The sequence below is a fragment of the Hevea brasiliensis genome, chromosome 10, assembly GCF_030052815.1.
Source record: "Hevea brasiliensis isolate MT/VB/25A 57/8 chromosome 10, ASM3005281v1, whole genome shotgun sequence".
Classification (NCBI taxonomy): domain Eukaryota; kingdom Viridiplantae; phylum Streptophyta; class Magnoliopsida; order Malpighiales; family Euphorbiaceae; genus Hevea; species Hevea brasiliensis.
In genome coordinates this window covers 90,318,194-90,462,372 of record NC_079502.1, presented here as the reverse complement: position 1 = coordinate 90,462,372, position 144,179 = coordinate 90,318,194, and the positions used below count along the sequence as shown (strand labels likewise).

General features: G+C 34.5%; 5 protein-coding genes and 1 pseudogene across 5 annotated transcripts; 3 read left to right on the top strand and 3 right to left on the bottom strand.

The window, feature by feature from the left end:
- The window catches only part of LOC110634465 (ATP-dependent 6-phosphofructokinase 5, chloroplastic-like), a 45,103-nt pseudogene extending 4,583 nt beyond the window's left edge, over nucleotides 1-40,520 (bottom strand).
- A 12,460-nt stretch (nucleotides 40,521-52,980) lies between these two features.
- Nucleotides 52,981-54,093, top strand: LOC110634476 (uncharacterized). Its single transcript, XM_058128724.1, has 2 exons — nucleotides 52,981-53,109; nucleotides 53,223-54,093. The coding sequence occupies exon 2, from the start codon at nucleotides 53,366-53,368 to the stop codon at nucleotides 53,909-53,911; it is 546 nt and encodes a 181-aa protein (XP_057984707.1). The 5' UTR covers nucleotides 52,981-53,109; nucleotides 53,223-53,365; the 3' UTR covers nucleotides 53,912-54,093.
- A 28,730-nt stretch (nucleotides 54,094-82,823) lies between these two features.
- On the bottom strand, nucleotides 82,824-84,202 carry LOC110634464 (zinc-finger homeodomain protein 2). Its single transcript, XM_021783473.2, has one exon. It carries the CDS (start codon nucleotides 83,865-83,867, stop codon nucleotides 83,112-83,114), a length of 756 nt encoding a protein of 251 aa, XP_021639165.1. The 5' UTR covers nucleotides 83,868-84,202; the 3' UTR covers nucleotides 82,824-83,111.
- Nucleotides 84,203-93,165: 8,963 nt separating this feature from the next.
- On the bottom strand, nucleotides 93,166-114,867 carry LOC110634468 (GLABRA2 expression modulator). Its single transcript, XM_021783475.2, has 4 exons — nucleotides 114,253-114,867; nucleotides 114,015-114,116; nucleotides 107,690-107,961; nucleotides 93,166-93,687 (listed from the first exon to the last, which is right to left on the bottom strand). Exons 1-4 carry the CDS (start codon nucleotides 114,614-114,616, stop codon nucleotides 93,499-93,501), a joined length of 927 nt encoding a protein of 308 aa, XP_021639167.2. The 5' UTR covers nucleotides 114,617-114,867; the 3' UTR covers nucleotides 93,166-93,498.
- Nucleotides 114,868-117,042: 2,175 nt separating this feature from the next.
- On the top strand, nucleotides 117,043-131,859 carry LOC110634470 (bet1-like protein At1g29060). The gene is made up of 4 exons (XM_058128626.1): nucleotides 117,043-117,065; nucleotides 117,126-117,231; nucleotides 128,673-128,729; nucleotides 131,164-131,859. The coding sequence occupies exons 1-4, from the start codon at nucleotides 117,043-117,045 to the stop codon at nucleotides 131,323-131,325; spliced, it is 348 nt and encodes a 115-aa protein (XP_057984609.1). The 3' UTR covers nucleotides 131,326-131,859.
- A 4,846-nt stretch (nucleotides 131,860-136,705) lies between these two features.
- On the top strand, nucleotides 136,706-137,929 carry LOC110634477 (vegetative cell wall protein gp1). The gene has a single exon (XM_021783495.2). The coding sequence runs from the start codon at nucleotides 137,079-137,081 to the stop codon at nucleotides 137,562-137,564; it is 486 nt and encodes a 161-aa protein (XP_021639187.2). The 5' UTR covers nucleotides 136,706-137,078; the 3' UTR covers nucleotides 137,565-137,929.
- The last annotated feature ends 6,250 nt before the right edge of the window (nucleotides 137,930-144,179 follow it).

Genomic DNA, 144,179 nt, shown 5'->3' with positions numbered 1-144,179 from the left:
TTCAGGTCTCCCACTTGGCCTAATTACCTCAACTTCATCTGATGTCCACGAGATGTGAACGGAAGGCGAGCTAGCAGCTCTCTGACCCTCGACGCCGCTTATTTTCAGGGAAAACAAAAGAAATTAATCAAGAAGAGAATCAAAATCCTTACCGGAATGTGATCAGTGCTAAAAAACTTGAGAAAAATGAGAGAAAACGTTGGGATTGCTAAGAGAGGTTTTAAAGACGACATAAGGAAATGACTGACTCACTTCACCCCTATTTATACCCGTTTGAGCATTTAATGCTCACGAAATCTCAAGCGTCGCATCGGTTAGTGGAATCGGCTCACTTTCCTGACACGTCAAGGGAAGATTCCAGAAATGCAATAATAAAATCAAATTAAAGGGATAGGTTAGCTAGGGTTATCGGATTGAGCAAACTTTCAAAACCACGGACCGGCTAATGGCGATTCATTTAGGGATCAGATCGAATATGCATATCAGAGATCGAAAAGGTAACTAACACAATAATAAAACAAAAATCTTCAAATAAAATATCATTTCATTTCCAAAAGATCGGATTACATCATCTGGGCGATCTCAAGAGATCGGATTACATCATTAGGGAAATCATTAAATATTGGATTACATCATTTGGGTGATCTCTAAAGATCAGTACTACATCTTACCTAATAATGGCCTATGTTAAAGCCTAGTCTTGTGGCTGAATCAAAAGATGTGTTTGATCAGAAAGCCAGCCACAAGTATTGGATAGATGTGCAGCTCAGATAGGGTGACTATGACTCTCATGATGGTGAGCAAAGTCATCGTCGATGTCATTGACCAGAACCGAGCTGCAGTCGGGACGCCCGATATGGTGAGGGGCCAAATGAACTTCAAGAGGCGGTCATCGACATTAAAATTGAAATTAGCAGTCCTCTTGCCCGAGATCGATTCACCGATTATATCGGTAGACCGATTCGAGATCGGCACGATCGTCACTTTCGATCTTGATCGGTAAAATAGTCCGGTTCCCTCACTGTCATCGAATGTTGTCCTCATGGTTCTCCGATCGCCGAGATCGTAAATTTTCAGACGAAGGCAAAGAAAACAGTCGAAAAAAGATCAAAAGCAGTCACCATAGTCAGAATTGTTATCGGAGAAGCTAGAATAGGAGAAATGGAGAAACGGAAGGAGGAGAAGTGAAGTGTGAAGGAGCTTTCTCATTGGTGCATATATATAGGGCCTGAGCATTTATTGCATACAGAAACCGAAGTGGATGCATCGGTAACCGAAGAATTAATTGCTTTGACTAAGGCAGGTCGGATAAAGAGGAAAAATCTAGAATGGGAGAGATCGCGAAGCGATGAGGAACCCGATATGAGAAAGATCAGAAAAAGAAAGGGTCATAATAGAGAGATCGGAAAGAATAGAGATCAGAAAGCACGAAGAGGATAGAATGACTTCCAATCAACTCTTTTCATAATCAGTGCCAAGTTAGTTAAAGCGTTGTAGGTGGATCAAATCTTCACCGCACGCCTCATCTGCAGAAAAGCCCACCTAGTTGACAGACACCAAAACAGTTACGACAGTCCTGTACACCTTGATCTCCACCATTGATCATACTTGTAAGGACGGACCCGGAGCCCTTAGATCAAAAAGCAAACGACAGGTCCGGTGCTTTTTATTCCCAGTCCTCGGATCCATCTTGTAAGGCAAGACCCTGAGCCGTTGGATTAAGAGGAGAAAGGACGAATATTCTGAATAGGATCCCAGCCGTCCATTTTGATTCTCTTTAATTCTCAAATATCGGATCATGTCCCTTTGAATCTAAACCCTCTGTCTCTCCTGCGGAGATCCTGACCCTTCATTAAGAGCACCCGTTCCCTATAAATACCTGCATGTAATACTGTAGAAGGGACGGACGAAAAAGGTGGTGGTGATTATAGTGGAAAGGCTCTGAAATCTAATTCAGTCTTGCTACTTTGCCATTTTGAGCTTTCAAGAAACTGTAACACCCTAGGCAAATTCCACATCGACAAAACACGGGAGAGATGCTGGGTTTATAAGTTAGTGGTTCATAACCCCTAGTGACGCGTTTTAAAACCGTGAGGGCTTCAGCTCAGAGCGGACAATATCACTAGTGGGCTGGGCCATTACATTTGTGGTATCAGAGCCGCTTCGCGTGCAACCTTGAACGATGGTGGGGCAAACCTCAGCAAGGACACTGAGTCCCATAAGGGGGGTGGATTGTAACACCCTAGGCAAATCCCACATCGGCAAAACATGGGAGAGATGCTGGGTTTATAAGTTGGTGGTTCGTAACCCCTAGTGATGCGCTTTAAAACCATGAGGGCTTCGGCCTAGAGCGGACAATATCACTAGTGGGCCGGGCCGTTACAGAAACTTTAGAAACTAGTTTTCTTAAGTATCTTCATCGAATGAGTTCTGAACCCTAAAATCTCCATTTTTCAGTGCTTGTTCATCGCTCTGAAAGGCCATTTTCTTTACTCAGTTTCATTCCCACTTCCTCGATATTGGTACATTACTCTCCTCATTCAACTTCATTCCGACCTGGTTCCTGCTACTTCTAGTAAGTTTTAATCTTTTGGCCATCGGTTTCCACCTCTACAAGATTTGTGAACAACAGAGTTAGCTCAACAGCCTCAACCTCCCACAGGTGAGTGTCTAGACTGTCATTTCGCTGGATGCTTGTGTTTTATTTTATCTGTTTTTATTCTTCAAATTTCCATTATGTTCAGTCACACTAAAATCTCAACGTAGATTATTCAGGCCAATAGTTATTTCCTGATGTTTACTTCTTCTATTCATTCGTAAACTTTATTTATTTCTTCTTAGTTTTCATTTCCTTTAAAAATAGGTGTTCTGGTTGTGGGCAACTTGTAGGTAACTTAAAAGATATTGGTAGAAGTATCTTAACGTGAAGGTTTTTTTTTTTTTTCAAACAAATAAAAATAACAAAAGGTCGAATAGTAGGTCAGAGGAATAAGTTATAAGGTCAAGTTACGAAACGAGCCTAGGAGATAACATAATAGAGTGGGAATCGAGATGAGATCGGGTCCCGGACTAGTAACTAAAAGAGATCGGATATCGCCAGCCAAAAAGCTCTGATAAGGCGATCACATAGGAGATCAGCGAGAAGTTCAGTCTTGTATCCACCCTCTAATTATAAGGCTCAGTGGGTTAAGAAAAGCTTTGCACGTGTTTCTGGCGCTCTCTGGAGCCAGAATCTTTAGTTCAAAGTCCTTACGATATACGATCCTAACAAACACTTTAAGAGATCAGGGGAGAGTTCTTACTTGATTCTCATTTAAATAAAACACGGAGATCGAATGAGAGTTCTTATCCTAGATCCTTTACTTAAAATTTTAAATTAAACACTCTAAGAGATCCGGGGAGAGTTCTTACCTGATTCTCATTTAAACAAAAACATGGAGATGGGAGGAGAGTTCTTATCCGAGATCCTTCACTTAAAATTTTAAACCAAACACTTTAAGAGATCGGGGGAGAGTTTTTACCTGATTCTTAATTAAAAAAAACACGGAGATCGGAGGAGAGTTCTTATCCGAGATCCTTCACTTAAAATTTTAAATTAAACACTCTAAAAAATCGGGGGAGAGTTCTTACTTGATTCTCATTTAAATAAAACACGGAGATCAAAGGAGAGTTCTTATCTGAGATCCTTCACTTAAAGTTTTAAAATAAACACTTTCAAAGATCGGGGGAGAGTTCTTACCTGATTCTCATTTAAATAAAAACATGGAGATCGGAGAAGAGTTCTTATCCGAGGTCCTTCACTTAAAATTTTAAACTACTCTAAGAGATAGGGGGAGAGTTCTTACCTAATTCTCATTTAAATAAAAACACAGAGATCGGAGGAGAGTTCTTATCCGAGATCCTCCACTAAAAAAAAACTTTAAACTGAATACTTTAAGAGATCGGGGGAGAGTTCTTACCCGATTCTCAACCAAAACCTTAATAAAATATGTGGAGATCGGAGGAGAGTTATTATCTAAAATCTCCCGTTTAAAACTCTAAAAACATACCTGGAGATAGGTAGAAACTTCTTATCCGAGCTCTCTTAACAAAATCCAAATTAAAATAACACAACTCCAATACACAAGATAACTTTACTCGATACCTATTCACTAAAGGGCCATCTCGTGAACTTGTATTCTTGGGCAACCCAAAATAAGTGAAATATAAAATATTCCTTTATGTCGCACAAAGGATTAACATTATTACTATCCCGACCCTTTAATTATCTTTTTAACTTATGAAGAGCATAACATTAAATCTGTTTACCCTTGTTAAGGGACGAGGTGGGGTGCCTAACACCTTCCCCATCCGTATACGGACTCCGAACCTAGAATCTCTGTTTTCGAAGTGGTTGCTTTTTAATTTACCTTCACAAATGGTTTTCTTTAATTTCCCTCAAAATTAAAGTGGCTACTCCTCACTTTTCCCAGTTCGGTGAAGAGCTTCATTGAGGCGACCGCCAATTACCTTGCGAACAGCTTGGCGACTTCACTGGGGATTTCTTTTTCACCTTAACCCTGGTTTAGAGGTCCAAAAGCGGATTTAATTTTGTGCTCTTGTAAATTAAAATCGTAATTAGGGTGTTTAACTTACAAAATTCAAAAATCTTAATGTGTTAATTATTGTTATTCCTAACCGTTTTGCTTATCTTGATTGTCTTATTTCCCACAGCACTCTTCGTCTAAAAAAAACAAAATGGAAGAAGGAAAAATTCCCCTGTACAGGTAAGAGATAAATGTGTCCCTTTACACACTGAATACTCACAAAATGTTCTCACACACTTCAGCCCTACACCCTGGCTTTCTCACCCTTTTAGGAAATAGGAGGGAGTCATGTAGCAGTACCCGTGGGTTTTACCCCGTTAGTATCCGTGAAGGCTTCTGCTCAGATTGGAACTTGTACCATCTACTGTGATACCCGTGGAATTCTCCCGTTAGTATCATGGTGGTGGAATGGGGCTCTACTGTTTACAGTAGGGACGATTTGGGGACCTGTGGCTTTTAGAAAATTAGACCTTCAGCTAAACTATCACATTAGCTGAAAGCCGTAGCAAACTACCTCATAAGATAGAACTATCTAATTAGATAGTACTTACCCGGTACTAGGACTCTTCCTGTCTTAGGATAAAAAGGGACATACTTTTACCTTACTCTGTTTGTATTTTTAATTTTCTTTTTTTTTTTTACAAAAAGAAGGGGTAATTTTGAATCATACTGTCAAAATGATCTAAACACCTTCCTACTTTGATAGGAGTATAGATATTACCACATCAGCAGTATAATTTAAAATTACCTGAATTTATTCCGCTAACAATTTTCTCCACAGGAGTTGTGAATTGGAGTCTGAAAAGGGTAAAACAGAAACTTTAACATGGCATCCTCGAGTCAGTCGACGGAAGAAGTTCCTAGACAAGAACAGAACACTAGACCATGGTCCAAACCGCTTCGTAGTTCAGAGTCCCCACAGAGTGATGCCACCTGGGCACACACTGGCCTGTTACCTCTTGTCACGACCCAACCTATGGGCCGGACCGGCACTAGGACCTGGGCCAGCCTAAAGCCCCCGAGGCCCGTAGTAAGCCTAACTGTTCATTAACCCAACTCTAAGGCCCATTGGGCCCAAATTCAAGAAAACAAACGGACAGAGTCCGGCCATAAAATGGACTTTCCAACGGGGAGTTTTCGACTCACCCGACCTGTAAACACAATAAACAATCTATTGGGGAGCTCAGCTCACCCTCCACATACTCATCAACATAATAATAAATGGGAGCTCAGCTCCCTCATCCAATCCATCAAACAGACTTAAAAATATTAAGTTTACAGGTCCAACATGATAATAATATTACAGACCAAATTCAAATAATTACTGCTAACACATGCGGAAATTCTAGGAGTAAATAAAATTACACAAATATCGATAAACAACCTGCGAAGTATAAAAGCAGGTTAACCCAGAATAAAATATCCTCCTGTGGCCTGTAAAAATTTTTGAACAGGAGTGAGCGTTCGACTCAGAGAGTAAAATATCAATTTTAACTATAATCTCTATAACTATCTAAAACTAATGCACCCTGTAGAGTGAAATGCAACATCAACAACATTTTCACATCATAACATCAAAAAGGTAATTTGGAGCACTCACACACCCTGTAGTATCAATAATAACATATGGGAGCTGATCCCCTATCTGACTCTCTTTAATCCAACTGGTGCGGTAATTACTCAAGCTCGGACTTCCACTTAATAACCAAATCGAGGGTCCCAGCGAATTACTCAAGCCGTGACTACCCCTCGAAGGATCGGGTCCCAGCGAATTACTCAAGCCGTGACTACCCCGTCCTATCCATAGTCCACACCACATCACACGCACGCCAACGCACGCACACTGCTCCAAATTACCACAACAACATCATGGCACTTTAACATTTATCAATGCATCATAAATCGTGCCTAGAGTTTAACTACATAAATATATGCATATAAGTGATGCATGGGCATGCTGAACATATAATAATATCGAAATTACAATTAAAATTAATATTTTACTCACAGACTTGACGACAAATTACTGTGGCAGCTGGGCGGAGGAAGAAAGGCATCGGCTCACCTGACAATCATATTACATTTATTTAATACAATCTGACTCAATACAAATAAAGAAAAAGACCAATTACGTCCTAAGTCGTGCCGAAAATTCGGCAGAGTCTCCCCTATACCTAGGACCTATCCAACTTGCAAAAGGGCTAAAAACGCACTTCTATATCCACAATCCATATATCCACAACTCAATCACATCACACAGCCCCTCCTGGGCCCATCAAATCAATCATTCATCACAATATGTAAAATTTCAATTTAGTCCTTATAATTGATCATTTTTGCAAAAACTGCTCAAATAAGCTCTAAAAATTATAAAACTACTTGCATGGTCCTTAGAAATATTACTAAGCTATTGCAAAAAGAATCGTAATTTTCTAAGCTACCACGAATATTTTATGGATTTTTAATCCTATTTAAGTACTAGAAAATTACGAAAAAGCAAGGTTCGGGTTTACCTTTGCCGATTCCGACTTTGGGAACGCGCTCGGGATGCCTGACAATGGTGGGGTAGCCAAAACCTCGATCCAATTCGGAGACTTTTTCGGTAGCTGGTCTGTCTGGCCGGAAATTCACAGATCCGGACAACTGTCGAATTTCCGCGAATTGAGGATACCTACACGAAGCCCAATAATAATATATAAAAAAATCAGGGGTGTTACATTCTTCCCCCCTTACAGAAAATTCGTCCTCGAATTTTACACAAGGCAGAATAAATCACATGATTATACATTGAACAGATAAGGGTACTTGCTACGCATGTCCCGTTCTAACTCCCAGGTGCACTCTTCCACTGACTGACTCCTCCACAAAACCTTCACCATAGGGATCTGTTTTGATCTTAATTGTCTCACTTGGTAGTCCACTATGGCTACAGGTTGCTCCTCAAATGTCAAGTTCTCTTTTAACTCTATTACATCTGGTTATAGTACATGAGAAGGATCTGGAATGTATTTTCTTAGCATGGAGATGTGAAACACGGGATGAACATGAGAAAGGTTGGGTGGTAGCTCCAACCGGTAGGCAACTGCTCCAACTCTATCCGTAACCTCAAAAGGTCCAATATACTGAGGTGCCAACTTGCCCTTTTTCCAAATCTCATGACTCCCTTCATTGGAGAAACCTTCAGGAATACATAGTCGCCCACTGCAAACTCCACATCCCTCCGTCTGGGGTCTGCATAACTCTTCTGCCTACTGAAAGTTGTTTTCAGTCGTTCCCTGATTAAAGGAACTACCTCTGAAGTGTACTGCACTAGGTCTACATCATGCACCTTCGCTTCCCCCATTTCCGTCCAACACAGAGGAGACCTACACTTTCTTCCATATAGTGCCTCATAGGGTGGCATCCCTATGCTGGAGTGATAACTGTTGTAGGCAAACTCCACCAAAGCTAGCTGCTCATCCCATTGACCTCCAAAATCCAAAACACTCATGCGAAGCATGTCTTCCAGTGTTTGGATTGTCCTTCAATTTGTCCGTGCATGCGAGGGTGGAAAGCCGTACTGAAGTTCAACTGTGTGCCAAGTGCCTCCTGCAACTTTCTCCAAAACCGAGAAGTGAACTGGGGCCCTCTGTCAGATATTATGGAAGCCGGAACTCCATGCAATCTGACTATTTCTCGAATGTAGAGCCGGGCATACTGTGCCACAGAATATGTAGTCTTCACAGGCAAGAAGTGAGCTGATTGGTTAGGCGGTCTACAATTACCCATATCGAATCATATCCTCGCGTGGTGCAGCGGCCAGTCCACAAAATCCATAGAAATCATTTTCCACTTCCATTCTGGGATAGGGAGCTCTTGCAACTTTCCTGACGGTCTCTGGTGTTCAAACTTCACCTTCTGACAAGTCAAGCACTTGGACACAAAGTCTGCTATGTCTCTCTTCATGCCATTCCACCAATAGCTATCTTTCACATCATGGTACATCTTGGTGGAACCTGGGTGGACATTGTACAGTGTATAGTGTGCCTCTCGCATGATTTCATCTCTGAGATTGTCTACATCTGGCACACATATCCTAGAACCTTGCACTAGGGTACCATCATTGGCAAATCCAAACTCACCACCTTCACCTTGTTGTACTCTTTCTATGATCTTCATTAATTGTTGGTCTCTGCGTTCGGAAACTCTAACTCTATCTCGCAAGTCCGGCCTCACCAAAAACGAGCCAACAAGACCCCTCATCTGAAAGATCTAGGATTAAACCTTGATCCATCAACTCATGTACTTCTGAATCAACGGTCTCTTCTTTCTTTGAAATGTGCCAAACCGCGGAAGATTTTTACGCTTAAAGCATCTGCTACTACATTGGCCTTCCCAGGGTGGTACTGGATGGGGCAATCATAGTCTTCCAGAAGCTCCATCCATCTCCTCTGTCTCAAGTTTAAATCCCTCTGTTGGAAGATGTACTTCAAACTCTTATGGTCGGTGTATATCTCGCACACTTCACCATGCAGGTAGTGTCTCCAGATTTTTAGTGCGAAGACTACAGCCGCCATTTCCAAATCATGGGTGGTATATTTATGGTCATGCCTCTTCAGCTGCGTTGAAGCATAAGCCACTACTTTTCCATTCCGCATCAAAACACACCTAGGCCAACTCGAGGCGTCCACGATTACCAGTGTATCCTTCACCGCTCATAGGTAGTGTTAACACGAGGCGGTGGTTAGACACTCCTTATCCTAATCATTATAACTGACTCTATCTATATATCTTCATGTCCTTTGCATCTTATCCACTTCTCTTTTCCTATTTTTGGTATTGTTGGTATCATTTCAACCTGCTGTACTTATTCCTTAATTTTAGTCCTATCTCATCCTTACACCTTTTCCTTCAAAGATGTTTATCCCATCATCAACTTTAACTTTCTTTTTATTTCTTAGTCTTATCTTGAATACTAGTTTCATTACTTCAAGAATTCTAACCCTATGATTTACTCCTACCAGCACATTCTTCACCTTATGTAACACTTATAATTACCCATAGAAAAAAATTTTTTTTTTTCTTGTATCCCCTTTTTTTCCAACTTAACTATCAGAACATTATCATTCCCTATCAGCCTTAGTAGGAAATTGCTTATCCTGGATGAATATGAGCCCCATAAACTATAAGTTCCATCTGAACTAACACGGCTGTAGGAAATATGTGTCATGCCTTAATTCCAAACAAGATACTTCACGTGTTCATTCTCCTTACTATAATCATATATACTGCCCATAGCTTTCTAAACTTCAACCTCAAATTACCCATCAGCAACAATTTCATCTATTGAATCTCAACCATAAACAGTACTTCCTCCAGCTCATAGTTTAAAACAGTTGCAAGCCTTAGTAGCTAACTCAATTTAACTCCTATCATTACTCTGTTCGTCCTTTCATACTTAATACTAGGTATGCACTTACTGTCATTCTCATATCAGGAAATTATGTATGAATTTGTGCCTACTAAACTCTCAATAACTAGGTCTCCTTGACTCGGTTTACATTCTTATATAACCTTCTAGAACCAAAAGCACAAGCTAAACTTGAAAAGAAAGAAAATATCCTCTTATATTCAACTACACCCGATTGTCATATTATAACGTTTCACCTAAGTTTCTTGGTCTTTCTCTCCAAATTTCATCATCTCCTAGCACAATTATGCTCTACCTATAAGGTATCATCTGCATGAACCCTTTACCGTACCATTTTCCTTCTTGACATAATATTTTATAATTTATTAACTTTACTTATACTCGACCTATGATTCATATCTATCATCGTTTTTATTGTGCCCTTAACTTTTGTTGATTCCTGAAAGATTTCTCTCACTAATAAATTCTTCCAACACTAATTCCACCCTTATCTATGGTCATTAATTTGATCCTTGAACTTTCTAGTGATTTATAACCACCCAAACTTGTCTTTTTTTTTTTTTTTTTTTTTTCTACCCCTACTGTTGTCCTGTCGTTATTGCTTCACTACAAAGTGATTCTGTTGATCACATTAACAATGTTTGCCTGACATTCATAACGAACCTCTAACTACCTTTTCACTATCTCAAAAGTCTAAACTAAGCATATGTATCATTATCTATCATTCTTTTCCTCTCATCATACCTATTTGATCCCTTAGACTGACTTTTATTCAACTTACTGCTTACTAACTTCTCTTTCTCTACCTATTTAGGTAGTCCGCAATACCATCGCACACCTTCTAACATTTACTCATTATTATTGTATTCCATACCTCCATCACTTCTCTCACTAATGTGGTCCCATTTTGGGTTTTCCATCCTTGTCATTCTCCTTGCCAAGAATAACACTTAGCCTATCCTATATCTTAACTTTGTTCCTTTTATTATGCGCTCTTTAGGTTGTCCTTTCATTTATTTCCTTTGTCTTACCCAAAATAGAACTTGACTATTCTATCCCTGGTTCCATTCTTCTTCCTAACATAATAGCTGTACTTGCTAACTATATCTTTCAGAGTCTCTATCGCGTTATCATATGTCTGTGCTACTCAGATTTAGTCCTTTGACCACTCTAGCTAGTACTTCCACTAGCATTTAGATTATATTGCATCTGCAATCAATTGTCCAAACTTTCATTCTGCACTTTCTTTATCCATTGGCCTTCTGTGATTTATTTTCGCTAATTTATTACTCTTAACACCATTATAATTAGATTATACTATTGTTTTGAATAATTTGAAATTAGAAAGGAACTCAGCAAATTATAGTCATACTTTTATTGTATGATCTCTATTCTTATCCTTTAGCTTACATAATACCCTTACTACCTCGAGAACTGATTCTGCAGTAATTTTATTTATTATTATTTTTATTATTATTATTATTATTATTTTCCATGTTTACTCAATTCCAAAACTTAAGATTTCGGGCACCCAAACCCGTCATCCAATTCAAAGGATTTACATCCATCGTGATCTGATTATATATGATTCCTATAATGGAACTTGTATCCTCTTCAGGATACCCGAGCCAACTACTCTCTACCACACTCTACAGTCCCATCTGGGACACTATTCCATATGTCATCATTATCAGTAATAACCTTCGATCCATTCTGAAAAGATAGGACTATATCCTAACTTGCTGCAACAAAGGTACTACATCTACCACCTTGCCAGAACCATGTCAAGTTAATGACTCTTTTATCATATCATAGCTCTATAAATCATCAATTCATAGTTTCGACCTTCTCTAGGTAGTAGAGTTGTACTTTATTCCATACTGATACACACAAGGTATACTATTCTCACTCTATAAGTGTCACCTTTACTTTGCAACTAGTCCGAAACCTGCAGTCCGATGGCAACTCTTGATGTAACTTTAGCTCATCTTTGGGAGTAATCGAGTCACGACTCTAGTTATCACCCAACTGTGACCTTTCAATATTCTAACTCTAGACTCTTAGCCAGGAGTTCCCAACTCCTTTGCAGATATAGAACTCTGTTCTGGTATTACTGTACCAAAATAGAGACTGCCTGCAACATCCTCATTATGGAGCACCATGGGGATGCACGCAGCTCTACACAATAATCTCATGTCGATCGTAATCTGCGACTTCAGAGCAGACATCGAGAACAGTGTATAGGTACTATGATACGTCCTGACAGACTAGGTCGCCTAATTTCTTATCGCTCTTGAATCGTCTCTTATCCCCAACGTATTCTGACTGGGTCATCTCACGATGTTGCTAGTAGTGGTATCCTCATCCTTATCTAGGGCAACTGTACTTTTAAGACTCACTTTTATGTACTCGTGTCTTACACGAAATGGGCACACCATTTAAACCCATACTGATAAAAATATAACATTTCTTGGAGTACGTATCCTCATGATAGATCTCACATGTCTACTAACTCTATTTCACATTTCTGTGTACTCCACGAAAATCAAGACACTAACTGAGGTAATCTTATATTTCCCGAGGTATAACGTAGAATCTAGAAACAAAGAATTACAGGAAAAGACGAAACAGAATCCTATACTCCGCATGTGACTCCTAGTAGACTCTTCCCAACACTTAGATAATTTTTCCCTATGAATCTGGAGCCTAAGCTCTGATACCACATTTGTCACGACCCAACCTATGGGCCGGACCGGCACTAGGACCTGGGCCAGCCTAAAGCCCCCGAGGCCCGTAGTAAGCCTAACTGTTCATTAACCCAACTCTAAGGCCTATTGGGCCCAAATTCAAGAAAACAAATGGACAGAGTCCGGCCATAAAATGGACTTTCCAACGGGGAGTTTTCGACTCACCCGACCTGTAAACACAATAAACAATCTATTGGGGAGCTCAGCTCACCCTCCACATACTCATCAACATAATAATAAATGGGAGCTCAGCTCCCTCATCCAATCCATCAAACAGACTTAAAAATATTAAGTTTACAGGTCCAACATGATAATAATATTACAGACCAAATTCAAATAATTACTGCTAACACATGCGGAAATTCTAGGAGTAAATAAAATTACACAAATATCGATAAACAACCTGCGAAGTATAAAAGCAGGTTAACCCAGAATAAAATATCCTCCTGTGGCCTGTAAAAATTTTTGAACAGGAGTGAGCGTTCGACTCAGAGAGTAAAATATCAATTTTAATTATAATCTCTATAACTATCTAAAACTAATGCACCCTGTAGAGTGAAATGCAACATCAACAACATTTTCACATCATAACATCAAAAAGGTAATTTGGAGCACTCACACACCCTGTAGTATCAATAATAACATATGGGAGCTGATCCCCTATACAGCTCTCTTTAATCCAACCTGGTGCCAGCGAATTACTCAAGCTCGGACTTCCACTTAATAACCAAATCGAGGGTCCCAGCGAATTACTCAAGCCGTGACTACCCCTCGAAGGATCGGGTCCCAGCGAATTACTCAAGCCGTGACTACCCCGTCCTATCCATAGTCCACACCACATCACACGCACACCAACGCACGCACACTGCTCCAAATTACCACAACAACATCATGGCACTTTAACATTTATCAATGCATCATAAATCGTGCCTAGAGTTTAACTACATAAATATATGCATATAAGTGATGCATGGGCATGCTGAACATATAATAATATCGAAATTACAATTAAAATTAATATTTTACTCACAGACTTGACGACAAATTACTGTGGCAGCTGGGCGGAGGAAGAAGGTCTGTCGGCTCACGACAATCATATTACATTTATTTAATACAATCGACTCAATACAAATAAAGAAAAGACCAATTACGTCTAAGTCGTAGAAAATCCGTGAGTCTCCCTTATACCTAGGACCTACCCAACCCGCAAAAGGGCTAAAACGCACTTCTATATCCACAATCCATATATCCACAACTCAATCACATCACAGCCCCTCCAGGCCCATCAAATCAATCATTCATCACAATATGTAAAATTTCAATTTAGTCCTTATAATTGATCATTTTTGCAAAAGCGCTCAAATAAGCTCTAAAAATTATAAAACTACGCCTGCGGTCCTTAGAAATATTACTAAGCTATTGCAAAAAGAATCGTAATTTTCTAAGCTACCACGAATATTTTATGGATTTTTAATCCTATTTAAGCACTAGAAAATTACGAAAAAGCAAGGTTCGGGTTTACCTTTGCCGATTCCGACTTCGGGAACGCGCTCGGGATGCCTGACAATGGTGGGGTAGCCAAAACCTCGATCCAATTCGGAGACTTTTTCGGTAGCTGGTCTGTCTGACCGGAAATTCACAGATCCGGACAACTGTCGAATTTCCGCGAATTGAGGATACCTACACGAAGCCCAATAATAATATATAAAAAAATCAGGGGTGTTACACCTCTATTAGATCCGAGCAGGGTCGAAGTCAAAATGACCGGTCTTGCGGAGCTATCTAGCATTTGGAAATCACTTCCCGATCATGTCAAGGCAAAGTTTGAGAAAAAATATGGAAGGATTGCAACCTTGATACGGGTCAGAGTCCAAGTTCCGGCAATAAAAGCCATGCTGTCAATTTGGAATCCCAAGTATAGGGTGTTCTCCTTCAACGACATCGACACGACCCCCACTATGGAAGAATATCAGGCGCTGCTAGAGATTCCTTATGTGGCACAGAATCGAATTTACCTACACCTCGAGCATAGGCAGACTTGGAAATGGTTCGCGCATATGTTGGGGGTCCCCGCAGAGGAACCAAAGGCAAGAGAAACTGTCAAAGGGAACACGCATGGTTGGTATTGGACCTACCTCAAGAAGCAGTTGGATCTGTACATCCAGAACAAACAATGGGAGCAAGCTTCAACGGCGCTGGCTCTGGGGATCTACGGCCTGATCTTATTCCCCGGGCCTTTGGGAATTATAACCTGTAATGTCACGGAGATGTTCTAGGCAGTAGAAAAGCAAAAGGTCAACCCAATACCGACAATCTTTGTAGAGACCCTATTGACTCTTATTGTCGAAGACAAGGCAGGGATCTATTAAGTGCTGTTCTCAATTGCTACACCTTTGGATCCTCAGCCACATGTGTCCTCTGGAGACTAAGGGGTTAACGTGGTATCCTGATCAGCCGCTTATTGAGAAAATGGCTAAATTAGCAATCAGTCCAAAGGACGAGCTGCAGTAGCAAGAGCAGATTATAAGTTTCAACAGTTACAACTACTGCTGGAGGAAATTGTGGACGTTAAGTCAGTCTATTTTGTTCAGTACAGGGAGTAATCATTCGGTATCATTGATCGGAGTGACCGGATACACGAGTTATGCCTTGGCTTTGGTAATGAGGCAGTTCAGTTCAACCCAATCCTCGCTTGGTGTTGAAGAATGCCATCAAGTTCATTTCTATCATGAGCTCGGTAGCGAGGAAGAATTGAAAGTATTTCGCAAATCCTGGGAGAGCATCACTATAATTGAAAGATTGCCTAAAGGGCCGGGCGCTACGGAAGATTACCTTAGATGGAGGGCCAGCAGAGATCAAGGATACCCAACTGCAGAGCCAACAGAACCTGAAGGTAGCATCTCTCATCAGAACATCCTTTCAGAAAAAGTTAATGCTCGTTTGGTCAGCTCTCTACAAAGATCAGATACCGAGAACCAACAACTACTAGAACGGATAAGGCAGTTGGAGGACCGACAGCAAATCCTCAAAAGGGAAGTAAAAAGGCTCAGGGAATAAGCAATGACAGAAAAGGCAGAATTTGAGAAATAAGAAACGCGGTGGGAAAAGGAAAAGATCTCCCTCCAAGGCGCAATAAGGGAGGCAGGAGTTCAGAATGACGAGTTGCAAGAGAAAATGGAATACCAGGAGATACTCATGGAAGAGTATAAACAAGAGGGCAAAAAGAAAAAGCTTGAACTAAAGGAGCAAGCACAGCTTATCAATGATATTTTGAAGGAGTGTGCTAAGGAAAGAAAGGAAAAAGAAAGACAAGCTACTTTCCATCAAGAGCTGAGAGAAAATATTGGCCACCTAGAAAGAATGATTGCGCAAGGAAAACAAAAGCTCCTGCCAAAATCTGAATGCTTTAAAAACATTCAACCCCGCCCAACAAGAAGAAAGACTCTACGAATACCTCAAAAGATGCCATTGCATTCTAAAAAGTCTCCTTGAGCCTAGGCAAATGTGAAAAAACATATGTATGAACTATTCTATTAATAAAATCACTTTGGGCTATTATTTAGCAAAATTATGAATGAATAGTATGACTCCCGTAGGAACTATCCTAGCCAGGGTTATGCAAAAAGACGAATGTGCCATATGGACAAGTATCATAGACACGCATTCGATCCAGTCATTCACCGTTAAACTATCGAGCGATGCCATGATAAAATTGATGCAATTATCCTTCTACAGATTCCATTCTTAGCTTTCATACGCCACCGTATCCTTTGTCCAAGTTGGGACCTTTAATTTTTAACAAAATTTGAGATTCATTTAATGATTTTTCTCACAGGAAATCAACATTGCTCCAAGCAAAGCAAGCCTGACCAAGCAAGCAGTTCAACCGAGATGAGTGTACTTAGCAAGATCATGAACGAAGAAGATAATGGAAGATCAGGAATAAGTCCAAAACCTACAGGGAAAAGTTTCCGAATTGAGAGATCAAGTCTCAGAGCTCATGAAACTAATGAAGGAGATGTCCCAAAATAAGCCTACATCAGAACCAAATTTGCCATTATCTCTCTCACTTCCTACAATGGTTGATTCTCACCAAGCTTCAACCTCTTTTACTTTTCAACCACCCATTACGAATCCGACAATCACTGTCAATCCGACACTCCTAAATAATGACTTACCTTTCCCCTACTACCCAGATGTCTCAAATGTCGAGCTATACCCTTCTATCCCGATCCCTCCAGTTCACCCTGCCCCTTATCTCCCAACAGGAGGAATAGCTCATGCAGTAGGAGAGAGCAGAGCAAGAGAGAATGAGAAGCTTTCTGCTCTTGAAGAAAGATTAAGGGCAATAGAGGGCCTGAATATATACGGTTCGGTAGATGTGTCATCGCTAAGATTTGTGCCAGATGTGGTGGTGCCACCTAAATTCAAAGTTCCGGACTTCGACAAATACACCGAGAATTCAGACCCTCGCATTCACCTAGCCACTTACATCGCCAAGATGTCTGCCCTTACGGAAGATGATAGACTCCTGGTCCACTTCTTCCACAAGAGTCTCTCCGAGGCAGCCTTACGATGGTGCATTCAATTAGATAGGAGCAAACTGCGCTCCTGGAAAGATTTGGTCGACGCCTTCCTGAAATAGTACAAATTCAACTGTGACGTCGCCCCCACAAGGAGAAACCTCCAAAATCTGGTGCTGAGAGAAAGGGAAAGCTTTAAGGAGTATGCCCAGAGATGGAGAGAGAAAGCAGCGAAGGTGTATCCTCCAGTTACTGATAATGAACTCTGCTCCTTGTTCATTGAAACATTAAAAGCTCCATATTTCAATCTGATGGTTGGAAACACCTCCAACAGCTTTTTAGATATCATCCAAGCCGATGAAAGAATTGAAGCTATCCTAAGGTTAGGACAATTACAGGAGTTGACTGAAAATCCTGCAAAGAAGACCGCCAGCTTTGGTAAGAAGAAAGAAGGTGATATGCACTCCATCACCCAACAAACCCAACCTCCATTCTCTCAGAATAATTTTCAGCCATATCCTCCCGTTCATGGCCCGACAATAACTAATGTTCCATCCCCTTTTCCAAATTATCCTCACCTTTGCCCACAATATCCACCTCAAGCAGCTTACCAACCCAGATCGCCTACTCAACCTGTTCCATTAAGACCACCTCCTCCCCAAAATAATTATAGACCACAGAGAAATCCTTGATCCTATTCAGCCACCATATCCCAGGTAGTATGACGCCAATGCCCGATATGAATATCATGGAGGGACACTCAGGCATTCAACTGACAACTGTGGAGCTCTTACGGGAAGAGTACAGACTGTGATCAGAAACGGTTGGTTGAAAATTGAAGGAAACGGTTCTCTCTCCAATGTTACTTCAAACCCCCTGCTCAATCATGGTACGGGTAGTGGTGTGAACATGATAGAACCTGAAGATGAAGGGCCAAACTTGGAGGTAGATCAATTGATTCCTCACTTTGAGGAAATTTTTATAATGGCAGTGAGGGAAGGTTACCTCTGCCCTCAAACACCGGGGTCTAAAGATGATGCAGGATGCCCCTATCACGGAGGAGCAGCTAACCGCAAGCTGCAAAACTGTGAGGAGTTCAAACAAGAAGTTCGAAGGATGCTGTCACTCAAAACTTTAAGATGTCAGCGGAGACTGAGGTTGGAGGGCGAAGTGAACACAACCAAGTTCGGTCGGAATGCCTCCACTCCCCATCACAGATTAACCTTTTCTGCTCCCAGCGCACCAACGCCACCACCACCAATAACAATCATCCGAACCCCGCCTCAACTCCCAGTCACCAACACCCATGCAATACCTTGGAATTACAATCTCCAAGTATTTTCTCTAGGTGCATCCAGCAGCACTCCAACTTCTACCCTCAACCATGCTCAAGTTCAACCAATCACTCCTCCCAAACCATGCTTTGCTCCTCATGAGCACTTTAAAATGACTTATGCCAGACCCTCCAATGACGCTACTCCCCAATCAAACCCAAAAACAACCAGTAACTTCTCCCTGCCCGAGCAAGAGGTAGAATTTATAACCTGAAGTGGGAGATGTTACGGGAATGAAGAGAAAGAAAAGAAGAAGGGGAAAGTAAAAATGGGAGAGCCACAAGAGAACACGGAGGAGGGGGTTGAGAAAGTTGAGAAAGGAGAACCTACTGAACCGAGGGGAGAAGAGGAACTATTGCTTCAAATAATGAAGCAGAGTGAATACAATGTTATTGAGCAACTTAGGAAGATTCCTGCCCGGATTTCATTGCTGTCACTAATTCTGAGCTCGGAAGTGTATTGCCAAGCTCTGCAAAAGATTCTGGATCAGGCCTTTGTGAACCTTGATATCACACCGTGGCAATTCGAGAAAATAGTTGAACAAATACAGGCATCCAGTTTCGTCACTTTCTCGGAAGAGGAAATAGACCTTGCTGGCTTGAAGCACACCAAAGCTTTGCACGTGACAGTTAAGTGTAAAGGGTGCATAGTCGCCAAAGTCTTGATTGACAACGGATCTGCTCTCAATGTCTTACCTAATGCCACCCTGGCAAGACTACCAGTTGATCGATCAAACATATGGCAAAGTGCCATGGTGGTAAGAGCCTTCGACGGCACAAGAAGGGAGGTACTTGGAGACATTGATCTGCCACTCCAAATCGGGGCATGCACTTTCAACGTCACGTTTCAAGTGATGGACATTGAACCTGCATACACCATGCTACTAGGGAGACCCTGAATCCATTCAACAAATGCCGTACCTTCCACTCTGCACCAGAGAATTAAATACGTCATGGGCGGCAGGATCATCACAGTAAGGGGGGAAGAAGCCATGCTGGTCACCAAGCTGCAATCAGTTCCTTTTATGGAAACAACTAAAAAGTCCTTGGAAAGTTCTTTCTAGGTACTAGAGTTACAAGAAACTACCCCGAGGGAAGAAGGGGCTATGGCTATGGTGGCAAAGGTGATGCTTAAGAGCGGATACGAAAAAGGCAACGGATTGGGCACCGCGTTGCAGGGAATTGTTGAACCCATACCGGCTATTCAGAAGATCGGCCACTTCGGCCTGAGATATGAGGAAGATGCTCTCATGGATGGACGATTCTGGATGAGGAACACGCTCCGAGATCAAAGGTTTGACCAGAGAATCGGGAAAATGAAAGTTGTCCCAAAAATCACAGATGTTTTCACCAAGTCGACCATTGAGAATCTGGAGGAAGGTGAAGGATTTCCCGAAGAGCCATCTATTGATATAATACAACTAGACTCCCTATATGAAGCCCTGATCTCACCAATTGCTAAGGGGCTAGAGCTAGATAATTGGATAGCAGAAGAAATTCCTGTGCTCAATCTCGAGTAAAGTACATTTTGTTATTTACACTTGATCATTCTGTCCATGGTGACAAGTGTGATGTTGTAAATGGACTCTTTTTTTTTATGATAAACGAATTAATGAATTAATAGAGCATTTTGCATCAAATTATTTTTTCCTTAAAAATCTATTCTTATAATATACTCCACTTTCGTTTCTTCAGGACCATTCACCAATTCACGCCTAATAATTCAATTGACTCAGAAATTCCTCATGTTAATTTCGAAATTCCCGTGACTACCAATACTTCAAGTGATTCTGAAAAAGAACCTGTAGAAGAACTGGATGAAAAAGACGAACCTTCCCTGGTACCTTGTGGAGACGAAATGCACATTATAAATCTAGGGACTGATGAAATAAAGAAGGAACTTAAAGTAGTAAATAATGGGGAATTTCAGAGTATGGTCAGCTTGCTCAAGGAATTTATCGATGTATTCTCATGGCGCTATGATGATATACCTGGATTGGATCCTCAAATAGTAACTCACAAGATCCCTCTGATCCCTGGGACGGTTCCAGTAAAACAAAAGTTAAGGAGAATGAACCCCAACACATTGCTCAAGGTTAGGGATGAAATCAAAAGGCAGTATGATGCTGGATTCCTGGAAGTGATCAAATATCCTCAATGGAAAGCCAATGTTGTCCCGATAATGAAGAAAGATGGAAGAGTCAGGGTGTGTGTTGATTATATAGAGATCTCAACAAAGCGAGCCTAAAGGATGATTTCCCTCTCCCTCATATAGATGTGCTAGTAGACAACGCTGCGGGATTGGTAGATGTTCGTGCATTGACGGAGCATTCGGGTACAACCAAATCCCCATGGATGAAGAAGACAAAGATAAGACTGCTTTTATCACTCAGTGGGGGGTATTCTGTTATCGGGTCATATCATTTGGGTTAAAGAATGTTGGGGCTACTTATCAATGCGCTATGGTCACATTATTCCATGACATGATGCACAAAGAAGTAAAGGTGTATATGGATGATATGATCATCAAATCCAGAGAGGGAGAAAGTCATGTGCAAGTGTTGAGAAAAGTATTCGAAAGGCTTAAGAAGTATCAGCTGAAATTGAACCCAGCCAAGTGTGTGTTTGGGGCTAGATCTGAAAAGCTATTGGGATTCATAGTGAGTGAGAAGGGAATAGAAGTGGACCTAGACAAAGTTCGAGCCATTCAAGAAATGCCATCCCCAAAGACAGAAAGGGAGGTGCACAGTTTCCCGGGAAAACTGAACTACATCTCGAGATTCATTTCCAACCTCACTGCTAAAGCTGAACCCATCTTTAAGCTACTCAAAAAGAACAACACCACTCAATGAGATCCAATTTGTCAAGAGGCTTTCGAGAAAATTAAGCAGTATCTATCAAATCCGCCAATATTGGTCCCTCCAGTGACAGTAAGGCCGTTGATTCTATACATGACAGTTCAACAGAGCTCGATGGGGTGTGTTCTGGGGCAACATGATGACACAGGTCGAAAGGAGAGGGCCATTTATTACTTGAGCAAGAAATTCAATGATTGCGAGTCAAGGTACTCATTCCTAGAGAAGACTTGTTGCGCGTTGGCCTGGATGGCTAATTAGCTTAAACACTACATGTTGAATCATAAGATATGGCTCATCTCCCGGATGGATTCCATCAAGTATGTATTTGAAAGCCCATTCATGCCAGGGAGGATAGCAAAATGGCAAGTCATACTTTCTCAATATGACATTGTCTATATGACTAAAAAAGCAGTAAAAGGGAGCATAATTACTGATCTCCTAGTAGAAAATCCTATCCAAGATTATGAAGCCTTGGATTTCGAATTCCCTGATGAGCATGTTAATGAGGTCAGCAGCGAGTATAAGGAACCGACTGATGTATGGGAAATGTATTTTTACGGAGCAGTCAATTTGTCTGGTAATAGGATCGGAGCTGTGTTAGTATCCCCGGACGGAAAATACTTCCCGATAGCTGTCAAGTTAAGATTTGACTGCACTAATAACGTCGCAGAATACAAAGCCTGTGTGATGGGTTTACAGGCCGCCATCGAAATGAAGGTCAGAAAGTTAGAGGTGTATAGAGATTCGGCCTTGATCATTTATCAAGTCAAGGAAGAATGGCAAACCAAGGACCCAAAGCTGATCCCATATCAGAAGTACCTACTGGAATTGATTAAGAAATTTGAAAAGATTTTTTTCACTCACCTCAACAGGGACAAGAATCAATTCGTAGATGTCTTAGCCACTCTGGCTGTCATGGCTCAAATGGAAGAGGGGCAGACGACTCAGGTATTGCAGATCCAAGCAAGGGGTGAGTCGGCTTGTTGTTTCCTGGTCGAGGAAGAAATCGATGGCAAACCCTGGTATCATGATATCCAGGTCTACATCAAAACTAGGAAATACCCTCCGGGAGCAAGCAGAAACGAAAGGAGAATGATCAGAACATTAGCTTTGGGATACTTCCCCAGCAATGAAATTTTATACAAAAGGAGTTTCAATGGCGAATTGTTAAGGTGTGTAGATGCAAAAGAAGCAAGGAGAATCCTTTTTGAGACTCATGAGGGGAATTGCGCAACTCACGCTAATGGGCATATGATGGCCAAGCAAATCATGAGACGGGGATACTTCTAGACTATTATGAGGAAAGACTGCATTGAGTACTTTCGAAAGTGTCATAAATGTCAAATCTACGCAGATCCGATAAATGTCCCACCTCATCAATTGTTTAATCTTGTTTCACCTTGGCCTTTCACAATGTGGGGCATCGACATGATTGGTCCCATTAATCCCAAGGCATCCAATGGGCATAGGTTCATCTTGGTGGCTATTGATTACTTTTCCAAAAGGATCGAGGCAACATCATATGCTCACATCACGCAGAATACATTCCTCAAATTTCTCAAGAATAATGTCCTCTGCCTACACGGCCTCCCCAGCAAAATTGATAGGGACAACGCTAAGAATTTGAATGGTCCAAAGATTCAGAGTTTATGTGACCAGTACAAAATTCGGCATCTCAATTCTTAGCCATATTGTCCCCAGATGAACGGAGCGGTGGAAGCAGCTAACAAAAACCTCAAGAGAATAATCCGGAAAATGACCGTCACCTATAGAGATTTGCATGATATGCTCCCCTTCGCCCTTCATGCGTATCGGACCTCCGTAAGGACATCGATTGGGGCAACTCCATACTCACTAGTTTATGAAATGGAAGCTGTTTTGCCTATTAAAGTAGAAATTCATTCCCTGAGAATTCTGAAAGAATCAGGAATCGATGAGTCAGAATGGATCCAGTCAAGGTTGGACCAACTGAACTTGTTGGACGAAAAAAGGCTAGCAGCAGCGTGTCATGGGCAATTATACTAAAGGAGAATGGCTAAAGCATTTAACAAAGGCGTTCGTCCGTGCGAATTCCAACCGGGAGATCTGGTCTTGAAAAAGAATCTTCCAAATCAAAATGATGCCGGGGCAAATGGTCGCCAACTTATTAGGGACCCTATGTAGTTAAAAAAGCATTTTTTGGTGGTGCACTAATCTTGACGCGCATGGACGGCGAAGAATTCCCAAGACCCATGAATACCGACGCTGTCAAAAGGTATTATGCCTAAAAAATAATAATAAAAAAATAAAAAAGGGTAGGAGTGAAAACCCGAAAGGGCGGTTCTAGCAAATGTGCGAAAGAGGGCAAAAACCCGCAAGGGCGCTTTCTGCAAAATGAGTGAAGGATGAAAACCCGAAAAGGCATCCTAAAAAGCAAGCAAAAAAAAAAAAGAAAAAGAAAAAATTCTAGGAGCGAAAACTCGAAAGAGCGCCCTTAGAACTAGAAAAATGGAGAAATAAGGAAAGGAATACGGGACCAGGAAAGGAAATAAGTCACCACGGCACGAACGTTCGTCAAAGGATTACTTGAAATAATGGCAGTTAAGGGAGTTCGAAATTAACTAAAGGGAGTTCGAAATTAACTACAAGGAATTTGTGAGATCCATTCTTGTACCCTTTTTTTTCTTTGAAACTGTACATTTTTTTTTCAAGCCATAATAAAGTCATTCTTTCACTCTAATTTATCTTTCTTAATTGAATTCTAATTTATCTTTCTTATATACTCACACTCTAATATTATCTTTCTTCTACACCTTTATTTATGCGCTATTAATCTGTTAAAACTTTGTCATAAGATTAGGATTTGAATATCGATAACCTCATGTACTTTGCTATGAGATTTGCAGGAAAAAAAAAAAGCTAGGGTTGAAAACCTGAAAGGGTGCTCCTAGTAAAATATGCAGATGAGAAAGTGGGAATTCGCAAGGGCGCTTTTCACAAAAAGAAAAGAGTCGAGAACAGAAAGGGCATCCTGGAAGTAAGTATGAGAAAGAAAGGAGTAGGTCAAGTCTTGGGACTCGTCCTCCATTAATCATTTATCTTCGGAATCTTGTTAAGTACACTTCGATGCGGAAGAACTTCTTGTCACAAGTTAGCCTTGCTTTGTCAGCATTATTTTTCAGCATTTTAATTTCCTGTCATCAACCTCTGATTTATTGATCTAAGTTGATTTTAATTTTCAGCATTTTAATTTATTGCTATCAACCTCTGGTTCCTTGATCCAAGTTGATTTTAATTTTAAGTATTTTAATTTCTTGCTATCAACCTCTAGTTCCTTGATCCAAGTTGATTTTAAGTTTCAGCATTTTAATTTCCTGTCATCAACCTCTGGTTCCTTGATCCAAGTTGATTTTAATTTTTAGCATTTTAATTTCCTGTCATCAACCTCTGGTTAGCATTTTAATTTCTTGCTATCAACCTCTGGTTCCTTGATCTAAATTGATTTTAATTTTCAGCATTTTAATTTTGTTGCTATCAACCTCTGGTTCCTTGATCTAAGTTAATTTTAATTGTCAACATTTTAATTTCTTGATATTAACCTCTAGTTCCTTGATCTAAGTTGATTTTAATTTTCAACATTTTAATTTCTTGACATCAACTTCTGGTTCCTTGATCCAAGTTGATTTTAATTTTCAGCATTATAATTTCTTGTTCCTTGATCTAAGTTGATTTTAATTTTCAGCATTTTAATTTCTTGTTATCAACCTCTGGTTCCTTGATCCAAGTTGATTTTTAATTTCCAGCTTTTAATTTCCTGCCTTCAACCTTTGGTTCCTAAATCCAAGATTGATTTTGATTCACGGCATTCTAATTTTTCATACTCCGACCGCCCAAAATATGGGTTTGAATCTTTACATAATTCCTATACGGGAAAATTTTATTCCCTTCAATACAAATTATGTAAAGAGGGGCAGCTATCGACACCATATTTTAGCGGATCACCGAATTCAAGGGACTTTAAAATCGACTCCCAGTCGACGTCCTTCGATCACAAATGACTTTTCCGAACACATCGATTGCTCGATCATGAAATAATTCGATCCCACACTTAGTTAATTATTTTCCGATCTCTTATCAGAGGGGTTCGAACCAATGTCAGGTCTTCGTACCATCCAGTCTTGCCCCCCCCGATTTCTCTTTACAAATATTGTGGGAAGTCATTTCTCTAATGCTAGAATCGGATTCCTCACTTGTATGTCCCAGTAAGGTTTCTGTCCGGTCTAATGATGATTCCGATCTTAAGAATTCAAATCAAGTCTTTCCAATTCTAATGTTTTAAAGTTTTACCCGGCGTTTGGTCATGACTTAGTCCGATTTCATGCTTACAATGTTTTTCCGACCTCTTATACTTAGGTTAATAGTTGCTTTTAAGTTTGATGTTCTAATACGTTCAAACAATCAAGTCCTCATACAATTGGGACGCTTTCTGATCTCATCAAGAAATTGAACAAAAAGAGAGGACTCACTTCATTTCAAAATAAAAATTTACAAGTCATTCGGCTGAAGAGTCTCCCTCAGCCTGCTCCCCTAATACATTATCAATTCTCTCATTCTCTCTCTCTCTCTCAGGCTCCTCCTCGCTCCCTTCTTCATCTTTAGGAGCAAGATTAACCATCCAGGAGAAGTCTTCCCTAGGATAACGCCTTTCAAGCTCGGCCAGAAGATCGCCATGTGCATTCACATAAGCACCAGCTTCCCTTGTCACGGCCTCCTCTTCTTTCGCTCTAATCTCCTCAGTGAGGCGAGCGACATCGACAGTTCGGCAGGCCCGAGCTTCTTCTAGTTCATGCTCCAGTTTGGCTATCTTGTCCTCATAAGATTTTGTTCGACCCTCAATCTCAATGATATAGTCTTGAGCGGACGAAAGTTGGGCTCAGGCGGAAGCAGCGTCCTGGACCCCCTTCAGAATTTCTTGCCTCAGGAGATGAGCTTTTTCCCTGATTATGTGTTGATTCACCAGGCTCTCTACGCTCAAGCTCATCGTCTGAGCCAAGAGATTATCAAGGCTATCCGGGGTTAGCCTGTTCCGATCATCCTAAAGGCATATGGTGGCACCCAGAATTTTGGCCAAGCCCGGATTCCCCCGAACTGAGCAGTTCTTCTCGAGAGAGTGAATGAGGACCTGGGCGCCACGAGAAAGGGTCCTTACAACAGATTGAGAAGATCCTCCCTCAGCACTTGAGGAAAAAGGCAGAGGTGACGGTTCTTCCTTTCGAGGAGGGGAAGGAGCGATCTCCACCTTTGGGATCGGTTGTTCCGAAGGGCGGGACGAAGAGTCCGGCACTTCTCCCGAATCTCGCCTTGGCGTCTAGGATGCCGCGGCGATCTTCATTTCTCGCACCTTCTGGGAGACCTCACTTTTCCTCTTGTGGCTCTCCTTTGTGCTTTCGCCTTCAGCCATTCCTGCATGGAAAAACAAGTTAATGAGATCACCTCAGTCAGGAGGCTAAAGGTTTAGGTTTTACCGATCCCGAGTCCGAGGTCAGAGAGCTGCAGCTCATAATCTTCATTGGCGATCACCCTCATAAGCCACCACTTCAGTTCGGCCATTACGGCATATGGGCAAGAATACTTTTGAGTGGCCGCCTGCTCCTTCAATTCCTTTACCATGGCGTCCTCGTCTCTATTCAAAGTGACCTTTTTTGGAGCCGAGGGGACCAAGTATTGCCAGCTGCGTGGGAAACTTTCGAAGCCATTCGGGATCTTGTTCCTCAATATAAATAACCAGTTCTTCCAGTTCTTCAGCGAAGAGGGGAGGTCGGTAAAATGCCCACATTGCGGCTTGGCTTGGAAGAACCAGTACTCGTCATCCTTCCAGCGAGAAAGCCTATGCAACTCAGCAAAAACCTTCGCTGTAGGCTTGAGTTTTTTTGCTCGACATAATCCTCTGAAAGCCACCAGGATCCTCTATGAATTAGGGTACACTTGGGCTATGCTTACATGATGAAGCTTCAGAACTACCTTAAAGAAATCGTCCAAGGGAAACTGAAGTTCGGCTTTCAATTGCTCCTCATACACCATGATCACGTCACTTTCTTTAAAGAAATGATCAGCTCGGAGATCGCCTTTGCATCGTATAAGCTCAAAAGAGTCGGTTCGGAGGTTATACTCTTGACTAATGGACTGCAGGTCAGTTTCTTTGAAGACCGACGGTAACTCATCCACAGGAAGATTTTCTTTCCCCAAAAGTAGAGGCCCGTTTGGATTGAGCCACCCGACCTCGAGCTGGGACGGAGGTTGCAGAAGGTTCAGGTCACCCACTTGGCCTAATTACCTCAATTTCGTCCGATGTCCACGAGATGTGAACGGAAGGCTGGCTAGCAGCTCTTTGACCCTCGGCACCGCTCATTTTTAGGGAAAACAAAAGAAATTAACTAAAAAGAGAATCAAAATCCTTACTGGAATGTGATCAATGCCGAAAAACTTGAGAAAACGAGAGAAAACGCTGGGAATGCTAAGAGAGGTTCTAAAGACGACATAAGGAAATGACTGACTCACTTCACCCTATTTATACCCGTTTGAGCATTTAATGCTCACGAAATCCCAAGCGGCACATCGGTTAGCGGAATCGGCTTGCTTTCCTGACACGTCGAGGGAAGATTCCAGAAACACAATAATAAAATCAAATTAAAGGGATAGGTTAGCTAGGGTTATCGGATTGAGCAAACTTTCAAAACCACGGATCGGCTAATGGTAATTCGTTTAGGGATCAGATCGGATATGCATATCAGAGATTGGAAAAGTAACTAACACAATAATAAAACAAAAATCTTCGGATAAAATATCATTTCATTTTCAAAAGATCGGATTACATCATCTGGACGATCTCAAGAGATCGGATTACATTATTGGGGAAATCATTAAATATTGGATTACATCATTTGGGCGATCTCTAAAGATCAGCACTACATCTTACCTAATAATGGCCTATGTCAAAGCCTAGTCTTGTAGCTGAATCAAAAGATGTGCTTGATCAGAAAGCCAGCCACAAGTTTGGATAGATGTGTAGCTCAGATAGGGTGACTATGACTCTCATGATGGTGAGCAGAGTCATCCTCGATGTCATCGACCAGAACCGAGCTGCAGTCGGGACGCCAGATGTGGTGAGGGGCCAAATGAACTTCAAGAGGCGGTCACCGACATTAAAATTGAAATTAGTAGTCCTCTTACCCGAGATCGATTCACCGATTATATCGGTAGACCGATTCGAGATCGGCACGATCGTCAATTTCGATCTTGATCGGTAAAATAGTCCGGTTCCCTCACTGTCATCGAATGTTGTCCTCATGGTTCTCCGATCGCCGAGATCATAAATTTTTAGGCAAAGGGCAAAGAAAACAGTCGAAAAAAGATCAAAAGCAGTCACCATAGTCAGAATTGTTATCGGAGAAGCTAGAATAGGAGAAATGGAGAAATGGAAGGAGGAGAAGTGAAGTGTGAAGGAGCTTTCTCACTGGTGCATATATATAGGGCCTGAGCATTTATTGTATACAGAAATTGAAGTGGATGCATCGGTAACCGAAGAATTAATTGCTTTGACTAAGGCAGGTTGGATAAAGAGGAAAAATCTAGAATGGGAGAGATCAGGAAGCGATGAGGGACCCGATATGAGAAAGATCGAAAAAGGAGAGGGTCATAATAGAGCGATCGGAAAGAATAGAGATCGGAAAGCACGAAGAGGATAAAATGACTTCCAATCAACTCTTTTTATAATCAGTGCCAAGTTAGTTAAAGCGTTGCAAGTGGATCAAATCTTCACCGCACTCCTCATCTGCAGAAAAGCCTACCTAGCTGACAGACGCCAAAACAGTTGCGACAGTCCTGTACACCTTGATCTCCATCGTTGATCATACTTGTAAGGACGGACTCGGAGCCCTTGGATCAAAAAGCAGATGACAGGTCCGACGCTTTTTATTCTCAGCCCTCGGATCCATCTTGTAAGGCAAGACCCTGATCCGTTGGATTAAGAGGAGAAAGGACGGATATTCTGAATAGGATCCCAGCCGTCCATTTTGATTCTCTTTAACTCTCAGACATCGGATCATGTCCCTTTGAATCTAAACCCTCCGTCTCCCCTGCGGAGATCCTGACCCTTCATTAAGAGCACCCATTCCCTATAAATACCTGCATGCAATACTGTAGAAGGGATGGACGAAAAAGGTGGTAGTGATTATAGTAGAAAGGCTCTTAAATCTAATTCAGTCTTGCTACTTTGCCATTCTGAGCTTTCAAGAAACTTTAGAAACCAATTTTCTTAAGTATCTTCATTGAAGGAGTTCTGAACCCTGAAATCTCCATTTTTTAGTGCTTGTTCATCGCTCCGAAATGTCATTTTCTTTACTCAGTTTCATTCCCACTTCCCCGATATCGGTATATTACTCTCCTCATTCAACTTTATTCCAACCTGGTTCCTGCTACTTCGAGTAAGTTTTAGTCTTTTAGCCGTCGGTTTCCACCTCTACAAGATTTGTGGACACCAGAGTTAGCTCAACAGCCTCAACCTCCTACAGGTAAGTGTCTAGACTGTCATTTCGCTGGATGCTCGTGTTTCATTTTATGATTTTTTATTCTTCAAATTTCCATTATGTTCAGTTGCACTAAAATCCCAACGTAGATTATTCAGGCCGATAGTTATTTCCCGATGTTTACTTCTTCTATTCATTCGTAAACTTTATTCATTTCTTCTTAGTTTTCATTTCCTTTGAAAATAGGTGTTCTGGTTGTGGGCAACTTGTAGGTAACTTAAAAGATATTGGTAGAAGTATCTTAACGTGAAGTTTTTTTTTTTTGAACAAATAAAAATAACAAAAGGTCGAATAGTAGGTCAGAGGAATAAGTTATAAGGTCAGGTTACGAAATGAGCCCAGGAGATAATATAATAGAACGGGAATCGAGATGAGATCGGGTCCCGGACTAGTAACTAAAAGAGATCGGATATCGCCAGCCAAAGAGCTTTGATAAGGCGATCACATAGGAGACTGGCGAGAAGTTTGGTCTTGTATCCACCCTCTAGTTATAAGGCTCAGTGGGTTAAGAAAAGCTTTGCACGGGTTTCTGGCACTCTCTGGCGCCAGAATCCTTAGTTCAAAGTCCTTACGATATACGATCCTAACATACACTTTAAGAGATCGGGGGAGAGTTCTTACCTGATTCTCATTTAAATAAAACACGGAGATCGGATGAGAGTTCTTATCCGAGATCCTTCACTTAAAATTTTAAATTAAACACTCTAAGAGATCAGGGGAGAGTTCTTACCTGATTCTCATTTAAACAAAAACACGGAGATCGGAGGAGAGTTCTTATCCGAGATCCTTCACTTAAAATTTTAAACCAAACACTTCAAGAGATTGGGGGAGAGTTCTTATCTGATTCTCATTTAAAAAAAACACGGAGATCGAAAGAGAGTTCTTATCCGAGATCCTTCACTTAAAATTTTAAATTAAACACTCTAAGAGATCGGGAGAGAGTTCTTACCTGATTCTCATTTAAATAAAACACGGAGATTGGAGGAGAGTTCTTATCCGAGATCCTTCACTTAAAGTTTTAAACTAAACACTTTAAGAGATCGGGGGAGAGTTCTTACCTGATTCTCATTTAAATAAAAACACGGAGATCGGAGGAGAGTTTTTATCTGAGGTCCTTCACTTAAAATTTTAAACTAAACACTCTAAGAGATCGGGGGAGAGTTCTTACCTGATTCTCATTTAAATAAAAACACGGAGATCGGAGGAGAGTTCTTATCCGAGATCCTCCACTAAAAAAAAACTTTAAACCGAATACTTTAAGAGATCGGGGGAGAGTTTTTACCCGATTCTCAGCCAAAACCTTAATAAAATATGTGGAGATCTGAGGAGAGTTCTTATCCGAAATCTCCCTCTTAAAACTCTAAAAACATATCTAGAGATCGGTAGAAACTTCTTATCCGAGTTCTCTTTACAAAATCCAAATTAAAATAACACAATTCCAATACACAAGATAACTTTACTCGATACCTATTCACTAAAGGGCCATCTCGTGAACTCGTGTTCTTGGGCAACCCAAAGTAAGTGAAATATCAAATATTCCTTTATGTCGCACAAATGATTAACATTATCACTATCCCGACCCTCTAATTATCTTTTTAACTTATGAAGAGTATAACATTAAATCTGTTTACCCTCGTTGAGGGACGAGGTGGGGTGCCTAACACCTTCCCTACCCGTATACGGACCCCGAACTTAGAATCTCTGTTTTCGAAGTGGTTGCTTTTTAATTTACCTTCACAAATGGTTTTCTTTAATTTCCCTCAAAATTAAAATGGCAACTCCTCACTTTTCCCACTTCGGTGAAGAGCTTCGACAGATGAAAGAGAGGAGAGAGAGCAAAAGTGAAAAAAAGAAAGTGATTTAATAAAAACCATCTCTACACCCTTTTTCTTTCCCACACTTGTTTCCTTCTCTTTCTTGTTCCTCTTCACTCTATGTAATCTCTTATGTTCTCTTATCATCATACTTTGTTAATCATATTCAATTTTATTTTTCTTCTTATCTTGTCTTCAACAATCACATGTGGAAGAAAACTTATATTTCTTTGATAACTTTGAGGCCAGATTGTTACCATCATGGGGAAACTTGATTTGAAACCATGAGTTTGGGTAGAGAAAAATAACCGATTTCTGAAAATTTAAAAACTGAAAGCGAAAACAGTTTTTGGTTTTCATAAAAAATAAAACTGAAAAACCAACGCACCCCAAGCAGCTGTTGATATTGGGTTTTGTTTTCTTGATAGGAGTAGAAGAGTAGGGTAATAGCACATACAATATGATGTCAAAATTATCAAAGATCTTAGGTTTCACTAATTCAGGAATACAGGAAAGATCCGCTAGTACTCTATTTGGCAAGTGACTTTTCTGTGATTTCTGTAAGAAGCATGCCTGCTATTTGATCCATGGAGTTCAATTACTGAAAATTATAGGATACAATATTGCAGTAACATAATAAAATACACTAAAGTAATTCATTAGATAAATGATTTACAGCAATATCTTCTAAAGGAAAGTAAGGGAATTGGGAACAGAAATGAGACAGGTTTGGACTTTGGAGGCAAAAGATCACATAAAACCGACCCATGTCAAATCCAAGCATCAATCTTTAAAAATATATATTGCTTATTTTAAGAAATAGTGCAAAAATAGTCATTATGGAACAGCGTTAATACAGCCAACTCAGAAAAACATGGATTGAGTTACAAAATACGTATGAATGTTAATAATTACGATCGCTTAACAGAAGATGCAGATGAAATGAAGTGAAAGAGGGAACAGGATAACATTTGCAGTCTTGAAAGAGGGAACAGGATAACATTTGAAGTATTGAACAGCGTTGAACAGCAGTTTGAATAATTCTCATAATGTGTTGGTGAAACTGCTAATCAGACTAGATGTAGTCCATGAGAACAGAAAAAGTTTGACGTTAAATCTAACCATTTACTTGTCATGCCAGACATGTGAACTTGATTCTCTCAAATACCATTCATGTGAATCTGGTTCATGTGAATATACAATCACTACCTCTTGTTGAATGTGCACCCCAATATCTCCAAGTACAATGTTTCCAGATGCATCAGTAGCATTTGTTTTCTTAAGAAAATTCTGCATCATAAAACAATATTATTATGCTTTTCACAAAGTACACTAAGTTTAAAATTCTAAAACTTATTATGATCTCTTAAGTTTGAGAAAAATAAGTCCTATCATTTAATTTGAAGTTTGATTGTTAAGAATTAAAAACTATCATCTCAGCATTAGTTTGATTGTGGATGCATTTTTTTGCTGTTTTTGTATTTGTAGTCATTAAAATTTATCATCTAGATCATGTTAATGATTTTGTTTTTGGTAAGCTGTATGTAACTTGATGTAATTAAGACACCGAGTAATGACAACGTGTGCACGAACATGTGATGAATGACAGGTCAAAAGGAGTAAAATAGTCAACAAATGTCAGAGTGGAACACACCTGCCCAGCTCCCTCCGCTAGACAAACCACAGCTGATCCCTTTGTCTCAATCAGGTATTTCAAATGCCTCAAAACACCATGAGGCCCGTGCAAATGAAACGGTACCTTCAAAAATACATATATTGATTAAATTAATATAGGCCCATAACAACTGATATTTAATTGTTATCAAGCATAAATACCTCTGGAATCAAACATATGTCAATTTGTCCACTAGCTAAGGCAGCATGCATGGCTATAAATCCACTGCTACGACCCATTAATTTCACAATACCAATACCATGATAAGCACTATGCGCCTATGACAAAGTTGAGGAAAAAAGGTCAGTCAAACATGTATGTTTGAATACCAGGAATGAGATTGCCTATAGAAACACAGATCAGTGAAATAAATGCAATGTTGCAATGCTTATAAAATCAAAGTTATAAATGAAACCAATTTTCTACCTCAATGTATGCTGAATTTATTGCTCGTTGAGCTTCTTCAACAGCAGTGTCGAAACCAAAAGTTTTGTCCATCAACAAAATATCATTGTCTATAGTTTTTGGAACGCCAACTACGGCCACTTTCAACCTTCGTTTAAGGCACTAAAATCAGACATTCAGAGGAGATAATACTCAGCAAAGACTGGTAAAGGGTGTAGAGCAAGCATTTACAATTCTAAGAAACAGTGTCAAAAAGTGTCTATTAAGTGGAGAACTAGAAAGATCCCTGCTGATGTAATAACCTATAGAAATACAAATATACCCTCTTGTTCATTTCATTCCAACGTGGAAATGAAGAAACATAACCCTAAAAACACAAAACCGAAGGTATCATCCTCATAAAATTTCACCCCTATGTTCTTTAGTGAAAATTTTGAACTAGAACTTCAAAGGAGAAAAAGAAAGAAAGAGAACATGAGAAATAATGATTATAGTTTCTTATTAAAAAAGGAAATTAAAAAAAAAAACTTAAAATTTATACCCATTACAATTTTGTCCAATCTACTTAATTTTTCAACTGAGGCCATAAATTTTAATATTGGTAACAATTGTGTCCAATTTAATGAAGAAGCATTGCAATGTATATATGGAGTCTACATGTCCATCTCAATTGACAAAACATGTATTTTTGAAAATTTACTTACAATGATGATACAAAAAAATATTATTTTTCTAACCATAGCCATGGCTGTTAGAACTGGACCAACCTGGCCGGTCGGACTGGTTTAGCCGGGGAACTGGACCTTTGTCCTATCCGATTTATGTTGAAAACCCTTGTTAGAAGAAAACCGGAGTTGACCCCTCAAAACAGGCCAAGTAGTAGCATAAATTATATATATATATATATATATATATATATAATGAAAATATTTTATATTTATGAGCATTGCAAAGTTCTTTGAAAAGGAAATCATTTTAGCCAATCGAGCTGCTGCATAATTTCCATTGTACATCACCCACTCTCTCCCTAAAATTGGCTACAATTGGCACAATTGATAAAATAATAAGATTTTTTACCAAAATTAAACAAGCAGCCAAAGTTTAGGGCTTCCTTTTCTTTTTAATTATCATTGGCCTATTAAAGAAGCATGTGTTGCAGGTTTCACAACGAGTCCACTCTCTGATTAAGATCATATTAATGAACGATACTCAACTCAACTCAACTAAGCTTTATCTCAAAAATTTGGGGTCGGCTATATGGATTCGCTTTCTCCACTCTGAACGATTTTGGGTTAAATCCTCAGAAATGTGTAATGCTTATAGGTTATGTTGTACTACTCTCCTCCAAGTCAATTTAGGTCTACCCCTTTTTTTCTTTGTATCCTCTAACCTAATGTGCTCTACTTGTCTAACTGGAGCCTCCGTGTGTCTACGCTTCACATGACCAAACCATCTCAATCTCCCTTCTCTCAACTTATCTTCAATTGGCACCACTCCTACCTTTTCTCTAATACTCTCATTACGGACTTTATCTAGTCTAGTATGGCCATTCATCCACCTTAACATTCTCATCTCTGCAACTCTTATCTTAGATGCATACGACTCTTTCGGTGCTCAACACTCACTACCATATAACATAGCCAGTCATATGGCTGTACGGTAAAATTTTCTTTTCAATTTATTGGGAATCTTACGATCACATAAAACTCTCGTGGCACGTCTCCACTTCAACCATCCGGCTTTAATCCTATGACTAACATCCTCCTCACATCCCCATCTACTTGAAGGACTGAGCCATATTTAAAGTGATTACTTTGGGGCAGTATCACTCCATTCAAACTAACTCCTTCCCTATCACCAGTTTGGCCTTCACTGAACTTGCAATGCATGTATTCTGTCTTTGTTCTATTTAACTTAAAACCCTTTGACTCTAAAGTACTTCTCCAAAGTTCTAGCTTTCTATTGACTCCTTCTCGTGTCTCATCTATCAGAAAAATATCATCCGCAAACATTATGTACCAAGGAATACTCTCTTGTATATATTTCTTCAGTTCATCTAAAACTAATGTAAAAAGATAAGGGCTTATGGCTAATCCTTGGTGTAATCCAATTGAGATCGGAAAATCTCTTGTCTCCTATCTCACTGTGCGCACAATAGTAGTTGCTCCTTCATACATATCTTTCAATACTTGTATGTACCTAATAGATACCCTCTTTTGTTCTAACACATTCCATAAGACCTCTCTTGGAACACTATCATAAGCCTTCAACAAATCAATAAAAACCATGTGTAGATCTTCTTCACATCTCTATATTTCTCCATCAAGCTTCTAACGAGAAAGATCGCTTCCATAGTTGAACGACCGGGCATGAAACCAAATTGATTGAGAGAGATAGAAGTATTATGACGTAGTCGATGCTCCACAACTCTCTCCCACAACTTCATAGTATGGCTCATGAGTTTAATTCCCCTATAGTTTGAGCATCTCTGTATGTCTCCCTTATTTTTAAAAATAGGTACTAAAATACTCTTCCTCCATTCATCAGGCATTTTCTTTGAGTTTAGAATCTTATTAAATAATTTAGTTAACCATGTCACTCCCATATCTCCCAAATACTTTCACACTTCAATTGGTATTTCATCAGGTCCACAGGCTTCACCCACTTTCATTCTCTTAAGTACTTCCTTTACTTCTAAAGATCTAATCCTTCTAGTATAGTTCACATTCTTTTCTATTGTTCTATAATCTATATTCACACTATTACCATTTTGACTATTATTAAAGAGATCATTAAAATAATTTCTCCATCTTTCTTTAATGTCCTCATCTTTCATCAACACTTTTCCTTCTTTATCCTTAATGCACCTAACTTGATTGAGATCTTGATATTTCCTTTCTCTCCTCCTTGCTAATCTATAAATATCTTTCTCCCCTTTTTTAGTTCCAAGTTTCTCATATAACTTTTCAAAGGCCTGTGCTCTTACTTGACTAACTGTCTTTTTTGCCTCTTTCTTTGCTATCTTGTACTGTTCATATGCCTCATTATTATCACATTTAGGTAATTTCTTATACCCTTCCCTTTTTCTCTTCACTGCCCTTTGCACTTCCTCATTCCACCACCATCTCTCTTTTGAGGGTGGTCCATGTCATTTAGACTCTCCAAGTACTTTTTTAGCTACTTCTCTAATCTTTGATGCCATCTGTATCCACATATCATTGGCCTCCATATCCAGCTTCCATACTTCAGACTCGAGAAGCTCATTTTTGAACTTCACTTGCTTTACTCCTTTGAGCTCCCACCACTTTGTTCGAGCTACACTATTTCTTCTGACCTTACTTGAATTGTTCCTAAACTTGACATCCAAGACCACCAATCGATGTTGACTTGTTAAAGCCTCTCTTGGAATGACCTTGCAATCCTTGCATACAGCTCTATTTGTCTTCCTAGTTAAGAGGAAGTCGATTTGGCTTCTATGTTGCCCACTTTTGAAAGTCACTAAATGTGACTCTCTTTTTATAAAGTAGGTATTTGCTAGTATTAGGTCGTATGCCATAGTAAAATCCAGGATGCTTTTTCCCTCCTCATTTCGACTGCCAAAACTAAAACCTCCATGAACATTCTCATAACCTTGTCTATCACTTCCTACATGCCCATTCAAATCTCCACCAATGAAAACATTCTCTTCATTCGGTATGCTTTGCATTAAATTATCCATATCTTTCCAAAACCTTTATTTACTCTCACTGTCTAGTCCTATTTGTGGGGCATAAGCACTAACTATATTTATTGTTTCTCCTTCTAGTACTAGCTTTACTAGTATAATTCTATCTCCTACTCTTTTCACAGCTATTACTGCGTCTTTCAATATTCTGTCTATGATTATAACCACTCCGTTCTTGTTTCTCTCCTTTTCGGTAAACCACAGTTTGTACCCTGAATTACCCACTTCCTTACTTTTTTCTCCTACCCATTTAGTCTCTTGAATGTAAGCAATATTCACCCTTCTCCTTTCCAAGGTATCCACAAGCTTCATTAATTTTTCTGTAAGTAATCCAACATTCCAAGTACCAACCCTGATCCTCCTCCTATCCTGCTCCTTTCTAATTGGTCTCCTTCTATGATATCTTCTATTGTTTTCTATGTCTATCTTGTGTTCTGTTCCACTATTTATTCTACTATCTGTCCTATGGACTAACTTCTTTACCTACACCCTTCCATGATGTGGGAACCCTTGTTCACTTAACACCACACCTGGGCGCCGGTATGGCGCGTCGCTTTCGGTGAATGTCCTACACCCTTGCATATTTCTCACTACACTCGGGCTCCGATATAGCGCGTCGTTAGTAGAGGACGCCCCAACCTTTATATCATTTGAATCCATATCATAGGGTGTGACGAAATTTTTACGCTGGTTGTCACCTATCGCAACCCTCCTCCTTTATCCGGGCTTGGGACCGGCTAAGCGCAAACTACTTAGGCGGAGTTATATTAATGAACGATATGGAAAATTAAATTTTACATAATGCAGTATATCAGTATAAAGTTGCAGGCTCAACAACCTCATTGTGTATTGCATTAGCTCCAGCATGTGTACCATTCCCACCTAACACAAAAAGCATGTTGATTCCTCTTTCCTGGTATCATCACACAAAAGGATGTCAGAACATTAAAGCCTAACACCATGAAGCATTTTGATGCTAGCAATTTACACAAAACCAAAAGGACGTAATTAAGCACCTCCATGCTATCCACCATGTCACTAACACTAGGCCCTCCACGAGAGACGCCTAGCAAACTTCCGCCAGAAAGATGAATATTTTGAACTACTTTCCTTGATAGCTGATAACAAAAGTGAAATCTAAATAGAATTAACTGCAAGATTTACATTAAGCACCTCCGTGCTCTGTTGTTTACCTTCATAAATCATAACATAACAACAGTTGCTTATATATTAACTCTCTTTGATAAGCATTACCAGGAAAGAAAAGGGAAATTACCGGCATTTCACTCAAGTCATTGTCAGAAAATCCTCGATAACCAAAAGGAATTCCCACTATCTTTTTGACACCATATATTTCAAGTGTGATAACCACCTGCCAAAGTTCTAAAATAAGTATGTATGATAAAAGGAAACCTCAAACATTTGATACATTATATGGGATATGGCTTCCACACACACACACAATTGCATGCAACTTTTGATGCATGTCAGAAAGAAATACAATAAAATTTCATGGAAATTCGAATTTCTGACATTAAGTCCACAGCACCAAGGGGTACTAAAATGCTAAGGTTTATCAAGAGAAGGATGAAGGCTTCATGTAGATGAAGATTACATTCAGATTGGCATTTAAATCATCCTGACCTGCCTGATGACATCATTGAGACCAGGGCATAACCCACCACAAGTTACAATTGCTGCCTTTACTTCTTCTGGTTTGAAGTATATTTTCTCCCGAGGCCCAGCACGATGAACCCTATGAAAATTTAAGCCTCATGTCCATCACAAACTATGATGAGTTTAGAATGAATATTAATCTTTCATAGTCATAGACCATAGAATGCTATATATTATGTCAACGAATAAATGTGATTAGAGCTAAAGCATAATACTATAATTGCACAATTTTTTTTTACTTATCCAATACAGTAAAGTAATTGCACTTGCTGCCAGCAAATACTTGCATTATCTATTTGCAAATTTGCATGTAGAGTTGGGAGTCATAATTACCATTGTTCAACCCAAGTACAATCAGGATCAATGCACTCAGCTCCAGCAGATGTTGGAGATGAGAAGCGTATGACCTGAAATATATAAGTAAAAGAACAAAAAGAAAGCAAATCATAACCTGTCTAAAAATGAATTATTTGTCTAAAGGGATATATATTAAAAGCTAGCATGCATAATTCCCACTAATGTGTGGGTGTTTTTTGCTGGAGCAACCTGGTGACTGTAATTTGCTTTGCGAAGTTCTAAGAAAGGCCAAAGTATACCTTCAAAAGCACTCTGTCATTATTATTAATGTGGCCATGCCACTCCTCATCAGATGGATAACCACCCATAAAATCCTCTGACACTGGAGTCCTGTAAAATAAATAAATAAAAATTGATCATCTATACAAAAGGCCGCAAGCAACTTCTACGTGAGACCAGCATCAACATAGACCAAATCAGTTGCATTACAAAAGCTTTTTAGCTTAAATCACATAAAACACTATTCAACAACATAATTTAGCAACTTGTTTATATAAAGGCAACCTCATCTTGAGACAGAAAGTAGAGGGCTCAGTATCAGGAAATACATCAGTGATATGAGAGATATTAAATCTCCGCTCAAAATCCCTTTGGTACTTTATTTTCCAATCAGGATCACTGAAATCAATCGCGGGACAGTGCTTCCTAATCTCGGCGAAGACGCTACTTCGCTTGGCAATTCTACGGAACTTCGGCCATGAAACGCGAGGATTGAAGAAGGAGAAGCCATGGAAGCGATGACATTGAAGGTAGCTCTGGAGCGAGGTAGAGAAGTGAATTTGGGAGCCGCGATCGCAGCATGCGAGGTAGAGTCCATCAAACGCGGAGATTTGTAAGTATTTTCAACTTCAAGTAGTGCGTGCGTGGTTTTCGCTCTGTGTTAGTGTTTGGAATGTGTAAATGTAGTAATGGAAGAAAGCGTAGGGAACGAAGGAGAGAGACAGAGAGCGTAACAAGAAAAACGGCACAAAACGATCGCTCTTTGCTTAAACCAAACGAGCTCTGAAAGCTGCCACTTCTTAATGTTCAACGGGGACCCCTCATTTTTCTGACTAAAGGTTATTTGGTAACCATTTTTAAATAGGTTATTTGGTAATAATAATATTATTAATTTTTTTTTATCGTGTTTGGCATTGAATTTTAAATTTTAAAATTATTTTTTAAAATAAAAATATAATTTTAAATATTATTAAAATGATAATTTAAAAAATTTTATTTTATTATTTTAATATTTTTACAATTAAAATTAATTTTTAATTATTTTTTAACATTCTCTAATTAGTATATTTAAAAATATAATTTTCTCAATCATAAATTTAATAAAAATACCAAACAAATCCTTAATTTCCTATATCACAATAAAAGAAAAAATAAATATAAATAAATATTTATTTTTATTTAATTATTACAGTAAGATCTTAAATTTGTATTCTCTTTCTTAAAAAAAATGTTGTATTCTCTCCAATAGTACTACAGTAATTTCCATGTCAAAGCTTAAGCTGCATTGGCGCTCCTCCTTGGTCCTTGTACAGCCTTAAATGACTTTTGGGTTCTCTTTGGCTACCAACACTCTCCTAATTCCAACAAAATTTAATTTCCGTCACTTTGCTTCCATATGAGAAGTCCAAAACTGAGTTCCAATTCCAAAAATGCTATTTCCTTTGGCATATATTTCGTCCACCTACTCAGTTTTCCTCTTCTTGCCCTCTTAACGCCCTCTTAATATTGCTAATAGCTCACTTGGCTTGGTTTTGTCTAATAATTAAAGGTAGGTCCGAGTCTCTATCATTTAAAATTATCAATATTTCATTAAAATTTTATTTATTTTGTAAAAAATAATTTATATATAAAAAATATTTTTTATAAAAATTATTTTATAGAAAAATATTTTCATAGAAAATATTTTCTAATATTTGACTACAACGTTAAATTAATATTAATGTATTTATATGGTGTATATATAAATATTTTTATATTTTAATAAGATTTTTAAATTTTAAATTAATTTTTACTTTTAAAAAGAAAAAAATTATTTTTCTTGAAAATAATTATTTTCTTTTAATTAAAAATATATTTTTATTAATTTATTTTTTAAAGGATTTTTTTATAAAAATTATTTTATAGAAAAATATTTTCATAGAAAATATTTTTTAATATTTGACTACAACGTTAAATTAATATTAATGTATTTATATGGTGTATATATAAATATTTTTATATTTTAATAAGATTTTTAAATTTTAAATTAATTTTTACTTTTAAAAAGAAAAAATTATTTTTCTTGAAAATAATTATTTTCTTTTAATTAAAAATATATTTTTATTAATTTATTTTTTAAAGGATTCTAAATACTAAAAAATATAAAAAAAATATTTTTAAAAAGATATATTCCAAAAAACAAACATACGCTAAATTTCACTTTCATCGTTTGCACCAATTTTGTATAAGAAAAAAAGCTTCCCCATCTGCGCATACACATCACATTTCTTTGACTCTATTTTCAAAGTAAAAAAAATAAAAGTTTTCATTAAATGAGAAAATAAAAACAATATCTTTAGTTATAATATTAAATTTTGTTAGATAAATTCAACTGAAGATCTAAAAAGCAAATATATAAATTATTATTTTAATTTAACAACGAAATCAAATTAATAGAGTATTTAAATTGATATAATGATTAATAAAAACTACTTTATTTGATAACAATTTTTATCATTATTTAATTTTATATATAATAAGATATTTCTACGAGTCCGGTTTTTTTTTTTTTTTTTTTTGTCTGAAGATTGAAATTTCATTGAAGAATCATACTGGCATATAGCCAAAGACAAATGCTTACTAAGCAGAATAATTACAAGCAAAGGAGGGACCGCATAAAATTTTTTTTACTAAGGCGTGTGCATCTTGGTTGCCCAATCTTTTAACATGGGAGAAAGCAACCAAATTGAACCTACTAGCTAAAAGTTTGATATCGAAAATGACCCTTTGAATGTCTAAAGGTGCAGATTGAGAAAGAATGGCTTGTATAACCATAAGAGAATCACCCCTCCACTTTAACTTCATAGAAACCCCTATTTAGGGCAAGGGTGACAGCGTCTGTACATGCTAGGCTCTCTAAGACTAGCGGATCAACAATAGATTCATACACTTTACAACACAAATCTATTGGCTTCCCTTCCCAGTTTCTAGCTACAACTGCAATTGCTCCTTTCCCTTTATTCCTTTCCACTGCTACATCAAAATTGAGCTTAATAACATTCACCAGATGAGGGGTCTAAGCTGGAATAGGATGATTCAGTTCTAATTGCCTTGAAACAAATCATTTGCCAAGGAGAAATCCTCAAAATGCTTAAGTGTGCTGCTGTAATGTCCTGTGGAGATATTATAAGATTTGTGAAAACCTTTTCATTTTTGCTCTTCCAGACATGCCACAATATGAAAACCAAGAGTTGTATAAGCTGTTGGTTATCTTCATGAGTCCGAAGAGGCATCAATAATTCAGTCCAGCAACCCTTAACATTCATACTATGAAGAAAGACAAATCTGAGCCTGAGTAGGGAATTAATCCATATTGTCGTACTGTGAGAACAAGAGAAGAACATGTAACGGTCAGGCTCCAATCATTAGAGAAATTGTTCGCTTTGGCCGTAAGCCTCACAGTTTTGTCCCATAGGTGGAATGGAGAACTTCCCAGGAGGTCACCCATCCTAGAATTTCTCTCAAGCGAGCACGCTTAACCCTAGAGTTCTTCCAACTCTCCAAGCCATTCCATCAAAAAGCGCTTCTAGTGATTAGTTCCACCATTTTATATATTATTACCTTGTCCTCCCATTTCGATGTGGGACGTGTTTCCTTGTCTTTCAAAGGAGCTTTACGCCACGTCCAACCTAAGCCGAACTCCTCACCCCCTTAAGCTTCGAGCGTCCTCGCTCTCACACCTTACTGAGGGAGTGTCTGGCTCTAATACTAATAAATATAACACCCCTCACCCGTCTACAGTGTAGTTGAGCAAGGTGTGCTACATTCGGAGCCGGAGCACCCTATTTTGTCTTGTCGTGTATAATATTAATTTAATTATATTATCTTACGTGTAGAAAATTTTTTTTATTACATCTTATTTTTGTGGAGATCCAGTCAGAATCTCCTCTATTTTATTAGTGCATGGCGAGTTTCCTTATTTTCTTGTTAAACAGTCCATATTCATTTCATATTTCCCATAAACCATGTCATGTCCTCATAATACTCATAATCATTTCAAGTAAATAAAATAATTCATTTGATTCATATAAAATTCATACATTCATATAAAATTTAAATACGATAATTTACAAATTATTTACAGTCATAAAATGATTTACATCTTTTACTTATATACAATAACCAAAATGCAAAATCTAACTATACATGAGCCCTACCAAAATAACTGATGAAGTGACACTTTACACTATTGCAGATCTGATCAAAATCTTGTCTAAGCTCTACTGATGTTGCTGCTGCTGCTGGTACTGGTCTTCCATACCTACGCGTGGTAAGAACCAACACGCTAAGCATATTACTTAGTGGTGCATAAATTGAAATAAAAATAGCTAAATAATTGAAATAATTATTTCACGTATAACTTTACAAAGAAATATAGATTTCATGAGTTTAAATCTTTTACATGTTTATAGAACTTTGGTAGCAAATTAAGTTAATTAGGATCTTTTCGGTTCATTTGTTCTATGTTCAATCTTATTACTCTTATCTGTGATCTCTTCATATAATTATTTAAATTTAAAGTGTATTACTGATATTTGTACCCAAGTAACTTATAACAAACTATAAAGACTGGATATACGGGAGTATACTAGTTAAACATCCGTATATCTAATATGTATACATCTGTAATGTCAGACACAAGGCCAGCAGGCAGGCATAAAATCATAAATAAAATTAGGCACAATGGCCAATAGGCAAGCATAAAGCCTGTAGAACAATCATATCAGACATATATTGTCTATCAATGTTTATTCTTGTGAGCAGTACTACAATTTGTAGTTCCTAATTGGTATACCAATCGATCCATGCTATATAAATAAGTCCAAGTATACTTTAGGCAAATTAGTATTATTAATTACTTATGATCTTATCATTTCATGTCATGCACTATTAGTGCTTTATAGTAGTTTCATGTCAATTTATAGTAGAAAAATAGGTTCCCCCTTTATTTTTATGTAACTTATACATTTAGAAATTCATATAGGTAATTTACATGTCATGTATCAAATAATATCTTGAACCTTTCTTTAGATCTAAATTTGGTATCTTATCTTCTCCTAGCAAATTGGCCAAAATGTGGCCATTGTTTGGTTACACTTCCTTCATGGAAGTTGTCTCTCTATGTATTGTCTTTGTTTTTCTTTTTGAATCATGTCATTTGAAGTTTTAGAACTCAAGTTATGGTCAAATAACCAAAACTAGTTCCTTAACTCAGTCAAGTTCCAAAACTAGCTAGATTCTGGAGTCAATATTTTTCTAATTATTTGGACATGTTACAGCTACTTTTAGGCCTAATGCTCTTCATAAAAGTTGTTACCTTATATCTTATGATTACTTAGAATTTTGAATTACAATTTTTTAGGTCTTTTAGAATTAATTATAGCAAATTAACTGGCCTGGACTCAGGTACCCTATGTCTACAGGATTCCAGGTTCAAGTCAGTAGCTTTGACTCTTATTTTAGGATTCTTATACTCAAATTTTGAGAAATATTTCTAAATCAAAGTTGAAGCCCTATCTCTTAGGTTTCTATAACAGTTTGGCTCATCCTATTTGGAATTTCCTAGTGAAAGTTATGATATAAATTCTGTTCCAGGGTCAGGTGGTAGTTGAGGCAAATTCTAGGATTTGGTGTACTAATTTGTTCTAACAATTTAAAATAATTCCATTGGGTTCTGGATTTTAGTCCAAACACCAATGTTGTAGATCTATATCTTATAAAAATTTTAGCATTAGTTTCATTGTATTTGCAATTCTGTAGACCAAGTTATGGCATTTTTTCCAAAATTGGTCTGGTAAGCCTATGTCCAACAAATTCTGGGCAAATTGGTTCTGGACAGTTTTATTGATCTAAATTGTGCTAACAATTTGACTTGGTTAGAGGCAGATCTGGTTTCTATGTTCTTCATGAAAAATGTGCTTCTATGTCTAACCTTTCCAATGGTTCAAGAATCAGGTCATTTTGACCTTCCTAGTGTAAGTTATGGCCATTTGAACATTTACTGTTCATTTGGTCATTTTTCCATGTCCAAATTAGGGTTACCCGGATTCAAGCCAATTTTAGGCCAGGTTAAGGACAGTTTTTGGGCATAGTTTCTTTATAAAAAATGAGGCATTATGACCCTATTTTCATTTCCAATTGGCCTCATACCAATTGGAGCAACACAACTCTATTTATGATTCAAAAACCTCACTAGACTCATAGATCTGAATTTCCTGCAAGAGAAATTGCACTTCCAATTTCAAATCCTCCCAACTCCCAAACTTCATTTCACATTCATAGCACTTTAAATGATCAAAAACTCATCTCAACATGCTCAATTTCAAGCCATAATGCAAAAGTACCAAAATTAGGTCAAAACCCTAACTCAGTATTCCCAACACCATGCAAATTCAATACAATTTCACTTCCAATATATATAAACTCATCGATCAACATCACTAAGATAATTTATATCAGTTAAAAGCATCAATTCCCACTTTACATCATGGCTGTCAAAAATCAAATTTCCACATACTCCAAGTTTTCTTTTAATTTAATAAAATTTACACTTAAGTTAACATGCCTAAGCTAGTTAAAGGAGAAAGAAACTTATTTAGGCACTAACCTTTAATGAACACTCCTTAGACTCGTGAAAACTTTGAGATTTCCTCACTTCTTGGCAGCCAAAGTCTTGTTTATGGTGTGGGGATGATTTTTAATAAAAGAAATTATGGAAAATTATGGTGAGAAAGGGTAGAAAATCAAGCTAGAAAGCTTGAAAATGGTGGTAGTAAGGATGGCCATGGTGGATGGCAAAGTGAAGAAGAAATGAAGAAGATAACTCTTAGTTAATTAGCTCAATTTGTCTTATATATATAAGCTTGTCTAATTTTAATTGGGTAAAAGTTTAATGATGTCATAATTAATAATTATATTTTTAAATTCTTTCTTTTTCTTTTTTTTTTTCTTTTTCTTCATTTTCCCATTTTCCATACATAAATTCATCTTTTTAATTTATTTTATGTGTTTTAATCCCTCTCATTTAATTGACATTTAGGTCAAAATTCAACTCTAGGATTGAAATGACCAAAATGCCTTCGTTAGACTTATTGGGTTATTTTTGGTCGTTACCGATTCACTAATTTTCTTAAATTTCCTTTGACATTTCTAATGTCATTTATATTTCAACAAACCTCTACTTAAGTCCCAAAAATTATTTCCTAGGATTCTTCACGAGTCTGGAGTCAACAACTGTCTTCGCAGTCCCTTCCCGGTACGGTCACTCATCACCGTGACTCCGGCTCGTTTAACCGAATTGTACTTCGCTTCTTTTACTTTTTTAAAAAAATTTTCTTAGTTTGTATTCAGTCAATTTATATTTCCTTACTTTAGTTTGAGTGTAGTTTCAGACATCCTGACTGTCCGAATAGACATTAGTCATCGGAACAGTAGAATATATGAACTACCTAAAGTGAGGGCGTTACAGATCAAATGCTTACTAGTTTCCATCTCCCCACAAAAAGGACAGTAGGGATCAAAATGTGGCAATCTCTTATGTAAAGTGTCATTAGTTCGCAGCTTGTCCATTAGCATCATCCATAGGAAAACTGATAATTTAGTAAGTAATTTAATCTTTCATATGTTTTTTCATAGCTCCTCCATCCTACTACTAGAACTTGGACTTTCTAATAAGTGGGACAAGGAATGCTAGGATTTTTGGATCTCCCTCGCTATATAATATTTAGATTTGATAGTGTATTCACCCCTTTTGTCACAGTGCCATATAAGTTGGTCTTCTTGTCAAAACAGTCCCACAGGAATTGCTAAAATACACTTGATTTCCTCTTCATGGAAATTTTGTTGAAGACTTTCTTAGTTCCATGAATGAGAATTCTAGTTGATAAGTTGGTGGACCCATACCACACTAGTATCATGATCTGTCTTGACTCTTGGAGGATTTGGAAAAGATTGGGGAATCTAGTTATCTAATTTACAAAGGGTAGAATGTCCATTCCCTACATGCCATCTAACCCCCTTAAGAAGCACTTGCCTTCCCCACAACAGGCTTTGCCATCCCTATGATGGGCAGCTTCCCTGTGATGTCTGCAAAAAATTCGTAAAGGGAAAGTATTTCCCTTTAAAGACTTGAGATAAAAGGGAATTAGGATTGTTCATTAGCCTCTATCCTTATTTTGCCAAGATATTAAAACCTTCAATGTCTTTAAAACCCAATCCGCCTTTTGGCTTTGACTCACACATTTTAGACCAAGCTACCTAATGCAACTTCCTCTCATTCCTTTGTTGCCCCCACCAAAAATTAGAAAGCATGGAATTCATGGCTTTGCAAAAAGAGGATGGTAGTCGAAACGCAGACATGGCATACATTGGTATTGTAATAAAAAAAAAATCTTAAAAAACTTATTAAAGTTTATTTTTAATTTTATGAAATTAATTGTATTTCTAATGTTTTGATTGTTGTAAGAGACAGTCAGCCTGACAAATGCACGATCTCTGAGAGAATGAGAAAGGCTATCTATGATTTTTCAGTCCTTCTTGAGTGGTCATTCTGCAAAATAAAGAGGATTAAAGGGTCAAGTGAGGCTACCTTACTTGACATTTCGATACTCAAATTAATAATGATACTAAATAATAAATAAGAAAATAAATTAGTGATGAAAGAAAATGCGAAAGAGAGTGTCTAAGTAAGAATGTCTCATACCTAATATGAATAATAGTTATATATTATAGTCCTTGCAATGAAAATGTGCCATTTGTCTTAGTTAGTGCAAATGAGTGAATTATTGGCTTAATGCATGCTCCCATTCTTTGAATGAAGACTCTATTTAAGAAGTCTACCCAAGTAGAGATTATTATTATATAATAGTGGTGGTTGCTGGGATCTAATAAAGGATCCAAAGACTCTTCTGGGCAAAGGCAAAGCTAGAAAATTGACTCAAGTCATAAAATTTCGTTTTGCATTGAAAAAGATTATGTGTGATGATAAATTATATATTTATTGAGAGGGGAAAAATTATAATACATTTAGAGTTTTAATATATAATAATGAGTAAAAAAATATATAATTTCATAAAATAATATATTATCGCTATAATTTTAAAATTATAATTATCTTTAATATCAAATTATTGTTGTAAATAATTTAAAAAATAATAAATTCTCACTTAATCTTACAATTTGCCTCACAAAATAATATATATAGTCGATATGTTCATTGGTGTCATTATTACACACTAACATCATTATAAATAGTTTTAACTTGTGTTACAAAGATATATTATAAACATTCGGGTGATGTTTAGATTTTGTAATATTCTATGTATGAAAACAGTTCTAGAAACATGATTAGAAGAACCAAAATAACAATAATAATAACTTTATCCTCTTCAGGAATAGATGCACTCATAATGGCTTTCTCTTTTTTTTGTCTCGGTGGGGTCTTGAAAATCTTGTTAGATTAGATTAGTATGATCAGGAAGAAGATTTGAAACTTTTCTTGTTGGGCCTTTAGATTAACTGTAATTTGTGCAATGCTCCAAGGAGGGGCCTTTTTTTTTAATATTTTTGATAGAAGGAAAGTGTATCTGGATATATATTCATCACTAGCATCAGTCTGTAAGATTGTTTTTCTTGTGCTAGAGATCTTTAAGAAGGGTGGATCCTGTGCGGTTTCCTTTAATTTTTGGACAGTTGTCGTTTATACAGTGCCCCAAGAAAGGGCCTATTTTTTCAATATTTTTGACAGGAGGGAAGTGTATCTGGATACATGTGGAATAAAGTCTCTCAGATAGTTAGCAATTCTAAGAAACTATTGGATTTGTTTGGTAGTCGGATCCTTATTTGAAAACTTTAATAACTTGTAAGCAATGTGTCCGAGAAATTCAAATTGCATTTTCCATTTTATTTATATTACTAACATTTTGAATCAATAGCTAAAAAATAGTCTATGGTAAGTTTATAAAAAAAAAAATGAATTGTAGAGTAGGTCATACAATTGGTAGAGAATAAATTATTTGAATTGCACTTATTCTAAATGTTGTTCTCTTAGTCTAAAACTTTAATAACTTCTAAACAATATTTTCTATTTTCAAGTTGCATTCTCAAGAATTCAATATTGGTCCAAGTCAGGTTACTCTTTTTTTTCAGACAACATGATCTCATACTTTTGGACTATACCTTAAATTAGGCTAAAAGTTTCTTATGGGCTGAGACATTCTTTGAGAGTAATAGGATGTCATCAATATAGATCAAGGCACTGTATATGATAAAAAAATTAGAATATTATTTCTTAATAAATCTTGCTACAATTACCAAAACTCCCTTTGTGTAGGAAGAGAGTTAGAATAATAGGATATTAAAATTTTAATCACAATTAAATTTTAAAATAAATAAATTAATTATAAAATAAAATTAATATAAAAAAATAAATTTTAATAACCAAGACCTGGTATAATTATTTTAATACATTCAAATATAAAAAAAATTATTGAACGTTAAGAGTAATTCTCTTTTTATTTATGCTAGTTAATAGAATTTAAATATAAAATATTTTTATACATGCCTCAAATTTTTAGATATCATTTAAAAGATTAAAAATAAAATTTTATAAATGAATAATAAAGGTACAAAATATTTTTAAAATTTTTTTTTAATTTTTTATAAAGTTCAACATCGTGTAATTCCGTCCATGCTTTTGGGTTTTGTGGCACTTAACGTACTTATTGGCTGTTAAATGTTAGCAGGCCTACTAATATCCATGGATCATGCGATCGTTCAAATATCTTTCATGCTACCTTTTGATGAGATCATTAAGGGATTAATTATTAAAATAATATAATTTAAAAAATTATTTATTAATATAATATGATTTTAAAATTATTTATTAAAACAATATTTACTCAAAAAAATACTACATGCAAAAGTAATTTTAAGTGATCTGTTTGAATATTTAAGAAAACGTCATTTCAAATAATATTTTTTAAAGTGGTGTCACTTTATATTAAAGACTATAAGAGTTAATTTAAAAAAATTATTTAAAATAATATTTTTTTAAAAGATATTACATTACAAAAATTACTTAAGAAAATACTGTTTAAAATAGTATTTTTTAAAGCATTTTTAAGTTTATTTAAAACTTAAAAAATGCATGAAGTTCAGATAATTTATTCTCTTTTCTTTGTATTATTTACTCTACAATCTAATTTAATTTTTTTATAAACTTATTATAGGAAATGATTTCTCTAGTTGTTAATCAAATGTCAATAATATAAATGAAAATAATAATTTTATTATTATTAATATAAATTGATTTTTTTAATTATTTGAGAAAAAGTTTTAATTAGAATTTATTGTGGTATATTTATTAATTTAATAATTGTTTATCATATCAAATAAACGTAAAAGTATTTTTTATATTGTTATTCCTTAAAAAGAAATTAAAAATGGAAGGAATAATTCCAAATAAATTTATTTTATAAATTTTAGTTATGTTAAATTATATTTTAGTAATAAAAATACTAGGAAGCATTTTTGAAAGAAATCCACCATGTAAAAATTATATATAAAAAAATATTAGGTATATATAAAATACAAATATTAGAGGTGTAAATTTTACCTAAATAAAATTTACATAAAATAAATTTATTTAGAATTATTCCTTTCATTTTTAATTTTCCATTATAAGGAATAAAAAAATATTTTCAAGTTTATTTAACCCAATAAATAATTATTGAATTAATAAATATAAAGTTCTAATAAAATTTTTTCTTAAATAATTAAAAAAATCAATTTATATTAATAATAAAATAAAAAATTATTATATTTATTTATATTACTTACATTTTTATCAATAGTTAAAATAATCATTGTCTATAATAAGTTTATAAAAAAAATTAAACTGAATTGTAGAGTAGATAATAAAATAGATAGATAATAAATTCTTTAAATTTCACTCATTCTAAACATTATTTTCTTAGTAATTTATTCGTTCTCTGACGCAATATAACACCATTTCATAAAACATCATTTTAAATAATATTTTCTACAACATTTTGATATGACGTAATATAACTTAAAAATAATTCTTCAAGTGATGTTTTCTTAAGTAAATATTATTTTAGTAAATAGTTTTAAAATTGTATTATATTTATAAATAGTTTTTTTAAATTACATTTTTTTTTTAAAATTAATCCATCATTGAGAGTCAATGAAGCTTGTGACTGCATGTGAGCCTCTTTGCAGGCTTAGACCCATCGAAATCAAGCTAACCGGGCGCATTTTCGACCGCCTACTATTACGATGGTCGTGTCTGATATCCTTGACATGTGGCAAAAGTTTGAAGGAACTCCTAGCCACTCTTGGATCAATTTCCATAACAAAATAATTTATCAATAGAGAATAGTTCTTCTAATCATACTTATTTAGTTTTTTTTTTTAAAAAAAAAAAAACTACAATAAGATCAAGATAAACATCCCAGAAAGCATGCACTTGATTTATATCCAAGAAATTACTTCATTAATCAAGAGTTTAAAGTTCATAAGCAGATCAACAGAAGTGCTTTATGTAAAAATCATGATCAACAAAGCCCAAAAGCCCTTTGGTTGCAAATGCTTGGCTTAGCCCATGCCAATTGGATCCATAAGATGTGATTCACAAACAAGAAGTATAAGCCCTAAGGTAGACAACACAAGCAACAGAGACCAAGAATTCAGTATGTGCCCCTTCAACCAACCATGTAGGACCTTAGGGAAGGGTAATTGTCCACAAACAGACACATCAAATATGTGGGTAAGTGTAAAACTCTGCCCTATATTGATTTTGCTTTAAGGGCAACCCAGAAAACAAAATCCCTTTCACGTAAAGCTCTACTTAATCTGGCAAAATATCCCTCTCATTATCTTTCCACATATAGCAACTTCATCACTACTTCGCCTAGATATATTTGGCGCCTAAATTTGAACAACTCAACTAAAATAACTTCCCTAACTGTCATTTAGTCTGCAAAACAACCCACCTTATGTCTTCTTCATTCCAACTGGAATTACACCCCAGCCCCGCATGTCCAAATCCACCACCTAGGATATAAAACAAAGAAAAAAAATGGTGCAACATGACAAGTTAAAAAGCATAAAGTTCAACCAGGACCAGCAACCTGAATACATGAGGACAGATATACTAGGTTTTATGATCAGATTCTTCTTTACTCTTACCAAGTCTCTTGAAGCTTTTTGATTCTTAAAAAGAGAAAAAAAATCCTCTTAATGACTTGATTTTCTTTCTGGGTTTTTGCAGATTTATCTGATCCTGTTAGCAATTCATTGGCTCATGCACTGGTTTGTAATTTCTTTCTCTTTTCATTTGTTTATCTCATGTTCTTGTATTAAAGGCGGTGACAGTGACAGATTGATCAAAACGAGAGAACTTTGCTTCCAGTCATGTCGAATGAGGAGCTGAAGATTCGCAGCGAGCTTGAGATGGATATAGAAAGAGATTTAGAGCAAGAAATTACAGATGGAATATACCATCTTGCACTGAGATTGCACAGACTTTATCAAAACCAAAAAGAAAGGAATAAAAGAGAAATATCAGAATCTGGTGCAGCAAAAAAAATTCACCAGGAAACAAAGAAAAAATTACTCTCTGAAGTCAGCATAAGCATAAAATTGGATGCAGGAACCAAGATTGAAATAAAAGAGATCAAGAAAGAAGCTCCAACTAGGCCCAGAAGTTCAAGATCAGATCAGAATTTTCAGGGCATGCTTCATACTAAGAAGTTTGATTGGGCCAGGAGTCTAAGGTCATCAGGTTCAGCTTCTGCTGTGGCCATTAGCAGGAGAAACGAAAGATCACTCCAGGGTAAAACACTAAGCAATTACCCTGCAGGTCAGTGTATGAATCTGAACCCTGATAACAATGCCAGGAGAAATCTCACTAGTGCTGCAGGGCATCGAAAAATCAGTGCAAGTGTTGACAATAATTAAGATACCTGAATTGGGATGGAAATGCCAAAAATTATATATTGAGTATTTATTATTTGTTAATTAATGCTTTTGGTTTGTTGATTTGGACATGAGAATGTTGTTATGATCCTTAAGAACATGTGAAAATATGTAAGTTTAGAAGTGCTTTTGAAAATATTTGTTAAAAGGTTTTCATTATAATGGTATGTGTGGTGTTTGTTACTCATCCTTAAGTATTTGGAAAATAAATAAATAAATAAATAAGTCACTGATTCTTTGCATATGCATCAAATTTTCATTTATGCTTAACATTTAATTAAAATGGAATTTTCTTTAAAAATATTGTTATAATTTTTGTTATATAATTAACTCTAATTAAAATTTAAATTCGAGACTTTGCAATTCTGGATGAAAATGACACCATTAAATTTTTATTTTTTTTGGATTTGGGTTGGAGCAATAGATGAATATCTTGGGCCTGATTGGATTCAGGTAAGAAAATGAACATGAAGTTCTAATCTACATGGGCTAAGGTTTGAGAGGAGAGCTTTCATGGTGAGTGGAGAGTGAGCTGAAAGTGCTCCATTTTAATGTGATAGCAGGACAATTTAGAAAATGACAACTGATTAGAAAAGAGTATAATTCTATTTATGCATTTAGTTATATAAAATTAAAATTCAAATCTTCAAATAGAAGAACTTAAGAAATTTGATCAACAGTTCCTTTTTCTTTTTCTTGATATCCAACAAGCTCTTATAATTATAAATAATTTAATTATATATATATATATATATAGTAGAAAATCAAAATTCAAATAAGCTATTATAGCAATTTACCTCCATCACTTCTAAGAGATGCATCTTTTTAGGAAGAATTTTCACCACAAAACACCTAGCCTAGATATGGCATCAACAAAAAGTGTATTGACCTGTCTCTTTCATTATCAAGAGAGACTCAGATTGATTATGCTGCTAATGAGTTGGGTGATGACTCTAAGGAATTTAATTTCTGGTCCAATTAATAGAAAATTTTTAGCTTATATATATATATAAAACAATATATTATGGTATGGCTCAGGAGATTTCATTTTGAAAATTCCTTTGGGATGTTTATGGAATGTTGAAACCCCTTGATTGGATAAAAGGATCAATCATAACTACAAAATAATTTTGGAAAATTTGTGCATAATTTCCTTCAAATTGAACATACATTTTCTATGGTCGATGCTCAACCCGATGATTAAGTAACTATAAGTTTTGATTTTGTAGTACCGAAAACATTTTCAAAATTGTGATGTCTCGAATTTGAACTTAATTGAAGCTCAATAGACTATATATGTTTGTCTGTTAAACCCAAAATAAGAATACATGATGTCAAAAAATTCCCGAACTTTGCATTATACCTGATTACTGTTAATTTTATCAGTCTTTGATACGTCAACATAGGAAAGATATTTTTTAAAAAAATTCAAATTTCGCATTTTTCGCAGTTGTATCCCAAACTTTAACACATGTACTCTAAACTTTAAACTTCATTACAATTAAACCCACGGTTAATCACTCTGTTAAATACTAACAGAAGTGTCTTGTCAAAATTTTTAATCCCTAATTTAATATTAATTAAATCTAATTTACGATAATTCCAAGACATTTTGAAAGTTTAAATAAATATTATGTTTTCTTAAATTATTTTTTATTTTGACTCATGGTAAATTCATTAACTTTTAATAGAAGGATCAAATTGTTGACTGAATCAAATCATTGGGACGTTTTCATTTCAAACCTAAAGGTCAAATTTTAATTTACCCAAAAATTCACAATTTAGAATGTTTAAGTGGTCTGTGGAATTAAGGACTCTAAATTGGATTGCATGGTTTTGGTTTGAGTTAATCTAAAGATTTTTTTTTTCCCCAACAAAAAATTCTGATTTGAATAGGACCGGAACTGCCAAATCCGATTCCAGATCCGTTTTGAGGGGAAAGGAAAACCGATTCGGATCGGTCCGATCTGATCCAGACACTTGAAGTTTCAATTTGATTTTGGGCTCAAACCAAACCGTAGTTGGTCTGATGCAATGGGTGATTTCCAGGTTTTCTATAGGTGTGCCAAATGTGCAAAAGTAAAGCAAAACCCATATAGCTTCTTTCAAACCTTTTCCTTATAATCCTCAATTTTGCCAAACCAAACGAATCTGAAAATGAGGACCCCCACTCAACCCTACTCTTCACTTCCCTTGCCTCGCCTTGTGTTCATCTCTAGGGAAGCACATGAACTGAGTATGGCAGCTAGATTCTCTGAAACTTGCGAGCTCCTACACCACTTGATTGCTCTCCCTCGTGGCCTCAGGAGTCTATAATAAACCCAAAACCTCTCACCACATACATTATCACTGTCATCATCTGAAACTTGTATTAATTTCTTCCCCATAATTGCAAAATTGGGGTACATTTTATGTCAGAGTTTGCAATTCAAGTAAATAATTGTCTATAATTGTCTTCTCTTCATCAATCCAATGTTTGTTCATCTAATTGATGAATAGATCATTTTTCATTGGTATCTACCAATGTTTAATAATTGGTCATGGGAAAGATATCTGCCTATTAGCCTACCCATTTCCTCGGCTGTAGATCCATGCAGGTCCAAGCCATTTTGGCCCTAGCTAGGACTTATTGGAATAAATAGCCCATCTGCTACACCTGCATAAATAGGTACAGTGACCTAGTATTGGTCAAACTTCAACATTAATCTCTTAAAAGTGACCCTATATGTATATATAGTGTAATAGTGTGAAACCTGGGATGTTTTAACTTGCTGAAATTTCGTACCAATTGAACACATGGGTCTCTATTCATCCCTTCCTCTTAATCACATCTATAGACTCAAGTTCTCTCAGAAATTAGAACTATTAGTTAATTAATTTAGTGGGTAGTCCTCATTTCGTTATACTTTCGACTTTAAAACAATAATTCAGCCTCATTTGGTTCAAATTGACTACTACTTCAAAAAGTTAGATTTAACTTAATTAGGTTAATGTAAATAACTTATTTGGTAGGAAGTGAAGGAATTGAGAATCTCAACTTTTCGGGAAGTCGAGGATTATGGCTAATCAAGTAAGATAGAAGGGATAGGAAATTTGGATTTTAAAATGTAACTTTTAAAGACTAAAGAGGATAACAGCCATTTATTTTGTATATATTTCCATTTATGTAATTCTAGAGGTGTCATGGCTCAAATATTGTGATATTTCCTATTACCACTCCCATTGTGTCCCTAATGCTTTTTAGGGAAGGAAGTACCTAGTAAACTACTGTTGAGTTATAGGTGTGACTAGCCACTGGTATGGTAAGTATCTGTCCTGTTACTCCTTATAGGTTTCTCACTGTCTAAAAGTGATATAAGAACTGCTAATCCAATTATATCAATTATACTATATGAATGAAAAAAATAGTCCATTTATGATATTTTTATGTCCTTTATTTATTGTACTTGAGATATATGTTTATATATAATGCTTGTGATATTTTTTCTAATTGACTTACCAAATCCATGTTAATATACTCATCTTGATAGATAGATTATCAAGAGATGTTGAAAACCTAACTAAACAAGACCTGAGTCATAAATTTGACTGTACTTGCTTAATAACAATTTTTTAGTTATATATATATGCTATTAAATTTATAATCTAATAATTTGTTCAATAAAATTTAATAATTAAGTGTCTATTTTAGTAAAAAAATAGATTAAAATCTAGGAATTGTCTTTTCCTTTTGAAATATAAATTTTATGCAAATGCACAAAATACATAAAGGGTCACATTTGTCCAAATTGGAATGAAACAAACTTCACTAAAATCACAGTATCCATATTAGATTTTCATTAACGAATTGATGGTGTAACATCCTTAATTTTCAAATAATTATATATATATATATATATATATATATATATATATATATATATATATATATATATATATATATATATATATATATTTTATTCTAATCCTGGTATTGTGGACTTCGTGTATGTACTTTCACTTCGTGGAACCCCAGATCTGTAATTTCGGGCCGAGTAGATAAGCTGCTGGAACCATTTCAGAACCGAGTCAAGATTATAGGCTACCTCACCATTTTCAGACGTTCTGGACGCATTTCAGTTGTCAGATTTGACATAGGTAAACTCGAACTCTACATTACTCAATTTTTGCCTTGTACTGGGTTAGAATAAAATTTATAAAATATTCATGGATGATAAGAAAATTATGATTTCTATTGCAATAGCCTTATAATATTGTTAAGGACCGCGGGGCAGGTTTATAGAATTTTTAAAGTTAGTTTGGATAGTTTTTGAAAAATATTAGTTTTAAAGTCTTATAATTGAGTTGTCTGATGTTGTGATTATTGCTTAGCTCGGATGGCCCAGGAGAGGCCATATAATGATGATGAGATATGGGTTGAGTTTAGAAGTGTTATTTGAACCATTTTGTATATTGGGTAGGTCATAGGTATAGGAGAGATTCTGCCAGATTTTCAATACAACTTAGGGTGTCTTTGGTCTTTTCTAAATTTGTATTGAGTCAAATATATTAAATAATTGTAATGAAATTGTCAGGTGAGCCGGGACAGCCTTCCTCCTCTGTCTAACCACTGCAGTGACCTCGGTTCAAGCTTGTGAGTAAAATATTAATTTTAATTGTAATTTCGATATTATTATATGTTCAAGCATGCTCATGCATCACTTATAAATATGTTTCTATGTAGTTAAACACTAGGCACATTTTATATTGCATTCATAATTGTTGAAGTGCCATTGATGTTGTTTGTGTAATTTGGAGCAGTGTGTGTGCGTGGCGTGCATGTGGTATGGTATTGGATATGGACAGGACGGGTAGACACGACTTGAGAGACACTCGTTGGGACCCCGCATTTGGTTTATTAAGCGAAAGTCTGGCTTGAGAGACACTCGCTGGCAGAGGTTAGATTAAAAGGGCTGTATAGGGGATCACCTCTCATATATGTATTGTTTGACAGTGTTTGGTGTGTGAGTGCTCCAAATTATCTTTTTACTGTTATGATATGAAAATTATGACGATGTTGCATTTCACTCCACAAGGTGCATTAGCTTTAGATAATTATAGAGATTATGATTAAAATTGGTATTTTACTCTCTGAGTTGAACGCTCACTTCTGTTCATCTATTTTTCCTGGTTACAGGAGAATTATTTATTATGGCTAACCTTCTCTTCTTCTTCACAAGTCCATTAATAGTATTTAATGTATTTTGTACAATTGAGTTAAATTTTAAACTCCGCATGTGTTAGAAGCACTTATTTTTATTTTGGGCCTGTATTATAAAAGTTATGTTGGACCTGTAAAATTATTAACTGTATGCATGATGGGATTGGATGAGGGAGATGAGCTCCTATTTCAGTTATGACATTTTGATTATGTGGAGGGTGAGCTGAGCTCCCCAATTTATTATATATTGTGTTTATAGGTCGGGCGAGTCAAAAACTCCTCGTTGAATGGTCCATTTTATGGTTGAACTCTGTCCAATTGAATTCTTGAAATTAGGCCTAAATGGGCCTTAGAGTTGGGTTGAGGAATAGCTAGGCTTACTACGGGCCTCGGGGGCTTTAGGCTGGCCCAGGTCCTAATGGCGGTCCGGCCCATAGGATTCTATTTTGTCTTTTTCTGTAATTCTTTATTTCTAAATTCTGTGCTATATCTCGGAAAATATAAGAGTGCCTCAGTTAGTGTCTTAATTTTCGTAGAGTGTATAGAAATGTGAAATAGAGTTAGCAGACATGTTGAGGTCTGCCATGGGAATACATTCTTCAAGAAACACTACATTGCTATCAGTATGGGTCCAAGTGTTGTGCCTATCTGGTGCTAGGCATGAGTACATAAAGGTGAGTTTTGATAGTATAATTGCCCTAGATAAGGGTAAGGATACCACTGCTGGTAGTCATCACTGGATGACCCAGTCAGAGTAAGTTTATGATAATAGTAGATTCAAGAGAGGCAAGAGATTAGGAGACCTAGTCTGTTAGGACGTATCGTAGTAACTATACAATGTTCTCAATGTCTGCTCTATAAGCTGCAGATTACAGTACCGACATGAGATTATTATGTAAAGCTGCGTGCATCCCAGTGGTGCTTCATAATGAGGGTGTTTACGGATGGCCTCTGTTTTGGTACAGTTATGCCAGAATAGAGTTCTATATCTGTAGAGGAGTTGTGAACTTTTGGTTAGGGATCTAGAGCTAGAATATCGAAAGGTCACAGTTGGGTGGTAACTAGAGTTAGTAACTCGGTTACCCTAGCATAAGCTCGAGTTACATTAAGAGTTGCCATCAGACTAGAGGTTGCAAATTAGTTACAAAGTAAAGGTGACATCTATAGAGTGAGACCATCTGGTCTTCGGTATGGAATTTTGGATGGTTTTTGCAGTACAACAGACATTTTGCTTAGAGCTTAATGAGAATGGTATATCTTGTGGGTATCAACAAGGTGTAAAGTACAACCCTACTACCTAGGGAAGGTTGGAACTATGAATTGATGATTTACGGAGCTATGATATGAGAAGAGAGTCATTAATTTGACATGGTTTTGGCAAGGTGGTAAATGTAATACCTTTGTTGCAGTAAGTTAGGGTATAGTCCTATCTTTTCAGAAGGGATCGAAGATTATTACTGATAATGATGACTTATGGAGTAGTGTCCCAAATGGGATTGTAGCGTGAGATAGAGAGTTATTAGGTCAGGTGTTCTAGAGGGGGTACAAGTTCCATGTAGGAATTATAAGATGTAAGATCAAGATGTATATAAGCCTTTAAATTGAATGACGGGTTTGGATACCTAATATCTTAAGTTTCAGCTAATTAAATGAATATGAAAAATTAGAGTTGCTACAAATCCCCTCCCTAAGAGGGTAAGAATAGAGATCACACAGGAGAAGTATGATTGCTATTCCCTAAGTTCATCCTTAGCTTCTTAATGCTTAAGACTAAAGTATACTCCAAATAAAGTAAAAGAAAAAGGACAAAAGTTAGCATCGATAAATCATAGAATATGTATATATATATATATATATATATATATATATATATATATATATATATATATAGAGAGAGAGAGAGAGAGAGAGAGAGAGAGAGAGAGAGAGAGAGAGAGAGAGAGAGAGAGAGAGAGTGATGGAGTGCGGTTCAAATGCAGTAGGAGAGATAGCCTGAATGCCAGTCGAAGTCTGGCTAGGGTAATTAGAGGATCAATTCTGAGTAACATTGAGGTATAGATGAAGTGGTAGGGAGAGTGGAAAGGTATAAGTTTCTGATATGACAATCAGGTTCAAAAAGAAAATAGAGCTAAAGGATGAAAGAGTGAAAGTTCGGATTTGGATAAGATAAAAAGAGTTGGCTAAAGAATAAACTGGAAAAACAAATTAGGATAAGATTAGGAAGAATAGAGCCAAAATACCAAGGAGGTGAATGTGGTTCTAGGAAGGGTAAACGAGATAAACAAAAAAAAAAAAGGATAGAGATCGTAGAAAAGGATGGCATTAGGAAGAACATTGTTAAGTTATGGAACCCAGAAGTACAGGACTTAGAGCTGGTCACAATTGATGTAGTGTTAGGAGCCTGAGCCTAGAGCTTAGAGTTACAGGATCTGGATTAGACCTTATCTGTTTTCTACCCCTAAGGTAGGATAATGGGACAATGACATAAGAATCCTTTTGGTTGTTGACAGTATAATGAAAATTAGGTGAGATGTGTGACCAAAGTAGGTAGTAACTGTTGAGCGTGCCGTGGTAACTTAAATTGTATTGTCAGATAAAGAAGCAAGATCAGTAGGAGTAAGTTGGATAAAAGTCAACATAAGGGATATAAATATGCAAGATGAGGGATAATGTCACAGAGGCTTGACATTAAAAATTAGAGTGGTGAGACCTCGAGTCAAAAATTGGAGTTAGACATATATTTTTAGTGTGATCGATAGAATAATTATGTAAAAAAAAAAGAGTAATAATAAATAAATAAATAATAGTATGATAATATGTAGCAGAAAGCTAATAACGGTCAGAATAGGACAAGATAGGTATAAGTGTAATTATAAGATATTGAGAAGTACATGGATTAGAGGAGTGATTGTTGATAAGATTGGAGTAGATCTGAAAGAATCTTTGAGTGCTTTTATCTTTTAGAATATAACTAAGTATAAGGAGCATTGGACAAATAATTATAAGTATAGAAGATAAATGGAGAGTAAAAAGGAAATAGTAAATTCTAAGATGATATGTCAGGCAGGACAACAGTATAACAAATGATAGATATAACTGATATCTTATAATAACGCACAATAATTACAAAGAAATAATGAAACTAAAAAGGGAGACTAAGGGGTATGAGCTAAATCTTGTTTATCAAACATTGGTATACCATAAATGGTGGGAGAACATTTCTCCTTTTCAAATTGGCATGTTTCAATTCTAGGAGATAATGTTAAGAAGAAAGGTCGAGTCAAAGTGACCCAATTAATTGAAAATTTGATAGGCATTAGTACATATCCAATCTTTTGAGGCGAAAATGACGATAATGGTGTACCTAATGTTAAGTATAAAAGAATAATCAGAGAGGTGACAGGAGTTAAATCGAGCTAGTTACTAGGGCTTACAACCCTTTTGAACTATAAGCTGGAGGAAGTGCTATTTGCTAATGAGTTACAACGAATGAAATTGTTGCTAATGGGAAAAGTTAAGGCTGAAGTTTGGAAAGCTATAGTCAATATATGTGATTATATTAAGGAGAATGAATACGTGAAGTATCTTGTTCAGAATTAAGACATGGCACATATTTTCCACAGTCATGTTAGTTCAGAAGGAACTAGGGGTGTGCAAACGGTCGGTTCGGTTCTGAACTGAATCGAATCGATAAAATCGAAAATTGAAAATAAAAAATTTTAAAAACCGAATCAAATCGATTAATAAGAGAAAACCAAATCAAACCAAACCGATAAATATCGGTTCGGTTCAATTTTAAACCGATCAAACCAAAATTTATAAATTGAGCATTTGATTTTCAATTGGGTTCTGTTCAATTTTAAACTGATCAAACCTAAATCTTATGGTTCGGTTCGATTTTCTTTAATTTCGTTGATATATATATATATATTAATAATTTCGGTTCGATTCGATTTTTTTTTATTTTTTATGAAAATAACTGAACCAAATCGATTAACTGAAATTATCAAAATCATAAACTGAACCGAACCGATTGAGTTTTAAAACCGAATAGATTGAACCGAATTGACTCGGTTCGGTTCGATTTTTCAGTTAAAACCAAAAACTGCTCTCCCCTAGATGGAACTTATAATTTTTTGGGCTCCTATCCATCCAGGATGAGTAATTTTCTACAAAGGCTGGTAGGGAATGATAATGTTCTGATAGGTAAGTTGGGAAAGGGGATACAAAAAGAATTTTCTATGGTTAATTACAAGTGTTACGTAATGTGAAGAATGTGCTAGTAGGAGTCAATCGTAAAGTTAGAATTCTCGAAGTAATGGAACTAGTAATTAAGATAAGACTAAGAAATAATAAAAAAAAAAGAAAGTTAAAGTTGATGATGGGATGGACATCCTTGAAGGAAAAGGTGTAAGGGTGAAATAGAACTAAGATTAAGAAATAAGTACAGCATGTGGAAAAGATATCAATGATAGCAGAAATAGGAAAAGAAAGTGGATAAGATCCAAAGGACAGGAAGAAAGCTCGGTAGAGCTAGTTATAATGATGAGGATAAGAAGGATAGGTATGCTAAGAACACACTAAGAGATGTTTGAAATAAATTATTATGAGATGATAGATTAAAGGAGTAGTAGAGCCTCGATCTGAGTGCCAATGTGTCAGAAGTAGGCCACATACTAAGAAGTTTTAGGAAAAGGTACAGATATTTCCATTCCAGAGAAGGAGTGAAAAACGATAAAGTTGCATTAACTGGGTTGTCAGGGAATACAAATACATTTGTCCTATAAGAGAAGAGACCCAATTCACTTTCCAATATTAATAAGTGGTGAAGGGTACGCTTGATACTTGTATGGGGCTCTACATAACTAGTTACATAAGATGGACAAGAGCTGGTCTAAGGACCTTAGTAATGACACAAAAGAGATTGAAAATTTGAAGTATCATGGGAGTGAGAAGATTTATAGGTATTGACCATTGAGGTCATAGGACAAGTAAAGGTTTCGAACGAGATGTATATAATAGGTGCTATAGGAAAGCATTTCATAGGATACTATAGGGTAAGGAACATAAATCATGTTTTTGGGGAACAGAAATTATTGAAACAAAGGAATGAGGACTGAAGTCACCAAGAGACACGTTAGGGCGTAATAAAAGTGAGGTAAGCACCAAAGTTGATTAAAGTTATCAAATATCAAGTCGAGAGTAGTGGAGTTATAATGAGTACTAGAGATGACTAAAAAAAAAAAGAGGGGTAAACGAGTAGTCAGATGTGATGGTTTAGACTCAGAAGGAGGATGGTAGCTGGCATACTATGACAGGGGCAGATAGACATAAAAATTTTTAACCATCTATGCAAATCCAAGGCGGAAAGATGAAAAATTTGCAATGGGTGACTGTGTTTTTGAAGGTTTCTCCTATGAAAAGGGTTATGAGATTTGGAAAGAAAAGGCAAATTGGCACTCCGTTATATAGGACCTTTTAAGATCATAGACAAAGTAGGAGCAGTTGCCTATCAGTTAGAGTTACCACCAAACCTTTCTCATGTCCACCCAGTATTCCACATTTTCATGCTTAGAAAGTATGTTCCCGATCCTTCTCATGTGCTGCGACCAGACACAGTGGAGTTAAATGAGAATTTAATCTTTGAGGAGCAACTAGTAGCCATAGTAGACTATCAGATGAGATAACTTTGGTTAAGGCAAATCCCTATGGTTAGTCCTGTGGAGGAGTTAATCTATGAAGGAATGCATTTGAAAGTTAGAGCGGGATATGCACAGCAAGTACTCATAAGTTTGATATACAACTATGTGTCATTGTTTCGCCTTGTGTAAAATTCGAGGACGAATTTTCTATAAGGGGGGAAGAATGTAACATCCATAAATTTCAAATAATTTTATATATATATATATATATATATTATGCTAACCCTAGTATTGTGGACTTCGCATATGTACTTTCATTTCATGGAAATTCAATTGTCGCTCGGATCTACAATTTTGGGCCGAGTAGATAAACTGCTGCAACCATTTCAGAATCGGGTCAAGATTATAGGCTACCTCACCATTTTCAGACATTCTGGACGCATTCCAGTGAAGGAGCGGAAGCATGAAAAACACAAATTTATACCATTGAATTAAAAAAATTTTCATCTAGGGTCACATGCATCATGCAAGATTTATTTTTATCTATTTGATTTCAATGATAAACAACATATTAAAACACTTTTAATATATTTTTTGGATCTGTATTTTCCATTTAAGATTTTAAAATTGATCAGATTAATTTTAAAACCCTAGATTAGATCAAGAACAAATACACTAATCTCTTGATGCACTACAGTGTATTTGTGCCTTTCAGATGCGTCTTCAGGATACCAGATATTGTCCCTCTAGCTTGTCCACACCAAGTTCACCTATGGCAGCCCTTGAATAGCTTCTAAAGCTTTTTTTATTAATTAGAAAATCAAGTTTTGCCTTTTAAGAGATTAAAGATGTAAACAGGACACTAGAAACAATTTCTAGTATTTTTAATTCAAGAGATTGTTTGCTAATCTCTTGGAATTGATGAGAGATGAAGAAGAAGAGAGAATGAGAGCTTCAAGGTGGAGGCACAAAGGAGGAGGCAGCAGCTTGTATTATTTTTCTTTTCATAACAACACTTATATAGCTAGGTCAACACATAAAACCCTTGCCACATGTCACCTTCTGATTGATTCTAGGTTTAATTGACCCAATTACATTGTGCCAAGTGTCAAACCTATATTTAATCTTAATTTTAATCATCTTATATGATTAAAAGACATTTGGCAAGCTTATGTGTAATTCCATGTGTCACCATCTCATGGTGCCACATGTCACCCTGTAAAATGACCAAAATGCCCCTGTGTCTTAATTTTGAGTTCTCAATCCAAAATAATTATTTCTCTTCTTCAAATCAAGTTATATCAAATATAAATCAATTAATTAATCTTTATTAATTAATTTCTCATTAATTAAATTCATATTTAAACACTTTAAATATAAATTTAACTTATACTGTACATCCAATAACCTAGATTTGGTTTCAAGCCATGTTAGGGACTTTGCAATCTAATTGCAAACCAAACCTATTTAATTAATCAATTAAACTCTTTAATTAATTAATTAAATCATATTTAATTAATTAAATCATATTTAATTAGGTGATAACTTGTGTGTGTGTGTGACTTACTAGGCTCATCACTACTTGGCAATGAGATATGATATTAACTCTTAATATCATCAGAACTCTTTCTTATCATAAATGATTTCTCTAAATCATTTTATGCATCTCATAGACCATGGTTAACACCTAGCATAGAATGCCATGGCCACCCAATTAGTAATAAGGTTTACCATAAATGAACCTATAATCATATGTTACCATGCACTAGAATCTCTCTGTTACAAAATCCCAATTCAAGCTGGAGTCATGGTTTATGTCAAACTCCATTTGCTATGAATATTATGTTCTCTTTTAATTCCATTTCTTGATTAAAAAGATTTTCTCATCAGAAATTCTTTCTGAATAAATCTATCTGTATTGGCCAGGAACTTGAAACATCAAGAACAATTAAATGAACATAGGATTTTATCTCTATTTACTTAGAGGAACAGATTCCATCTTGATCAACACCTACCTCCATATATAACTAGCAGGAGCTAACACATGCCCATATACCCATACACAGTATAAGTATGAAAACAGTATCAAACTGAAACCACCTATATACAAGATAACTATGCTATCTCAGGTCTAAAGATTATATGCACTGATATGATTTATGACAATGCATTGACAAGAGTAAACTCCATGTGTTTGTCATAAGTGTCATTGGTTCGGCCTACTTATCATGTATAAGTGCCTATCATGTTTGTTATATGGCATGAGACTCACCATTCCATCTTATTTATATCTCATATAAATAACTTGAAAACAAACATGAATACAATCTTTCTGGATAAGTCATGTCCTTATTATGAAGTATCCTCGATTGTGAACCTATTTATGATACTTTATACTGGAAATACTGTCACTCATATTCTTAACAAATTAAGAATAGAATTTCTAACAAAATATCAATGGACCTTTTCTATTACACATAAATATATTATGTAAACGAAAAAGTGAAAATACCTTTTATTAATAAAAATATGTACAAGATACATATTAAATGATATACTCTCGGGCATACTACTAACAATCTCCCACCAGCACTAGAGCCATTCATTACAATATCTTAGACCCATCTTCTCAAGATGTCGGTCTAGCTGAGTCTGTGACATAGGCTTAGTGAATGGATCAGCTAGATTTTCAGCTGATGCTATTTTCTACATGGCTACATCGTCTCGTCCAACTATTTCTCTGATAATGTGATAGCGCCTTTCTATGTGTTTGGATTTCTAGTGAGACCTTGGTTCCTTAGCCTATATGACTGCTTCATTGTTGTCACAGTGTAGTGGAACTGCTGATTCAATGAAAGGAACTACTGCAAGTTCTGTCACGAACTTCTTTATTCAAATAGCTTCCTTTGCAGTATCTGATGCAGCAATATACTCAGCCTCGGTAGTGGAATCTGCAGTCGTGCTCTGTTTAGAACTCTTCCAACTGACTGCACCTCCATTACAAATGATCACATACCCAGAGGTAGACTTTCTATCATCGATATCTGATTGAAAATCAGAATCAGTATAACCATCCAATTGCAACTCTCTACCTCCATAGATCAAGAATAAATCCTTAGTTCTTCTCAAATACTTAAGGATATTCTTGACAGCTATCCAATGTTCCAAACCTGGATTGGATTGATACCTACTAGTCAAACTAATAGCATATGTAATATCCGGCCTAGTACACAACATTACATACATTAAAATTCTAATAGCCGAAGTATATGGAATCCTAGCCATCTTATCTCTTTCTTTAGGTGTCTTTGGAGACATCTCTTTAGAAAGGTGGATACCATGTCTCATTGGTAACAATCCTCTCTTCGAATCAAGCATGTTAAACCTCTTTAACACCTTTTCCAAGTATAGACTTTGGGATAAACCAATTATTCTTTTCACTCTATCTCTATAGATGTGAATCCCAAGAATATAGATTGCTTTCCCTAAGTCTTTCATGGAGAATGTATTTGACAACCATACCTTTACAATTGTCAACATACCTGTGTCATTACCCATCAACAGTATATCATCCATGTATAAGACAAGGAAAGTGATATCACTATCACTAACCTTCTTATATACACATGGCTCATCCTCATTTTTGATAAAACCAAATGATTTAATGGCTTCATCAAAATGGATGTTCCAACTCCTCGAAGCTTGCTTCAACCCATATATGGATTACTTTAGCTTGCATACCTTGGAACCATCTTGGGATTCAAAACCCCTAGGTTATTCCATGAAAATGTTTTCTTCAATGTATTCATTGAGAAAAGCTGTTTTGACATCCATATGCTAAATCTCATAATCATAGTATGTAGCTATCGCTAATAGAATCCTAATTGATTTAAGCATGGCAATAGGCGAGAAAGTCTCCTCATAGTCGATTCCTTGCCTTTGGCGAAACCCTTTCGCTACTAGCCTTGCCTTATAGGTCTCTACCTTTCCATCAGAATCAATTTTCTTCTTGAAAACCCATTTGTTCCCTATAGGTATAATACCTTTAGGTGGGTCAACAAGATCTGTGACACCCCTTACCCGTCTACAGTATAGCTGAGTAAGATATATCATACAGTGTACCGGAACTCCCTATTTTATTTTAATCCTTTTTATCCTTCCTTATTTATTTTTATCATAGCTATGAAGTACAATTGGTGAAGTATAATTTATTTAAGTCATTTATGGAAAACATCAATTTATTTGAGGTTCTGCAAATTTTATAGAAAATTCGACAGAGTACCGGCTAAAAATGGAGAAAACAGTTCTTCAGAACCAGAGAAAAAAACTTTCAAAATTCTCAATCAATCCCAAACTCCATTTCATCATCAAAATCTCAATATTTTTCAACAACATTTCAATTTCTTAATCATTCATTTCTTATGATATTCATATACAAGTCATACATAAATATTCAATTTTTTTCATTCATAAACACAATTCTCACTATTTACATTAATATCAAAATACATTACATGAGTTTCAATTGCACATGAGAAAGTAAAAGTTAATTACAAAATATCAAAACACAACCTAGTGTCCTACCAATGCACTGATGATGGTGAGGTGACACGGGCACTATGCAGAGCTGCAGAAGGTCTCACCTAGTCTGTGATCTACTGGGCTCTCGGTCGGTCTCTTCAGAACCTACGTGTGGCAAAAAGCAACGCGCTAAGCAATAATGCTTAGTGGTGCCAATAATAAAATAAAATGAAATAACAGTAAATAAATATACAGTGCATGTCCTGATGTCTTATGCAGACAATTTTTCAATTATTATTGGTAATCTTATTTATTTTGTACTTGTTATATTCATAATTTCATTAAATTTATCCACTTCCATTTTTAGTTGCCCAAGTAACCTATACTGAATGACTGGACTGGATAAATGGGTAAATTGGCACTGGATATCAAGTACCTCGGGCCATCACACCATCGGTCACATATGTATCTCCCGGTGTACAACAGACTAACTAATAGGCTGTAATAACATTAGGCACAAGGCCAAGTATCAACACAATGTCAGAATGGCTAAAAGCCATGAAATCACAGAATGGCATAATGCCATGTGCAGTACTGCTAACTGAACTCTATTGGCATGCTAACCTATCCAAACCAATCTTGCTAGGTGTTCTAGGGCATGTTACACTTTTAAACTTTACAATTCTTGAAATTTAAGTTTAGGTGTTACTATTCATTTTATTGGTCAACTAAAATATTGACTTTTGTGTAGACAATAGGTACATTGGTTCTAATACTCTCAACATACCACATTTTGCATTCTAAAGTTATTGGTATTGGTTGCCAATACCATTTATAAGCTTAGTGTTAATTATTCACAATTTTCAGATTTCAAGCCTTATGTTTACTATTCTATTGGTCATTTGTACAGTAGGAATTTGGCAAAGTTGTCTTCATGAAAGTTGTTCCTTATTTTGTCTAGTTACATTTCCTTTTTGAATCACTCCATTTGGAGTTTTGTAGCTCAAGTTATGGCCTAAACACCATAACTGGCCGGATTGGACAGAATCCAAAATTCTGTGCAAAACTGGTTCTGCCAGATTTGGTAACCTAAGTTTGGTTGGCAATTTGACTAGGTTATAGTTAGAATTTGGATTTGTGTTCTTCATAAAAGTTGTAGGTCTATGTCTCAGCTTTCTGCTGGTAAAATTTGAGGTTAATTGGACCTTTCTACACTGAGTTATGATCAGATGAATAAGCACTGTTCATTTGGTCATTTTGCCCAGGCAGAATACAAGTCACCCGGATTAGGGCAATTTTTAAGCTAACTTGGTTTGGTTTTCTGGGCAGGATTTCTTCACCAAAGTTGTGCCATTATGTGTCTAGTTTCATGTCCAATTAGCCTTGTACCAATTGAACCTCTACAACTCCACTTATAACTGCCCAAACCTACTGGACTCATACTCAGTCCTGCAGGTCAGCCAAGGCAACTCACCTAAACTCAAATTCAACATCCTTACTCACTTCAATTCCTTCTCGCACACATTCAAATGGTCACTAATTGACCATTACAAGGTTAATAAACCATTACATGAGCAAACCCTAGCTGCCAAAATTTTTAGAGTACACACACACACATTTTTATCTTGTTTTCTTACATTTCCTACTTACTTCATGCCATTAAACATGAATTTAATCAAAATAGCAAAAGTTTGGACACTAACCTTGATTTAGCTAATTCCCAAAGCTTGAGAAATCCTCTTTTTATCTTTCTTTTTGCTGCCCAAGACTTGCTCTAGGTGTAAGGGTAAATATTTATGAAGGGAAGCTAGGGTTTTGGGGTGATTTGGGTGGTGAACTCAAGCTTGGTGAAGCTTTAATGGAGTTTTCTTTCCTCTCTCTCTCTCTCTACGTTTTTTGGCTACCCAAAGGTTGAAGAAGCAACTGATTTTTCTTTCTTTTTTTTTGCCCATTAAGTTATTTTAAATAAGTTAATGCCATGTGTCAAAGTTTGATTGGGTGGGAGGATTTTTAATAACATCATAACAATGTCATAATTCTAATTCCTTTAATTTTCTTTTCTTTTCTTGTCTACTAAATTTCAATTTAATTTTTAGCAATATTTATTCACATATTATGTCATAATAATTATTTACTTAACTGGACAAGTCGGCCAAAAATCATCTCTGAAGATGAAATGACTAAAATGCCCTCCGTTTGGGTTATTGATCCAAAATCGCCTGTACTAATTGAAAAAAATTTTCCAAGTATTTTCTTGGCATTCTAATGTCATAGAAACCTCAATGACCCTTCTCTGGAGTCCCAAAAATTATTTTATGAATTGTCCCCCCCGTCTAGGGCTCCTAGTTGCGAGAATCGCAACTTCCCACTGTGTTACCCATCGCTAGGGCACCGGCTCATTTAACTTGGTTGTATTTTATTTCTAAAATTTTTCCTAAATTTTTCTTATTAATATTTAAATTAATTATGGTTCCTTACTTTAGTTTAAATACTTTTTCAGACGTTAAATATTTTTCTGGACGTTCTAGCTGTCCGGACCAACACTGGTCACCGGAACAGTAGAATGTACGGAGTTGCTATAGGAAGGGTGTTACAAGATCCCAAACTTGATTCTTATACATGGAATCAATTTCAGATTTCATAGCATCAATCCATTTTGAAGAGTCTATATCTGATATAGCTTCTTCATAGGTAAGTGGATCATCTCCATGATTTACTTCTTCATGAGTAGACAACTCTTGTTCTTCTTCATGAAGGAAACCATATCTCACTAGTGGGTGAGATACCCTGGTTGTTCTACGAGGAATAGCTGTAGATGTTTCATCAATGGGTGTAGGTTAACTAGATGGATCTATATCCATCTGATCTGTTGACTGGTCAGAATTCTCCAATTCTAATTCTATTTGCCTTCCTTTGCCTCCTTCTTAAACAAATTGTTGTTCAAGAAATGTAGCATCTCTACTCACCACAACCTCTTGTGATGTAGGCAAATAAAAATAATATCCAAAACTATCTTTTGGATATCCAACAAATTGACCCTTTTCTGATCTTGTTTCTAATTTATCAGTGTTCAGCTTTTTGATATAAGCTGGACAACCCCAAATCTTAACATGCTTAAGACTTGATTTTCTTCCATGCCATATCTCATAAGGTGTGGAAGAAACTGATTTTGATGGAATCCTATTCAGAATATACAAAGCTGATTCTAATGCAAATCCCCAAAAGGAGATTGGCATATCAGTATAGCTCATCATACTACGTACCATATCCAATAGGGTACGATTTCTCCTTTCAGATACACCATTCAGCTGTGGTGTTCCTGGAGGAGTCAGTTGGAAAACAATGCCGTGCTTTCTCAAGTATTCATCAAATTCAGTACTCAAATATTCACCTCCACGATCTGATCGAAGAGCTTTAATACTCTTTCCTGTTTGATTTTCTACTTTAGATTTAAATTCTTTGAATTTTTCAAAGGATTCATGTTTGTGTTTCATAAAATACAAATATCCAAATCTTGATTTATCATCAGTAAAGGTAATAAAGTAATGAAAACCGCCTCTAGCCATTTTCTTAAATGGACCACATACATCACTATGTATTAGCTCCAAAATATTTTCAGCCCTTAGCTCTTGTCCAACAAAGGGCGATCTAGTCATTTTGCCCTGAAGGCAAGATTCACAAGTTGGAGTAGGCTCAGAGCCCAATGAGGAAAGAATCTCCATTTTCTTCAGTTTTGTAATCCTATCTTCTGCAACATGACATAACCTTAAGTGCCAAATATATTTTGAACTTGAGTTGGTTTTCACCATGGCATTGCATTCATTTAGATCACTTGCATTCATTTTGTGTTTATCATTATTATCCAAATAATAAAGACCATCATTTATATAACCCGAACCAACATATTTATTTTCAAATTAAATATTGCAAACATCATCTGTGAACTGAAATTCATAGCCATTTCTAGTCAAACTAGATATAGAAATGATGTTCTTAAAAGCATTAGGTACATATAAAATATTATCCAAACACAAAATATGTCCAGACATGTAAAAAGATTTAGATCCTATGGCTAAAGCTTCAACAGTTGAGCCATTGCCAATCTGGAGTCTTAACATCTCGAGAATGCAAACTGCTACTATTTGCTAGTTCCTGCATATCATCACTAGCATCTAAAATCCAAGCTGTAGATGAACTATGAGTATCATCATAATCTAAATAACAAGATATGAACATACCTTCCAAAGGTGTATCCTTCTTGTCCTTCAGAAAAGCAAGATACTCTGGGCAGTTCCTTTTCCAGTGCCCATCCTTCTGGCAGTGGAAACACTTTCCTTTGCCTCCATCAACTTTAGTCTTCCCTTTCTGTTTAGCTATTTTCTTGGAAGGACCAGGAATCTGAGATTTCTTTTTCTTATTACCCTTCTTCTTGTTGAACTTTCCAGTAGAAGAAGATGCAATCAAAGCTACCTGTTTTCTTTTATTGCCTGGCAAATTCTTTTGGACAATAACCAGCATGTTGAGTAAACCAGCTAAGGTGCATTCCTATTTAGTCATATGGAAATTTGTCACAAAATTCCCAAAAGAGTCAGGAAGGGACTGAAGGATCAAATCCGTCTGTAGTTGAAAATCCATGTTGAAGTCAAGATGTTCCAGCTGCTCAATCAGCCGAATCATCTTGTGGACATGATCCCCAACATTCTGTCCCTCAAACATCCTCATGTGGAACAGCTGCTAGATATCTCATACCTAGCATTCCTGCTGTGCTCACCATACAACTCTTGTAGGTGAAGGAGGATCTCACTTGCACTCTGCATGTTCTCATGCTGCTTCTATAACTCATTACTCATAGAAGCAAGCATGTAATACTTAGCTCTCATATCATGCTCCTTTCACTTGTCCAAAGTTTTATGTTCCTCTTGAGTGGCCTCTGGAGGTAAGGGACCAGGAACATTTGAATCTAGAACATATCCTATATGTTCAAGGTTCAGAATAAGTTTCATATTTCTTAGCTAATCAGACAGATTAGGTCCTGTCAACCTATTGCGATCAAGTATGTTTGTAAGGATATTGGATGGTGGTGGTTGTTCTGTGCTCATTATTATCAGAAAATTAACTGCAGAAAATAACCAGATTAATTAATAAATATATCATGTAATTAACCAAAATGATTATGGTCTTTTAATCAAATTGGTCCTCCCACTAACTTAGCGAATCCTACACTTCCAAAGTAGAAACGGAAATCCTAGTTGGATGGATTTCTAGTGGGTGATTGAATTCTTATAATTCTATTGATCATTCTCAGGTACATCCAATATTAGAATTATAATAAACTATAAGTGAGCAACTCCTTACCCATCACATCTCATGTGTGGTTCAATCCTTTACCTAGCCCCTAATGCTCAAAATCTCAAGTACATCCATTATTGACTTATCTTGCATTAGTTAAGTTGATCCCATTGAGCTAGTAATTATGCAAATAATTTTAATGTCCTCAAGTACATCCAATTTTGGCCACCAAACCATTTACATATTTACAACATCTCATGCTTAACAATTATTCTTAAGAAAATCTCTTAAATTAATTACATCTTATGCAACTATTTAAAATTTCATAAAATAATTGCCCCAATGGAGGGCCCATGTTATAATTACTTTAATTATAGCATTTCTAACTTAATCATTTATTTGGAAAATTTTATAGTCATCCTAATTACTATTAAGGTCTCACTTTGTACATTATCCATTTAGCATGCATATATCATATAATTGTATACATTCCCATACATCTCATGCATTCATGTATAAGCAGTAAATATGATATGATCATGGACTTTCTAAGGGATTCAAGTCTGAGCCACCAAGAATTGAATCAGGGCATTCCTAGGTGCATTTCATTCATTCATTTTACAAGAGTTGCTGAAGGAGTACATTATCAACACTTGATCTTGAATTCCTCCCACTGGTCCCACCAATGCTCTTGACCTCCTTGAACTTCTTACAATCCAATATTATATAGTAATCCTTGGCATACTAAGGCGAATTTACAAGAACTTAAATAAATGAAATTACAACCCAAAATTATTACAACCTTAATAATACATGCCCAAAGTAAATTAATTAATTTGCAATCCCAAAGAAACATAAAAGAAAAAAATCTAATCACATTAGTCTTTTATAGTCCATGATCATCTATCATGCATATCACTATTTAACAATTAAATAAAATATACATACTTAAATTAAATTGAATATCTCATATTCAACTTAAAAATCTAGATTTGAATATGATTCAAACAAATTTAAAAAATTTAGATTTGAATCTCATTCAAACAAATTTAAAAATTCAAGTTTGAATCACATTCAAACAACCTTAAAAATTCATATTTGAATTACATTCAAACAATTTTTAAAAATCAGATTTGAATCACATTCAAACAATTTTTAAAAATTCAGATTTAAATATTATTCAAACAACTTTAAAAATTCAGATTTGAATCACATTCAAACAACTTTTAAATATAAAAGAAATAAATCCAATCACATTAGTGTTTTATAGTCCATGATCATCCATCATGCATATCACTATTTAACAATTAAATAAAATATATATACTTAAATTAAATTAAATATCTCATATTCAACTTAAAAATCCAGATTTGAATATGATTCAAACAAATTTAAAAATTCAGATTTGAATCTCATTCAAACAAATTTAAAAATTTAGATTTGAATCACATTCAAACAACCTTAAAAATTCAGATTTGAATCACATTCAAATAATTTTTAAAAATCAGATTTGAATCATATTCAAAGAATTTTTAAAAATTCAGATTTGAATATTATTCAAACAACTTTAAAAATTCAGATTTGAATCACATTCAAATAACTTTTAAAATTCAGATTTGAATCACATTCAAACAATTTTTAAAATTCTGATTTGAATCAAAATTTAATTGTGTGATTAAAACTACTAATTAAACACTTTAATTAGTCATAGGATAGGCCTTAGATCATACAATAATTGCAGAATTAAAAAGCCAAACCTTGCACCACCCATGAAACTCAAACCATGCGCACCATGTTGGAGTTTATTAAGCATGCTGCCACAAATCCATTGCAACCAGCAATAGATAAATCATCTTATGATCAAAACACACAATTAAATCATATAATCAACAATCTAAATGGCAAATATAGTGGCTCTAATACCAATTGAAGGAGCAGAAGCATAAAAAACACAAGTTTATACCATTGAACTCAAAAATTTTCACCTAGGGTCACATGCATCATGCAAGATTTATTTTTATCTATTTGATTTCAATGATAAATAACATATTAAAACACTTTTAATATATTTTTTGGATCTGTATTTGCCATTTAAGATTTTAAAATTAATCAAATTAATTTTAGAACCCTAGATTAGATCAAGAATAAATACACTAACCTCTTGATGCACTGCAGTGTATTTGTGCTTTTCGGATGCATCTTCAGGACACCAGATGTTGTCGATCTAGCTTGTCCACACCAAGTTCACCTATGGTAGCCCTTGAAAAGCTTCTAAATCTTTTTCTATTAATTAGAAAATCAAGTTTTACCTTTTAAAAGATTAAATATGTAAATAGGACACTAGAAATAATTTCTAGTATTTTTAATTCAAGAGATTGTTTGCTAATCTCTTGGAATTGATGAGAGATGAAGAAGAAGAGAGAATGAGAGCTTCAAGGTGGCGGCACAAAGGAGGAGGTAGCAGCTTGTGTTATTTTTCTTTTTATAACAACACTTATATAGCTAGGTCAACACATAAAACCCTTGCCACATGTCACCTTCTGATTGGTTCTAGGTCTAATTGACCCAATCACATTGTGCCAAGTGTCAAACCTATATTTAATCTTAATTTTAATCATCTTATATGATTAAAAGACATTTGGCAAGCTTATGTGTAATTCCATGTGTCACCATCTCATGGTGCCATATGTCACCCTGTGAAATGACCAAAATGCCCCTATGTCTTAATTTTGAGTTCTCAACCCAAAATAATTATTTTTCTTCTTCTAATCAAGTTATATCAAATATAAATCAATTAATTAATCTTTATTAATTAATTTCTCATTAATTAAATTCATATTTAAACACTTTAAATATAAATTTAACTTATACTGTACATCCAACAACCTAGATTTGGTTTCAAGCCATGCTAGGGACTTTGCAATCTAATTACAAACCAAACCTATTTAATTAATCAATTAAACTCTTTAATTAATTAATTAAATCATATTTAATTAGGTGATAACTTGTGTGTATGTGTGACTTACTAGGCTCATCACTAATTGGCAATGAGATATGATATCAACTCTTAATATCATCAGAACTCTTTCTTACCATAAATGATTTCTCTAAATCATTTTATGCACCTCATAGACCATGGTTAACACCTAGCATAGCATGCCATGGCCACCCAATTAGTAATAAGGTTTACCTTAAATGAACCTATAATCATATGTTACCATGCACTAGAATCTCTCTGTTACAAAATCCCAACTCAAGCTGGAGTCATAATTTATGTCAAACTCCATTTGCTATGAATATTATATTCTCTTTTAATTCCAGTTCTTGATTAAAAAGATTTTCTCATCAGAAACTCTTTCTGAATAAATCTATCTGTCCTGGTCAGGAACTTGAAACATCAAGAATAATTAAATGAACATAGGATTTTATCTCTATTTACTTAGAGGAACATATTCCATCTTGATCAACACCTACTTCCATATATAACTAGCAGGAGCCAACACATGCCCTTATACCCATACACAATACAAGTATGAAAGCAGTATCAAACTCAAGCTACCTATATACAAGATAACTGTGCTATCTCAGGTCTAAAGATTATATGCACTGATATAATTTATGACAATGCATTGACAAGGGTAAACTCCATGTGCTTGTTATAAGTGTCACTGATTCGGCCTACTTATCATGTATAAGTGCCTATCATGTTTGTTATATGGCATGAGACTTACCATTTCATCTTATTTATATCTCATATAAATAACTTGGGAACACACATGAATACAATCTTTCTGGATAAGTCATGTCCTTATTATGAAGTATCCTCAATTGTGAACCTATTTATGATATTTTGTACTAGAAATACTGTCACTCATATTCTTAACAACTTAAGAATAGAATTTCTAACAAAATATCAATGGTTTCTATTACACATAAATATATTATGTAAATGGAAAAGTGAAAATGCCATTTATTAATAAAAACATGTACAAGATACATACTAAATGATATGCTCTAGGGCATACTACTAACATCCAGTTGTCAAATTTGGCATAGGTAAACTCGAACTCTACATTACTCAACTTTTGCCTTGTACTGGGTTATAATAAAATTTATAAAATATTCGTGGATGATAAGAAAATTACGATTCCTATTGCAATAGCCTTATAATATTGTTAAGGACCGCGGGGTTTATAGAATTTTTAAAGTTAGGTTGGATAGTTTTTGAAAAATATTAGTTTTAAAGTCTTATAATTATCTGATATTGTAATTATTGCTTGGTTTGGAGGGCCCAGGAGGGGCCATATAATGATGATGAGATATGGGTTGAGTTTATCAGTGTTATTTGAACCATTTTGCAGGTTGGGTAGGTCATAGGTATAGGAGAGATTCTACCGGATTTTCAGCACAACTTAGGGTGTCTTTGGTCTTTTCTACATTTGTATTGAGTCAAATATATTAAATAATTACAATAAAATTGTCAAGTGAGCCGGGACAGCCTTCATCCTCCGCCTAGCCACCACAGTGACCTCGATTCAAGTTTGTGAGTAAAATATTAATTTTAATTGTAATTTCGATATTATTATATGTTCAAGCATGCCCATGTATCACTTATAAATATGTATCTATGTAGTTAAACACTAGGCACGTTTTATATTACATTCATAATTGTTGAAGTGCCATTGATGTTGTTTGTGGTAATTTGGAGCAGTGTGTGTGTGTGTGTGTGTGGCGTGCGTGTGGTATGGTATTGGATGTGGACAGGACGGGTAGACATGGCTTGAGAGACACTCGCTGGAACCTAGTCCTTCGGGGTAGACACGACTTGAGAGACACTCGCTAGGACCTCGCATTTGGTTTATTGAGCGAAAGTCTGGCTTGAGAGACACTCGCTGGCAGAGGTTGGATTAAGAGAGCTGTATAGGGGATTAGCTCCCATATATGTATTGTTTGACAATGTTGGGTGTGTAAGTGCTCTAAATTGCCTTTTTGCTATTATGATATGAAAATTATGATGATATTGCATTTCACTCAACAGGGTGCATTAGCTTTAGATAGTTATAGAGATTATGATTAAAATTGGTATTTTACTCTCTGAGTTGAATGCTCACTCCTGTTCATCTATTTTTCCAGGCTATAGGAGGATTATTTATTATGGCTAACCTGTTCTTCTTCTTTGTAAGTCTATTAATAGTGTTTAATGTATTTTATATAATTGAGTTAAATTTTAGACTCCGTATGTGTTAGAAGCACTTATTTTTATTTTGGGCCTGTATTATAAAAGTTATGTTGGACCTGTAAAATTATTAACTGTATGCATGATGGGATTGGATGAGGGAGCTGAGCTCCTATTTTAGTTATAACATTTTGATTATGTGGAGGGTGAGTTGAGCTCCCCAATTTATTATATATTGTGTTTACAGGTCGGGCGAGTCAAAAACTCCTCATTGAATTGTCCATTTTATGGTCGGACTCTGTCCGATTGAATTCTTGAAATTGAGCCCAAATGGGCCTTAGAGTTGGGTTGAGGAATAGTTAGGCTTACTACAGGCCTCGGAGGCTTTAGGCTGGCCCATGTCCTAGTGCCGGTCCGGCCCATAGGTTGGGTCGTGACAAATGGGATGATAAGAGTCAGCTGTTGTGATAATTTTATTGCTGATGAGAATAACTTTTAGATAATTTGTGTCAAATTTCTGTCGGATTAGTGTATTCATGCTAAGCAACAAGTTGAGCATAAAATTCTAAATTTAATCATGTATACTTGTTATTGCCAATGAATTATCAGGAGGACAAATCAAGCATTGTTTCTGGCTGGAAGCACATATTTCTCTTATTTGGAAACTAAAATTTTATGAGAATTTAATTTATTTTATTACTAATTTTCATGTTTAAAAATTTTAAAATGAAAAACTTTAATTTTTTAACTTAAATTTTTAAAAAAAAAAAAAAAAAGAAATCACGTTGCAAATTATATGATTACGTGTGAGAATTGAATTGAATTCTTATCTTGCAAATGATTTTTTTTTTTTCAAATGAAGCCAATAAGTAAGAGCATGAGAGTTTAATGTAGAAAATTTCAGATTAAAAGCAGAGAACATAATTTGGTTCACCAATGTGCTCAAATTCAAAGAAACCATTGGTTTAATCACAGTCCTACACATGACCAATCAAATGTTCTTGAAGATTAGTCATGGATAGGCCAGCAAAAGACAAGAAGAGTCAGGATCTTGAAAATTATTTCATTATATTAAAAATGGTTGAGAAATACAAAAATGTTATCATTTTTGGTATTAAAGATATAGATTAAAAGAGATGGTAACATTTTATAGATACGAAGGAGTTTCATTTTGTTTAGCAAGTTTGGATTGGTTTTGATCAGAAAATTCAGAAACTGTGAATGGGCAAAAATAAGCATAGAGACACTGCATGAGATTAAGAAGAACAGTACATATGATCAATCACTATCTTGATACAGCTAAGGAGCTAATCTTTGACTCAGATTTCCACATGTAGGACCACATTTTCAGTACTCAGCTTTAATTGATTCTGGTGTTTGATATCCCTAATGAAGCAAAGGATCTTCAAGTGTATATCATGTTGTTAAGTTTAGACACCAGAAGAAGCAAAGCTATCAACACTAGTATCTCCTGCTAGTAAACTTGAAACATCAAAACCCATATGTAGAACAGCTAAAACAACCAAACAAATATGTTTCTTTACACCTTACCTTATACAAGCAATCAAGTTCCCCTTGCTCAAACCCCACCTTGATTAAGGTGGAGTTATGGTTTACTGTTATATATATATATATATATATATATATATATATATGGGATAAAAAGGTTCAAGAAAAGATAAACAGCTCTCAAGTATACAGAAACAAACAAGATATTAAACTGGTTTATTAGAAGAGATTCCAGGGATCTTAATGGGATTCCATTCACTCAAAGCTGAATCATCAAGTGATGGTAGTAGTTGAAGAGTTGCAGACAAAAGCTTTGTGCCCTCTGGTGTATTTTTTTAGAGTTTCTGTTTCTGCTGGAGAGCCCACATGTTCCCTTTCAAGGAATACATATAAACATTTTGTTTTTGAAAGAAATTAGAAGGAAAGAGAGAATTGAATTAGAGAGTAAGCTTTGGATCTATCGACTTTCTCGAACATGGACTTTAACCAACATTTCGAGTTGAGTTGCCATGAGAATATACGACTGTTCTTGCTGATGCATTTTCTTTCCCAAGAGAATATATATATATATATATATATTACTAACAGATATATGATATAAAGACGCATAAAATGATAAAATATGACAGTTTTGGCTCAGCTCTTTCCTTCCCAAAGTGACCCATCAATGATCAAGCATCTGGGTATACCTTTTGTATCTGAAATCAATCATGTGATTATAGAGTCTATAAAAAAAAGTATGTTGAATCATGCAAATTCATAAAACTAATATCTTTATTTGAGAAAAGAAAAAGAAAAAGAAATTGAAATTATCATCAGCATCTCTGAACTCGTGACTGCAAAAGTAAATGCAGCGCAAAGAGAGCAAAAGACTTAGCAGCAGAAACAGACCAGTACCTTCAAAAGACAAGCAAATGAAACAAAAAGGAGAAGAAGGAATTAAAGCTAGCAAAATGTATGAGAAAGAAAAGTCCCAGGAGCAATTAGAAGCCTAAAAGGATCCACATTGAATGGAGGATGAAGGACTTTAGTTTTTAAGGAAACCAAAAAGAAGAAAAAAATAAAAGTGCACTTGCTCATTCATTATCACCCATATATTTTTCTACAGAAACACTCTTTTTTTATCAACTATTCATGGTGGGCTGTGGATATATATATCCAGCTATGATAATCAAGCAAGAAGCAATTTAGGTAAGGTAGGAGAAATAAATGGGAAAACAGATACACAAGAAGAAAGATAAGCAAACAAAGATTAAAATGCAACTTCCCCGAATGTTTTACCTGAAGTCGATTAATTCGATGGCTTAATTATGAGATATCTATATAAGCAAATGCAGATCAGAACCCAAGATGAACCATACCTAGCTCCAGCTTCAAGCATGTCCTTCTCTTTCTCTTTCTCTTAGATTAAAAGTACCAGCTGATTAATAGATTGAGACATTAAGCAACTTAGAAAAAAAGCTCACAATTACCAATTTTCATGCATGTATGAAGAAGAAGTAGTAATAGTAGTAGTAAACAGTTGCACATTCAGCTCTCTAGCTCGGTGCAGAAAACAAAGCAAAATAACCACTGAAATTCACAAGCCAGAAAAGCTTTCAAAATGCAGCACTGAAATAGAAAACTGAAAATAGCCATCAACATTAATCTTCTTTAGAGTCTAAAGCCAGCTGACATAATATCCGCCGGCCCAACTCCATCACTGTCCACAAATAAAACACCCCCATACCCACCACCACTACCCTCCAAGAAGAGAAAAGAAAGGCGAAAACAATACTAACAGAAACAAAAGAAACCCTAAAAAACTACCTAAAAATCCTAAGATGATAGTGCCAGAATTCCCACCTAGGGTCTCTTACCCAGAGTGTGCTTGTTGTTATGCATCCAAACCTTAAGCACATGCCTCTTCACTCCAGTCTCATTGCAGAAATGCTGCACAGCTGTTTCATCATCTTTTTGAATCCTCCACCCCAACCTCTCAGCTAGTGCCAACATTCTCTCCTTTTGTTCCTGCGTGAACTTGGTTCTAAACCTCTTCCTCGACGACCCACCACCACTGCCACCTCCAAATAGGCCCCCACTTGGATTCGACACATCTTCTTGATCCTCCCTACTCTGACCTCCTGAAGTTGATGGCAATGCTAATGGCCGTTGTTGTGGTGGAGCAACGTGGAGGTATCCTGCTGGGGTCCTGTAATACGGTGCGAATTGCGGCACCTGAGGATGAAGGTGATGTGGGTGAGGATGGCCGTGGAAGAATAGTTCTCCCCCTGGAGTTGTCGAGTCGTTGGTTTCTTTGCGGTGGAAGTTTCTGTGGCAGTTACACGCGGCACATTTCAGCGCGTCTAGCGTTCCTTCAGCTCCAGCGGCCATGAACTCGCCACACCCATCCAGCGCATGCCCACCGATCCCCACCGCGTGGTTCTTTAAACACTCTCTATACCTTGGCTTCGTGGACTGAACCGGTCCTGCTCCAGTCGCTGCTTGTTCACCTCCTAAGCTCATCATTTTGACTCGGGAAGAATTACCCAACGAGTCGTAACTCGCCGGCAACTCCATCTCCTCTTCCTCCTCATGCTCTTCCTGATCCTCAAACTCCATCACCACTCTCTCTCTCTCTCTAAAATAAAAATTACCTTGAAAATTAAGCAACAAAGAAAAAAAGAAAAACAAGAAATCACACAGATAGTTTCTTAGTCACTAATTCTCGTTGAGAGAGGATTAAGTAGATAAGACAGATTGAGAGGATGTGGACATTAATTTTTTTACTCTCTGCGAAAGGGATGTGTTTTCCTTCCAAGCCCTCTACATATACTTTGCCCGTTCTTGAAATCCACCTCTCAAAAACCCATCTTCACCGGCTATAACTGGTAATCCGGTGGCGAGTTTTTACCCTTTCTTATTTTACTCCGCGTAAAAGTGGCTCTGTACGGTTCAGACACCATTAGCAATTGGTGGAGTGGCGCTTGTGGTACAGTCTGCCAGTGAAAAGAAAAGAAATGGAATCCAACGTCCACTCGATTTCCACGCGCCACTTGACACTGAAATCTATTAACCCCTTTTTTTTAATCTTGATAGGTGGGGTCCATTTTGCCCCGTTAATAGGCGGCGCGTGAAGAAGCACGTGGTCCTCAGTCGTATGGGGGTGGAAATATTGGAGTATAAGTGCGTTGGTGTTTGTTTTGTTACGTGGTAGTATGAATTAGGACACGGATTACAATAACACGATGGCATTTAAGGCAGCTGACAACGTGCGATCACTTCCGACATAAGTGACGCGCGTTTGGCGTCAACATGCATTTAATATTGGGCCGTCGTGGAGGTAAGAAAACAGAGACGAAAGATAAGGGAAACGGTTGAGAAGAGCACGCCCAAGGGGTGGGCGTGGAAGACACGGTCCAAATGATTTTGAAGGTTTAAACGGTGTTAAGAGGAAGATGTCTCTGTCGTTACCAACCGTGTAGGAGACACACACCCAAGAGTCCTTGCAAGCAGTACTATGTGACGATGACATGGACGTCCCAAACCATGTCGGAAAATCTTGGACGGAGGATTTTATTTTATTTTATCTTAAATTTGGGTGAAATTAAAGATTAATTATTAAGTAACTCAGAATAATAAAAAAATAATATTTTTTTTCTTACAGAAAATAAATTATTTTTATTATATAAAAAATAAATTTCATATTATAAGGAAAAGTGTATATGCACCTAATTCACCTAATAATTCCTCAAAATTAAAAGGCAGATGTGCTGCAAACCTCTGCTTGGAAACTCTTGGGCTTTGTTTTTCAGCTTTGCTTGGGCCAGGCTCTGTAAAGTTTAACTAAGCATCAAGCAGTACACACCGCTACCTTCCAAAATATAAAAAACAATGAGTTTTAACTTTATAGGGCTGAGTCACTGCAAAATTTTATGTTGAAATTTCAGTTAAAATCAATTATATTATTATTATTATTATTATTATTATTCATTGGAAGCTTATTGGACAGGAACTACGAACTGAAGAGCAGCCTTACATCATTCAAATATCCGCAATATTGATCAGAGTTGCTGACATTTGTTTTGATCCCATATATATATATATATATACACTTTATTTTAAAAATATAATTAAAGCATAAAAATTTGCAAAAATTATAAAATTTACTCTGAATTTTGTAATTTATTTATTATCTTTGGGTTTATAAAATATAAAAAATTCAAGTTTCATTTTCTATAAAGCATACAAACTAAATTAAATTATTGACGTGAGAGATTAACCTAGTGAAATCAAGTATACAAACTCTTAACCCCTAAATCACAAATGCACCATGTACATCTTTTTTTTTTTTTTTTAACCCATCAAACACAAAGATATAAATTAAATTTTGAGGCTTGTGGGTTTGTACACCCTGGACTGCTGCAATGCCAAAATCGTCCATTAATTTTTCTTCAATTTATGAAACAATGCATGCATAATGCTCGACTTAATGACACACATAATTGAACGATAATGAAGTGTTTAGGTTGGATAATATTATTATGTACGTAAATAAAAGGAGTTAAATGATTAGTTGATTTGAATCCCAAAAACAGGCAACCACATGGACAGACATCTGACGGAACGTGCAAAGAAGCAGAAATCTCTCTCACTCTGTGCTGTCAGCTGGCGGGAAACCGCTAATAATTACACATTTCTCTCATTCATGAGTATTTCTGCAAGCTACGAAAGTCATGCACTCTTCACTTTCTCAAGGGAACCCAATTCCTCCTCCTCCTCCTCCTCTTTCCACCTCCCTCAGCGTAGCTAAACGGGACGCAGCTGCTTGTTTGCTTGCTGCTCCCTGTCAAGTGTTTGTGAATAATATTACTGTTAACACAGCACGGAGAGAGAGAGAATTGCGGGGAAAAGGGTTGTGGATAGTGACGGGACGATAAAAGAGTGGGACAACCTTGATTTCCATTTCTATATTCTTTGGCAGCCTTTCTTGCTTTTATTTTCTCTCTCTCTTTCTCTGAAAAGGTAAAAGGAAAAGAATTTATTCATTTGTTTTTAAAGAAAAAAGAGTGGCCCCCAGCTTTGCTTCTTTGCAGAAGCAGCAGCAGATGCAAAAACCCATCACCATTACCAACATCAACATTTATATCAGAGCATAATTCATTTCATTTGTTTTCTTTTGCTTCCCACATATTCTTTTGGGTTTCCAAACTGGAAAATGGAAAATAAAAATCACATAGTTCATGTTTCTCCTTTTCTTTCTTTATTTCGTTCTTTCAAATGGTTACATTTATAGATGTTCATAATAATGAAGACCACTTTGGATTTTATAAAAGCATGGCTGTTTTTTTCAAAAACAGTTGTGATTGTACTAAACAAACTGGTTGAGAGAGAGAGAGAGAGAGAGTGGCTGCTGACATTTCCACCTTGCAGTTGCAGGGTTTGCACTACCACTAGTTTGGTTGACATTTGATATTAGGAATTTTGAGGATAAAGGTTTCTTCCTCTTTCATTTTTTTAACTCTCCTCTACTCATCATTGCTTTTGTTTTCTTATTACTTAACTTTTTTTTTTTCATTAAATTTTCAACTATATAATATTTCTCCATTTATGTTTCCCAATTTTTCTAATTATATCCTTTAACTATGCATATATTTTTTTTTTTGGAAATTATGTGGAAGGAAGTTTAAATAATTTTTAATTATTGGTATTGAAGGGTGTAATAGAAAATAAAATTTTTATGAAACTTATTTTTCTTAATTTCCTTTTACAAAGGAAGAAAATAAACAATTTTCTTGAATGGTAACAGATAATAATCCATTAGAAGACCTGAATAGGCAGAGAATACAAACTTAAAAGAATCCTATAGATTTAAAAACGTATTTCTAATGAAAAGCCACTAGAAGCCCAACACAGGCCTAATAAAAAACAAAGAAGCTCATCCTAGATCCCCAAACTCTATCCAAGGATCCCTAGGGCAAGCCGAAATGGGCAATGAACCTATAACAAAGGACCCGAATGCTAGCTGCTTGTGTCGTTCTTCCTAGAATCGTCCGGCCAAGAATCCAAACCCAAGCAAACCAAACAACACCCTAGGAGCAGCCAAACTAGAAACCATATGAGAAATGGGTCAAATCAAGCACATTGGAGTTATTTTTCTTTTTAATTTCAAAGGAGATTGAAGAATATAATTTCTCTTGTTTTCATTTTCCTTTTTTAATACACAAACAACTTTCTATTTTTCTTTATTTCCCTTAAACAAACAAAATGTTAATGTTAAATAGAAGAGTTGTTATTGACACTCAGTTATTTTAAAGACTGTGAAATTTTGAGTTTAGATCTTAATTAAAGCCAATTGTGCCCTAAAAAAAAGGAAGAATTGCTTTTACCTACACTTGCATGTATATACTTATTTAATATACAAATGACGCACTATCTAAAATCATAGCAGGATCTATCTAAAATCATGATCTACTGATTTTTTTTTTTTATTGATTGTGTGTATAGATCAATCTATATATCTAAGTGTAAGTAAAAATTTTCTTAATGAGAAGTTAAAATCTATCATTATTAAGATATTAATAGTTTTGATATGTAAAATAAAGGAAGTTCTTATTTAGAACTGGTCTATTATGGACTCAAGATACAAACATGTGAGATTTATGTATTTAATAGATAAATCACACTTTATACCTTGTGTCTTGAGTCCATACTAGATTAAGTTTAAGTAAGAAAAATTCGTGAAGCAAATAGGGATGGCAATGGGTAGAGAACCCATGAAAATCACCCTACCCAAATATGAATTTAAACCCGATTAATATTTTCAAAACCCGAACTCATCCCAAACCCGATTAAAATTTATTCTCAATTATCTGAACCTGTTCCAAACCCGATTATTATTACCTGATAAATACCCGAATCATTTTAATTTTATATATTTTAATTAATAATTTATATAAACAATATATTTTTATTAATAATTTATATTTTAAAATTTTAATAATTCCATAAAATATTTCAATTTTATTTTGTATGAAATAAAATATAAAAAATTATAAAGATTATTATAAAAAAACATGCATTTTATATTTAATTAAATATTTATATAAACGGGTTCGGGTAATAGATACTCAACATATAAAACTCGAACCCGTCTATTACCCGAATCCGTCACGGGCATTAAATTTCAAACCTGAACCTGTTCTAAATCTGATTATATACTACTCAAACCCGTCCTATTAGGGTTCGGTTAGATCGGATATCTGCAAAAACCCGATCCATTGCCATCTCTAGAAGCAAATACTCAAATTAAAAGGAAAAAAGATAAAATAAAAATGTAGAATAATGATAATGTTGTTGGTTTCATGTGAGTGAAGTAGGGGACAAAAGAAAGTGTTTGAGTTTGGAAATGTAAATGGGAAAGGTGTAAGCATGAAGTTAAGGATGGAGCTGAGTGTTACTTTGTTTAAGTTAGTGAAAAAGTTAAGTGTAAGAAATGAACGAGCTACCAAATTTGGGCTGACATTGTCAAGTGCTTCCTCCACTATCATAGAGTTAGCAACTAATAGGAAGATAATCATCTCCTCTCTTGAATTTTCTTGCTTGCAATTGAAAACCCTTACCCCATCCCTTCTCCATTATCATCATATGGGCTTAAATTTTTATGATATTTCCATCAATTTGTCCCTCAACTATCTGCATATTTTCTTAATAAAAAAAATTTATTAATTAAAAAGTCCAAGAAAAACATAGTATGGGAACATTTGACTAAGAGAGTGTTTGACTTAATTTATAAAAATTGATTTTAAGCATCAAGTACTTATAAGCTAATTTGAGCTTATAAAAATTTTAAATTTTAACAATTACATGTTTTATTAAAGTACTTAAAAGTGACTCACAAACAATTAATGTATTTAGTAAAAAATAGTTTATAAACACATTTATTATTAAAATGACTAAAAAAATATTAAATAAGATTTATAATAAAATTTTAAAAATTAAATGAAGATAATATAATAAGATAACCTAGTCAAACTAACTTATAGGCACAGTTCTTATAAGTATCAAAGTAAAAAGTTAAGTTCTCCCATTTAAACTTATAAGCTCATTTATACATTCAAAAATTATTATAAACAAACAGATTAATATATTTTTAGAATTTATAAGTTAGTTTTATCAGTTTATAAACTAAGATAAAAACCTTCCAACTCGGGTCAATAGGCTAACTCAATACACCTAAAATTAGGACGTGTCTCAACTATCTGCATTTCATTATTTTTATTTGTGTTAATCCATCTTTTTGTTTCTTTGGAATCATTGATGATGAAATTCATTTGAATATATACCTTTCTCTTCCTTCCCATCATTCTCCCATTGCACACAATATAAGAGTGACAATTTTTTATATGATCTATCAAACTCACCATGAATTTACCCAGTTTGGAATAATTTTTAATTTATTTAATGAATTCGAAATAATTCATTAAATTTAATTTGATGATCAATATGACTCAACTCAAAACTTATTCACTCGGATTCAAATTTGATTGAAAATTAAATGAATAAAAATTAATTTTTATTTAAAAAAATATAAATTTTACATGGTTCCTAAACCAGCCCATGCATAAATAGCTATTAGGACCTAAAAAGTGAGCAACTACTGATACTGATTAAAAAACAAGACATGATGAGCTCTGATCAGAGAGAGAATTATAGCAAAGTGTAATGATTCAATTTCAATGCAACAGTAGAATTGCTTACTTCTACAAAATTATATCACTTTACGATAAGATTGCATCATTAACTCTACACTTCTTTTCAAACTCCTAAACAATTTTTCAGTAAACTTAAACAGCAAACTTTTCTTTTTCCCCCTTAATCCAAACTTTTATCATCACTCACTTTGATTTTAATTTTTTCTTTCACTTTTATTCTCAATATGAATATTCAGTTGCCAATCCACTCATTCACATTAGACACAGAAACAGCTGCTTTAACTAACATATTAGCTGACTGATTCATTGACTTGCAAAGAAAAGCAAAATGAACAAAATCAAATTCTAAATCCATCTATATACAAATTGTATATATTATTGGACTCTTAGTCACTTCAGGGATAGGAAGCAAGTGTAATGATGGTGGTAACAATCACTTCCCAGCAGGAGGGCTCACACCATTCTCAGTTGTAACCAATAATAGCTACAACCTGCAAACCCTAAGCCTAATAATCTACTTCTAAGACAAAAATTGAAGCACAAACAATCAAGAGGGATTGGAAAATTGTGTATGGAATCCCAAAAAATCCATAAAGTGAACTTCTAATTGCATCTTGTTTTTCTAAAATGAGCTTTGAGTTGGTTCCCATTAGATTTTGCTTATACAAAACATAAGTACGGACCAAGTTGTCTGGCTTTATGGGTCACCTGAAATAATTGCGTTTCACTTTGGATGTTTGCAATGAAAGTGTAATCTTAAGCACAATTTCACATTGGGATTGTCTCAAGCAAAAGTATGATCTTAAGACAAGACATTTGCGCGTGTAATTGGAGGTGTGTTCAGTGTTCTTGTGGGTCTCATCTAAAACCCATGCTTTTCTTTCTTGTTGTTTTTTGAGTAGAACATGCTTGATAAACAGTTTTAAGGATTGTTTGATTTTGTCATTATTATAGGGTCATAATTAGATGAATCTAATTGGGGTTAATTACATGCCGAAAGTTTATAAATCAATGCTCCACTTGATGTTGAGTCAATGGTTAAAAAAAGATTAAAAAAAAAAGAAGGCTAAAGTGCAATTTAATACCTGTAAAACCTATAACTTAGTTTCTATATTTTCAAAATCAAGTAATTTAAATTCTGAAATTTGATAAAACCTGCAATTTATTCCCTCTATCTAATTTTTCATCTAATTTATTATTAATTATAATGAAAATGACTAAAATACCTTTAATTTTATATATTATTTTCTAAGGTTTTATACAAAATAGTCCCTGCTTGATTTTCAAAATAAATAGCTAAATTATAAATTTTATTAAATCTTAGAGACTAAATTATAATTTATCTAAAATAAACACAAATAAGATGTTTCCCGGGCAATTTGCTGATCTAGGGCCTCAAATGAGAATGCATATGATGATATGAATACCCCACTTTGGGCCTAGACCCAAAAGAGACGGAGAATGTAGATGATCCCACACACCCAAATCATTTACAATGAATTATTATTATTATTATTATTCACTTTCACCGGTCTACATTAAAGAAATTTCACCCCTTGGGGCACAGTGAAATTGATGGATGAAGTTTCAACCTTCAATCACTGACTATAAAAGTTGAACAAAACACACCTTAAATGTTTAAGGTAGTTGTATCCATCTAATCTAAAAACTAAATGAACACATTTCAAACAAGTAATGGTAAAAGTTATGTTAAATAAAGAATCATTTAAGCAATGAATTTTAATTCAATGTTAAAATCATTTCTAAAACTGTAAGATTTTGAGTTCAAGTCCTATTTAGAGCTAATTATAATATATATACTCCAGTCATTTTCATGGCAAAAAGAATGAACAACTAAGAAGTTAATAAAGAGAGAAATAGTTCTAGACTAGGAAACCAATGATTCTTACAAACAGAGTTACTGGGTCACAGATCATGCTTCTTAATGAAAAATAAAAAATAAACTAAAATAGAGTTAGTGGCAAAGGCAATGATTATGGAGGAAGAAAGCAACCCTTCAGTTCATAAAATGATGTTCATTGTACGCGTTCGTTAATACTGTTTCTGGCAGTAAAAATGACCCACATTGAGTCAATGCTCTGAGAAGATGATGAAATGCAAGACTTAGCTAGAGACCTCCATTAAATATAGTAAAGAGGCTGCTAAAGTCTAGCTTATCGTAGAATCCAAGGCATTATTAAGGATGAAACAATATCTTTTTCCATGATTAATGCAGGGATGAAAAAGACTTGTATGAAGGTTTCTTTTTCTTCTTACACCACCACTGAAAATCATTGATCCTTCCTTTCTCTTTACGACTTTACCAAGTAATTTCCTTTCTATTTTTATATATGCATGACAATGCAATTACAGCACTGCTACCCCTTTTTGTCAAGTCCCCGCGGAAAAAATTATGATCAAACTCAATCATATCAAACCTATATTCCATTCAAGGAAATAAATATCTAAGGTTATGTGGAAGCCTCTTCCGTAGCACCTTTGGGTCCAAGTGCCAGCTGACCAATGGCGGCCGACCCCTAAGACTATATGAGAGTGAGATGCTGTGAGCTCTGTCGTGCATGCCACGCTCCGAAGCTAGCGGTGATGATTCTATCTCGGTATTTGAAGTCTAAGCCTTATGATGGAAGAAGGGCTTGATGTTTTTGGTGAAGATCCATGGTTCACCACAGAAGACGGCGAAGGAGCAGTTCTGGCTAATCTCTGCATCATTTTCTTCCAGCTGTAGGGTTTCCGCATGTTGGTGAACCCATGGACTTCGATGTTTTTAGGGCTAGAGTTGGCTGGGCCTCATTTTGGCCCTCTGGTTTTTGTCACTGTAGCTGGTCCCGTCTTACTAATTCCTATCGAATGAATGTCATCTTCGAAAAATATATACCTTCCACAGCAGAGAAGACTACCCAAAATCTCTATTGGCCAAATATAGCTTTAGTTGGTGCAATTCGAAACCCCATAGATTTGCTATTTGTTGTAGCACATTTTTCAAAGATTTCAAGCACCAACGTACACGCTTTCACTCATCAGTTCAGAGTGGGAAGCACGGGCAAGAATGAATATAACACGAGCTATGGATGAACTTTAGAAAACAAGAGTATTTAGCTTCAAAAAAATTAACTCTGGAAAAAGTATGTACAGACTGCGCGGAAACAACCTCAAAATGATCAATAGAGGTTAAGCAGGCAGGTAAATAGGTGAAAGTAACAGCTAATCTCACAAAAGATTCATACAATAAGTTGTTTCCAAATGAGTTGTATCATGCAAAAATTACAACTATATGGACTAAGAAAAAGAAGAAAGAGAAGATTTGATACATACACATATATTATATATAGAAAAAGAAAATGTTTATAAACTCTGATTACCTAATTTCATTCCCTGAGGAACAAAGAAAAATTTCCAAGGAATTGCAACATGCGCTGTTATCACATTCGCACTTGGGCAGCACAGGTTGAAAACTTCTGCTTACAAGATAAGATTATGTGATGGCAAAAGTTTGACCGGAAAGGACTAGTAGTCTAGTATCACACAGACTGTAGACTATGGGCCTGCAAAGCATCCTGTAGACATTTCACAGCACCATCGTAGTTTAAGAAGCCCATGAACCAAAATTCATGATTATCAACAGAAATAATCTGAATGTATTTCTCAGCAGGATTTGTTCTACTTGATGAAGGATTGACAGCTTGAAGCTGATGCAATGGGATAACCACCTATTTTAGCAACAAAAGAGGAGTACAAATATGGTAAGAAAATCATGACACAGAGGCAGACAGACATTATAACTACAGCAAATACCTAAATAAACGGACATTAATGAAATGGCACATTAATAATGGAGTAATAGCTAAGATCAACGTAAAGTCCACACTGATAGAACAAGCAAGAGAGAATTCCCATCGAGAGATCAGCACTGAACTATCATAAATGGATTAGCAAGTAGTAGACCTATAACCACATGACAGTGGTTCCCAATTCAAGATAGTAAGGTAACACACATCAGATTGCAGAACTTTAAATATTCATAACCCCAATTAGGGTCACGTACATGACATATTTACAACATATTTACATCTATTTTTGTAAAAGCTATTCATTCTCTCTCTGTCTCTCTCTCTCTCTCTCTCTCTCTCTCTCGTCTCTAGAGAGAGAAAATCCTCTCAAGTCCTCTTTCATTTTCTGGGCATTTAAAGCCTCTTTACTGCTGTAGATTGCAGCCGTCCCCTGCACCTTCCGAGCAAGGGATGGCTCTCCTCCTCCACCCAACAAGCGCTTTTCTCTCTCCCCATCTCAGGTGGATCTGTAAATAGCTTTTGGGCTGTGCTTCTTTTTGTTTCTCTTGCAGGTTCAGTGCCAAATGGTGAGAGAGTCTTCCTCAGTAATATGCGATGTTGTTAAGTCTGGCCAAAGAACTTTAAGTCGACTTGGTTCTTCCTCTAGTTTAGCCCGTGAAAGGATGCACTGATGCTGTAAGGGCTAGCATCTCAAGAGTCGCATAGTCAGCTCACTCATATGGCCACCCAACCCTTGAAGTTGAAGACGACATTCGAGCTCCGCCCGTCGATTCTCCATGCATTTGTTTGTAATGGGTTGATTCTATCTCTAGTAGGCCTTGCTTTGATTTTTGGAAGGAGATTTTTGGGATGGTGCTGAGCTCCTTTTCCATGCAAGAATCCAACGATCTCTCCTAGGCATCAGTGGGGTGGCTGGTGCTATAGGGGTTGGCTACCTCCTTTGCTTCTTTGTGTTCTTTTAGCTAGGGTTTTGAGTTTCCGAGCCTTTGGGCCGAATAATCCGTTAGCTAACTTTGTTGGGCCTCTTTTAACTGAAAACTAGTGATGTTGGGGTTAGTCTGTTGGATTGTTACCTAGGCCCTACTTTGTACTCAACTTTCTTTGATGCCCAATTAGGGCCTAATGAAACTCTTTTCTTTGGAAGGAAAAACATGACATATTTGCATATATGGTAGACCATACTTAAAACATAAGCATGTAAAGGTTGCTCAAGATCCTGCAAATTAGTAGAGAGGACAAATTACTAGTTCCACAATAAACATCAATGTTAGAATCCCTTAATTAGTGTAAATTAGCTGTAAATTAGAATATAATTAGGAATCATTGTATTTATTAGTTTCCTATTTAGTCATAGTCTTTGTGTATAAATTAGAATTCTAGTAAATCATTTTTGTATTAAGAAATATAAAAGAAATTCTCTGTCTTCTACATGGTATTAGAGTTGTGCCAAATTTTTTTGGCATGAACAGTGTAGTTCTAGGTAGTTTTTTATGGGTCAAGCTTCTACGTCGTTCTAAGAAGGGAGGTGACTGTCACCACCCACCTGAGGAGGAAGGACACCAGCCGATAGGCCTACGGCCGGAGTCCCACCGCCGTCCGGTGAAGCACGTGAGCTCACGCGCCTCCAGAAGTCTCGCGTCATTCTTTACGCACTAGCGCGTGCGCCCTTTTTCCAGTGATTTCTCTGGCCAACGACCTTCCCTGTCTGGCGCGCCTCTGACCAACGTGTTTTCACAGCTGGTTTGCACATTTATTTATTTATTTTTTTTTTGCACCTTCCATTGTCCAGTTTCTTATTTTTTGCCTCAGTACCTATTCCTTTAATTGAAAAATGACTAATGAAAAGAAGGAAGCCTCTGAAACAAAAGCTGGATTTGTCGGTGATAATCCCTCTTTACAAATTAGTCCTGTAAAGTTGGATAGAACTAATTATTTGGCATGGTCTAGATCTGTCTACCATTCATTCAGGCTAGAGGACTACAGGAGTATATCACTGGAGATAAGAAAAAACGAGAAAGTACTAGTTCTACCTACAATCAGTGGGAGTCGGAGAACTCTCTTGTTATGTCATGGCTCATCAATTCTATGCAACCTCATATAGCTCGCGGGTATTTACTATTGGACAATGCAGCTATAATTTGGAGTGTTGTTTCTCATACTTATTCTCAAGTTAGGAATGATGCACAAGTTTATGAGTTTAGAAACAAGATTCATGGAATGAAACAATGTGAGTTGACTGTTGCTCAGTATTATGCAGAATTGAGTGGTCTATAGCAAGAATTGGATTTCTATCAGGACTTTCAGGCTTCATGTTCGGTTAATGCAATTAAGTTCCAGAAATGGATTGAGAAGGAGCGCATATATGATTTTCTTGTTGGGTTAAATGTGGAGTATGATCAGATTCGCGTCCAAGTACTTGGTAAGGATCCTTTGTCCACCTTAAGGAAGACATATTCTTATATTCAGCAGGAGGAGAGCAGAAAGAGTGTCATGATCATTTCTACAGCTGTTGATAAGGCTGGGCTGACTGCTAACTCCTTACGAGAACAGTCACATGGTCCATCAGATAAGGATCACTTGCATTGTGACTACTGTGGGAAATCCCAGCACACCAAAGAACAATGTTGGAAGCTGCATGGCCGCCCAACTAAAGGGCGTGGAGGAAAAAGGATGGGCTTTGCCAGACCACAAGCAAATGTATCTGAAGCTGCGAGTGTTTCTGAAGATATTGCTATCACTGGAATGTTTTCCAATGAAGAGGTACAGACTCTAAGACGATTCCTATCACAGCTTGAATCACAATCCACTATAGTTGCCTCTTCTAACTTCGTTAACTCAGGTAATGCTTTTCTTACCAATCATAATAATTCATTTTGGGTTATAGATTCTGGAGCAAACAAACATATGACAGGCTCTTTGAATAAATTCATATCCTATTCTTCATATTTAGGAAAAGAAAAAGTCAACACTGCGGATGGATCCTTATCTAATGTTTCTGGAACAAGTTCTGTTAAATGCACTCTTACTATAAGTCTTAGTTCTGTCTTACATGTGCCTAGCTTTCTTATTAATCCTTTGTCTGTTAGTTCTATCACAAAAGCTCTCAACTGCAAAATTGAATTTTTTCCTACTCACTGTGTATTTCAGGAATTGATAAGAGGAAGAACGATTGACAGTGGTAGACTGCAAGATGGGTTATATTTATTGAATGATTGTGTTGATTAGACCATGTTGGGACAGTCTACGGGTGCTGAGGAAGAAATTATCTAGTGGCATAGGAGACCTGGACATCCTTCATTTACTGTTTTAGAGAAACTTTATCCTCTTTTGTTTAAGCAATGCAAAATTGAATTGTTAATATGTGATGTTGGTGAGTTTGCCAGACATACTAGACAATCTTATCCGGCAATAAATAATAAGGCTTCAGTTCCTTTTATGACTATCCATTCTGATGTGTGGGAGCCTACTCAAACTGTGTCTTTATAGAGTTATAGATAATTTGTAACCTTTATTGATTGTTGTAGTAGGTTAACTTGGGTATATCTGATTAAAGGGAAAAATGAAGTATTTTCATGTTTTCAGCAGTTTCACAAAATGATTAGCACCCAGTTTAATGCTCATGTTAAAATACTGAGAACTGATAATGGCACAGAGTATATGAATTGAGTTTTTCAGGAATATTTGAAGTCACATGAAATTTTGCATCTGCCTAGTTGTGTTAACACTAGTGCTCAAAATGGAGTGTCTGAGAGAAAAAATAGACACTTACTTGAGGTTGCTAGGTCTCTTATGTTTACAATGAATATTCCCAAACCTTACTGGGGGTATGCTATTTTTTCTGCTGCATATCTTATTAACAGGATGCCACTTTGGACTTTAGAGCTTAAGAGTCCTTTAGAGGTTTTGCAAGGTAAAAATTCATATACTGTTCCTCCAAAGGTCTTTGATTGTGTTTGCTTTGTTCATCAGCCTAATAGGGAAAAGTTAGAACCTCGAGCCCTTAAGTGTGCCTTTGTTAGTTATTCCAGTACTCAGAAGGGGTATAGGTGTTACCACCCTCCTACACGAAAATATTTTGTGAGCATGGATATTACCTTTAGGGAATCTGAATTTTATTTCCATCTACCTCTTCAGGGGGAGCATAGGAAGGAAGAAGAGGTGTCTTTCCCTTCTTCTTTGTCTTCTCCTAACTTTCAACTTCAAAGAGAAAATCTGGGTTTAAAGCCTATACTTAATAATGATACTCAGGGGGAGTCACCTAAATCTCGAGAGAGATTAAATAGATCAGATTTGAGAATCTATACTCGGCGGAACAAGACAAATATAGCCATCGAGCAGGAGACTACTGATCAATCGGAATCTCTATATTCAATTCCTGAACATTGATGAGTCTCCTTTGGTTCCTGAAGAGTCTAATTTTAATTCTCAGTCTATTTTTCCTTCTTCTGATAATGATATTGATATATTACTCTCAGAAAAGGTGTTAAAATCTATACTAAACATCCCATCTCTAACTTCATTTCCTATGATTCTTTGTCTCCATCCTATAGAGCCTTTCTATTGTCTGTTTCCTCTGTTTTTATCCCACAGGATTGAAAGAAAGCATGTCTTGATCCAAAATGGAAGGCAGCCATGCTGGAGGAGATGAAAGCTCTGGCAAAGAATAAGACATGGGAACTTGTTATTCTTCCACTGGAAAAAAAATCAGTTTGATACAAGTGGGTGTTCACTGTGAAACATAGAGCAGATCACTCAATTGAAAGGTACAAGGCTAGGCTGGTAGCGAAAGGCTTCACACAGACGTATGAGGTAGATTACTAGGAAACCTTTGCTCCTGTTGCTAAAATGAATACCATCAGAATTTTACTATCATGTGCAGTAAATCTTGAGTGGGATTTGCAACAGTTTGATGTAAAAAATATATTTCCACATGGTGATTTGGAAGAAAAAGTGTATGTGGAAATTCCTCCAGGATTTGAAGATGAGAAGACCAGAGGAAAAGTTTGTAGATTGAAGAAAGCACTGTATGGCTTAAAACAGTCACCTAGGGCATGGTTTGACAGGTTCAGTAAGGCTATAGTTTTCTTTGGATACTGCCAAAGCAATGTTGATCACACATTGTTTATAAAACACTATAAGGGTAAGATCACTCTACTTATTGTCTATGTGGATGATATTGTGGTAACTGGCAATTATAGGGAAGAAATGGCTCATCTAAAAGGAGCGACTAGCATAGGAGTTTAAAATCAAAGATTTGGGAAGGCTAAAGTACTTTCTTGGAATAGAGGTTGCCATATCAGATGAAGAAATCTTTATTTCTCAAAAGAAGTACATATTGGATCTGTTGGAGGAAACATGAATGTTAGGTTGTAAGCCAGCAAAGTCTCCCATTGGGAAAATCACAAATTGCAAGCTGGAGTTGGGAAATCAGTGGATATAGGGAGATATCAGAGGTTTGTTGGCAGACTGATTTATCTTTTGCATACCAGACCAGATATAGCATATGCAGTGGGTCTAGTGAGTCAGTATATGCATGATCCTCGTTAACCTCATTTAGAGGTTGTTTTCCGCATCTTGCGATACTTAAAATCAGCCCCTGGGAAATGACTTCTTTTCTCAAAGCATGGCCATCTTCAGATTAAGGCCTTTACAGATGCAGATTGGGCTGGATCTCTTAATGATAGGAGATCGACATCTGGCTACTGTACTTTTGTTGGTGATAATCTAGTCACTTGGAAAAGCAAGAAGCAAAATGTGACAGCTAGATCTAGTGCAGAGGCTGAGTTTAGAGCAATGGCTCAAGGTATTTGTGAACTATTGTGGTTACGAAAGTTGATGGAGGAATTAAAATTGCTGAAAGCTAGTGGTTTGTCCTTGTTCTGTGATAACAAAGCTGCCATCAGTATAGTTCACAATCCAGTTCAGCATGATCAAACCAAGTATATAGAGATTGACAGACACTTCATAAAAGAAAAAGTTGTCAATGATTCCTTAAGTATTTCTTACGTAGGGTCGAAAGACCAGTTAGCTGATGTGTTCGCTAAGGGATTAAGTTGTAAAGAGTTTCATACCCTAGTTTGCAAGTTAGACATGTGCAACATACATAAACCAACTTTAGGGGGAGTGTTAGAATCCCTTAATTAGTATAAATCCCTTAATTAGTGTAAATTAGCTGTAAATTAGAATATAATTAGGAATCATTGTATTTATTAGTTTCCTATTTAGTCCTAGCCTTTGTGTATAAATTAGAATTCTTGTAAATTATTTTTGTATGAAGAAATATAAAAGAAATTCTCTAAATTCTCTGTCTTCTACAATCAAGAAACAAATAATAGTATCCAGAAAGTTAATCTCCATTTTTACTCCAAGATAACATACACATTAATTCATATTAATAAAAGCAAAAGGCTGAATACATAACTTGACACATGAACTTTACCTAAAAAGTCTATTGGCACCCCTAACTTTTATTGTAACCTATTTGACCCATAGTTTTATTTTTATAACTAATATTTTTATAACTAATAAATCCTTAGTTAAACAAATTATTAGTACTTCTGTTCATAGTTATTAAAACCAGACTAGACCGGCTGATTGAACCAAATTAACCGAGAACCAAACCACTGGCCAATAGGTCTCGCTTTAAAACGGGTTTCTCCTTCATTTGAAAAATATGGCTTTGTTGCTTCTAGTGGGTGTTGAACCCATGACCTCAAAGGCCACAGGCATGTGAGTAATAAGTAAAAGCTCAAAGGCCCATAGATGCTGCAGGTATTTTTTTTTTATATATATTTATCATATTAATATAATTAATAAATAGAAAATTATTTATATAAAATATATCCAATTATATTTTATAATAATATCAAATAATATATGTACACCTTATACTAATAATAAAATTTTAATCATTCATTATATTGCATATTCCTTGTAATGTATATAGTTTAGTTTTAGACTAACTAATACTAATAATATAAGATTTATTATTTACTTAGAAATTAAATAAAATAAAATTTGATAATAAAAAATATTTAATTACAGATTCTAGTTATAATAATAATAATAATAATAATAATAAAATAAATTAATTAACCATTTAAAAAAAGTTTAACACTATCCTCATGGCAAAAGATTTAGTACATAAAAATAATATATATGCACAATTGCACATTGTTTGAAAATAATAATAATAATAATAATAATAATAATAATAATATCGATTAAAAAAATAAATTAATTAACCATCTAAAAAAAGTTTAACACTATCCTCATGGCAAAAGATTTAGTATATAAAAATAATATATATGCACAATTGCACATTGTTTGAAAATATTTTATAATTATTAAAAATAAATTAAATATATTGTGAAGTACATAAGAATTTAAGAGAAAAGCAAATTTAATTATTTGTTACTTATAACTCAAATTTATACATTTACTTGACCAACAACTCTAAATAGGTATTATGAAAAAGTCTAAAGATATTAATTTTTTAATAATAATAATAACAAAACAATAATTATGTCAATTAGCAAAAAATAAAAAAGAGCAAGAAGTGTTGCTAAATTAGACCAATAATTTATTGTTATTATACTTTTTTTATAAAGCAATCAAAGTATGATATTTCATTAATATAATAAAATTTATTTTATTATAAAATAAAGTCCTCTTAAAATTGATTTAATAAAGATAATAATAATTAATGCAAATTTAATAATTAAATATTTAAATAATTTTAAAGAAATTAAAATGACAATAACCGAAAAATAAAATAATAAAAATAATAATTTGAATTTATATATAAACACTTAAGTGGTTTAAAAATTAAAATAAATAAATAGAAATTCAGAAATTCTATTAATAAAATAAAACATCTAAACAAAAATGTGAAGTAGCTCAAAAGATTCAACAAATTGAAAAGAAAAAAAAAGGCAGCATGTCGAAAGATTCAAAGATATATCATATAAAAATTAAAAAGAAAGTCTTCACTTTTAGCAACAAAATAAAAAAAAAAAATTATTAAAAAAGACCAAAAATGAGGAATAGCAACAAGATAAAATGATCACAATATTGTAGTCAGAACAGTGAATTACACTTTATTAAAATAAAAAAAATTAAAATGAATAATATATATATATATATATATATATATATATATATAGCGTTTTCAAAAGAATGCTTGCTGGCTGTCAAGTCCCATTGTTCATAGCATACATGATTGAATTCGTGAGACAAGAGAAATTAGAAAGAATAAGGAGAAAAAGAAAGAAAGAAAGAAAGGACAGGGGTAAGGAGGACCTCTTACAGTTGCTCCTCATTTAGTAATATATAATAATTATTAATAATTTATTATATTATCATTACTTGACTAATTTAATTATTCTTCTACTTTATCATCTTTCACATCATAAAAGTATATAACGTTTTTTTTTATCTATTTAATGTACTATAAAATTTTAACATATCAAATTTATTTTTCATTACTATAAATTCTTTAAATATTTCTTTTATTATATAATACTATTATTTAAAAATTAAAATTCCTATTATAATTTTTTTTTGAAAATATTTTACATATTAAAATTAAATTAGCTTTATTTTGAAAATTATTTATAAAATATATCAAACTAGTAATTATAGTAATACATTATTATTATTTTTATGAGATTACTAATTTTATAATATAATCAACATTTATTTAATATTATATCAATTAAACTTCAGCTGAACCTTAAATCCTTAGTCCTCTATATTCATCGGTTCAGTAACTAGCTCGGGTCTAAAAACAATGCTTTTGTCATGCATGCTATTGATATCACTTACATTATTTTTTTCATTTTTACTTTTTCACTCATTCTTCACTATTTTTCTCCCCTTTCTCTCTTTCAAATGACAATTCTTACACATAACAACATTATTAAAATGTCATATCAATATTATTACTGTAGTTTACTTGTCCTTATCCATGTTCATTCACACAACTCATTGACTAGATGAATTTGCATTTAATATATACAAAAATAGAAGTTGAGGTATTTAATAGGTAAAAATAAAAGTTTGGGGTGCCACCAAACTTTTCAGTGAAATTATTGGGAGCAAGTTATGTATTTGGCTGAAAAGGAAAAATATAGATACAGAAAGAACAACCTTTCTACCATCCATCATCAGGCACCAATATGAACTTACATATCGATGATTTTTGCCATGATAGTGAATTTTGCTTAGAATTATATTATGCTTCTATCAAGTCATTTAGATTTTTTCCTTGAAAATTCAGCCCAAGTAAACTTTAACAAACAAATAGACCTAGTATGATTCATTACTTTGCTGATCTATATCAAGTTTACAACACTTTCTTCATTCCTGAGACCTGCCAAAATAACTGTTGCGACCTGGTCACAACAAGGGCATTTGAGAGAGAGAGAGAGAGAGAGAGAGAGAGAGAGAGATAAACTTTGCATTAATTAATCTTGAGCATGTAAATTACAACTCAGTTTTCTTATTTATCAATTTAGAGTGACTACTACTAATCAGCTAACTAAACTAATGTAACTAACAGCTCTAGATTCTTATCCTTAGCTTATTGATTATGGTCCACAGGCATAAAAGCACCCTCCTCTTTGAGTTATTGAAGGGTGCTACATCAAAGTCAATCTGCAGCCTTTATGCCCATGTAAGCTGCCTATCCAATTCTATCTCAGACAAGTAGTCCCATAAGCTACCATTTTCAACAAACTTGAACACAAGACAAGGCTTTCTTCCATGGCACCAACCCTCAAGATGATTGATCTTTGCCAATATGTAAATGAAGTTCCAAACATCTGCCTAACGATCCACACATTCAATTGCTACATCCATGTACCAAGTGTAAAAAAACACTTGAGCCAAGAATTAAATATGAATTCCATGTATTTGATTTTGTACCAACAGCCAACAGCATGATTTTCTTCAAATGAATCATTGCTTTTAGACCATATGAGTTTTTAGAAGCAGAACTATAATCCAATTCAAATACTTCAAAAAACTGCCGGAAAATTCTCTACAAGGACATTCTCAAAAACATGTGTTGTGCACCACACTTCTATTAACAAAATTGCATTTTCATTCTGTTTTCTCCACATCTTGAATCTATTTTCCTTGAGGAAAGTATTACCTCTTGGTTTTAATAAAAGATCATGGCACTCATAATATAGAACTGTCTTACAAGACCCACAGTTCCTGCAACTCCCATATCTTCTTCAAAATGAAGATTATTCCCATCAACTTGGACAATTTCAGGCTTAAAAACCCTTTGAACAAAACCAGTCCTGTGATGACTCAGGGAATTTAACAAGTTCAGGGTTAATAAAATAGTAATTACCATCACTAATTGAAGAATTCATATTCACCATCAATTCTTGATTGTCACTCTTAGGTTGAACTGGAGAAATAAGATTGGTAATGGGGTCCTGGTCATTCTTCTCAACACGTAATTGCTCAAGAGACATTAAAATCTGATTAACTTATTCTAAAAAAAAAAAAACTGATTAGTGAATTTTTTATGGTTTTCCTTTCAAACTTCACCAATCTGGACAGCCATAATTGCATCTTGGATCAACTGTTCTTGAACCAATATTATTTGAATCAAAATTGGAACATTCCCATTCATGTAAGATTGATGGTACCCCTTCTTTGGTTTGAGCTCCAAACAATTTCCCCGAATTGATCCAGAATTTCATCCATTTTCTGTTGAAATTTCCACTAATCTTCATCAATTTTTTGTTGAAAATTTCTCAGATTTCCTACAATTTGTTGGTGTTTCTTGTTTTTATCTTCAAAGCCTCAATTGGCTCTTAGAAGTAGTGTACATTGCTTCATTCTCCATTGTTGCCGGTGGAATTAGAATTTAGAAGAAAGAGATAGTGAATCCAGATCTCAACTCAGAAGAATGTTTGGCAGAACAGAAAATAGAGGAAAGGGGGAGAATGTGGAAAGAAGGGAAGTTATGAAGGATCACGAGAGAGGAAAGCAAGAAGGGAGAAGAAATTAAGAAATCCCTAGGATATGTGATGACTCTAATGCCAATTGTTGTGACCTGTCACAAAAAGGGTGTTTGAAAGATAAAAAAGAGAAGGGAATTAAGGGATAAATAGTAAGAAAAACAGTGAAGAGATAAGAAAAAGAAGAGAGAGAAGAGAAGACAAAGAGAGAGATAGACTTTGTATTGATTAATCTTGAATGCCTTAATTACAATTGAGTTCTCTTATTTATCAGTTAAGAGTAACAGCTACTGACCAGCTAACTAAACTGATGTGACTAATTAACAGCGGTAACTTCTTTTCCTTAGCTTCTTGATTAACGACCATAGGAATAACAATATCTTATTTCTCGACCTTGCAAATGAGTATGTGCCCACATTAAAATTTAGGCCAACTGGCAGAATAAATTCAAACCTTTACATATATTACTCCTTTTATCCAAATCTTTTAATTTTAGACAATTTAATCGTAACTTTCAAAATCAAAAAATTTTTATCCAAAATCCGAATTCTAATTTGGGAATTTTTTTGACACCCCGATAGCTAAATAATCATGCCACGTAACATTTTCTAATAAATTTAATCCACCTCATCACTAGCCTATTGGTTGGATAAGTCCACATGTTTGCGTTTATTGCTCAATTTATTCAAATCTTTTAATTTTGGACAATTGTACCAAACCTTTCAAAATTAAAGAAATTTCATCCAACGCCCAAATTAGAATTTGATAAATTACAATTTAATTTCTAAAGTTTGGTGAAACCTTATGACTTAGTCACTACATTTTTAAAATCAAGCAATTTAGCTTATGTGATTTGGGAAAACCTACAACTTAGTCCCTTAATTTAAATTTATAATAAAATAGTATAATAAATATACTATTCTTTCCAAAATTAACTCTTCTTCCTGTAAAAATTTTTCCAGAATTGTTTTAGAATTTTTCTTAGTTTTTTTTAATATATGTTTATTGGATTTTAATCAGTAAAATTTTGATTTCTTAAAATAAAATAAGTTATTGGGCCGGAAAAACAAAGATCCAATCAAGTTAGGTTTACGAGTTGTGACTCGACCAGTGAGATCTCTCCCTTTAGCTTCGATCTTAGTGTTTCTAGCGGCTATTGGTTCATCTAGGGATAGACTGGTGGACAGAAGAGGGTCCTAACTCGATCGCAGTCTGTGATGACTAAATTAGGGTGTTACATATCATAGAAGGAAAAAGAATAAATAGTGGCAAGGGTCGGGTAGTTAGAATTGGAGGGAAACTACTGTAACAACTTTTGAACGGAAATGCCTCAAGTAGTTAGAGGTAGTTTCGGTTGTCTGGAGATTGTTAAGGAGTTGTTAGGTAGCAGTTACTACTGCGTATAAAAGGAAGAAGTCATACCTGTATCTATTCATTCAAGAATGATATTCAATAATACTTTCTCTCATCTCTAAACTCTTTTATCTTCTCATTTTGTTCTATTCTTTTCTCATCTAATCTCACTGTTTCTCATTAGTTCTCCAAGAATTCTATTTCAATCCCCTTCCCTAAGATTGATTCAAACTTGTTACTTTACACAGGGCAAGGAAACTCGTGGCTTCCCTTTTTCTCTCCTAGGAAATATATAGAGTTGAGGGCATTTTGATCACCATTGCCATACTTAACTATCAATTGGATGGAGGGACTAAATTGTAGGTTTTGCCAAATCTCAAGATTAAATTGCTTGATTTTGAAAATATAGAAAATAAGTTGTGAAACCTCAGAGACTAAATTATAATTTACTTATTAAAATTTGGGGATAAAATTTGAGTGATGGATAAATTTTATTCAATTTGGTTTAATTGTCCAAAATTAAAAAGTTTGAATAAAATGAGCAACAAGCGTAAAGGTTTAGATCTTTTTAGCCAATTGAATTAAATGATGAGATAAATTAATTTATTAAAAAAATGTTACAAGGCAAGTCTACTTGGCTATCCAAATGGCAAAAGTCGAAATCCCCTTTGGATAATTTTTTTCAATTTTAAAAGTTATGATTAAATTGTCCAAAATTAAAAGTTTAAGATAAAGTGAGCAATACACGTAAAGGTTTGGATTTATTCTACCAATTGGCCTAAAATTTATTATGCTTGAAAGACAGAAAATGCTTTCACTGCCAGTATGTTTAGTTCTGATACTTGTCCAGTAATAAATGCTACTAATTAGACCTACTTCTAAAACTCCCAAGTACCTTTGATGCTCTGCTGCTAATTATTAAGGTGCTGGACGCATGATCAGCCAGCAGATTGGCATTACCTAGTTCTTTTTTTTTTTTTTTTTTTTTTTTTTTTTTAAGGTGGTATTACCTAATTCTAAGAAAAGATCAAAAGGAACATTAAGCAAGCAATTAACACCAGTAATAGAAGACATCATACAAGTTACATTGATACCAGAATATTCAAATTAATAAAAACTGCACTGACATGAGTGTGGCCAGTGGGAGAACACCTTAAATTAACCATTTTTTTGTTACAAACAACCCAATAAACAAGAGTCAGGCGAGACCAGGCCAGTAACCCAGTACATAGCAACTAAAGCCCTAAACAATAAAACTAGCAATGAGAAAAGCAAGCTTATTTTCAACAGCATTTACAGAAATTGTTAAATCCCATCATGGTCACTAATTTTGAATTTGTCATGTAAAATTACCAAGGTTCAATCCATGTATCAATTGTCTCACTGACACTAAATTATTTAAGAAATTGTGGAACACATATCTGTAAGCTTAATAAATAGTAAAACAATACAACAATAAGGCTCAAATGCAGGAAACACATGCAAACTTACATGAAAGTGCAATCTACTGATTATAATGAAAACTAAGATCTTCCAACTATTGATAAGGAATACAATGGATTTAGATAGTGCCAATGAAAACATACCTTATAATAGCTCCATTCAGTTTGGCCACCCGATTTATATGAAAGGGGATTGTCACTACAAAATGCAAGCTTGGCTGTAGATACATATAAAATCCCCATTACTGGACCAGCTGATGTTGATAAATAACATGCATAAGAATTTTGGAGTTGCTCCTCAGGAACTGTTTCAAATGTCTGTTGAAAGATCTTCTCGTAACCACCTTCTGCGAGGACCTTTGTCCCCTGAGCAATTCTTCCCAATGCAGCATCTGTAAAGCTAGGTGCTGTCTTCACTGATTTGAATTGGGGAAAAAATGATTAGTAATTTGAGAGTAAAAGAAGCCATAACAAAAAGTAACACAAGTCACACATAATATAATGAAACACAAAAATAAGAATTTGCATTCAAACCATTCCAATAGCCCATATACTTAATATTGTACAAAAGAAAGTCTACCACTTGTTTCGAGTCACCAAACATCCAATTTTATATGACATCATTGCATATCAGCTAATGTTGACAAGCAATATGCATATGACTAAGACTAGTTCAACATGAGTAATGTACATGCAAGATGAGATGAAGGAAGGGGGGGGAAGCCACTGCCACTAGTCCTATTTCAACACAGAAGCACAAAATCACAAAGGCAAACTTGAATTTCTAAAAGAAGCTTCTCCTAGAAAACTAATAGTAATCCTCATTAACATTGATAGAAAGATATACCTAGATATCCTCTTTTTCTTCTCCAACTGCTCATTATAAAATCCATAATAGGGAAATCAGATTGTGCAGAAAAGAGAAGACAGAGAAACAGGATACAAGAAGTCATTGGCCTGGGCTTGCCAGCTCACCACTATTTTGGAATTAAGGCACAAAATTTATTGTATAAGAGCTAATTCCATCTAACTGCACTTATTTTATTGACATAGTTAGTACCATTCAAAATCAAATCACATAGATATAAGATAAAAAATAAAATAAAATAAAAACCCAATGATACAAGCAGAAACCAACAAAGTAAAGATCTAATTTGAAACAAACATGATCCCTACTTTGTCCATATCCATAAGGATGGCACCTGGCTGCCTAGGCATATACCTACGGCATGGATCCTTGCCTGAGCCACTCTATGGATAGACCCTTGGGCCTGGGTCCACACCATAAGGCATGCTATTGACAACTGTTATGGAAAGTCAATATTTATGTTCAGTTATATTCCTAATTAGTAGATTCTTAATTAGTAGATTTTATATATTCCTATTTAGGTAGGATTTCTATTCATATTTAATGTAGGATTTAGATTCCTAAATAGGCAGGAGTTTTATTCATAATCGAGTAGAGTAATTATAGGAGATTTGTGTGTGTGTGTGTGTGTGTGTGTGTGTGTGTGTGTGTGTGTGTGTGTGTGTGTTTGTGTGTGTTTGTGTGTGTAACCTTCTATTTTATAGAATTAATGAGAAAAGCATGTAGCCCTTTATGGTTCTTTCCTTCTCTTCTTTTCCTTCCCTTTATTTTTTGTTCTTATTTTTAGATCTTATAACTGTAATTCTGAAATTTTTCCCTTTGAAATCTTGTCAGTTTTCGGGTTCAAACCTACTAGGTTTTTCAGATCAAAATTCTGGATTGCTTTTAAATCTCGTCCCTGTTTTTCGAGGAAAAAAAAAAATCTCGTCCCTGTTCAAGAGAACCCCTGTAGCCACTTCAAGATCACCCATCTAGGGTGTTTGACTCGTGTCACTGCCCACCATTGTAGCCATCCCTGCTGCCGATCAGTGCCCTGCCAAATTCCGGTGACCTAAGGTGGCGTGTGTAACTCACCCACGCCTTTTGTCAGATTTTTCTTGCTTCTCCAAGCACTGGCATGTGTGCTATTTTCTGGCAATCTTTTTCCCTCCTGCTTCCTCCTACTTGGTCAACTTGAAGAAGGGATTCTACCTTGGTGTGCTACTGCCCTGTTTGGTTACTTCTTCGAGGTGCTATTGCTTACCCTTGATATCACAGGCTCTGTTTCACACTACTTTTGGTACAGCTCTCTCTAGCTTGCGTGTTTTCTCCTTAATTTGGATATTGTGGCACTGGGTTTGTGTTCTTTTTGGTGGTCCGTGAAGAATTAAGTACTACTGACTGCTGAAATTTTATTTGAGGATTGGGCATTATTGATTTTGCTATACTACTATTGAGTGTGTTCCCATCCAAGTCTGGTTGTATTTTGCTTAAGGAGGGGATATTTGGTTATGAACTATTCATGCTATTGTGCTGTGGTGGTGTTTGCTTTGGGATTTTAAGCTTTTTGGTAGGTGTTATTACACCTAGAAGCTACTGTGAGCTTTGGCATGACTACTCGAAGTGTTTTTTTGCTTTGGAACATTGTCATTACTCAGCCTCCTTTGTTTCTTTCTTCGTTAGGGGACTTGCAACCTTATTTGTGTTCTGCTGCCCATTTTATACTCCCTTGAAGGCTTGTTGAAGTTTGAACAACTACTGTATTGTAGCCATATGGGCTATTTAGGTAAAGATCCACCTACTGTTTTAGTGCTTCCTCGCTGCCATCGCCTTTGGAGAGAGAAGTGCAACCCTGTGAGTTGCTTTGTGTTGATGTTTCCTCACCGGCATTGCCTTTGGAAAGGCTTTGTTTTTGGCATTCGAGCCTTTGTGTGGGTGTTTATGAATTTAGTACAGTACTGTCACTTTGTGTTTGAACCTGAGTGATTGCTAGATCTCTTATAGTTTTCTAATAAGAATCTCATCAAGGGGAAGTGCTGGAATTGATGAGATTCCATGCTCCAATTTAAGGGGGAGTGTTATGAAAAGTTTATATTTTTGTTTAGTTATATTCTTAATTAGTAGATTTTATGTATTCCTATTTAGATAGGATTTACATTCCTACTTAATGTAGGATTTAGATTCCTAAATAGATAGGAGTTTTATCCCTAATCAAGTAAAGTAATTATAGGAGATATATATAACCTTCTATTTTATAAAATTAATGAGAAATGATGTAGCCCTTCATGGCTCTTTCCTTCACCTGTTTTTCTTTCCTTTCTTTTTTATTCTTCTTATTTTTAAATCTTAACAACTATGAATAGATTTGAAAACTTCATGGCTAAAAATAACTTGGAAATAATGACATTCTAAGTGTGATGACACATTAAAAGACCTTTATTCAAAATCCACAAAATTTTACCCAATAAGAATCCATCAAATGGTCTTCACTTCTTAAAATCCTATATCATATGTGAATGTTGTTAGATAATTCATGCAACCAAAACCATCATCTTTCTAGTGCTGCTAAAAATACTTCAGCTCCTTTGAATTTTTATGACATAACTATAATTTGAATCCTACGTTTTTACAATGATAAAGTAAATAATGATGCTCTATTATATATGAGGAAGACCCTAATGGATATTTAAATATAAACTAAAGGAGAGGAAGACTTTTTCTATTACTGGGTCATGTATTGCTCCTTGACTATTGATTCAACCTATATCTGTTTGGATACCAAGAAACTAGAGAAAATGGGAGGAGAAAACAAAGCAAAGAGGGGGGAGATCAGAGAGATAGAGATAAAGATAGGATTTTTGCTATCAATCAACAGTCAACACCCTTGCAAGAAGGGATTCTTCACCTTATTGCTACCATACTAAAATAGTAATGTGACTCAACTCCCTTACTTTCCCACACATAAATCCCTACCCCTTTAATACCTTTATCTTCAAGTGTGGTAACAGAAAGGTGCACATTAAAATTAGCACTTGAGGAACAACTCATATTATTCTTTGAACTATCTTTTGTACAATTATTGCTACTTGCTATAGACCACAATAGATGATTGTCATGAATACTAGTAATGAGAATAAGGGCTGTAATTGTATGTGGAAGGAATAAAACAGTTAGGGTGGTCTGTGGTAGTTGAGTAGTTAAAAGATGTTACCATAGTAGCTGATTCTGTTACAACAGTAGTTGATTCTATTAGGGCAGTTACTGAGAGCTATAAATCTCAGCAGAAGCTATATTGTTAGGCTATTCCAAGAATCAATAAACAAGAACACTTTTCTCTGATCTCTGAATATTCTCTCTCTTCTCATGTACTCTTCTCTTCTCTTTTCTCATTTCTTTTCTCATCCAATCTATTTCTTCTTTGGTTATCTTGACTTTCAAAGGTGTGCAGGTCTGATCTGTAACAATGATGAAGAACAAAATTTATCCAATAAGGACGCAAAGCTGCAATAAAGTAATTCTCCCACTTGAAGGCTAGCAAATGATCTCATGCAATCCTTCATTTTGCATCAAATTCTTCTAAAATATTCATGTTTCTTCACATTCAAATCAATCACCTTATCTACTTTTTTTTTCCCTTCATTTTACACCGAATCCAACCCAAATAGCATTTGCCAATTTCAAGTTTAGAGGAAACCATTCATCTGCACCGAATTGGAGGAGAGGCACATTGCCCATCACTCCCATATCCAACTTCAATAATTACTTGTTACTAACCTTATACTTGCTATAGTTCAATGTCATGTTTGCTAGAACTAGACAGTTATTAACTTGTATTCTTGAACCACCTCTACCTATGTCACCATCAAACCTTGCTACATAACTTGGACATTACTCATCTCAAATTCGAAAGAGCCTAAAATTAATTCACATAAAAGGTTCTCTTCTTCCATCTCAAAAGTCAAAACTCAATTGATCTTTTCGTAGATTTGCATTTATCAAGAGCTAATTGCTTCAGTTCCATTAATTCTACTATGAGGTCATCATAACTATGATCCCAAAATCTGAAGCTCCAGGCATAAACATAATTATCCCCACATTATTATGTCCTTAAATGTTCTTATTTCCATGAATATCATATTGCCATTGCAAAGCTTCCCCTTCCAAATGCTTTGAAGCAACATTGACTCTTGCATCATTAGGTAAACCTTCTTCTTCAAAGAATTGTTCTGTCTGATATAACCACTCTTTAAGATTTAAGATTGTCACCAGAGAACTTGGAAAATCCTACCATAGAAAATTGGGTTAAAATTTGACATGGATCCAAGATCTTTACCATGATTTGAAGGATGACCCTCTTCCAAATCATCAATACTCATAGAACCAATGATTTTCTTCAATATCAACATTTTCTTCAGCCTCATATTGAAATGGCAGCCATTCTTTTTCTTTTTCTTCTTGAAAGAACATCATAGGAGCAAGATTTTTACCTGCCATTGTTGAGACTAAATGGCCTAAATCTTAAAGTTCCATTTCGAATTGATTGCAGCATTGCAATTTAAAGATCATTTTCTCAAAATATTGTCTTTGTGCAGAGATGATTTCTTGAAATAGGGTTTTGAAATTACCTATTTGCCTTCAAATTCTTCTAGATTCCAAAAATTGGTGTCTTCCTTTTTTGTGTCCTAAAGGCTTGCATTTTCAGAAGCAAAGATGGTGTTTTGAGGAAATTTTTCAAAGAATTCAGGGTTTAGGTTGGGGGGGGCGGGGGGGTGGGTGAAGGGATTTGAGGAGATTTTCAGGTAAAATGGAAGAAGAAATTTGTGATTTGTGATGCATAGGTCCAAGGAAAGTGCTCTGATAACAACTTGATGCAGATTGAATGCTGTTTCAACCTGTATCTGTTTGGATAGCAAGAAACCAAAGGAGATAGGAGTGAGAAACTAGAAGAGGAGGGGAAACTAGAGAAATAGAGAGCAGAAGTTCATGCAAAAATGAGGATTTTCATTATCAATCTACAACCTTACAAGAAATGATTCTTCACCTTATATTTCTACTATACTAAACTAGACACGTGATACAACTCCCTTGCTTTCCCACACATCATCTCGCATCTACTTCTCCCTTGAAATAAAATATCAAATTCAAACACCTCAAAAAAAATTTTTCCTCTCACATACTTGCCTCAAATCCATACCAGAATATCACAAAATTCCCATTAACTACTCACCAATTACCCTCAAAACTCATGAAAATATTTCATTATAACTCCAAACATTCAGTAATAGACAAAAGTGTATGTTCATGTTAGCAATGACATATAACAAAGATAAAAGAAGCCACTGACACTGATACCACAACAAACTGATAATCAGAATGAGAGAATCAAATTCGAATTTTAATTACAATTTTAAGATCTCCTATCATTGAACGTTTACATTTACCACCTCTACATACGATGCATGTATGATTATCAAATACATAACTTATGTTCTGTCACTTCTATTAGAGAATTCAATAACTTTGCAATTTCTCCGACTAAAACCTATAACGTTAAATGATTAAAAACAGACTTCGAAATCATTAAAATTAAAAGATTTTTTTAAAAGAAAAAAAAAAACTCACAGTGCTGCCATGTGTTCCCAGCGAGATCCTCAGCCCTCCTAGTAGTTTCTCCCATCTTTCTTCTCCATCTTACTAGGACATCCCGCACGGTTCCCATCTTATCTGCTCCAAAAGGAAAAAACAGAAAAACCCTCAAAGAAACGGAAGGAAAAAAAAAAAAAAGGGAAACAAAAAGTAACCTGCATACAATTTTTTATTTATTTGTTTGTTTATTTTTATATACGAAATTGATGATTACCTTTGAAGGAAAATGATGAAGAGAGCTGTCCAGGAGATGAAGAAACGTAGGGATTGGATCCGTCAAAGTGAACGTTGTCATTGCCATTTTTGTTCTGAGAAGCATGAGATTCAGTGACCAATTCGGGGCTCCAGTGGACCGATTTCCTTGCGGACCCAGGACGGTTCGGAGATTGCAATTGATCACCCTCACCCTGACCCTGCGTCTCAGAATCCGATCCCGTCGAGACACTGTCCTTATTCGCATTTCCATTTGGTGCATGATGATTATCTCCGGTTGACGGATCGGGTACGGAGTTCGGCTTCTGATCCTGGTCCGTGGATTCCTTCTTCTGCTCTGTCCCCGCCTTGGGCTGCTGCTCCATGTTTCCAGAAGATTCAAGCGTGCGGTGGCGCGTGGGGAATAAGTTTGCTTTCTGTATCGGGAAATTGCTTTTGGTTTCGGTGTATGAAAATTTTGAAGAAATGGTGAGGGATTTCCCAGTGGATGGGCTAACCGGGAAAGACGGTGGTGGGCCGTACAATAGGATCGCCTCTTTTAGCGCGAATAAGTAGTGATGGAGACAACTCTGACTGGTGGGCTTGGACCGTCTACGGTCAGTTTCTCGTTGTTCCAACTGTTTTTTTTTTTTTTTTAATCATGCTGCCCCGCGTTGCTCAAATTAATTTTTTATTTTATTTTAATAATATAATTTTATATTTATTTTATATTTAAAAATTTTGTTGTTAAAATTTTTAATTAATCGTATTAAACGCAATTTAAATTTTTATTAAAATTTTAAATAACTATATGATTGTTTAATTTTATTTCTTAAATGATTATATTTTTTAAATATTTTATTATAAAAATATAATAAAAAATATTTATATTTTAATTTTGTATTTACTAGAAATTATAAAAATATATATTATTGATTTTAAATTTTAAAATAAATTGATAAATTGATTAATAAATTATTTTTATTATTTTCCTTTACAATTTCAATTTTTCAAGAAGTCAAGTAATTTATTTTGCTGTAACATATATATATATATATATATATATTAATTTAAAATTTTAAAAATTATATATCTATTAAAATTAAATTAAATTTTAATTTTTTAGATAATTATTAATTATTTCCCTTGCATATTTTTTATAAAAATGTCGGAATATAATATTTTATATTTTTGATAATAAATAATATAATTTTTTATTTGACAAATGATATAAAACTACATACCACTTGATTTTTAAAATAAATTAATTAATAGATATTTTTAGTATTTTTGTGTCAAGTATATATATATATATATATATATAGATATATATATATTTGCTATCAAATAAATCGGCTTTTGATTTAAAAAAAATATATTTTATTTAATAGAGATAAATATAAATTGAAAGTTATTATATTTTTTATAGATAATTTAAAAAAGTAATTATTTTTGAAATAGGAATGTTAAATTTTATTTGAAATATTTCATCGAATATTCAACCTAATTAGATGAAAATCACACTTTTTTTAAAGCAATGAGAATTGAATTTTTTTTATATAAGTAGAAATTTATTAATAATATTAAAATTTTAAATATTATAAATAAATACACGAGAGTTGTAAAATTACTTGATTTTTCAATATAATAATATGGATTTTTTTTAAAGATGATTTTAATAAAAGATATAAATTATTTGATTTGAATGATAAAGTAATTTCTCTTCATTTTTTATATTTGATTTGATGTATATAAATAAATTCTAAACATTATCAAACTCTATTAATATAGGATTCACATCTATAAATTAATATCTAAAATCTCCAATTAAATAAAAATCAATAATTGTAATAATTAAAAATCAAACCCTCACAATAGAGGAAACAATCATAAAAGAATGAGATAAATAAATTCAATATATATAAAAAGGAATGGATTTGAGAATAAATTCCCAAAATTTTTTTGATAAATTTGCTGTTATTTGATTTCATAATCATTTTATCCCTATAATTAATTTCTAATCATATTATTAAATTCAAACTTGTAATTTTCCAAAAATTATTTTCTAATCATATTATTAAATTCAAACTTGTAATTTTATGATTTTCTTTTAAAAAAGCTAATATTTGATTTTAAATAAGTAAAATTATTTTTTTTTTTAATTTGAGTTCTACATCAACTTGAGATTATAGAATATAATGTTTTAAAACTAATAAAAAGGTTTTCAAATTTTAAAACCCTTAAATATAAGTTTAAGATAATGTATTTTTAAAATTAAAAAAAAAAACTTTCAAAAACTTTTATTTTTTTATTTATTAAATTTGTAAGTTAGATTTCTTTTTAAAATGTATACTTAAAAAATATTAATTTTTATAATATTAAAAAAATAATCATTTTACCATCACATTACATAAATTATATATTATTTTATTTTAATGTAATTATAATTAAATATTTATTTTTTATTTTTTATTTTTTCATAATTATATTATAATTTTTTTAATGATAAATTTTTTAATTAATTATGTGAAATATAGTTTATATTTATATTAAAATTTTAAAATATTATATATCTATTAAATTTAAATTAATTTTTTTAAATAATTATTAATCATTTTTCTTTAAATTTTCATTCATAAGAATATAATTATATAATATTGAATGATAATATCATTTCATTTTTAATGTTAAGATTAGTTAATTAATAGGCTATTTTTATTATTTTTAAATTAAAAAAAAAATCTAAAACATATTAGATTAAGGGCAGCTCAGTCCTCGCCATTTTCCTGATTCCTTCTCCCAGTCCATTCTAATGGCAAATCCTTACAGATCCAGGTAATAAAGATCTCTCCTTTATCACGTTTAATTTTAATTTGATGAAGTCTCCTTTGCTAGAGCGGTGGCGAATTCTGAAGAGGTTCAGGTGAGGATTGATCCAGTTCATGCAGACCTTGACGAAGAAATCTTGGGTCTCCACAAACAAGTCAGCCAACTGAAAATTGTACGCGTTACTAATAAGCTCCTGCTATTTTATTTTGAGTGGATAATTTGATGCTGTTGGCAACGTGGGTTTAATTATTACTATATTTTTATTATTAATTCTTAAAGGATTATTATACTTGGGTTTGGTTTGGAGTAGCTCAATAAAAGATTTAATGGGTTTTCCATTTTGATGCCACTGGTGAAAAAGAAAGGAGGAACGAAAAGAAATGCCTCTGGAATTTTATGCAGAGTGCAGTATCCTGTAGACCTACTAGTAGTTTTTTGTTGAGATTCAGAATGTTCAAGTTGTTTGTACTTTTTTTGAGCTTGCAACGTTATATGCAAATTTTTCACTTTTTATTTTCGTCATCATTACTTTATTGATCCCCATTTTCACTGTTCTCGTTTTTTTCACTATTCTGCAATCTTGGTAGAATGATAATGTCATTATTTTATCATTGATATGCTGGATAAGCATGTAGGTGTATGTGGACTTTTTTTTCTTGGTCTCTTATGGGTGTTCTTATATTGGATTTAAGACAATTGTTAAACAAGAAAGGTCAACCATTAAATAGATTCGTATTGGTAAAATTAGTCAATATCATGAAGTAATGTCTTCTTGAAAAGTGAGAGTTTCAAAACCATGTTTAAATTGTAAATTTTTAATGGTTGTATATTTTCCTTGCTAAGTTTTGAATTTACAGATGCATTAACCCAAATTTGCTATGGGAGCTTCTCCATCTCATGCTATCACCTGTTATTCTGTGGTATTGAACCCCCTTTGTCATTGATATCTGGCTTAATCCTTAGTCAAGATGTTAAAATTGTTTCCCGACAATCTCTGCAACATCACTTTCTTGGTTTTGCATTCTTTCCAAAAAATTTCCCTGTTAGCAGACTTGATGTTATCTGTGTCTTATATCTCTTCTATCTTCTTTTTCTACGAAAACTTTTTCATTTCATTGCCAGATTCAACTGTAGCACTGAAACTCTTGACTTTTTAGTGCGTGCAAACTTAATTTCTCTTTATTCCAAATTCTCTCTCAAACCATGCTAAAGTAAGTTCTATCGTTGTCTCTCTCATTATATTAGTAGTAGACTTCTGATGTTAGTTTTTTGTTCTTTGCTTGTATAAATTATTTATCATACATATTTCAACTAGTTTGTTTGTCCAGTTTAGTTGTTTTCTTTTCGTGGAATTCTTTTGTATGACTTCCCAAATGGTACATATCTCCATCACTCTATAGTCAAACATTTGCTCTTGGTTGTTTTAAAAACAAGTTTACATTTATTGTTTTCCAAGAATACCAACTCCTCTATAAGCGTTTGCAGTATTTTACTCTCCTTTTTAATTAAATCTGACGTACCATGAAGTTCAAATAGAAACGCACTCCATTCACAAAAGTGAAAATAAAAAGATAAACCTCTGCTGAATTTTTTTATTAATAATAATCTGTCTCCCAATTTACATGTAAATAAATGTATTTCTAGATATTAATCTCCTAAATCTAATAGGAATGTAAAATTACTAAATAAGAATTTTAAATAAACTAAAATACAATAAAAAGATATAAACTAAATAGGAAAACAAAATCCTAAATAAAGTAGGAAAATATTAATAAGTCCTAAATAGAGTATGAGACTTCCTAATTAATTCTAATATAATCTCTATAGCTATTAGAACCCTTCACAAGACGTTCTATATAAATTAGGACTATTGGAAATTAAAGTTAGTTTAAAAAAAAATGTTTTGCCTTATTGTTCAGGCCCTGTATCATACTTCTCCACTTGAAAAAAAAAATCATCCTCATGTTGAAATAACTTGCAATGATCCAACAACATAGCCAAAACAACTCCAGCATCATTCTCCCCCACTTAGAATAATTCTTTCCTCGAATTTTAAAGTGGAAAAGAATAAAGAGCTTCTTTGGAAAAGTACATCTCATAACCTTCTTTGATGAGGTAAAAAATGGAGATTCAAACAAGATTGAATTGATCAACTTCACCTTCACCTTTGTCTCTATAAGAACACCTGGACAAATAAAATCAAAGGAAACAATAGAAATTAAGGAGTTAGGAAAGTCTTTGATCTTCAATGCTTGATTAGGAAAGTCTTCAATCTTCAATGCTTGATTTCCTCCAATCCTCAATATTGGCTCCATGTGTTGCCTTTCCTCAACTTCCATTGAAGTTTCCAAGGCTTGATATTCCATATTTGCAAAAACATATTGTTGAAGCTTTTCTTACTTTTATTCATCGGTCTTAGTTTCTAGAATAGTTAGCCCAATGATTTTCAATTGAAGCTCATTGTCTTCAACCATAGCAAAAGGAAATTCCATTAAAGTTTCATATTCTAATGATATAAACGTTGGGGCGTCCTCTACCAATGACGCGCTACATCGGAGCCCGGGTGTAGTGAGAAATGTGCAAGGGTGTAGGGCGTTCACCGAAAGCAACGCGCCGTGCCGACGCCCGGGTGTGGTGTTAAGTGAGCAAGGGTTCCTACATCATGGACGGGTGTGGGTAAAGAAATTAGTCCATAGGACAGATAGTAGAATAAATAGTGGAACAGAACACAAGATAGACATAGAAAATAATAGAATATATCATAGAAGGAGACCAATTAGGAAGGAGCAGGATAGGAGGAGGATCAGGGTTGGTACTTGGAATGTTGGATCACTTACAGGAAAATTAATGGAGCTTGTGGATACCTTGAAAAGGAGAAGTGTGAATATTGCTTGCATTCAGGAGACTAAATGGGTAGGAGAGAAAAGTAAGGAAGTAGGTAATTCAGGTTACAAACTCTGGTTTACCGGAAAGGAGAGAAACAAGAACGGAGTGGACATAATCATAGACAGGACATTGAAAGACGCAGTAATAGCTGTGAAAAGAGTAGGAGATAAAATTATACTAGTAAAGCTAGTACTAGAAGGAGAAACAATAAATATAGTTAGTGCTTATGCCCCACAAATAGGACTAGACAGTGAGAGTAAACAAAGGTTTTGGGAAGATATGGGTGATTTAATGCAAAGCATACCGAATGAAGAGAATGTTTTCATTGGTGGAGATTTGAATGGACATGTAGGAAGTGATAGACAAGGTTATGAGAATGTTCATGGAAGTTTTGGTTTTGGCAGTCGAAATGAGGAGGGAAAAAGTATCCTGGATTTTGCTATGGCATACGACCTAATACTAGCAAATACCTACTATATAAAAAGAGAGTCACATTTAGTGACTTTCAAAAGTGGGCAACATAGAAGCCAAATCGACTTCCTCTTAACCAGGAAGACAAATAGAGCTCTATGCAAGGATTGCAAGGTCATTCCAGGAGAGGCTTTAACAAGTCAACATCGGCTGGTGGTCTTGGATGTCAAGTTTAGGAACAATTCAAGTAAGATCAGAAGAAATAGTGTAGCTCGAACAAAGTGGTGGGAGTTCAAAGGAGTAAAGCAAGTGAAGTTCAAAAATGAGCTTCTCGAGTCCGAAATATGGAAGTTGGATATGGAAGCCAATGATATGTGGATACCGATGGTATCAAAGATTAGAAAAGTAGCTAGAAAAGTACTTGGAGAGTCTAAAGGACATGGACCACCCTCAAAAGAGAGATGGTGGTGGAATGAGGAAGTACAAAAGGCAGTGAAGAGAAAAAGGGAATGGTATAAGAAATTACCTAAATGTGATAATAATGAGGTATATAAACAGTACAAGATAGCAAAGAAAGAGGCAAAAAAGACAGTTAGTCAAGCAAGAGCACAGGCCTTTGAAAAGTTATATGAGAAACTTGGAACTAAAGAAGGGGAGAAAGATATTTATAGATTAGCAAGGAGGAGAGAAAGGAAATGTCAAGATCTCAATCAAGTTAGGTGCATTAAGGATAAAGAAGGAAAAGTGTTGGTGAAAGATGAGGACATTAAAGAAAGATGGAAAAATTATTTTAATGATCTCTTTAATAATAGTCAAAATGGTAATAGCGTGAATATAGATTATAGAACAATAGAAAAGAATGTGAATTATACTAGAAGGATTAGATCTTTAGAAGTAAAGGAAGCACTTAAGAGAATGAAAGTGGGTAAAGCCTGTGGACCCGATGAAATACCAATTGAAGTGTGGAAGTATTTGGGAGATATGGGAGTGGCATGGTTAACTAAATTATTTAATAAGATTCTAAACTCAAAGAAAATGCCTAATGAATGGAGGAAGAGTATTTTAGTACCTATTTTTAAAAATAAGGGAGACATACAGAGTTGCTCAAACTATAGGGAAATTAAACTCATGAGCCATACAATGAAGTTGTGGGAGAGAGTTGTGGAGCATTGACTATGTCATGATACTTCTATCTCTCTCAATCAATTTGGTTTCATGCCCGGTCGTTCAACTATGGAAGCGATCTTTCTCATTAGAAGCTTGATGGAGAAATATAGAGATGTGAAGAAAGATCTACACATGGTTTTTATTGATTTGGAGAAGGCTTATGATAGTGTTCCAAGAGAGGTCTTATGGAATGTGTTAGAACAAAAGATGGTATCTATTAAGTACACACAAGTATTGAAAGATATGTATGAAGGAGCAACTACTATTGTGCGCACAGTGGGAGGGGACACGAGATTTTCCGATCTCAATTGGATTACACCAAGGATCAGCCATAAGCCCTTACCTTTTTACATTAGTTTTAGATGAACTGACGAAACATATACAAGAGAGTATTCCTTGGTGCATGATGTTTGCGGATGATATTGTTCTGATAGATGAGACACGAGAAGGAGTCAATAGAAAGCTAGAACTTTGGAGAAGTACTCTAGAGTCAAAGGGTTTTAAGTTAAGTAGAACGAAGATAGAATACATGCATTGCAAGTTCAGTGAAGGCCAAATTGGTGATAGGGAAGGAGTTAGTTTGAATGGAGTAGTACTGTCCCAAAGTAATCACTTTAAATATCTAGGCTCAGTCCATCAGGTAGATGGGGGATGTGCGGAGGATGTTAGTCATAGGATTAAAGCCGGATGGTTGAAGTGGAGACGTGCCACGGGAGTTTTATGTGATCGTAAGATTCCCAATAAATTGAAAGGAAAATTTTACCGTACAGCCATACACCAGCTATGTTATATGGTAGTGAGTGTTAGGCACTGAAAGAGTCGTATGCATCTAAGATAAGAGTTGCAGAGATGAGAATGTTAAGGTGGATGAGTGACCATACTAGACTAGATAAAGTACATAATGAGAGTATTAGAGAAAAGGTAGGAGTGGTGCCAATTGAAGATAAGTTGAGAGAAGGAAGATTGAGGTGGTTTGGTCATGTGAAGCGTACACATACGGAGGCTCCAGTTAGACAAGTAGAGCACATTAAGTTAGAGGATAGAAAAAAAAAAGGGGGTAGACCTAAATTGACTTGGAGGAGAGTAGTACAACATGACCCAGAAGCATGACATATTTCTAAGGATTTAACCCAAAATCGTTTAGAGTGGAGAAAGCGAATCCATATAGCCGACCCCAAATTTTTGGGATAAAGGCTTAGTTGAGTTGAGTTGAGTTTTTAATCTAGAGGCAAAAATTCTTGTTTCAACTAATACTTTATTATAAGTCATGTATGAACTAGCCCTTTTCCTTCTCGCTTCCTTTTAGATTGTAGCCAATAGCCATTTTCACCAAGCAGAAGCATCACCTTTCAATTGACAAGCCACCAATTGGACTCGTTGTTCAAATGCTATATCCACATGATTGAAGAATCTATCCACATTCGCGATCCAATCTAAAAATTTCTCTATATTGAGATCCCCATAGAAATTAAGAATATCAAGATAACTTGCACTTCTTTTTCTATCATCATCATAATAGTGATGCCTATTGAACTTGATTGGTTCATAGTCATCTTCCTCCTCTGAATCATCATGATAGATATATTGCCTACATGTAGAAATTGGTCGATAAATGGGATCACCACGAGCTACACCACCTCCTAGCCTTCTTTTGTTAACCCAATTCCTATTTATTTTAGTTCCCAAAATACCAAGACGATCTACAATTTCTTTGAGGTGTCTCTCGATACGCTCAAATCTGTGATTCATCCGTCGCTCTGGTCGTTGCTCCCACGTTGCAACGTTTTGTCCCTATGGTAAAGGGCTCTAGTTCCTCGATCACCATCGCAAGAACCATTGTAATTGCTACCTCTAGTAAGGTAAGCCAACTCGATTTGGGTGATTTTTCCGCTCTGATACGACTTAATATAGTGTGAAACTCAAATAGAAATACACTCCATGCACAATAGTTAAAATAAGAAGAGAAACCTCAACTAAATTTTTTTATTAATAATAATCTATCTTCCAAATTACATGTAAATAAGGGTATTTATAGATATTAATCTCCTAAACCTAATAGGAATGTAAAAGTACTAAATAGGAATTTTAGATTGTTATGGAAAGTCAATCACTATATTATTTCTCTATATATTCTGTATTCTGTATTTCTATTTAGGATTTCTTCCTAATTAGTAGAACACAATTATAGGAATCAATTGTATATATATACCCATGTACAGATTAATTGAAATTAAGGAGAATGATCTCTTTCTTCATGGTATTAGAGCAGGTCATCTATTTAGGGTGACTATTTGTTCTCACTACCCAGCTCAGGAGAGACTTTGGCCGCCGACGGGCCGTTTCGACTCCGATCAACATCGCCGGCGTCGCCTCAACCCCCTCATTCCACCACTGTGTGCTGTTGCCTGATCCAATACACCATTAAAGGATTTCTGAGGTTTGGCTCTCAAATCCTATTTCGATATTTGCTTGATTTGTGATTTTGGATTATTTTGTTGCTGTAAGCACTTTAGATTAGCGTTTCGATCAGTTTTCTTTGTCTCAACAAATGGTAGACAATAAGAATGTTATTTCTAATGTGATTCCGGTAATGACTAAGATCACGGAACACAAACTTAATGGTTCGAATTACCTGGAGTGGAGTAAGACGGTTAGGGTCTATTTGCGTAGCATTGATAAGGATGATCACCTTACTAAAGATCCACCTACGGATAATACACGACAAACTTGACTAAGGGATGATGCTCGGTTTTTTTTGTAGCTTCGGAACTCGATTCACAGTGAGGTAATTAGTTTAATTAATCACTGTGAATTTGTTAAGGAATTGATGGATTACTTAGATTTTCTGTATTCTGGTAAAGGTCTGTATTCTGGTAAAGGGAATATCTCCCGTATTTATGATGTTTGTAAGGCATTCTACCGTGCTGAGAAAGAAGATAAGTCTCTCACGACTTTTTTTATGGATTTTAAACGGGTATATGAGGAACTTAATGTATTGTTGCCTTTTAGTCCTGATGTGAAAGTTCAAAGCAGGGAGCAATGGTCATTATGAGTTTTCTTTCAAGCCTTCCTTCAGAGTATGAGACTGCTAAATCTCAGATTCTCTCCAGTTCTGAGATTTCCTCTTTGCATGAAACGTTCACACGGGTCATTCGTACAGAGAGTACACAATCTTCTCAGCCTGCCAGTAGTGCTATTATTAGCCGTAATCCAAATGGACAACAGGGTAATAGAAGAGGAAGTAGAGGAGGAATTACAGGCAACAAAAGTAATCAGCATAATGGAGAAGCTAGTTCTAATCAGGACTCAAGATGAGTCATTTGTTATTATTGCCATGAGCCTAGCCATACAAAATATAATTGTTCGCAACTTCAGAGGAAAAATCAGCGATCACAGATGACAAATATGGCAGCAAAGAATTCTACAGTATCTTCCTCTGAGAAAACTATTTTGGTATCTGCAATGGATTTTGCACAGTTTTTCCAGTATCAGGCATCTCTAAAGCCTACCAGCTCCCCTGTCACTGCGATCGCTGAGTCAGGTAAATCCACTACATGCCTTGTGTCTTCCTCATCCAAATGGGTTATTGATTCTGGTGTGACAGATCACATTACAAGTAATTCTAGTCTTCTATCTGCTTTTCAGTTTAATCTCACTTCCTCTACAGTTACTTTAGCTGATGGTTCTAATTCTTGTGTCATGGGTTCTGGAACTGCGAACCCGACTTCGTCAATTTCTTTGTCATCTATTTTGTGTCTACTAAAATTCTCTTTTAATCTACTTCCTGTTAGTAAACTTACTCGTACCTTAAATTGTTATGTTTTCTTTTTTCCTGACCAGTGTTTGTTTCAGGATCTTATGACGAAGCAGATTATTGGTAGAGGACGTGAGTTAGGTGGTCTCTACATTTTGAAAAATCATGTATCGCGGTTGCTTGTTTGCTCCAGTACCTTAGCACCTCTTGAAGCTCATTGTAGATTGGACCATCCTTCTTTGTCTACCATGAAAAAGTTGTGTCCTCAGTTTCAGTCTTTATCAGTACTAGAATGTGAGTCGTGTCAGTTTGCAAAACATCATCATTTGTCTTTTGTGTTTAGAGTCAATAAACGGGCTTCATCCCCTTTTGAGTTAGTTCATTCTGATGTTTGGGATCCTTATTTTGTTACTTCTAAAACTGGATTTCATTATTTTGTTACTTTTGTTGATGATTACTCTCGTGTTACCTGGTTATATTTAATGAAGAATCATTTTAAGTTGTTTTCTATCTTTTATGCCTTTTGTAATGAAATCAAAACTCAATTTAATATTTCTATACGTATATTAAGAAGTGACAATGCCAAAGGATGATCCTGTAGCTTTGCTAATCACATATCTATGTATAAGAGTCAGGGGGAGAAGGATGATCTCTTAATATATACTGTCCAACCAATGTTTAGTCCTCTCCCACAGCCTATTTCTTCTGTCTCTAGACCTACTCGATCTCCCGTTGTTCATGTTTATTCCAGGAGATTGGAGATTCCTGACTCAGATCCTCCACCAGCTACTTCGTTGGGAGATCCTGTACCTCATACTTCAAATCTAGACTTACCCATTGCTCTTCGTAAAGGTAAACGTTCATGTACTTACCCTATCTCTTCTTTTGTTTCTTATAATCAATTGTCTTCTTGTTCTCGGTGTTTTGTTACTTCTTTAGACTCTGTTCCTATCCCTAATACTGTGGGTGAGGCATTGTCTCATCCTGGCTGGTGTGCTGCTATGAAAGAGGAAATGGAGGCTTTAGATGCTAATGGTACATGGGAACTGTTGTCTTTGCCCACTGGTAAGAAAGCTATTGGTTGCAAATGGGTATTTACAGTAAAAGTAAATCCTGATGGTTCTATGGTTAGGTTGAAAGCACGCCTTGTAGCAAAAGGATATGTTCTGACATATGAGGTTGATTACTCTGACACTTTTTCTTCTGTAGCTAAACTTACTTCTGTTCGCTTGTTTATCTCTTTAGCAGCTACATATGATTGGCCCCTGCACCAATTAGATATCAAGAATGCTTTCCTTCATGGTGATCTTCAGGAGGAGGTGTATATGAAGCAACCACATGGGTTTGTTGCTCAGGGGGAGTTGGGTAAAGTTTGTAGGCTTCGGAAGTCTCTTTACGGCTTGAAACAAAGTCCTAGGGCCTGGTTTGGGAAATTCAGTGAAGCAGTACAGAAATTTGGTATGCAAAAGAGTAAGTGTGATCACTCAATATTTTATAAGCAATCTGAGGTTGGTATAATTCTCCTGGTAGTTTATGTGGATGACATTGTCATCACTGGAAGTGACTCTGCAGGTATTTCATCTCTTAAAAACTTCCTCCAAATCCAGTTTCAGACCAAAGACTTGGAATTGTTAAAGTATTTCTTGGGTATTGAAGTTATGAGAAGTAAGAAGGGTATTTTTTTATCTCAAAGAAAATATGTCATCGATTTATTGACAGAGACAGGAAAATTAAGTGCTAAGCCTTGTAGTGCACCAATGACTCCAAATTTACAACTGTTAGCAGGGGATAGTGAGTTGTTTGAAGATCCAAAGAGATACAGGAGATTGGTAGGAAAATTGAACTACCTTACAGTCACTCGTCCTGATATTGCTTATGCCGTTAGTGTGGTAAGTCAATTTATGTCTTCCCCAACTATTGCTCATTGGAAAGCCTTGGGACAAATCTTGTGTTATCTGAAAAGCACTCCAGGAAGAGGTTTGTTATATGGTAATCATGGGCATTTGAATGTTGAATGTTTTTCAGATACCGACTGGGCTAAATCTAAGGTTGACAGGAGGTCAACTACTGGATATTGCGTTTTTGTTGGAGGAAATTTGGTATCTTGGAGAAGTAAGAAGCAGAGTGTAGTTTCTCGATCTAGTACTGAATCCAAATACAGAACTATGGCACAATCTGTATGTAAGGTAATGTGGATACTTTAATTACTAGATGAGACAGGTTTTAAGACCTCCCTGCTTGCGAAATTGTGGTGTGATAATCAAGCTGCTCTCCATATTGCTTCTAATCCGGTGTTTCATGAGCGGACCAAACATATTGAGATTGATTGTCACTTTATTCGTGAAAAGATTCAACAACAGATCATCTCAACAGGACACATCAAAACTGGAGAGCAGTTAGGAGATATTTTCACAAAAGCTCTGAATGGAGTTAGGATTGACTACATTTGTAACAAGGTAGGCATGATTAATATCTATGCTCCAACTTGAGGGGGGAGTGTTATGAAAAGTCAATCACTATATTATTTCTCTATATATTCTATGTTCTGTATTCCTATTTAGGATTTCTTATTTAGGATTTCTTCCTAATTAGTAAAATACAATTATAGGAATCAATTGTATATAGATACCCATGTACAGATTAATTGAAATTAAGGAGAATCATCTCTTTCTACATAGATAAACCAAAATACAATAAGAAGGTATAAACTAAATAGGAAAACTAAATCTTAAATAAAGTAGAAAAACATTAATAAGTCCTAAATAGAGTAGAAAACTTCCTAACTAATTCTAATATAATCTCTACAGCTGCTGAAAGTCTTCACAAGATGTCCTATATAAATTAGGACTGTTGGAAATTAAAATTAGTTAAAAAAAAAACCATTCTGCCTTGTTGTCCAGGCCCCGCATCAAAATCAATAAGCAAACATGATTATACTTACATCTAGAAGTCAAAATTTCCCACCTGTTAACAAGAGAGTTAGTATGTCTAGGATATGAGAATACATCCTAGATGTCAGACTTGTGTATATCTATATATAACCAACAAGGATATATGAGGGTAAAGTGCTGAAGTTAAACTGTTGCAACATTAAATTTCTGTGTTTGGTACAAGCTCTGAAAAATTACTGCTTCTGCTTAATTGTTTATGTACTGGAACATCTATCCAGGTAAGTAAGTGGTGTTTGGCTTCTGGAGTTGACCACTTTTTAAGGTAGGGTCGCTAGAATGCCTATGAAGGATTTGTTGAATTAGCCTTAAGTATTTTAGTTTATAAAATTGAATTTTATAAATTCAGTGTGACTTAATCTACGCTGAAAATAGGCTGACTTTGTTCTGGTAAATTTGTTTTTCATTATTACTGTTGTTGTAATTTTTTTTAGGACTTCTCTGCAGGTGGCTCAAGAAATTGAAACAGAAGCTAGAATTCAGAATGACATCATCTCTGATTTGGTAAATTTTCCGGCTTGTTTTCCTCTACTTTTTTCCCATTCCTTTTTCCCATTTTTCCTTTTTGAAAACAAATCACCAATCTCTGAATTCCAATATAAAATAAATCTGAGACATGAGCTCATTGGAAGTCTTGAAGCTTGTTTAGAATTTTTTTTTTTTTCAATTCCAATATTGGGTTCGATTTAATGTTAAGCGCACCCTTTTTCTTTTCTTTTCCTTTTTTTTTTAAAAAAATATATATTTTGCTTCCTAGATACTTTGCACTCTTACAAAAACTTACCCTCTGTACCATGTACAGAAATGCGAATACACAGAGCTCTGTCCAATTTCTTAGAAATTGCTCTTATCATAACAATTAAGTCCAAATTACTAATTTTTGTTTAAGAAAGATGATGATGTGGCATGAATCATGATAATGATGTACTATATTCCTAGAGGGAGAAAAAGAGGAAATAAAAAAAATGAGGAAAAGAAACCAACTACTGATATCCAAGGTGAAGTGGAACTCTTTTCAACTTCAAAATTCAAATCATAGGCATGAAGAGTAAATTATCATAGAGTGCAATATCATGATGTTAATGCAACTAAACTTCACTATTTCAAATTGCTTCCCAGAGTACAATGGCATGATAGAAAAGATAGTTTCCAAACACTTCAAAACAAAAAGAAGATGACTGTATACAACTTTTGAAGCAGCTTTCATTTGTTGGGATAAGACACATCTTCCAGCTTATTTGTTATTGTTTTGATGGCTTTGAATTTAATAGCAGTTTATTTTGAATTTCTGCAATAGCTCTTCCGCCAGCTTTCTCCTGTTCCCAAAAGCCATGGCATTCCCATATTACCAAGACAAGGGGGAAAAATGAAGCACCAAAATCACAACCTTCCACTATGCAACCAGTTTCACTGCTCTATTGACCATGATACCCTTCAGGCTTTCATTAGTTATCCCCATTCTGAACTTCTCTAATTCAAGGTATAAAAACATGTCATTTTTTACATCAATGTATTATTTTATATAAATTTTAAAAGAAATTCAATTTAAGAATGAGGATGCTAATCTGATATCAAAAACAGAAAATGAGAAACCTAGTCAATGGATAAGTTACCTACAAAATTCAACCAAAGCCTCTCGTAACCTCTTAACGAATTAACGGAGTCCCCAAACTCTAGTAGCTACAATGATACAATCGTTTTATTTCATACCCTGATTGTGCAAGAACTAATTGAAAATTGTTTTTCCTTTTCCCATAGCACCAAATCATAGAATGAATCAGGCCCAGACACACTAAACCGCTATAACTTCACAGTCAAGTCTTTTGTCTACCTACTTCCTCTCATTCCATCTTGCCTTATTATAGCAGGCATGCAAATTTAAGATACACACAATTACACAATCACACACAAAGTATAGAAAATAAAAGAAGAATAATACAAGATTTACGTGGTTAAACTGTAAGGTTTACGTCCACGGGCAAAGCAAGAGAAAAAGTTACATTATGATAAAAATGAGCAAGATACAATCATTCAGAATTCTCAAAACCTAGCCTCAATGTGTTTTCCAAACATCTCACAAATCTACTGCAAATGGCAGAATATTGCAATATTTATATTGGTCTATACCGCAGGAGTCTATCGGCCTGTGCCCTCCTCTACCATCACAGACCTCGCTTTTCATTCAAATTAGGTCGTAAAGTTAAACTTTTGAGTCGGATCACAATTCGGGTTCATAAAGACGTACTAAAAATTCAAGCCACATAAAATAACATGCTTGTTCCCACTTCAAATTAAAATGCAATTAATTAAATTGAGAAAATTATATTTTTCTACTTCTTTATTGTATTGTAAGAAGGAAGTTAGGGGGCGGGGGCTGTGTTGGGTGGTTAAGGAGTGACCATTTGAGGCAACTTGTATAAATTTGGTAAGATAGAAACCTTGATAGCATTGTTGGAGAGATCTAAGGTTTTGTTTGCTCTCTCTGTGATGAGGAACTTTCAAAATTTTCAGTTTTCTTTCATGTATCACTCTATTGAGAGTCAATGGCAAGAGATGAGAAGAAAGGAGAAAAGTTATGTTGAATGGGGATTGGGTATTCCTATATACAAAGGTAGAATCAGTATTTTGCTACAATTTCAATGTTTTTGTTGAAAATATCAATTTTAGGGAAGAATATAGTCTAGAATGGAATTAGAGGCAACATAGAAGGGGTGTCCCCCTCCCCTCCCCTCCCTCCCTTTCTTTTTTATCTTTCTTTCTTTCCCTTTCTTTTTTCTTTTTTCTCTCTCTGTCTTCCAGCAGTCTTACAACATAAAAGTGAAGAACTATGCAAAGCCCTTGGAAGTCACAAATCACAATGTCTTACAAAGTATCTTCTTTTTAGCAAAGGATAACAAATTACATTCTTACAAGTTGCTATTTCTGGTTCTTCCATCAGCAAAGGCTGGTGAGCAATGCTGAGGCAGGGGTGAAAAGTGGCATGAGAAGGTTGAACCGGACCATTGTCCAGCAGAGATCAAATCATATCTTGCAAGTAATCATTTTTGGACTAGTTTGTTTTGCTGTAGTCTACTTGTGGTCCAAGCATTTTAGAAGATGAGACTGTGTGACTTGGTTATGTAGTTTCTATGAAAGTAGAGCTGTGTTACCTATAACTTGCATAGGTCTTTCCAAGCCTTAACTATACATCTAGGTTTTGTGAGGTAGCATCTCAAGATGCTTGTTGTAATTATGTGTACAATAGGAGAAGACTTCTCTTCGGTTGAAGGAGAGTTATCATTTTTTCCTCCTCCTGGCTGAATAATTGGTTCTTCAAAAAGAATTATTCTGTGCTATCTCCACTCTTCACGATAAAGGATTGGAGTACAAGGAGTTTGATCTGAAGAAGCTCAAGAGCATTGCTTTCTAAGGTTAACCTTTTAGATCTGTTCTACTGATTTCAGAGGCTGCTAAAAACGCAGTTTCGGCATTGTTGGACATGTGCACTTTTTTTTTTAATTTCTTTTTATTGGTTTATACTTGTCCACTCTTTTGATTATGCTAGTTATGTGCGAAACTAGTTTTGTTGGTTGGCTTAATTACAATTGGTATGGGGCTTTTGATTTGTTTCTCATATGAAGCCTGATTTGTAGAATCTTTTCTCAAGCTTTGTGCTGTTAGATTGATCTGTTGCATCGCAAAATATGCCCTGATATATTCCAATATATGTATGTGATTTGGGTTATGCAAAAGTTGACCTTTTTCCGAGTAATTATTGGATGTTTTCTGAAGGATTGCTTCGGGTTCTCGAAAAAATGGCTGTATGAATTCTTAGAGGCGTTTCTGTTGACTCTCAAAGCAGTGCTCATGCTTTTATAGATTGGTGAAGCTCTGTTTAATGGAATAGCCTTGGTATGCTGTGGTAAACACTCATTTAGACATTTTAACTCGATATAAATGATAGGGAGAGGTACAGGGAACTTTATTTGCCTCTTTTCTCTATGGCTGTAAATGAATTGTGAGCCCGTGAGCTATTTGAGGTTCAGCTTGATAAAGCTTAGTTTAGTTAAGTTCGTTTTTTAAATAAATCGAGTGCAGGCCTATTGATATTTGGCCTATTAAGCCTTTTGATCTCCTTGTTTAATAGATTCACGGGTCAGTTTGTGAGATCATAAATTTAAAAACTCCCTAGAATTATAAATGAGTTAAGTTATTAACGAGCTATTTGAAATTCGATTTAATAAAAGCATAAGCTCAAAAAAATTTTAATGAATTGAAAATGATCTGTTCAAATTTGAAAAAATTTTAACGAGTCAAGTCTGAACTTCTTAAAACTCGATTAGTTCGTTTGACAACGCGTGTATTACTTGAAAATGAAGGTCCTCTCGGGGACCGAATTATTTAAAACTTGGTCCTTGAATGTGACTGGACCACAAATTGAAGAAGTTGATTGGAGGAGGTTCTTCCTAATCCAATAATTAAAATCCAAAGGTCGATAGTTGGCGTTTCCTATTGGGTTTTCTTTTAGAGTATCTTTCAGAAAACTTCAACTCCTAAAGCAAGAAAAGGTAAGCATATTTTTTGAAGTTTGAGCTGGACCAGTTTGGAATCCAAGAAAGCTTTCTTCAGTGCGCAGGTTTTTCTAAGTAAATACATTTAACTGGATCATTGTTAGAGTTGCTTAGTTTAATTTTACCTGTTTTAATTATAAAAACTTTAAAATAATTAAATAAATTTTCAAATTATTAAATAATAAATTTAAATTTTTTTTTTAAAATTAAAGAAGTAGAGATTCGAACTTACTACCTATCATATGAGTGGTATATTTATAGTTACTAAACAGATTTAGGACCATATCTCTTAATCACTTTCAATATAGAATTTGTGATTGATTGGAAATTTTGATATTAATAAACCTTTTGGTTGACAGTTTCAGTGTTCCTTTTTGGATTAAGTTCTGAATTGTTCCTGTGTTGGTTGAGTCATTGGCCATTTCCCTGCAGACCCTTTCTGCAAGAACCAAGTCTTTGATTTGTTAAAATCATTTAAAAAGTTTTTTTTTATTTAATATGTATAAGAATTCATTTGAAATTCTATATCTTTAATTTTATAAAATTAATTAAATTAAATTTTACCAAAATTAAAATGTAATTCTAAATCACAAAGTTTAAAAAAAAAATTCTACAATTAAAGTGCCAACTGTAAGAATTATTTGGAAAAAAGAATATTTTTATGAAAGTCATTTACCAACCAAATGAATTCTCTCTCTCTCTCTGTCTCTCTATATATATATATATATATATATATTCTGTTTATGGGTCATCATCCAGTTGATTGTACTAAATTTGAAGGACTTGTTAATGTCACTTTCATAATAATTTGGTTATAATGATGACTTTTGGCAATGTGTATGGGTATGGAATGGGGTGGCATATTGATGTTATAACAACACCACTCATTTTCACACATCACAAGCATATTATTGAAAGCTTCCCAATAAAATAAATATAAATAAACAACTCATTACATTATTAATTTATTTTGTAAATTAAGTTGGTTAGAGCATTGCAATACTAAACAAACTTAGAATTAATTTAATTAATTGAACAAACATATTCTCTTTATATAAGGTGGTGTTGTGATGCTAAATCTAATTCCTATGGACTTGGTCCAACCATGCAATGGACTTGGTGGTTTTTTTACCAAATATTTTATTAGCAAATGGGTTACTCTTTATTTCATTAATTATGATTAATTCTTGAAATTTATGGATTTTTACTTTTTATTTTTAGTGTATTAAAGGATCATTTCATGACTATTAAGAACAAATCAAATAAGATGATTCTATATAATATAAAATTTTATATTACCATAATTTTATATAAAAAAAATATAAAATAAATCGCTTATATAAAATATAATAGTAATTATTTCGATTTGAATAATTTGATTATGTCGACAAAGCATTTAAGTTGATCATATAGCTTGAATTCTACTCAGTGATAATCTACCACTATTTTAACTCTGCAGTTTTCTATGAGCCCAATCTGAAAACTATTAAATATTTATTTTCTATCATTACACTTTTACCCTAATAATAAAATAAAACACTTAAAACTCTATAATAAATGAAAAGGAAAAAGATTATCGCAATATTGGAAATAAAATCCTTATAAATGAGAAAATATCAAATTTTCACAAAAGATGAGACAATAAATCCTCCTAAAAAATAGAAAAAAAAATCAAATGATATAAGAATAAATTCATATTTATTTTAAAATGATACATATTTGAAGAATTTTTTAAGAAAGCATAAAATAAAATATTAAAAAAGCATAAAAAAGAAAAGGGGAGGGTAATTAGTATGAAAAATATTTACAGTGACTACCTCATAAAAAAATATATAATGAAAAAAAAAAAGAGAAAATTTAGAGATGGATTAGGGTCTAAAAATTATAAATTTTTAAATATTTGAATATAAATGTTTAAATATTGTAAATGCCTAATTAAATCAAATTGAAACATAGGAATATAATTAATATTATCACCCAACAAAAAGAAAAATAAACCTTCTTCTAAAATGGAGCATCTATTTTTGGAATCATTGAGCAAGTGACTTCCAAAAATAAACTTAACCTACCCTTTCTGTAATAATATTTTAAAAATATTTTTTAAAATCAATCAAAAAAATAATTTTTTTTAATAATTTTTTAATTTATTTAACTCTAATTTTCTAATAAATCTTTAATAACAATATTTGTGAGCAATTATCATCATTCACATATAACCAAAAAAATTCCACACATAACCCATTTTCTCAGCCCTTTCACCAACATCTAGCTCTTGACAGCTTTTGCCAGTTACTGTTAACTCCTCAACTGCCATAAAATTTTGTGTCACACAGAAGCTATACACCTGCCTCTCCATCAGAACACGTGTCCCAAACAACCCTCAACAGCCACGCGTATTTGAAGCCAAGAAACTTCGTAACTTGGGCAGGCTTCACCTAAACCAAAGGGCACAGAAATTCTGAACCTTTGCTCTGTGTTCCAACCACGAACGACAACCAGACATGCACGTTTTTAGGGCAACATATATAAATGTAAGGTGTTTCCCATGTCTAACCGTTACTCTAGTTTTTCCCTCTCCACAATTATCTCCTCAAAACGGCTGTAAAACAGCTGTTCATGTACTTACGTTATGCATACAAAACAAGAAGAGTCACCATCAAACATCAAACACCACAGTCGTTTAACACGTGTGATGATAATCCATAATCCATCGTTGATGACTGTTATCGATTAGTGATGTGGGAAATTTCAGTTTTGGTGCGAGTTTATTTGGATATTTAATTTAACTTATTTTTATTTTTAATTTAAGTTTAATTTTTAAAAAAAATTAAAATTTTTAGATTAAATTTATTAATTTCTTAAATTAGACTAAAAATTAAAAATTTAAGTTTTATGAGTTTAAAAATTGAAAAAACATTAAATTTCTTAATTTTCTTTTTTTTTTAAATTAATTTAAGTTGAAGTTAAAAATTTTAATTAATTTAAATAAAAAATTAATAATAATTAAATTGAACATAGTGAAATTAGTACAACTATTAAAGATGTATTTAGTAGAATATTAAAAAAAATTAAGAGTTAAATATTAGACTCCCAAAATTAATATTTGATGAAACTCAGAAACTATGACTTTATTAATATAGGTCTCATATCTTCTCAACTATAGAGACTTTGTAGATAAAGAAAAATCGGTCAGAGGTCTATCAAGTACTTTTTTAGTGAGAACTCTCTGATGCTCATGTTAAATGTGATAGTATTATGGTAGAAATATATTAAAGATGAAGAGAAAATAGAGGAGAGAAGTATAAGAGAAAGGAAGGCTGAGTGTGCCTGAGGAGAAGAGGAGAGGCAGAGCAGAGAAAGAGAGAGAGAATGAAAAAAGAGATTAAAAAGGGAAGGAATTGTTTTTTTCTCATACCTGATTTAATAATAATAATAATAATAATATATGATATATCTAATAAAAGTTTAAACTAATATGAAAATAAATTTAATTATTATTAAATTAAATATTTATATTAAAATATATATATAATTAATTAAAAAATATATAAAATGAATATATATATATATATATATATATATATATATAATTTAACGGTGAATATACGCATTGAGTTTTTTTTGTAAACACACTTATATAGTATATTCTATTCACTAAATAAAAAGTTAATTAAAAAAAGGGTATTAAGGTAATATCACTGACCATGAAAAGGAGCCGTTGAAACTGAAAAAGTTAGCGCTGAGGACAGACTGTGAAGGGAAGGTAACCCAATTTTTTATTTTTAATATTTTAATTTCATTTAATATTTGCCAAATGCTGATTCGTAGAAAGAGACATCTTACTGACCCTTTCGCAACCGACGCATGTCCAATTCAAGTGTAATTAACGTAAATTTATGAGAAATATAAGGTCAAATTGTCTTGTTAATTTATCACAAGAACTCTCTAATATCTTCACAAGGTTTCATATCCTGGTTTGTCGTTTTAGTTGTTGTGGGCTCGTGTGTGAGATATTTGAAGAAGGTTCCAGGAAGGGCAATAGATTAATTATCAATAAATTTGGTTACCCAGGCTATGGATGTGTGAGTGAACTATAAATATATAGTTTTTCTCGTACAGTGTTTAATAATTTCAAGAATCTCTTAACATTTCATTATTGATTTCTTGATTAATCGCCTTTCTTAATTTTCTCATCTCTCCTCTCCTTTTTTATATTGCCTTCTCTTCTTGTTCTATTCGCTCCTCAGAACTCTCAAAGGCTACCTAGCTTTCTACTTCTTTTTCTCTCAAAGTTGGTGTAAAGATGCAGATGGATTCTTGCATGCTTAAAGTTTTATTGATCTTGGGTCTCTTGGCCGCTTCTTGCACGGCACAGGCACCAGGAGCTTCACCAACTCCAGCACCAAAAGCAGCACCAACTCCTGCCCCAAAAGCAGCACCAACTCCTGCACCAAATCCGGCACCAAAAGCAGCACCAACTCCATCGCCAACGGCTACGCCAACTCCATCACCAACACCCACTGCAACACCAACACCATCTCCTTCTCCATCATCTACTGCTCCTACCCCATCTCCAACAAAAGTTCCATCTCCTTCACCACTTTCTCCTCCATCTCCGTCTCCAACTTCCCCTACCCCCTCCCCCCCTGCACCATCAGCCCCTTCGCCTAATTCATCGATGACTCCTGCTCCTCCACCTCCTGGAAACTTCGCTGCTGCCAAGGTTGATAGAGTTATCCTCGCTGGAACTGTACTTGCAGGAACTTTCTTGGCCTTTACTTTGGCCTAGGAAGTGGTTTGAAGTTGCATCATCATCTTAAATTAGATTCATGGAGCTGGGTCGATGAGATCTGTTATTTCTGTTATTTGTTGGTTGACTGTCAGTGGTTTCTTTCTTTCTTCTGATACTTATTGTTTCTTCTTCTTCTTCTTCTTCTTCTTCTTCTTCTTCTTCCTCTCCTTGTGATTGTTCATTATTTGTATATTGAATTTTGGACGGTGATTATTTGGTGAGCTGCTGTGCTTTGCACATGAATGGTCTGATGATGGGCATGAGGAGAATATGGTAATTTAAACTCCTAATTAATAATTGATGTGTCTGTATAAATTAATGGTGAAAATTCATAATTCATTGGCATATGGTTTCCCTGTGAATCGAGACACTTCTCTTTTCGCTTTCATTTAGCCACAAAAGACTTTCAAATCCATACCAGAGACTAAGACAAAATGTCAATAAAGCTATGAGGCTCATTGGCCTGTTGTGCCTTAGCATTTTCTTGTGGCCGAATGATATCCTTCCATCTAAAGCCAGAGTGCCCCACTAATGAATTCTTTTAATTTACTTATTTAATTATTTAACCATTTGAGAGGCCAAAACAATAGTTTAGCTTGATGATTTATCCTCTGATTGAAAATTAAAATTTTATATAAATTTAGTTTAAATTATTTTTTAATTAATTTTTATGCTTAAAATTAAAAAATTTAATTTTTTAACTTAAAAAATTAATTTGAAAAATTATAAAAATCAAACAAATTCGTTGATAATTCAATTAAATTCTTTTTTGAATAATTTATTAAAAAAACTTATAAATAATATGTATTATTCAATTCAAAATTAAACCATTTAATTTGATTGAATTAATTTAAATTTTTTTGGTCCAAAAATTAATAGTTAAATTTTGTACATATAAAATAAGAACATTGGCATGCTTGCAAAGATATATTCCATTGGGGCTAAGCCATCTTTATTCTGCTAAGGCCCATTAAACAAGCAGTTTGGGTTTGGCATTTACAATCCTTTGGATCCAGCCTGCTTGCTAGAGAGCCTCAAACTACCAAATCTTTTTCCAGCTTAGTTAAGAGTATATTAAGGAAATGACAACTTAAAAATAGTGACAGAATCAGAATATTTTTGTTGAGGGACGAATCATAATATATCAATAAAATATATATTTTTTCTATATTCATTTAATTGCAATAAAGTAAATTTGATATTTTAATTTAGATTATTATAAATAAATTATAAATTATTAGGGATCAATAGAAAATTTGAGGAAGCTAATTAATGAAAAAATAAAATTTATTATACCTATTAAGATTTTTTTTAAAATATTTGTAAGCCAATAAAAAACTTAAGAGATCAATTAATCAGAAATCAAAATTTTTTATACGTATAAAAATAAATTTTATAAATATTTATAGGTCAAGACCTACCTACCTTTTAATAAAATTATTATAATTTTATCAAAATATACTAAATTTTATATTTCACACAAATATTGTATCGCTGGGCTTGTCATTCGAATCCCATATCAATTTGCAGACATTGAAAATGAAGCTTTTTTGGTTCATATATCAAATTCATTAGTCAACCACTCACCTGCGAGGGATTAATCAATACTCTCAAAATACATATTTTTCAATGCTTTACATGGATATTGCTCCTTACAAATTAAAAAAAAAAATAAAATTTTATGTCAAAAAATACTATTTTTTAATGCTTCCAGCGTTGTTCAATTAAGTCAATTTATCGTAAACTTTCGTTTAAAAAAAAAGGCATAGCAAAAAACCCATGAAAATTAAATGAGAAAATAAGTGAATATACAAATATAGAGCATGCTCCATGCCAGAACACAGAAAACAGTACTCCAACTTCATCACCAGACATGAAGGTTTCATCCCATTCCCATTAATTTAACTTTTCCATGATTTTGAGAAAATAAGAAATTTACTCCAACTTCATCGCCAGACATGAAAGTTTCTTGTTTTCTCAAAATCATGGAAAAGGTAATTAATGGGAATGGGATGAAACTTTCATGTTTTAGCCTTGAAAAAATAATTTATTTCCTTAATTTGATACTTTATGATTACTCATAATATATATATATATATATATATATATATATATATATATATATATATATATATATATATATATATTCTATGAATTATATGGACGGATGAGATGGGAGAGTGAAAGTATTTAAATAAAATTAATAAACTATTGATTGGTTGAATAGAAAATGGAGAAAGGAAGAAATGCAATCCATCACATTAAATTAATTCAATTTCAATGTCAATTAATTTTCAAAGAAGATAAGATTGATTTTGATTTGATAAAAATTTAAAACCGAATGTTTTATTAGTTGTAATTTTAAATTGTATTGCTCTTATTATGAAAATTAAAATATATTAAATGGAAAATTAAAATATTATCGAATGGAGATAAATAAATTAATAATATTTTTTATAATTTATATTATATATAAGTTAATTCTTTAAAGAATTTGTTGAAATGGTAAAAGATTTGAGATATATACAATTAAAAAAAATTATATAGAATTTATTTATGAAGAAATATTTAAAAGTAAATAATTAACAATTATTTAAAAAATAAAAATTTAATTTAATTTTAATGGAAATATAATTATTCAAAATTTTAATATAAATTTAAATTGCACTAATGTAATTACTTATAATTTTAAGCAATAGATCGGGTGGAATTATAAGTTTAGCTTAGCCATAAGACACTCAAAAGATAATGAAGTTGTCTTTTTTTGGTCCACATATCAAATTAGCCATCCACCTATGAGGGTTATTCAATGTTCTTGAAGTAAATGCTCGCTCAATATAAATACCTAAGTCTCAATCTGTAGACACTATATTTTGTCTGGACTTAAAAATAAAATTTTAATAAAATAAAAATAATAATAAAGTAAAAAAAATCATTTTATTTTGAATTTTTGTTTCAATTTTAATTGACATTTTCGATTTCGATCTTTACTTTTTAATTTTAATTTTCGGATAGTAATCTAATTTTATTTAATTAAAAAGGTGCAAATTAAAAGTGAATGAAATTAATTTGTTTAGATTCAATTTCGATTTTGACTCATTTTTTTAAAATTTGGTTTTTATTTTAATTTATCCAGTTTTTAGGGTCTTAATATACTCTCTTTTATTTTATTTTTTATTTATTTTTGAAGAAATAGAAGATAAAAACTAATTAATGGGAGTTACTTCTGGTTTAATTTCCCAAGCTCTGCTGGTTATCTGTAAAAGAAACTCTTTCTGTCCCTTTGACTCTCTCAGAAAAGAACCTAGCCTCTCTCCTAAAATAAAAATGATCCTCTCCTTCAGATAAAAAGGAGCTCTCCATCGACACACATCGTTCTCTTTCTGAGAGACCTTTGCTTTTAAAAAGCCATCGCAAACCTAACAACAAAGAACTCCATGATCAATCGCATTTCAATTCGTCTACACCATCATATTTCTTCCTCATCGTAGACTCACTTTAGCACTTTCTCGATTCAACCCTCATTAGATTCATTTTCGCATTATTTGTTCCTCCTCCAGGCAGTTTCTTTCACGCCAGCAGTGCCCCACATCGTCAGCAGTTCATCCATTATTAACCCATCACGTTGAAGCCATATGTGAAGATTCACCTTGTCTTCTTCTTATTTCATCATCCTCTTTTTAGCATTTACACTTGTTAGAGTTTAAGGTGAAAATTCAATCTGTTCCATATAAACTTATATTATGGGAAAATGAGTTTTCTTGATTTCGTTGTGCTTTTGTTAATGATTGAATACTAACTAATTGATTAATCTCCATTCAATTTGCAAATTGATTGATACCTATTTGATTTTTGACATAGTTAATCTGTCATTGTGGTGATTTAAACTATACAACTCTATTCTTTGCTTTTCGCTACTTATATTGTTTGATAATAACATAGGTCAATACATACTGGTTGTGAGGTTAAATTTTGACATTGCATTTCATTCAGTTTTTATGAAGGGTGATGTTTTATATTGATTTCATGGGTGGATAATTATATGAATGGGAGCCTTATACTGAAATTCATTGATAAATAATGGGTGAACTGGTGAAGACATTCAAAATGCTTCTTGGAGCCTACCAAGCTGGTTCGGTGCGGTTCCTTTTAAAAGAATGGTTCAATGGTACCATTTAGTGTGTTGGATATATGATCTTGGGGATGATTCCATTGGGTGATGAGGTGCGTAGAAGCTAAAGATTCCTAGTTGGGTACTTTAAAATATGATAATCTCAATATATTAATTCCTATCATGAATTTCGAAAGCATCAGTAGAGGAAATGATTTTCTGTAAGTTTATTTCAATGTTTGCATATGCGTATGATGTGTGACAAGTATGTTGGATGTATATGCTCAACCTTTTAAAATGGGATGATATTGATAGCATGGAAGACGCGGATATTCAAATTGATTAAGCCTTGGATTATTTTCATTTTACAACAATGACAATGATAACAACAATAATTAATAAAATATTTTTACGGTCTAATGATAATTACATCTTAAACCTTACAAAATCATATTAATTTATTGGGCTTGTTGACAATTTTATCATAAACCTAAAAATAAAAATCTAAATTAAAATTTTGGGGTTTAACGGTAACTTCACCTTAAACTTATTAAAATAAAATAATTAATCTAATTTTTTGGGTTTAGTGGAGAGTTCTTCTTAAGCCGTACTAAAGTCAAATGGAAATAAATTAATTAAACCTTTGGGTTTATTGATAATTTCATCGTAAACCCTAATAAGTAAAATATAACATTAGAGTTTCGGTGTTTGATGGTAATTTTACCTTAAACATATTAAAAAAAATAAAAGTGATTGTTAATTAAAATTTATTGGGTTGGTTGATAATTTCATCACCTAAATGTACAATATAACCTTAAACCCCATAAAAATGCACTAAAATACAAAATTAAAATAATTGGAGGTCTAATGATAATTTTACCTTGGATCCTATTAATTACAAAATTGGAATTAAACATTCCAAGTCTAATGATAATTGCATCTTAAACCTTATGATTTAAAAAAATCTAAAGGATTGTTAGGATTTAATAATAATTTCATCTTAAATTCTACCAACTTAAAATAAAGCATATAAAACCTTTCGGGGTTTAATGATAATTTTATCTTAAATCCTATAAGTCAGATAATAATTAAGGTTTTTTTGGAGTTTAATGATTATTCCATCTTAAAAATCAAATAAAAATTAAAATAATAAAACCTTTAGGGGGTTTAATGATAATTTCATTTTAAATCCCATAAAATGAAATAAAATGAAAATTTTGGGTTTGATGATAATTGCATATTGAACCTAAAGAAATAATAATTAATGGTTTGTTGGGTGTAATGATAATTTCGTCTTATACCCAATAAATAAAAAAAATTAAATTAATTTCTCTTAAACTATTCTAAAGGTAATAATAAATATAATACATAATATTATTATCTTATGTGAATTATTTGACTGGTTGAGAGCTGCGAATGAAAGGAAATCTGACTTTGAGGGCATCTGGCTAAAATCTCTTGGTCAACTTGTAAGTGATATATGTGTTTAATTCATAAGTTGCATTTCATAAATAATTAGGCACACCACATGCATAATACCCTCGGTCATTTGGACATCGATGATGGGATTAATGATAGAGTTGAAAGTTTTCATGACCTATTAAAATTCCTAGGAACTAAATGATACATTTTTTTGGTATTAAAGTTTAAATCAAGGAAATTGAGGAAATTAATAAAATTGATAAGTAGATATTATCCACATTATAAGTTCATCTGGGCTCCTATTTATTCTAATGTGTGATTAAGTTAATTAATTTTTTTTTTTACAAAAATGTCTTTTTTAGAAGCACAAAATAAAATTCTTTTTTCTCTCTCTCTTTGAAAATAAATGGCTTCTACTTCTGACAATATAGTTTTTAAGAAAAATTAAAAAAATTCTCCTTTTAAAAAAAATAAAAACAATTCAAATTCACTTTTTTTCACATATATCATTTTCATTTCAAGCAAAATTAATTTCCGGTAGTTTTATTTTTCTGCCAGTCTTATAATTTGAAACAAATTTTATTTCATGCCAATTTAATTTCAATCAAAATTTTAATTTTAGATCACATTTAATTTTAAACCCTGCCTTTTTAAATTTTCTTGAACAATCTCATTTAAAAAATTTTCAACCATTTGTCAAATCTAGAAGCCTCTTTCAAAATAAAAAGTTTTCAAAAATAAAAAAAATAATAATAATAAATAGAGTCAAAATTCACTTCTAGGACGTTTCACTTGTGTATTTGACTTACTCTAAGAGTAAGACATTCAAGTGTTCCTATATTTTTCTTTCTGATCAAAGCAAGGAATAGATATTATAGATCAAACTCCATTTCAAATTATTAACATTAATCTATTTGAGCACATCTTTATATCTATCTGTCCTTTTTAAGAACGATGTGGGGTGCTTAACATCTTCCCCATATATATACGGACCCCAAACTCTGAATCTGTGAAATAAAAGTAGATTATTTTCTTTCTATTTTAAATCCAAAAAAAAATTTCAAAAACAAAAGGTTTTC

What these genes read in the sequence shown, in the direction of transcription:
- LOC110634476 (XM_058128724.1), top strand. Translation starts at nt 53,366, where the DNA reads ATGTCGAATGAGGAGCTGAAGATTCGCAGCGAGCTTGAGATGGATATA.
- LOC110634464 (XM_021783473.2), bottom strand. Translation starts at nt 83,867, where the DNA reads ATGGAGTTTGAGGATCAGGAAGAGCATGAGGAGGAAGAGGAGATGGAG.
- LOC110634468 (XM_021783475.2), bottom strand. Translation starts at nt 114,616, where the DNA reads ATGGAGCAGCAGCCCAAGGCGGGGACAGAGCAGAAGAAGGAATCCACG. An exon ending in TGGGAACACATGGCAGCACT is followed by an intron (nt 107,962 to 114,014) that starts GTGAGTTTTTTT and finishes AATTCAAATCAG; the next exon opens with TGAAGACAGCACCTAGCTTT. An exon ending in CTGAATGGAGCTATTATAAG is followed by an intron (nt 93,688 to 107,689) that starts GTATGTTTTCAT and finishes TTGCTAAAATAG; the next exon opens with GTGGTTATCCCATTGCATCA.
- LOC110634470 (XM_058128626.1), top strand. Translation starts at nt 117,043, where the DNA reads ATGGCAAATCCTTACAGATCCAG. An exon ending in GCAAATCCTTACAGATCCAG is followed by an intron (nt 117,066 to 117,125) that starts GTAATAAAGATC and finishes CTCCTTTGCTAG; the next exon opens with AGCGGTGGCGAATTCTGAAG. An exon ending in ATGACATCATCTCTGATTTG is followed by an intron (nt 128,730 to 131,163) that starts GTAAATTTTCCG and finishes TTCTTCCATCAG; the next exon opens with CAAAGGCTGGTGAGCAATGC.
- LOC110634477 (XM_021783495.2), top strand. Translation starts at nt 137,079, where the DNA reads ATGCAGATGGATTCTTGCATGCTTAAAGTTTTATTGATCTTGGGTCTC.